The sequence below is a fragment of the Indicator indicator genome, chromosome 5, assembly GCF_027791375.1.
Source record: "Indicator indicator isolate 239-I01 chromosome 5, UM_Iind_1.1, whole genome shotgun sequence".
In the NCBI taxonomy this organism is placed as follows: Eukaryota; Metazoa; Chordata; class Aves; order Piciformes; family Indicatoridae; genus Indicator; species Indicator indicator.
The window spans coordinates 10,171,392-10,302,403 of record NC_072014.1 but is presented as its reverse complement, the minus strand read 5'-3'; the positions used below and the strand labels follow the sequence as shown (position 1 = coordinate 10,302,403).

Below are 131,012 nucleotides of genomic sequence, written 5' to 3'. Positions count from 1 at the left end.
CAGGAAAACAAAAAAAAAAAAAAAAACACAAACACCAAAACCACCCCACAAAACCAAAAACAAAACATCAAACAAACCCACCCAAGAATAATACTCATTAACAAGAAATTAGAGAATATTATTTAATCAGGGATAGAAACATTCAACTCCTATCACTCTTATATAAAGTTTCCCAAATAACCATCACTTCAGCCTAAGAAACCTCTGAACTTCAGAGGAACTCGGAAAGAGAAACAAACAGAAATGGAAGTGTTGTTAAGGGGTAAATAATTCATTGTTTTCCTCAGAGCTAATGTTTCCTTCTAGGAGACCAAAGTGATCATTGCTTGATTCAGCTTAAGCAAACACAACATTAGATCTAAACAAATGATTGCAAGAGTAAGTAAAGTTGCATTAAGAAATTGCTTAACACATTGAAATTGGCAAGACTAGATCATTGCAAGAAATAAAATGCTTTGAAATTAGCACTGCCAGTTTGGACTCAACACTCTTAGTCAAAGCACAACAGATGACCGTGTCAGTCTCACTAGTCTCTTGATACAAATGAAAAAGTGGGGCATGATCTCCCCTGTTCCAGCAGAGAAAATGTTGTCATTCTCAGACAGGAAGCAAGACATTCCTAGAACTGCCATAAGCATTTCCAGTGCTTGGCCCATGTATTAAATAAGTGATACTGCAATATTGTAGCTAATCTACTCTTCTTAATTAAGTCATGGTATATCTCCCAGAGGAGAAAGTACAAAGTCTAAATTTCCCCAAGACCTATAAACTACTCACATCCTTTCCAAGTCCACTGCAGTAAGTATTCACAGCATCATGCAGAAGCCAACCCCTCATTTCCCTAATGAAAATGTAAGGGTGAGATATGGAAAATATTCCAGCACCATCTCCTTTCCCTGACACTAAAGGACTGGTTAGAGTTAGGGATAGGAAATGGAGGGGCCAGTACAGAGTGTGGTTAGAGGAGGGGTCGGGAAAAGTGGGTGAGGCTGAAGAAAGAGGACCTGTTAAGGGGTTTCTGGTTAGGGTTAGGGAGGGGTTAACAGGAAGGGCTGGGCTACACCAGGCTCATAGACTTCCTATTTAATGTCCACAAAATATCCAGCACCCTGTGAAAACATTCCTCACGTTAAAAAAAAAGTTAATACCTTATCCATTGTTACATTGCTAGGAGATACCAGCAGCAATGAGGAGAATTGGGATGTTATCAAATAGAAATATTGAAGTTGAGTTAATTCTTGTTTGCTGTCTTACCAATACCCATAATATTCTCACCACTAGTGCAATCCACCAGATGTGCTCAAACTATATTGCTCCCACTTAAATAGCATCACACTTGTATTTTGTGATGTATTTAACAGAGCAGAGAATACATCTGATGCTTTAGGTGTCCTGCGGTATCTCAGTTTCCAAGCCGCACAATGGCTTCTGTCTGTAGTCATCTGCAGTGCTGTAGACTCAGTGTTTTGCTGGAGGACTCATGGATTATGGCACCTCATTCTTCAAATCAATGATATTTTACAAAAGAAAATGCTCCACACAGATGCAACTAGAAACAGAATGTCACCACAAAGAAGAACTGAAAATATCTAGGCCAAAAGATTTGAGTTAATTTCAATGTAAATTAGTTGATAATCCTTTGATGCTTTTCAGAGTTTTTGCATATTGATTTAAGTTTTTGATACTGATAGGGGTTTGGATTCTATTTTTGTTTGTGGTTTATTATTGGTTTGTTTTTTTTTTTTCCACTATCAGTTTTTAGAGTGCTCAAATTCAATTCCAGTTATGATATCCCACCTCTGAAAAATCTTCCTGAAAAATTTAGGTTTCATCAGCTTCAGTGGTACCTCAGCAGTGCACGGGAGAGCAGCACTTGCTTTTCTGTGGCTCAAACAAGCACCTGGCAGCCACACCACAAAGCAACTTTCACTTCTCAGTACTTGAGCAGATAAACTCCTCCTTCCCTTCTCTTTTTTTGTACAGAATCTCTGCCACAGGAAATAATTAGAATAGCCTTACAGTGGTTATCAGGTTTATCAGTAAGGAGATGATGGGACTCAGTTTAAGACCTACTACTCATTGCATTCTCCTCCATCATCTTCTTTAATGAGCATTTGTCATGGCTCCATCAGCCCATCCCAAGGCACATGCACTCTTTCACACTATATTCAACAGCTCTTGTGATGGGGGGGGGAAGTTTGACATGGAAAAATATCCACTAGTCAGTCCTTATGTTTGTCAAGTGTCTAATTACCTTGGAGGTAATTAGAAATAGAGATTTGATTACTTAGGCAAATATCTACATAAGCAGTTCACTCTCTTCTGAAAGTTTTTCTTAAGCTCAGATTTTTCCATCAAGAGAAACTTAGGAAGGGCAAGTAGGGCAATCTATCCTTCTGGAATTAAACCAAAACTAGTTTAATTTGTACCCAAGATGAGGGACGGAAAAGGTATTAAAATAAACCAAATGTTTTTATGGGTTAAAATTTCTACTGCTAAGTATGTTTGTTCACATCCCAGTTGTGGGAAATGACTTGCCTCTTCTAGCAAGCAGTGAATTTCCATCAAAAGATGACAAAAGAAGTGGATCAATTGAAGAAAAGATATCATTTTCCAAAGCTGGGTTTGCTCCACCTTTCACCCCACTACACTCCTCTCTGCAATGGATCCAATACAATCCAATAGCATTCCTGTCCATTTCAAAACTGGCTGCACTTATACTTGGAGAGAGGCTAAGCAGGATGAGATTAAATTCCTTGATTCAGAGTCAAGGTCTTCTGATGCAACTATCATGTATTCATTCAGATTCAAAACACTCCCTACATCTTCTACCAGATGGGCAAATCACTTTCCTTTCTGTAGCATCTTTTACTCCTGAGGAGCAGCCTTCTGTGTAAAATACAGGCAGAACTGAGCACTAAATAGATCTATTCATTATTCATTCACTGTTCTCCTGGACAGCTGGGATTTTTATTTTTTTAATTTGCCTTTGGCTGTTTTCTTGGTGTTGTTTTTGGTGGTTTGTTTTTGTTTTTTTTTTTAATACACAAAGTGATGCTTCTCTGCAGTGGCATTTTACAAGATTCCACCCTTTTGAAGTCTTATGTTATAGTATGCAAACTGGAGACAGCAAGACCTCCCAAATAAAATTTCATTCCAATTTTTTTTTAGGGTTTTGCTGTTCTACGTTCTCCACAAAAGTGGCAAGCAGCTGAAAACCTGAAAAATAACGAAAGTGAAAATTCCAAGCCTTACCTTCAGTCTGGTACTGCAGTCAGGGGGTATGAAATTTGACACTACTACAAACTGTCAAGCTAAACCCTAACCTCTTGGCCACATACTACCACAACTGAAATTAAAGCTGCTGAGAACTGATGCCAGTCTGGAAATTTCTCCCAACAAAGCTGATGTAGTTTCAGAGGCTCAACAGTGGCTCTTCAAATTATTTTAGTATTTCCTATCGATTGTTTTGTTTCTCACATGTGAAGCCAGATCGTATCCTGGAGCACCCTGCACTTTGGTATTTTATAATAGTTCTTACCCAAGAGTTTTGCAGGCAGATGGGCCAGAGAGAAACAGGTTTCTGACAGCCAGATGAGATCATCCTATATCAGACCAATTCCAGATTCAGACCAATTAGAAGGCAGCTAGCTGGTAATAGCCTATAGACTTGGAATGTAGCTGTGTTATGTAAGTGTACTATCACAACAGTTCTTCCCAGAAATGTGAGAATCTGGAACATTCACTCTTTTCTCACACTCAGACAGTTGACATCTTGTTGAGAAAGAACATGGTGAGGAGAGGCATGCTGCTCTGCAGGAGGAGGGAGTATAATAGCTGGATGGTATCCCTACAAATCCAAACACTTAGGAACAGCTTAATCCAAAGGCAGGGGGTAGTGGGGGGGGAACAGAATCATGGTTGCCAGCACATTTAGAAACTCCCCCCAAAGGCAGAGGTGGCAGGGTGCTACTAAAATCTCTGCCATCCTCATTCCTGCTTCACCAGGGTCTGATGAAACTTGCTTTCAAATGTTAAGCTGCCTGTGCCCTGATGGTTTAGAAAGGCTCCCTTCAGGGGTTCAAACTGGTATTAGTCCTTCTAGGTGTCCCAGCAGGGCAACTAGAAGGCAGGAAGATCTGAACTGCTATTTAGCCCAGTCAAACGGTGTCAGTGATTTCTCTGCATGAAGAACAGCTAGTCAGACACTCTGACAGCATTTATTGAAAATGAATGCTGGTTTATTTCTTAATTTAATGTTAAGCAGCAAATGGGGATTCATTGGTACAGAGCTGCTGTCAACAGAGACTAGAGGCTTCAGACATGGCAAGAGACTGCAATATGTCTACCAAAAATGTTAAAAAAAAAAAAAAAAAAAGGCCTGGCTATAACACCACAAATATTAGTGAAAAAATTATAGCACAGAAGTAGACTCAAGGAGCCACAGCTACCAGTAGCAGTGAGTACAGAAACACAGACTTCTAGCACAGTAAAATAACCACTTCGGTGCCCCATGGATTTTGCATCGTCCTTCTTGAAATTTGATCCATCATCCTTCCCTGACTACTTATCTATTACTTATATATATATGGATGGATGCTAGTTTGGACATACCCATACTAGTGACCACAGCATGGAACTAAAAACTTCTAAACAGTAAGTGTAGCAAACTAAGTTTTTCTAAGAGCATTCAAAAAAAAATAATGAAGCCAGACTGGCACATAGCATGAGCAACAACTTTAACTGTACCAAACTGTGCTCAAGAGCACCCTCTTATGTGAGAAACTCCAGAAATCTAAAAATCAGAACTGTAAGCTTCAGCTTTTCCTCAGCTCAGGCCATTTACAAAAAGCTCTCCTTGGTGGGAACTCCCACATATCGTCCAAGTATGAGATTACAGTTCATAGCTCAGTTGCCCCACATATGTTGGGAAATATTCAAAACTCAAATTTAAAAGAAAGGATTATCAGATATCAGCAACTTATTTGATATATAGTTTTATAACTGAGATTTAATGATTTAAACACCTGATAAAACAGTGTGTACCTAGTGTCTAGGTGAAAAAGGAAAAGCATTTGGAGATTGGGAAAGAAAAACAAGCAGCATAGAAATAGGACAAGGAAGGCTTTCTACAGAAAATGAAAGTGGTCAAGAAAAACACTGGCTGGCAGGCAGCAAGGAGAAATGCCTGCAAGAGATGAAACTACATGTGGATTTACCAGTCTCCTAAGACTATCCCTGCTGGAAATTCACTGCTCGTTGGCAAGAACAAGGGATTATTTGACCATTGCTGGATAGAAATCAAAATCCTCAGGAACAGGTTCTACAAAGCAAGACAACTTAGTCCTTGATATTTTCCTATTTTGCTCCTTACATAGTGATAACATTAGAGAGACAGGACTCACTGTGTCTCTGAACTGCTTGAATACACAGACTGTCTTGTAGGCGTTTGGAGATACAGAAGTACTTGAAACAGCTGGATTCATATTTAATGACAAAGCAGGGAATGAACACTGATATACAAAGGCGAGGGAAGCATCCATGTGATATGTAGCAACTATACAAGGTCTCTTGAAGTCTTGTAGTAAGAGAGGGGAAAAAAAAAAATGAAGATCACATAACAGATGCATAAGTCAAGGTGTGACCCTGGAAACACAGGGGGAGGCAGGAGCTGGCTGTGTTTGAAGAAATGGGTCTGGGAGGGGCTAGAAGTGGTGTGAGGCTTCCCTTGCATTAGCAAGTTTCTCACTACCGCAGGGAAAATAAGAGAAACCCAGAATTTGTTTTAAAGTGTCTCTAACTTGTCCTTTGAGGCCTGTATGCTTTGTAAGGAAAAACAAACTGAAAAAAGTCATCATCGTAATTCATAAATCACAATTGTTACACCAAAAATTAAAGCCTTTATACAGAAAGGTTTAGATAATGGTTTTGGTTTTATGGTCATAAGTTGTAACTAAGTCCAGATGAGAAGTTTTGGCAGAAAGAAACAGCAGGTGAAAACCTAAGAAAGTTTAATACCAAAAAGACAGTAATAACTGTTGCCTCCTTTAATTTAGTGAATAAGGTGTCCAGGGATACTTGACTTTTTTTATTCATATCCCCTATATGCCAGGCTTAACCACATGATTGTTGATTCTGATAAAGATCTTGTCATAAAGTTCCAAATTCAAACCTGAATTGGTGATTTAGGATAAACTTTTAATCAAAATAGGTGTTTACAGTCAAGTTTTCATTGGGGAGACTTCCCCCTAGTAATACAGATTATCCTACTGAAAAATATTAGTCTTTCCAATGATGGTCATCTAGGAGCAAAAAATAACTCCGTGCAAAGTGCAAATCATCTCACCTAAGAAATTATGGGAAGTGACCCTCTTTGTCATATAAAGAGATACCTACTTTTATTTATTTTAACCCATTGCTTAAAGGTAGAAAGTTACAAAGATCTGAAACAGCGGAACTATCAAAAATGGCTGAGAACTGCATGGTTATGTTTGCTGTGTCTTAGAGTGCACTGTGCCTGCAGCTCACAGTAGTTTTTTTGGTTTGAATGTTTCCAAAATGTTCTTCTCTAACAGAAAAATGATTTTTAGGTAATTTCAGAAGTGTTTTCCAGAGAAGCTGAAGAAAACGAGTTCTTCACATTCTTTTATCTACAAAACTGTATTATACCTGATTTGAACAAAAAGCAGGTGAATCAAAATTGCTGATTTGGAATGCATATTAACATAAATCTGTAGCATCCATGATGGCATAATGGGTGAAGAACATGCTGCTGTTACACATCAATTGTACATATCAGTTAATTGCATGTAGAAAACATCCCATACATTCTCCATCATATTACCCACACGTTTGGAGTCACTGCACTATTACAATCTCAGTGATGCCACAGGGCCAGGCTCTGCCAGTGCTAGCTCCTTGCACCATAGTCTCCAGATTCAGCATAGCTCAGAACAAAAAGCATGTAGCTCTCCATAAATGGTCCTCCCTTCCTTTCTTTATATGCACAGCATACACCTCTGACAACTCCCTCGCATTTGAATATATGAACATTCACAGATTGGGTTGGGTTGGAAGGGATCCTCAAAGGTCATCTTGTCTAACCCCCCTGCAGGCAGCTGCATCAGGCTGCCCAAGGCCACACTGAGTCAGATCTTGAATGTCTCCAGGGATGGGGCCTCAACCACATGTCTGGGCAGCCTGTTCCAGTATTTTACCATTCTCCTCGTAAAGAACTTCTTCCTTACGTCCAACCTAAATCTACCCGGCTCCAGTTCCAAACTATTGTCCCTCATCCTATTACTAGAAGCCCTTCTAAACAGTGTCCCTTCAGATATTGAAATGTAACTCTAAGTTCCTGAATTCCTGCACTATCAAGAATTCTGCCTATTTCTATACACCTTTGATGAACCACCAAGATAATTCACACATGTGGCTTTTTGGACGTGTTGAGGATATAACAGAAATTGTTAGATCTAACACAGTATCTACCTTCTAACCACAGCTAACAGCACATTTGAGGAGAAAAGCAAGACCACAGGAATATTTCCCACTATACCCATCTGGATTTTGGAGATCAGTGGTTGATCACACTTGCATCTGTTTAACGTAACTTGGTAAACCCGGTCACACAGATAATATACTTCAATATGTTGCATATTATTTTGGATCCAGAAACATTTAATCAGTGCTTATCAACATCTAAATGGTAGATGTCAGAAGGATGTGACCAAACTTTTGATTGAAGCCCACAGACAGGACAAAAGGCAATGGGCACAAACCGGAACACTGTAGGTTTCCCCTGAACGTGAGGAAAAACTTCCCTGGGAGGGTGCCTTAGAAGAGGAACAGGCTTCCCATGGAGCTTTCAGGTTCTTCTTAGGAGTTATTCAAAACCTTCCTGGACATGTTCCTATGCAACCTGTTCTGGGTGATCCTTGACTGGATGATCTCCAGGGGTCCCTTCCAACCCTGACCATTCTGTGATAACCCAGCATTAACTCACAGTCTCTTCACAGGCCACTTCTTACACTTGTGGAGGGGGTGAGGTGGAGGGGACCATTCTCACTAGCTTCAAGCACAGCAAGAATTCATTATATGGGTGCTTTGCCTCAAGCAAGCCTCTCACTTACTCCTGAGGACAACTGTACATTGCACAGGTTAGTGCTTAGACACAGCTTCCAGACCTAACCAGGTCAAATGTGCACACAAACACACATCTAACCATGTTCTGCAGGCAGGCAGGGTGCTGCTTGCACATACAAGCACATCACTACTCACCTACACTCACTTCATTAAACTAACAGTTTTCCATTTATCCTTTACAATTTTTTTTTGAGGGGGTCTATCTCAGGCCCCTAAGTTTTCATGGTTTTAATGCTTTTATTTTTTTTTTTTTTTTTTAGAAGCATAGGAATTTCAAAGCACCAAGTTATTTCCACATGAAAAGCCCTCACTGTTGACTACCAAGATTCAACACTGATGCACACAAGCCCTGGATGAAGGCCACATTACAGACAGCACAGCATCCCCCCAAGCCCTTAGGACCACTTCATGTGAAAACATGAACAGCCTGCACAGTAACAAAAGGCACTGGGGGAGATGACCATTTTATTATGCATTTCACACTTAATTTTTGCTTATGTTTATAATGACGTTCATAAGAACAGCAATGTGAGTATGCAAACACAACACTATCATGCTGAAATAGTATCCAAGATCAAACAATAAAACCTGGGATATGTTTTTTGAATATAGAGTTGATTTAAAGCTGCAGAACTCTGCAGCCACAGCACTTTTGAGGCACATACTGAGTGTGCATCTCTACAAACTCAATTTATCATTGCCTTAAAGTGAATAGTCTTAATGATGCTCCTGTCTAAAACAAAATATTTTGCTATTACTCTGAAATATGTGCACTGCAAATTAAAAAATTAAAGACGGCATTTTTTTTGGTTTTACATTTAATGTAACTTTCTTACAAATAGTTAAACTGACTGTATTTAGTTTGCTTTACTGTTTGTGTGTTTTCTCTTAGCAACAAGGAGAAAAACAGTCTTTTAACTATAGGAATTCATAACTGTAAGATCATAAAAACTGGCATAAAAATAGGATATTTGAAACTACTTAATTTACAATATTTAAGCTACAAAATGAAGGTATTCCTTTAACTTTGAAGAACGCAGTTTTCTGTAAATATAAGCAAGCATGTAGAAGTGTATTTTATACCAAAATTTTCTTCCAAAGTTGCTTTAAATGTGGAACCCATTCAAATCCTAGGAAACTCCCAGGGACTTTTGTTTGTAGGAATATTCCCAACTCAGTGAGATTATTCATTTATTTAAAATTAGTCATCGGTTTTCCTATGTGCAGAAATAACTCTGTATGAAAGATGTCTGTATTTCACTGATAGACAAGAAATCTAAGGCAAGATTAAGTTGCTCAGCAGTTTTAGGTCACAAAAAGCACCAAGAAAAAGCCATCAGGTTTGAATAGGAGTTCAAGGAAGAGAATGAAAGGCAGAATGTAAGAGAGTAGGTTAAAACTTGAGCAGGAGTGGACTGCACATTTCTCTAAACAAAAAGCATACCACAAAGTACTTAGCAATATGTTCACAATTCAAAACCTTGCCTCTGCATCACATAAAAAGAATCTAGCCTCTGCCAGAGATGGTTTATCCTATTTTAGCAAACCCCAGAGGAGAGGGCACCGCTGTTACGAGCACCATTAGTATAACCTGCAAGATGAGATACTCCACAGAAAAAGTTGAAGAGAACTGGAAGGGAACATACCCCAGAATTTCACAGCCTGAAGGCTGCAGATTTGTATAGAGTAACTGAAGTGCCTAAGTTTTGCTAAAGTAAGAGTATTAGCATACAGCTGACAAAAGAACCCAACCCTCAGAATCTGTTATCATTCTGTAAATCTTAGGCTGTGAATGAATACCATGGTCTGTTAGGCATGCCCCACATGGCCTGAAGGCCTTCCAAATACCTCACCACAGATCCATGGGATGAGTAGCTCCAAACCTGTGAGCAATCCTGGTTTCCACTCTTCACAAAAACATTCCAAACAAATATTTGTTGTCAGTAAAACACTAAGAACATGCTCACCTCTGCATCTTCCAGCATGGTTTGGAAATTAATGACCCAGGAGTTGGCAGCACACCTTCTTCTTCCTTGGGTTTGGAATAACTCAAGGGAAGTATGATAGCAAAGTGCAAAACAGAGCTTAAACAAGAGACTTCCCAGAGTGTTGAAGTCTTCAGCAAACTCCTTTCTCTTAGTCTCCATTACTGTATAACCAGCTGCTGTTCGTGAGTTTTCAGTGAGAGGAGGAAGTTAGCTCTTATCAGGTGGGGGAAATCATGGGTCAGAACAAGAGCTAGGCACTGCTTAAGCCTCCCTCCGGTTCTCTTTCCTCCATCATGCTAATCCCAGCCTGAATATTGCCCACGGGTAAAAACCAAGCCCCCCTGCAGTTCAGAGAACAAAAAGGCAAAACAAGCCGATTATGATCTTGAGACAAGGTGGGGGAAGCAGGTGTTATTTGCTGCAGTGTTTGAGAGCACAGTTCTAGCAGGACTAGTCATATGCTAAGTGATTTAGCTGACTGCAGGGATGGTGTTGCCCCTCCCCTCCTTCCCCTGCACAATATCAGGTATAGTGGGCCGAGCCAAACTTCAGCAGGCTATTTGAAGGCTGCAGTATCACCACTATTTGTGTCCCTCTTCAGTACCTGTATTCATAGAATATTAGGTTGAAAGGCACTTCAAGGATCATCTGATCCAACTTTGCTTGGCAAAAGCACAGTCTAGACAAGATGGTCCAGTAATCCACCTAGCTGAATTTTAAGTGTTCAGTGCTGGAGACTTCACCAATTCCCTGGAGACATTATTCCAATGGCTGATTGTCTTTGTTGTGAGAAATCTTCCTGTTTTTCTCCTTCCTTGTGTCTAATCAGAATCTTTGCAAGAGTAACATCTCACCTTTTCCATGTGACTCCTCATAAGAAGGGACCCTCCATCTTCTTTGTAATCACACTTTAAATACTGGAACATGGTAATAAGGTCTCTCCTAAAGTCTTCTCATGGCTGAACAAACTCAACAGCAATCAGGATCTAAGGCTGCAAGCTCACTCTGTTTCCTTAGCATTACTTGCACAAGGCACGTCCTTCAGCATTGAAAAACATACCTGTAGCAGCTACTTGTAGAGTCAGAAAGGCCAAGACAAGCAGGTGCATCTGCACTGCCCCAGGCTTGGTAGTCAGATGCCATTAGCTGTTTATGCTGTATTATTCTGGCTGTATTATTCACACTGAGAACTGCTTGCTCTGGGATGGCCCTGAGACTCTGGGAGATTAGCACTAAACTCAAGCTAATTACAAAGCTCAGGCTAAAGATCCTTCAGCTTTTGATCCACTCAGAAAGCTAAAACTGCATCTGATGTACTGCAGATTTCCCCTAGCACTCAATGACAACCAACAGCACATCCTCCAGATAGGATGTGTTGAACCACAACCACACATTTCCAGCAGAACTGCCACACAAATGATGTGAGGGCACAAAAATCCAAACACTGCTCCTGGGTAGCATCTTATCAAAAAAGTCACCTTTTGGTATGAAGTGTCAAACAATAGCTTCCTCCCACAGCATATGGCAGCTTTATCTAAGCATTTCTGCAGACTGAACTGATGGAGAGATGTTACTGTGGGAATGTGTTTCCTTTTAGCAAGCTCAATGTCTTTTGTCTAATTTCAAAGTGGAATTAGTTCCTTTCATTCTGGATTTTCATTTTATGTCAAGTCCACAATTAAATTGTATGTAGATTTGAGCTGTACACGCTTATTAAAAGCGGCAGACTGAATGACTGGCATGCCTCCAAACTTGTGAAATAATTATGTGCACTGTGGTCCTGCTACATCCGAGGGAGGTTGAAACCAAGTTTGAATCGTTCCTATGACCTTTAGCTTGCAATGTGTTTGGGCAATCCCAAAGCAGTCAATGGTACCTGTGAAGAACAAGGTGGAGACTCTGTCTCTGGAGTCCTCCAAAGCCTGCCTGACTGCTGTCCTGTGCAGACTGCTCTAGGTGAACCTTCTCTGGCATGGAGGTTAGACTAGATCTCCAGAAGTCTCTTCCAATCCTTATCATTCTGTGACTCTGTGACATCAGTAGACAGGATCAGCTGATCCAGAATGCTGGAGTTTACATTTACTGAAGGACTTTTGAACAACATCTTTTGTTTACACAAAATATAGCCTAGATCCTTATTAATGGATGCTCACAGTACACTCTGACACAGCAGCTGCAGCAGCTGAGCATAGTCTCTTTAGAAACCAGATCTACCTCATCCCCTGTAATGTATCCTGGAAATGACTGCAGCAAGGAAGAATTCAAGACAAGAAGTCCTAGACAGCTGCATGAAAACAGGGTCTGTAGGCTTCAGCCACAATCACTTTGGGGTCAGTTTTGAGACCTACAAAATAGGGGAAATGTGACTGTCATCTTGAATGCCCTATGAAAGCATCATCAACAAATATAACAGAAAATGATACAAGACCACCTCGTTGGTGCTGGAGCTCCTACCATTTGAAGTCTTGCCTGCAATAGGACTGCATGTAAAACAAATACAGCTAAACCAGTCCTTAAATAGTCTGGGATCCTTATATAGCAAAGCCTAAAGGAGCTTAAGGATAAGTTGTGAGCAGAAAGTATTATGTTTGGACAGACCAACAGAGCACCAATACTGGTGCCAATTAAACCTCTTCATCACAAAACTGTGAGCTGTAACTACATGCAGAAGCACCCTTTTTAGGAGGAAACATGAAACTTTAAAAATAAACTGTTTACATATTTATATTAGATATCTGAAAGACAACTAGCAGGATGAATCAAGAGGTGGTTTGAAAAATGCTTCCAGGACTTGCTGTTAACAAGGCTAACAGGATTTTGGTTTCTTAAATGATCGCACAGAGGGCTCCGAAGAAATAAAAATTACTATAAAAACACTTCACAGAGCAAAGTAAACACTCCACCCTAATAGGAAGTTGCTCTATCCCTCTTCTGGTCAGACATTTTGTTTTACTTCTGAGGCTGGATCTGAAATTGAAACTCAAAAGTCCTAGTCTGATGACTGTTGGACAGAACCCCAGTACCACGCAGTGAGATACCTTGTTCCAGGCAGTGTCCTCAAAAAAACCCATAAAAATCAGTACGCTGGGTTGATGTTGGATTTCCTGTACAACATCTTGGTGTAAGCTGCATGGGAAAGTTCAGACTCTTAAGCTAATGATAAACAGCAACTTCAAAGCCAATAAGAACTCCAGACTGAAAGTGAGGCTTCAAAAGCCAACATCAAACTTCAAGTGCTCCTAATCCTTTGGGTTTTCTTACAAACTCAAGCCAAGACCACATGTGATCAACTGCTTTCAGCATCTGATGCAAAATGCATCCATTCTAGTTGACAGCTTATTCCTGCCCCTCTTTATTTTGTATTAATATATATGTATGCTTCATGTGATATTTCTCTTCCCTGAGTTCCTCCTGAAACGCAGCTGAAGCTTTCTGTAGTCATCCCATTGAAGACTTTCTAGTGCTGTTTAACCCCCTTTGCACATTTCTGCATAGCTTTGTGCCTACTATTTACTTGCACCAGGTATTGTGTCTCACTGCATGTCTGAAGCCAGAATTAACAGTACTGAAGAGAGAGGTGAGGACCCATTTACAAGAGAACAGATTTATTCCCCTCACCTCCCAGAAATGGTCAAGAGGAATCACTTTAAGATAAATACTTTGGTGACAAAGAACCACACATACTTGTAACAGCCATCAGATAGCTTCCTCACCTGAAATATTAGCCATATCTAGAGCAGAATGCAACCCAAACCATTTGGAGGTTCAAAAGCATTCAATGGGAACTTGCTCATTTAGAATAGGCAAGATTACTCTCAAAGCTCTTCCAAAAACAAAAAGGTACAGGAGCACCTTCATGCAAAAATGTTTCCAGAACATTACAACAATAGTTTGTAGAGGCTGTGAAAAACTTCATGAGTGTTAGCTCAAACAAGCAGGCTCAAACTTTAGGTTTTCTGAATTGGGTCCAGCCTCTATTAGAGAATCTGTTTTCTGCCCAATGAGTTACTTCTATTCTTTCAGTAACCAGCTCCACACATACTTGAAAATACAATCCTGAAAGTTTCAGAAATGTAAAAGTAGGAAGAAATTACTTTCAACTGTTTCAGCTAGTAGACCAGTATGAGTTGCCTGAAGTTAGGCTAACAAACCACCATTTACCACTTCAAAATAATATTTATCTATTGAAGTTGTGTCTGATGTAAAAGTCATTAATTCTGAGCAGTTTTTAAAAGTCACTAAATTATAGAGTGGAAGGCTTAAACATATGGCTTTATCTGCAAGGAATTTGCATGACAGTCTTGCTGTTTTATCAAGAGCTGGCAAACAAGTGTTTTGCATGGCTTTTATGATCCTGGCATAGAGTGTATTGTGGCTGCTGTGACCATTTAAGGCCTGATCCAAATGCTTACAAACTTTTGCCATTTACTGACTCCATTCAGCACACTCTGACATTTACATTTAGTCTTCCAAGACTGGTCCCATCAGCCCTGGTCCCAGGGGGACTGATTTGCTTTGGTGACCTAAACTCCACCCAGATCTAGCCAAGTGCCAATACTTCGGATGTGGGGAAATATTTTATTGCAGAACTGGCATCACTGTGCCTACTCCACCCTTTTCACAGTGCTCAGTACAGGGCAGAGCCAAGGCAAAATGAGGTAGAAAATGCTATCTCCAGGCAAGGAGTATTAGAGGGTACCTAGATCTTATTTCTTTAGCCCCAAACCAAGTTTAAGCTCTGTGGCAGATAGAGAGGTCACAGACTTGTGAAGCAAGATTTTTGAGGTCTGTTCCTGGTTTGTTGTTTACCTCATGAGCTAGGACAAATTATCTTCTTTCTCCCTCTGCTTCAAAGGTTTTCTTATCTATTTCGAGCTCCTTTGGAGAAGGCAAGGACATGGAAGGAAAAATACTGCTCATGGTTTATTCATATGACCCAGAGGTACAGGATTCCTCCTACACTGTAGCTGACAAAACATCCGTGAGATCTATTAATGCTGCTTTTCAGTTGCGTCCAAAAAGCGCAACATCAGCAAGAAAGTGATACTCATCTGCTTTAGGTGATAAACTTCCCAGGTAACAAATCCTTCTCACAGCATGCCCCATTCCTTGTGCATCATAGAGCTCTGATCTTAATTTGGCTTTCTGGGACTACAGTGAAGAGTAAGAACAGTCAGAGAACTTCTCTAATTTGGGCTAGCAGCAAAGCTGCCTCATCCACTACTGCCTCTTTTGTGATAGGTCTAACATAAGGATTTTATAACCAAGAGGGCAGAGACCCTTTCATTGAACAAACACAGAAAATCTCTTCTGATTTTACTTTCAGTTTGTTCATATTTTTCTGTCACTACTATTAAGCAAATGTTTCTTGTCTGGGCATACTTGAAAGATTCAGCCTGCTGCAAAAGCATTCTGCCTAACTAGGCTTTATTCCCTCAAAGCAAATAATCATTATTTTGGGAACCAGCAAAGGCCTTTGCTCTCCCCACTATCAAACTCTGGAGAAAGCTGCCCACTCAAGACAAGCAGAGGCCAGGGCAGTGAGCTGGCCAAGGAAACAGAAATTTCTGCAGAAATACTGCAGAATATTTTAAGTAAGGGAATTATGTCCCTAACACTGACTCACAATACTCAGAAGGCAGCAGGAGGCAGGTTTGCTAAACCTGGCTCCCATCTCTCTTTCCATGATTTTGTGATGAGTCAGCAGTCTGATTTTTAGCCACAGCTAAAGTGGTTTTTCAGTGCCTCCCATGATGCTATGGAACAGAGTCAGAGTCAGCTGCTCTGGGATGGGGTAACAGCCAGCACCTTCATTCTACAGTTGGGGAAGGAAGAAGTGACACAGCATCAGCTTCAATTAGTGGCATTCCTAACAGACAGGTTTGGTCATGCCTCAGGGAGCGCTGCTCTGATAGCACAGCTCTCAGGGCATTTGGCTGTGGACACAAGTGATAGGTGAGGAAGCAGTGCTCAGCAACCCTTCACAGCAGTGGAGGTCTCTCACTTCAGGTATCTGTCCCTTTCGTTTACCTCTGTGGCCTCCCTCATAGCTTCCACAGAGGTAGACTTGGCTAAAAAAAAAAGTAGTCATCCCCATGGGGTTATGAAGCTAGGAAGTCCCATTTCGGTAGTACCTTAGATTGCTTTTCTGTAGCTATTTTCTTCACAGTCTCCATTCAACACTTAAACATACCCCCAGCTTCAGCCACACAGGAGCTGAAAGTTTAACTCATGTCTACAGCACTGACAATATTTTGAGGAGTGCTTGAGCTAGTCTCCACCCTGTCTTCCCTAGCACTGCGGGTCCCCAGCCTGCTCCTACAGCAAGCAGACCATACTCCACTCTGCCCACTGTCATTCTCACAGACACTTAATTCTCCACTGCAGTTTGAAAAGGTAGCTGAATGACAGCTAAAGTTAGAAAAAGCTTTAAAAATTCAAATCAATATATGACTTATCAGGTAAGCACCTGAGGATCACCAAACAGCGGACTACAGTTCCTTTCCCACTGCCAACTTGTAATGATGTTCTCCGAACTAATCCCAGTACCATGGTGTGTATATATAGTCATAGATTACACATGAATTAATTAAAGTCACATTCTTGGAGGTACACACTTAAAACAGGGTGTTCCATTCCCCTCACCCTGCCAAAGTTGCCTTCTCTGTATTGGACGTACTCAGAATTTCCAATTAGAGACACAGGAACTGACATTTCAATTCCACTGAAAACCTCCAACTCTGTTCTCATCCAAAATTAGAGAAGTTTAGTGTTTCAAGAATTAAATTACCATCTCAGGAAAATAAGTGTTGGAATCAAAAAAAAGTCATTCTATTTCAATTAAATTGAGAAGAGTTGTTCAAACAATGGTGCTTTGAAGTTTGACAACACTGTAACTCAGCATACTTTCAGCGAAAGCATTCTTCTGAAAGGAAATCCTTCCTCTTTATTTGCTTATGTGACAGAGTTACACCAATGCCAGAATCCTATCCTAAAAGTTTTGAATGTGTTAAAACACATTCTGTGTGGAAACTCTGTCAGGAGGCTTCCTATCACAGCTGCTCTCAAGAGCCTGTCTCTCTAGCTGTCATCACAAGTCTCTGTTGAGCAGTGCAGCCTCTCTAGAGGAGTCAGTAGGATACAGGCAGGACTGCTAGTGATCGCTGTCTCCATACTGCTAAAAGAGCACTGGTTACATGCCAGAAAATGTTCATGCTTTATATTCCATACAACTGATCCCAGCCTTTTCCTTGACTATTTCTTCAGCCCTGTTTTTGTTCTGTTTTCTCACCTCATAATGATTTTCTATCAGTAAACAAAGGGAAAAAAAGAACATTAAATACACAATTTATGAAGCTTCTATCTCTGCTACTGTACTTCAGGGTGGTAATTATCTGGGCAACACCTTGAACTGAAGCCTCCAGCTTGCTGCCTTGGGGGTTTCAGCCAGCTGAGGAGGTCTCCATGAATCATATTTCCACCCAGCCTTTTGAGAGATACACTTAACATTTAATAAATAGTTGACATTTTGTAACTTAGGACTAGAACCAGCAAAAGGTTCACTCATATAAACAATTCCCTTGTAATAAAAGCATTGGCACTACAAACAGGAATAATAACAGCTCCAGTATGCAACATTCTTCTACCTGGAATCAATGCTACTTGCCTGAAAGAAGGCACAAAATCCACACTCTGGGACAAGTCCTTAAATTAACTATGTTCAAAGAAATTATGGCAGATACTACTGTTCTACTCACTTGCATTTATAGAGAACAAAATACTTCCAAGAGATAGGTTTCAGACACATACACCAAAGAAATTAATTGCACTGGTAACTTTCCAGTGACTGGAATTTGTCCTGTTTATTCAAAAGTAGCAATCCAGTGGAGAAAATATAGCCTTTATATTTTACTTGCATAATCAGCAAACGAGCTGGAAAGAATATCAAAGCAGAAAAACAAATGGCTGGCCAGGAGAAAAGAAATACACAGATTTAGTGACAGTAATGTTAAGATTGGGATAATCCAAAAAGTGGAAGGAAAGTGAGAAATACTGGGCCACAGTCTCCAGTCTTTTCTGCCTGGGCTCTTCATGTGGATCAAAGATGATGGATTTCAGCCACTGTTTGGCAAATGGCATATTTACTGCATGGGTGCAAAGTCAGAGGCAGCAGTAGGAAAAAAGGGATAACATGGTAGATCCCAGCAGCCCAACCTCCCAGTTACCTGCTGGTAAGAAGATTTTTTTGCCATCACTACAGAACTGGTACAAGATCTAATTCTGTCTGTGCTTCTAACCACCCACTGTCTGCACTCCAGATACTCTAAACTGACTTGCAACACAGCCTGGGCTATTGTGTAGTTAAAGGATAGTCCTCACTTATACCAAGCCTGTAAACTCCTCAAGCTGGGAGCTGAATGCTGCTTTAGATCACAAAGCTGATAACCCACCACCATCCTAGCAGCAGGTCAAAGAATTCATTTTTCCACAGAAGAGAACTGCAGGGTGAAGCCTGAAGGCAGTGACAATTGCAGCTGACTAAAGTGTAAGAATTTGAATTGATGCATGCTGTAATAAAAGCACCAGTGTGATATTTCGGTTTAAACAGATGAAACACATCTTGACAATGGCTCACAGCTCACTTCTTAAGTCCTTAATAGCCATCTTTGCCAGAATGTGGAATCCAGGAACCACACAAAGGAAGGCTAGAAGTCTCCAGGAGGGATTCTCATGGTGGAAAAACTTCTTTCCTTCAAAGGTGACAGAACACTGGGTCTGCCCAGAGAGGTTGTGGAACCTCTTCTGGAGACATTCAAAACATGCCTGGACACAATCCTGAGCAGCCTGCTCCAGGCAAACCTGCTTTAACAGAGGTTGGACTAGATGATCTCTGGAGGTCCCTTCCAACTCCTACAATTCTGTGATCCTATGCCTTTGTGGTAGACAGAAGGTATCAGAGTTGGTGTTTTAGGCTGGACTGTAGCACTTCCCCATCAGCTTATATGGCCACAACCCAGGCAGATACAACACCCAAAAATGGTCATTAACTTTGACAGGACTTTGCACCACTGCTCCTTGTTCACAAATATGCCAGATTGAGAGTATCCAGTTCATTCCACACTCAAAACATGTCTTGTAGGCTGACAACATGCCGTAGAGGAGCAGTACTGCTCTTTCACCAGGGCAAGTGGGATGGACAAGAGGTGGGAGCACCACATGCATGGGAGAAGGATACATTGCCATTCTTTGCACCCTCCTCTCACACTTGAAGGAGAATGGCTGTTTCTGACAATTATCCAACCACCATTTGTTTCAAAGGCATCAGCAAAAAAGCTAAGAAGTAGGCTTGCTTCAAATGAACATCTGTTTCTAACAAAAGCTGGAAGAAGTTGGCTGACAGGAATCCAAGGGCCCTCCAAACCAAAGTAGTACCTGGCTTTTAGAAACTGGCAAGTAAAAGAAAATACCTTTCATAAGGAAAAACCAAGAGCACCAGAAAAATCTTCCTGCTTTCTTTAGTTGTAAAGCTATCCAAACAAGGAGAGGAACTTTTAAGGGCTTTGGGGGAATTAGTAGTACCAGCATTATCCACATATTTCAGAAAGTATTCACAAGTATTGCCTAGGCAGACCATTAGCTATTTAAGTTTAACATACACTATTCCCAGAACAGATGGTTAACAACAGAAGTAAGAAGAAATAGTGTTTTATGTTAATACTTTACTCTGCCTATCCCCAGGGAGCAGGATTGCAAGAAATGGGTGAGCCTGGGGAAGACAGCAGCTATGAAAGGATTCATCTAACCCTTAACTGCTTGCAGCTGCTATCTGTGCCATACTCCATAAACAAGCCAGGCTTTGTCTCAGGCTGTGTTTCTGTGCATTGCTCAAAGAAGGAAATATCACTGTCTAGACCTCCTTATGAAAGCACTTTCAATGTTTTATGCAGAAATATTAAGACTTCCCCAAATACGAAAACAAGACTTTTACCATTTTCATATGAGAACAAAGAAGTAGTTTAAAATGAAAAAAACTAAACAGTAGAATTGAAAAAATGGACAAAATACATCAAGCTCCTGTTTACACCCTACACATTTTCTTCTTAAAAGAAATTTGCTTCCTTGTCATAAAGCCAGAAAACTGAAGAAAAAAAATTAGAACAAAAAAATACATTTTCATTTTCTTCTGTTTGTTAATAGGATATTTTTCAAACTGTCTGAAATGTGCAGAGAAAATGACTCCAATACCCTGGCCAAGGCACAAAACAAGGAAAAAACAAAACAAAACAAAACACGAGAAAACCAAAACAAACAATATTTACAATGCTATTTCTCAAGAACATCATGGGCAATGTCTTCGGTGAATGAGTATTTCTTCATTGTAGTCACTCATTCACCATCCATTTGCTCACTTCCCACCTTGCTTTGAAGCTTCAGTACTACAAATGGCCTCAATTTCACCATATGACAACATGGAGAGCTCTTTCAGAATACTTGTATTTCTACTGCTGTCTTTGGATGGTCTTTCATGGGATCACCTAGCCAGTCACACACTTCAGAGCGACTCAAAAGAAGCAGAAACAAAAGAGATACAAGGGTTTATTCCAGGCACCATTGGTTAGTAAGAGTAGAAAGCACAAGGAGCACTAAAAGCAGTAAGAAGTTGACTATTCCTCATTTTAAATATCCCCTCATACAACAGACAGGTTCAAAGAGGCAGGTCCACTATCCATATGGTTTTCATATTTTTTAAAGGTAGTAGGACATACTGGAACAAACTGTCAACACCTAGAAAGCTCCCTTCACATACAGGCACAGGACCTTCCTAACAACAGATTTCTGCTTCAGGAAAGGATGGCACTAATCAATAAACCTTCCCAGTTGGAGGAAGCTTCATGCAAAGTTTGATCAGAAAAACAAATGGAAAGGACAACATACCATAACTCCAGAAGACCCATCCCAGGCAGCAGAACACCAACACCTGCTGTAGTCCTGAAACACCCCTTAGAAACTTTCCCTTATAAAACACCACCCAAAGAGCTTCTGTTTCATTTAAAGGGGTACAAGCAGCAATCATTTAGTGCATACCCTCCTGCACTTATCCCCTCCATCCCCTCCAGTTACTATGCCAGTAATGCCCTTGATTGCTAATGAGCATCAGCTTTCTGCTGCACCTGGTCAAAAATGCTGAGGTTATTTTTCCCCACCTTCCTTTTGAAACAACTATAAAGCTTAAACTGGTTCAAATTTTGTCAGTACATGATAAAATCATGTATTCCAGAGGAAAGGAGTCAGTCCCTCTTGCACAGTGCTTCCTAAGGCCACTGCCACACACAGAGCTCTGCCTCGCTGCTGTACAGGTGTTTACCCATCTACATCAAACAATGTGGGTTTGAGAGGAATTGGCATTTTCCATCAAAACTCTACTTTGGCCAGAAATTTCCAGCCAGCTTTCCTTTACCATGAATATATTAGAGGCAAATGATCATAACAGGAAGGGGCTTTCAGCTTCAAATCATGATTCTCATCCAATGTAACAGTTATGTTTACCTAGCCACCCTATTTATTTTCAATTTTATTTATTTATCTCTCATTCAACCCTTTAGAAACATCAGTGTTTCTTTTATTTCTACTACAACCCATTTTTAATCTGATTTTAATTATTACTCGGAGGAAGGGTGTGGCCAAATTAAATGGCAATTTGTGAACTGACATCCCTCATTTATGAAAGAGAACAGCTGTACAGCCAGCTTTTTCACTATCCTCCCACTAACAAAAGCTGGAAAAGAGAAATCCACCAGGAAAATATACAACAGCTTGATTAGTTCTCCTGCATGCTTCTAACCATTGCATTGTCTTGCTCCCTGGAAAGTAAATGGCAAAACTCATCCTGGTTCTGGGGAGCAGAGGCTGCGTAAATGGCTGGAAGGGAACTGTGGAAAATATTTCCAGGTCAGTGGTCCAGAAGCATCCCACATCATCTACTACACAGATGTGTCCAGATGTGGGTGTGGCAGCCTCAAGGGCAGTCATATTTTACACAACAACAACTCCCAGACAAGGTATGGCACAGCAGCAGAACTTTGCTCCTGAGCTTGGGGACAACAAACAATGACCACTCTCCTCTGACAGCAGCTGTTTTGTGATCTTTTTGTGCACAGCCTCAGAGAGAAGCATTTCAACCAAAGCAGCATCTTTGAAGAGCAATAGTGGCATCTCCTTCTCTAGACATCTTTAAAACTCACCTGGACACGTTCCTGTGTGGCCTGCCCTAAGTGGTCCTGCTTTGCAGGGGAGTTGGACTTGATGATCTCTGGAGGACTTTTCTAACTCCTAGCATTCTAAGATTCTATAAAAGAGAACCCAAACAATTCACAGAATCATAGAATGGTTTAGGTTGGAAGAGACCTTAAAGATCATCTAGTTCCAATTCCCCTGCCATGGGCAGGGACACCTTCCAATAGACCAGGTTGCTCAAGGCCCTGTCCAGCCTGACCTTGAACACTTCCAGGGAGGAGGCACCCACCTTTTCTGGGCAACATGTTTCAACTTCTCACCATCCTCATCATAAAGAATTTCTTCCTGATACCCCATGTAAATCTACCCTCTTCATTCATGACTGTGACCTCAGTAGCAGCAAATTGATGTCACAACTCTTTCTCATGTGACCAACAAAGTACACTATTGCTGTAAGAAAAAGCTTAGGGTTTGGTTGAGCAGAGATGAGGAAAGCTTAAGTATCTGTAGATTTTCCAGGATCATGGAAGCTATTGTTTTAATCTGTGGTATAAGAATTGTCAAATGTAGGTTGCACAGAGCGCCCATCCCGTGCCTGCATGTGTGAAACGGCTTTGAGAGAAAAACCTGGCTGCAAATTTTGCAGTAATGTTTCCAGAAGAACACAGGAAATTCTCACCAAAAGGAGGACTGAGGACAGTGAGTCATTTGTTGTAAAGCAAAATGACCACTACAGCATTAATTAAACAATGCTGATTAATGGAAAATGATGCTGGGTGTCTAATGAAGTTACACTGACAAGTTTTCTCAGTCAGCATTTTTCTTCACAGTCACCAGGAGTTTGCATGTGTCCTCTCTACCCTGGGTGTACTGCTTTAGTAACACCCCACCCCTACTCCATGGAAGAGAGTTGAAGTTTATCTTGTAAATAGCCATTTACTCTCAGTTATAATTAAAACCTCAGAGGCCATGGCCAGACAAAGAGACACTCTGGAACCCGTGATGTCACATTTCTCACAATGGTCTTCACCAACAAAATAAAGAATGAAATGCCTACAAAATACCACACAACCATTTCTTGCCATTTCTAATGGGTTTCTCAACACCTTACTGAATTTTTCTTAATGCCCCAGCTTCTGCATAACACAGGATAATACTGGCCCTCTTGTCAAATTCCTATTTCTGTTGTTAAGATACATAATAAAACTTGAGTCTTTAAAGACATCAGCTAAAAACAGCTGGTAGGTGGGAAGAACAAAATTTGTTGTGTACAAAAACCTCATGGTAGTTAAGCCAGCTTCATGGTCTGAGGAAGCCCAATTCATGAGCTGGCTGGCTGAGGAACACAACTCTTTGACTTCTTTTAGGGCATACCTCCTTCCGAGTTTCCTCTTTATGGGCCTAGTTTAAATTTTCAGGATTAAAAAAAAAAGAGAGAGATTTTGGTAGAAAACACTTGCAGGAAGCTTCCAGGCATCTTTTTTTCTCTCTGAAACTTGAAAGCTTGGTTTCCTAACCATGTAGAATAAGGGAACAAATCATGGATGGTGAGGAAAAGGCCCACTGTTACTTACAGACTCATGCCCCTGCAAAAGCCAAACCCTATCTATCCCCATCTCCTCATCAGCAGAAGTAACAGACTCTGCTATATGTTTATCAGGACTCTGGCATAAGAAAGTGGGTGGCAGGACCACAATCCTATTTGGGTACCTCCAGCAGGCTTCTGCCCTCAGCAACTTTTTCTACACCCAGACCTAGATCTGAAGGAACTTGTTGGCCCCAATTTCCCTCCAGCTATCCAAGTCTGCTAGTCATGGGGCTTCAGGAGCCTGCAAGTCAGATTGCACGTCAGCTCTGTTCTTCAGTTTTATTTCTGATTGCCTTTAATCAGATTGACAATGTGCAGGAAAAAGAGATCCTCAATAGCGGACTGCTTTGCCAGTAGTAGTTGACGGGACTGGATAGTTTGCAAACATCTTCAAAGGGTGTTCCACAATGCGCCAACAATATCACAAGAGTCATGGTGTCACAGGACAATAAGCGTTGGAAGGCATTTCTGGAGGTCATCTGGTGCAACCTGCTTACTCTTCAGAGGAAGGACAGCTGTGATATGCTGTTTAAGACCTTGTCTAGGCAAGTTTTTAATATCTCTAAAGCCACAAGAGCTATTTCAGGAAGCACAAAGAGACCTCAGAGTTAAACCAGGGAGGCAGCAGAATAAACCAGTTGTTGGGAAGTTATAGGAAAATGGAGGGAAATGTATATATGAAAGCATATTTTTTTCTACCAATGCTACCCAGCATGCCATGAAATTGTTTCCTGAGAGTTCATAGATTCATGGAGTTCCTGTGGTGCATCACTTCTGGGCCTCCATACCATTATAATCCAAGATTCTCCAAAGACCTCTGCTGTGCCATCAGCACCCTTAATTTTACCATTAATCTCAATTTATTTGGCGTTTTCCTTAAGAGCTCAGATTCTAGAGACATAGAGCTGCAGAACAGTGTTAACTGGCACAATAAAAAAAGTCCTACTAGACTGTAGAGGAAAGCAGAACAGAGAACCTTACAAATTCAAAGGCCACAAGTCAAAAGCACCCCCAATTAATTTTCCTAGTTCAACATGCAGTGAAAGCTGGTTTTCTACTGAGCCACATCGGATGTGTGGATTCTCAATCATTTCCCCATTAGAGGAGCTTTCATAACATCTCTCCTGGGCACATTCAGACTTATTCATGCCTGAACTCACACTTCCATCTTCCCTTTCAGTCATAAGATCTCTCTCTCTCCTACTCAACAATTTATTGCCGACACTTATAGAAACAAAATGATCTTTGACATTTCTACCCTTCTGGTAAAGTTGGTTGACATAAGTCTGTGGGTTTAGAAGTTGAGGGGAGAGGAAGATGATTGTGTAAGGAAACAAAGTGTAGGCAACAGCTAAAATGATCAGACAGTTCGTAAACCAAGTTCGCCTTTCTCAAGGGTATGGCCCCCCTTTTAAATGCCTGTCCTTGCAAGGTAGAAAGACCCAAAGAAAGGCTAAAGCTGAGAGCAGAATTTGTCACAAGGAAGCTAAAACGCAAAACATCTTGTGTTTTACTATTATGGTATGGGTATATAGACAGATAATATCATGTTTTATCCTAGGAAGTGGAAGGCATGGGAAAATGCTGCTGAAAGAAAACCCACTTATTTAATCACAGAATCACAGAATTGCCTAGATTGGAAAAGATCTTTAAGGCTGAGTCCAACCATTAGCAAAACTGACAAGTCCTTGGCTAAACCATATTCCTAAGGAACACATCTACATGATTTTTAAATACCTCCAGGGATAGAGATTCCACCACCTCCCTGGGCAAGCTGTTCTGATGTCTGGTAACCTTTTCAGTGAAGAAATTCTTCCTAATTAAATACAGACCCTCAGGCATTATTGAATTGAAAAAAACCCCAACCAATATCGCAATGATAGTTGTTTGCTGTTGCCAAAGAGACACTTGTGACTAGCTTTCCAAGGAAGCAGCATTTCACAAGAGGCTATATAACTTTGAGCTGGTGTGCCATGTTTTAAAACAAGGCTTTTTTCAGACCATTGGGTTCACCTCCCATTTGTCTCAACAAAAATTGCCTAAAAATATTTCTCCCTTTTTTTTTCTGCTACCAGTTCTGCCCTTCATGTATGAAAGAAGTTTCTCTACAGTTCCCTTATGAGGAGAGACTGAGGGAGCTGGGGCTCTTCAGCGTGGAGGAAACCTCATTAATGTTTATAAATATGTAAAGGGTGAATGCCAAGAGGAGGGAGGCAGTCTCTTCTTGGTGATGCCCAATGACAGGACAAGGTGCAATGGGTGGAAGATGAGACACAGGAAGTTCCATGGAAACAGAAGGAAAAATTTTTTCACTGTGAGGGTGACAACACTGAAACAGGCTGCCCAGGGAGGTTGTGGAGTCTCCCTCTCTGGAGATACTCAAACCCCACCTGGATGCATCCCTGTGTGATCTACTCCAGGTGATCCTGCTCTGGTAAGAGGGTTGGACTGGATGATCTTTCAAGGTGATTCTGTGATTCTGTGAACCAATGATAAATCCACTCTTTTCTCTGATGACTTTACTTTTTTTTTTTTTTCAAATAAACCCCTACTTGTTTTATAAATTATGAGGTACTTAATTGAGCACTCTGCTTAATCTCCTGTGGTTGGAAAGCAAGATATTATTCCCTGATTTTTTTTTTTTTCCTTCCAGCAATTTTGACCATCTTCACCTGTGGAAAGTCATTATCATTTGTCCTTACACAGAACCTGCTTTTTGAAATTATTTTTGCCATGCAAAAGACAAATTTCCAAATCATTGCTCTTGAATCCAGGAACAGAACAATGTCTTGCTGCAAGAAATGGGAGTAAATCTCCCCCCTTTTCAGACACATTGACTGGTTTTATACTTCTAGCCATTCACCCAGCATTTAATCCAATTAAGAGTCATACCTTGGATTTTAAAGTTCTCCAAGGTATTCATCTCATCCTACCACTCTGATCTCATGTCAGCTTGGTCCCCCAGAGACTCACCTTATTACTTTCATTTGTGCTTCTGCTCTGCCTAATTCACCCCAGTGGAGGACTGTTATTTCATTTGTGTGGTTCCATCTCTTTGGAATTCTTTCTCCTGTTATTGAATAACTTCCTCTGCAACGAACTCCTTTTTTTTTTCTTTTTTCTTTTTCTTTTTTTTTTTTTTTAATATACTAGGCTGTGTCAGAACTGATGGTAAAGCATTTTACAACATGCCCTTAAAAGACCCACAGGGGAAGAAAATGTTGTGTGACAGTATTTCAGAGTGTGAGTTGCTTATGACCTGTTCAGCAAGAGCTCCATTTAGAAGATACGTTAACGAAACCACTCAAATTCATAAAGCTGGTTGCTGAGGATCTAAGTAGATGTTTGGTGGTCCAGACCAGCTGAATGTATTCCAACCTTAGAATAGTGAGTAGGCTGTGCAAATGGCCTCTGAACTGCTAAATTACGTGGCATTGTTTTTACTGAATGATTAAAACACTCCAACACCCACAAAGAACTTCCAAAACAGCTGAGAAAATGCTTCCAGAGGTTGTCACACTTTTTCCTTTCTATATTTGAGACGTGCTCTTTTCCATGAATGTACTATGTAAATAAAAATGGTTGGACAGATGTTTGCACCAAACAAAGAAAAGGGGTCACAAAGCCCATCAAAGCAAAACCAGGCCTGTCTTGAGCTAGAGAAATGGCTCACAACTTCTCTTAAAAAATAAACACAGATACATCCATCTTTATCAGCGAGTTACAACCCATGTTCGTTGTAGACAGTCTTCTGAACAGAGTGAAGATGGATGTAATCACCATGCAACACTGAGCCATCACCCAGAGAAGAAAGAGGACAGGGAAAAGAATAACACTAGACTAGAAAGGCCAGAAATCCTTCTAAAAACAAAACAAAAGAAAACATTAACAGAGAAAAAGTTTAACTAAGCATGTATTCCCTAATATGTGAGACAGCAATGTTCACTTTCATCTTATGCTAGCACCACAAGTCCTAAAATGATGAAGAACTTCAACACATGATGTTTTGTAAAGCAAAGTGTAAGACAGTCCTTGCCTTGAAGTGTTTACTGCTTCAGAACAGAAAGCAAGACGCAGAGGAAAAAAAAATCATAGTACCAAAGTGTTGTAGCAGAGGGGATGGAAACAGCACATTGATACCCCTGACACCAGTTACAAGTTCAGTGCAACAACTACCAAGTGTATTATTTTCCTGAGGGAAGAACAGATCCCTGTCACTTAAGAACAGTTCATAATTTAAAACTCTTTTTACTACAGAGCCTGAAGTACTATTTTGTAAACCCATCAGCCCATTCAGTCACTAGTGATGTCTTCCTATGATTAAGGACAGGAAGACAGGTAGCAGGAAACAAGTAGGGAGAGGCTGTCTTAATGTCACTCCAGGACACGATATATGCCTCAACCTAGGATACGCAAATTGTCCTCCCCCCTGTCCCAACCAGAGGATACAAATAATCAGCTATTGCAGCACTGCATCATGTTGTTGTAATACACATTGGGCAGTAAGACACCCGTGTAAAAGGAACCTTTCAGAGTTCTGATGCCAATCTTCACCCAGTCTAGGATCTGAAAAAGATCACTTCAGAGAGTGGCAGGCCCCGGCTGGAAATAGCAAAAATTAATCAATACAGTGTCAGTCATCTCAACCAGCTCCAACTGGTGCCCACCAGAATAGATCTGTGAAAGTGAGCTGGCACCAGTTCACAGAATTACAGAACCACAAAATGGTAGCGATTGAAAGGGGCCTCTGGAGATCATCTAGTCCAACCCTGCCACCACCAAAGCAGTTTCACCTAGAACAGATCACACAGGAGCCTGTCCAGACAGATTTTGAAAGTCTCTAGAGAAGTAGGCTCCACAACCTCTCTGGGCAGCCTGTTCCAGTGCTCTGTCACACTCACAGTAAAGAAGCTTTTTCTCATGTTGAGGTAGAACTTCCTGTGTTCCAGTTTGTGTCTGTTGCCCCTTGTCCTATCACTGGGCACCAGCGAAAAGAGACTGGCCCCATCTTCTTGATACCCACCCTTAAGGTGGGTGTTTGTAAACATTGATCAGATCCTCTCTCTGCCTTTTTTTCTCCAGGCTGAACAGCCTCATGTCTCTCAGCCTTTCAACATCTTGAACATCTTGACACTAAATACCTGACTTCGAAGACATAGAAGTGAAGGGAATTTTGGTATTCACATACTGAGCTTGAAAATAACCTCTCTTTTTACCTATACACAGCAACAATAACCCACTCTAACAACTAGGGCCAACATGGAGTTGTGTCAACATATGACTCAGAAGAGGAGGAGGAGGAGAAGGAAAAACAGGCCAAAGAAAGACAAGACTGCTGTAAGAAAAGCAAACAAAAACCAGCAGTCAAAGCAGCTGTGTTCTGAAGGGAAAGTGTGCAACTCAGAAATACGTTCAATTAAGGGGAAATTCACATTTTTATACTTCCTAATATTTATAACAAGCCTGTCACACATTTGTAGAGGAGGCAGGGGAATGAAAGACATAATTAAGCAAACATGGGATGATTAAAAAAGTAAAGTTGTTCTCCCTTTGATCTAAACCACCATTACCAACACCCCAGCTCAGAGCACATTCCATCCTTATTTTTCAAAATCAGCCCACTCCTGAAGTGCCAGGTGCTTCCCTAAGCAGGGAATATACCAGGCTTTGCAATTGAGTGGGACAGAACTCCAGCCATACATTAAATACATCAGTAGCATTTGCAATAAAATATTTCAAGGGAAGCAGCCCCATCCTACATGTTCAACCCCAATTAAACAGAGAAGGGAAAAAAATCCCAGAGCTTCTCATGTTTGCATTGCTTCAAAGACCCTGAGAAAAACAGAAGAAGGAGGCAATTTCTCTTACTTGGTGGCCTCTTCAATGCAGAAGAAGCATTTAACGGACATCAGGGACATACCTGTGCAGAAAGGTGAAGTTAGCCCTGACTCATCAGAATTTCTTGCATATCAATGAGATTTAGAACAGACCTATGGTTGAGCTAGTATACCAGCAATCTGACTTTCCAATCAAAGCTGATTTTCATCCAAGGCACTTCAAATGTCCTGACATTTCAGCATTTATTTTCATTCCAAATTAAACAGGAATACTACTTTTCAAGATTCTGAGCAGAACAGCAGTAATGTGATCCATGTTTCACTTTCATACCAGCTTCTAAAAGAAAATTTTCTTTAAAATTCTGAAATTGCAGTAAAGTTAAAAAAAAAAAAAAATCATGCAATTTAGGAGGTATTTGATATTTCCAAAATCCTGGATCTCATAATCTATAAATTTTATGGACAATTTGCTTACATTTCCAAAGTTTTAACTACAAGAACATGGTACTTTCCAAGACAAAAACGTTCCATCAGGGTATTTGAGTCCCACAGATTCTCGCTCAGCAGTGCACTCAACACCCTAGTGTAATTGGATCATGAAAAAAATGAAAATAATAGCTATTAAGTTAAAGAAAAAAAAATATACAGATCCCTAAGAGACACACAAGACATTGTGCAGCACTTTTGAAGACTTTGTCCTACAAGGATGTAGGATAATGTCCACTGAAGAGGTAGAAAAAGTCAGTGGAGGGGGATCTTCCTGCTTCTCACTGGAGGCCTAACGCTACATCACTGACTGTATCTCATCAGTGATTAGAGACACCCCATTCACTTGCCACAAGAGTAGGAGGGATAGCCCACAGCTCTGGCTCAGTTTCAAGTGGGATTTCACCTGCTCATAATTTCACTTGTGGTTTCAAACAAGAAAGCTGCAGTTTCCCTCTTGTTCTCGTAAATGCTGTTATTCAAGGAAGGTGTGTGGGTATGCTGCTTCATTCCTCCCCATCGTGGCTACTTTCTCCTGAGTATTTATTTCCCTTGAATAAGTATTTCCACTGAATAATTATTCTAGTGAATAATTAAAAGCACTTCAAGACCTTGCAGTTTGGAGCTGTCTCTGATCCAAATACACTGTGGAGCATATCTCCCATCCCAACTGTGGAACAGCTGTAATAGCTGTACCCTTGCCCTTTCTCCTGAACCCTTCATTTCAATTTATTTCAGAGTTGTCTATGGTAAAAATAAAGCTCTGTACAGTTAGCTTATGAACAGTTAAGTCCTCATTGCAAGCCTTCCTGAGGATTTCTACCCATGTTGCATCAGGGAAAGTGGCTCCTCTGGAATCAATTAAAGATCTACTCAGGTTATTCTCATTCAATCCTCTTGCCCCATCTCTGAAGCAAGAAGAGTTCATGCCTCCACAAATGTCCTTCATCACAGTCTCCATAAATTACATCCCTGTTTTGCCCTGCTTTGTCTACACAACATCCTGGCTGTTGTAATATCAAGATACTTGTATTACCAGGAAAAGTCTTGGGTGTGAAAGGAAATTTTAATTTCCTCTTTAGCTGAGAACTTTACAGTATGTGTTTTAATAAAACAGAGAGAGTCAAATTATTTGCTTATAAATGCCAATGCGCAAGAAAATTAATTAGGGCAGCAGTAGCCTGGCTGTAGAGCTTCTCTTGAGGGTTTTCACATGCTAAGGATAGTCAAAGCATGGATTGCTTGAATAACTGTCTTCTGAAGTTGCAAATATCTACATTTAATCTCTATGCAAAAAACTGCTGCTTTTCAAATCAGACTTAGGATACACCAAGGGCCAAGTTTATCTCTGTTCCTCCAGTATCATCCATCAGCCCTGAAGTCAGCGAAGATGTTGATAGCAGGGAGGTGTCCAACGTACTCCACAACCTGCAGAAGATTGCACAATATTTTTATAGCTCCCAGTGGGAATAAATCTTGAGAGGTATTAGGCAAAGTAGCATAATAGGCCTGCTAATCTGCTCCTCCAGAGATTGGGCTTAGGCCAGTAATTAATGGTTTAGTAAAAAAGTAAAAAATGTCAAGGACAATCAACTGCTATAAGCTTAGATCCAATAAATACCCATGGTGTTTAATTGTCCATCATTTTATATGCTGTAGTTCCTCCACTGATGCCTCTGGATAGTTCAAAATGCTGTCAGTCAGCTTAAGCTTTGCAAGTCCTTCAGATGTCTGTAGGAGTGAGACATTGTCTCTCAGAGCACAGCATAACCTCTGACACATCCTCCACAACTGAAAGTCAGGATGCAAAATTAAGAGAGAGAATGGAATAGTGTGATAGGCAGGATGAGTGTGGCTCCAGAGAAGGGAACAGGAACAAGTAGGATCACATGCTTCAAGGTGACTGGGGTCAGTCAGAGGATGGAGGAGGCAGCTTGGGTGCACAAGAAGAACCTGTGGGGTTTCCAAAGGCTGAGTATGTTCATCTAAAAGGGCACCACCACTACAAATCCTGCAATTTTCATTGCACTAGGGCAGCAAAAAACTGAGTAAATGAGGCAGTAGCTTCACCCCATGCAAACTCTCTCTGAGGAAGATTTTCTATCAAAGGCAGGCTGGAGTGCTTCTCCTACCAGTGAGTGCAATGGTCTCCTACTCAGTGAGTGCAACGGTCTCCTACTCAGTGAGTGCAACAGTCTTGGCAATGTCTTGCTTTGTGATGATATTAATTCTCTGCAAAATCATAAGAAGAAATTGCATACTCAGTGTTATTCGTGGCTGTGGGTACTGGGGTGGTCTGTTTCCTAAAATGGAAAAGACTGGTACAAATTCTTGCAAGTGAATGCTGTTACTCCACTGAATACCTACCAAATAACCCCTCATCTTTTTTCATGGGCTGCAATATGGAAATGGCTGGTGGTTAAACCTTCAGTGCAGCTGGATCTGTGTTTAAAAGCATGTAGATGAAAACAACATCAGTTCTCGGTATGAGAGTGGGAATGCAGAAACAGACACAACTGGTCAGGAATATCACTCGAAGTTATAAAAAAACCTCCTTCTGATTCATGCAAGTGAGAAAACAATTGCCATCCCTACCTGCCAGCTGGCAATTGAGTTTTCCATGAGTCTGCTATTCTAGGCTCTGCCAACAACATGGGTCAGTGAACACCTTCCAATATGATTCACCCCGGTTTGTTTTCCAAAGGCACATATACACAAGCACATATACACGACACATGTACACTGCAGCTCACGTTAGGAGCAGTTTTGCTGCTTTTGTACAGCTCAGCCAGAAAGAAAGGAATTTTTGTTGAGAGTTGTTCTGTCTGTTACTCTGTATGTAAACTTTACATATTTCTTGGGATGTACATCCACAGCAAGTAAATAGAATGCATGGAGAAAGGAAACATTTGCCACATAATCCAGTTTCCGTTTCCCTTTTGCTGCTGCACATTATTAGCACATTGAGCAAAGGCAGTGAATAAAGGCTATGTGTAAACCAATTCTTTGATTTCATTCAGAAATCAAAAGAAAGAAGAGATAAGGTAGGATAAGGATTGCATTAAATATTATAATGTTTAGAATTTATTCAGTCCTGAATGCTCGTTTTTCGCAGGGACTGACTTTAAGCTAAAATACTCAAATTATTCCAATTGAAACATGGTTTCTTAGTACAGCTGTCAAAAATAAATAGAACATAACTAGGACATTTATGTGTGGTCGAAAGTCACCAAAACTTCCAAGAATTTCAAGGACAGTGTCAGGTGTCTTAAAAGCACCTCTGAAATCAGGAACATGAAGTCTGGTAAAAACGAGTAGAAATTGCTCAGCAATAAAGGGAGCTTATATGGTTCAGCAGAGGAATCATAGCAAAGAGTTAAAGGATAAGGAAAACTTCAAATTATAAAAAAACCCAGTAAGGTACTGCTGCCAAAAATGACAATTCTCATTTTAGGCTGTAGGAATGAAGAAAAGCAGTAGAATAGAGCAGACAAGAGTCAGAGGATGATTCCTATGCTCTGCCTGATCAGCCACGATGTCACTCTTGTTACTGTGAGGCTTCAGCCTTTCAATAACTTGGCTAGGCACAAGTAGCTAGTATGAAAGTTATAGGTATGAACAGGCAAGATACAGATTAGTTATCCCTGAGGGCCACAGAGGAACACCAACAAGGAGAATAATTTAGCATAGTTTTAAACTCTGGTGATTTAAGAAAAACTTTCTGAGCTAGGAAGGTGCAGTTCCAGGAAGGATTAATGAAGTAAACTTCACAGAAGGGTCTAGAGCCAAGGTCAAGCCAATGTCTGCTGGAATAGCCTACACCTCTGGCATATTCAAGACCAGGACTGGAACATGTGATCTTTTGAGTCTTGTAACTTTACTTTCCAATTACAAGCACCCACAGTAAACAAGTCTACATCCATCTCCTCTCCACAGTCAAGATAGTTAATAGCTGAACTCTTGAACTTGTTAGAACTGATGGAGTTCTGTCATGTACTTTAACATAGCTCAGATCTCCAGCTTTGAATTCTAACATTCTCAATGTGAAGGTGAAGGACAATAAGTAGTATAATTCATGGACATAAGTTTCCTCTTACTATAGTTTTGTGAAGTGCTTCCACCCATCCCATTGCCGGCTGTCTGTACTTCTCAGACACAGCTCACCAATGCACACAACTGGTATGAAATAGAGGCTGCAACTGCTGTTCACCTTTTCAGCCTGTACTCCAGAAGTGAAGTATATGTTTATCTGGAGACAGAAATTACATTTCTTGAAAAATAGCATATATTTTTTGGAAATGCAGTGAGTTATTTTGAAGACTCTGTCTTCCATGTTTGTTCTCAGGGTAATTTTTATTTTATTTTATTTTTTAAAAAAATAAATCTAAATGTACTACAGAGACACTGAATGTTCTTTTTCTTCTGTACGGTAATAGCTTCAGAACAAACTAGTCTGCATTTGCATACACACAGACACATTAGCAGACTAAGTGGTTGACATTAGGATCTGCCAAATGGAAATATCAACCTTTTCTTTCATTTATTGTACCTTATGTCATGTCCACTTACAGCATCCAAAACAGGCAGTTTGGTTTCTGGTCCTTCAATATTCTTAGCAGGAAATAATCCTTGCATTAAAATCTTTCCTTCCTGCATTCCTTAAGTGTTGGTTTTCAAATCAGTATCAGGATAGTTAGAAACTTTCATGGACATGAAAGCATTTTATTTTTTCATTTATTATTAGAATTTGCCATGACATTTAAGTTGAAACATTTCTCTGACTACTTTGTATAACATATTTAGTTCATTCAAAACAAAGACTTTTTTTCCCTAGAAAGATAAAATTGTTTTCTGCCTGTAAAATTCCACAGGGTTTTGTATGTTTGTTTTTGTTTGGTTTGGTTTTGTTTTCCAAAGGGGAGGGCTCCCAAAGTTTGCTGACTTGAAAAGAATTCGTGTATAAAAAGAGAGCTACTCCAGGTAGCACCCGAACTGAAAATGCAGGGAAACCCTAGGGAAAAGCAGCCAGTGATTATTTGAGATGCATTTGTTTCAGAAAGGGAAACAGAAGCATCTGCCACATGTGAATTCCTTCTGAACACAGGAGGGCCTTTTCTTGAAATATTTCAGTTCTTTTAAAAAAATGAAGCATATTTCTTAACATTGAAGTTGGTCTGGGGACAATCTGTACCTACCATAGGTGTGGTTAAAGGAGGATTTCTGGGAGAGGTATTTGTGCAGAGGGATGACTGACGGTACACAATACACAAGGGGTCAAAGTATTTTACTATAATGGTAGTGGGGATGATCTAAGACAGATATGTGCAAGCCAAGGTTTGCACATAAATGCCTTTGGTCTTTTAAACAAAATGAAAACAGACTGGAAGAACAGCATAAAAGATGGTTATTACTGTAGTCATAATAGACCCACTATAAATCCACTTTTTGTCTAGCTTGGTCCTCTGCCATAATGTGTCACAAACCACCACAATGATGCCTCTTAATCTGACTCGACATACCATCCAAAAATGACTTCCTTTGGAAGTATGCCTCCAAATTTCCATGTGTATATTGGTGTTTTAATTCCTCAGGTCACCTTGACACCCTATAGGATTTTTCAGATGTCACGTGGCTGCATACACATACACTATGTTAGGAGAAATCAGACTTGTTCTCAGGAAGTAGTTTTTTCCAAGATCCAATTGTCTGCAAATATTAGGTACAAGCTGTATTAGAAGCCATGCACCAGAGCACCACAGAGCAATAATACTGCTGTTAGCAGATAGGAATAAATACCTTCTGTCTGTATTTCTCTGTCATAAAATCCTGCTCTGAGTCTGATGCAGTGAAAGGGAACATTTGCTAAAAAAATGTCACAGCCTTAATTTTAAAAGAAGTTTTGCAATCCAATATAGTAGCAATTTTATTTCAAGAAGCATCTGGATTTTATTAGATGCAAATACAGTTGGTAGAAGCCTGGAATAGGAGATAAAAAATGTTCTCCCTGGAATATTTTAGACCAGAAGCATTCATCATGCTCAGCATACTCTTATAATACAAGGGGTGTAGGGTGACCATGCAGTTCACTGCAAAGCTGTTGCTACTGCAGTGAGTTACTGTGTTTTTGCTTTCATTGCCTCTGGCAGCTTGCAAATGGTGACAGGTGAAAGTTTCCTTCCTTCTTTGTAGGATTCAGTAGCCGCTTGCAGCCTCATTCTGATTTTCCGTCTCCCCCCTCTCCCCCACCCCAAAAGACTGATTTCTAATCACTTGAAGGCAGTTGTGGGCGTTTGCTAAGACTCTTTCCTACAAAAGCCCTATACTTCCAAGAAGTCATTGCTTACTAGTGTTGTTTGTGATGCTGTTGCTGGCTCTTCTAGAACTAGTTTAACAAGGTGATGTCTTCTAGTTCCTGCTCAATGAACACTATATAATTTGTCCATTTACATAGAACTTACACAACATGAATGTCTGATAGACATATGAATGTAAATTGGAATCTGAATCTTAATCTGTAAGTCCCAGATCAAAACATCCTGCAGCTACTCATAGCAGAAGGGTTAGATGCTGATCAGCTGGTACGGCTGGCTGTGTTCACATGCTGGTGATAAAAAGGATCCTCATGGATCTAGTGGATCAGGAGGTGCACAGGGCCACTTTCTCAGCCACACTCTGCCTGTGGGCACTAGCCCAGGCAGCACATCAGGTCAAACAGGCAACAAAGCAACACAGGGGAAGCCACATTCATTACACCACCATATCATAGGTCTAAACCTCTCCTTCTCATACTTGGAAACCTTCCTCATCGGGGCAGCGTGTAGATCGGTAGTTTAAAAAGCTCCTCCTTGTCTTAAACCCCATAGCAGAAGAAAGGATAAAAAGACACCAAGCAGTTTTGAGCACCATACAAACTAGCTTGTTTGAGAGGTACCCGTCTCTTTCCCACTCTCTAAATGTCACACAACAAGCAACACAAACGTTAATAATGTTGCTTGCTCCACTCATGAGGGAAACTCTGAGCATCTCCTTTGTTTCTGAGGGGACCTCATTCTGCCAGCTGGCTTTCTACCCTGAGACTTCCATTCACCTAGCTCTCCACCACCAATGTGAACACACCATTCTGACCTCATCCTGTCCCCAGGACAGACAATTTATCTAGGGAAGGAGATGAGTATAGTCTACCATTTAACTGATGTTCTCTCTATCATTTATGAGAGAATTTGACCTAAAAGGACTTAAAGACGTAAGCAGCTGTCCTTAGCTGAGGCATGTTTGCAATGTTCCTGTGCATTCATAAAAAGCAATGATGTGCAGATCACTGGACACACTATGGGGCATGGTTTTGAAATTAATGTTATCTGCATATAATTTCTGATTTGAAGTGCTGTCATCCAAGAAGTTTTCAGGTGTATGTCCCACTAGCTAGGTAGTTAAAAGACTGGATGAACTGGCATGTTCTTTCATCCCTAAAACAATGCAGTAATGTATGTAGCAGTAATAAATAAACAGATTTCTTGAAAAATTCAGTAGCAGTGAAGCCTGGTGTGTGGCACTTGAAGACAACTGCAAATTAATCATTTTAAGACTGTCTTGAGGATGGATTAAGCTCAGGCCATTTCCTATTCCCTCTAGCAGCTTGGATATAAGCAGCAGTGTTGGAAGGCACATTTTATGTATCTGAGGACCGTATCTGAAAAGCCATTTAGTGCCACTCATAAAAGCCAGCAAAGAGCATGATCACACACGTATTAACTCATGAGGTCTCACTGATTCATGGTATAAGCCTACACAGACAACAGAAGCTCTCCAGGGAGGAAACTTTGGCCAATATGCTTAAATCATGGAAGGGATTTTTACAGATGCCAAAAGGATTAGGACGCCCCATTTTCATAATTAATCAGGCATCATGCTAGGACCCACAATGACTTTGAAAACGGTTCTCCACATGCTTGTTTCAATATGAAATCATCTGGTGGGCTGCATCCTCCAGTGGGTGCATATTTCTTCCTTTTAAAATCTTGGCTGCCTCCAAGAACAGGAATTAGCTCTTTGTAACAGGGTAGGACTTCATCAGTATATTCAGATCATAACCAGTGCAGCATTATGGAGTTTTACTTCCTGATTTGTGTTGATTTTTAATTAAGGTTGACATTTATATATAAAATGGTTGGTTTTCAAAAGGCCAACTGGAAATCCTCTTGTGGATTACCTCATCTAAGCACAGATATTTGTGTGTGCATATTTGTAATTGCTTAAAGGTTTTCCAAACATGTCTTAAAGTCACACCACGGTTTTCAAAAATGTTTATAAGAATATTATAAGGTTATGAGAGTTCAAAGGGGAAAAAAATTTTTACACAGTAACAGTGTTTAGACTTTGTCATGGACACTAGGCATGGAAAGAACATTTAGACCCACGAAAGCTGACACACAAATTTAAGGATATAGTTGCAGTTCATGGATTTGGAGATAGAAATTCACAGTATACATGCTGCTGTGGGATTGCTCCAGCCTGCTCAAAAATCAGTTGCACTTTGTGGTTTGATTTTGGCTTTTCTATAAAGAAGGCAAAATTTCTAACGGTTTTAAAGCATCGAGCCTTCCCTGAGAGGCTGGACAAAAAGAAAAACATTAAACAGAAATCAGACCAAGTCTGCTCCCAAAGAAACCAAGGTCAGCAATGGTCTCATTTCAGTGGAACAGAATCTAGTAATAAAATTTCTGCCTTCCCCTTAAATATTAGTCTTCCTTTCCTTTCCTCCTCATGTGTCTGCCATAGCTCTCATCTCTCCAGCAGCTATGATCTGCTGCCAAGATTTGTTCTACTTTTCATGTAATTTATGACCCTGTCATGCAGCTTATTCATACACACTTTCCCAGTGTCAGGGCTGAGGATACTGATGTATTTCCACACAGCTCGCATTGGTGTGGGGAGTGGGCTCTGAAGAGACACAGCACATGCCTAGCTTTTTTCAGGTGATGGCCAAGGTAAATCAAATAGTGGAATTACTGCAACAGGTAAATCTAGACACTTTAATTAATCTTTGCAAGGTCAGGATCTGAGCCTTTCAGCTACAACAAGTGCCTTACAGACCTTTAAGCTATGAGCCAATAGCAGCAACAAATTCAGTGCACTGGGTTGCCTCTAGCCTGACGCCGCTTCCCTCAGATGACCTACCTTCCCCTTGGCAATGTTTCTAAAAGACAGCATGTGCCTATGAGAGCCACAGGCCTAACTGACATGTTTGAGTACTCAGGTATTCAGAAACCCAAAGCATATTGTCTTTCGAGGAGACTTAGGCTTACAAGTCTGTTGAACCTGGCCTGTCAAACAATCTTAGGTCTCATATGAACACAAGAGGTAGGTGTTCGTGTGTCAGCCTGAGCCCCAGTCATTTCAGAGATGCTTACACACCAGTACTCCAGAGCCCAATGCTCTACCATAGAGTCATCTGACAACAAAATTGGTGAAATGCTACTGATTTTCTGTGGTCTTTAGACTTTTGTTTTCTTAAGTTTCTTTCTCATGCACCAATGTTCCATCTTCTATTAAAAGTTCCTATCAAAGGTATTTTTTCCTCTTCCGCTTTTAGTTTTCTCCTTTGAGGTTTTCCTCTATAAATTTTCTTAGGTTGTTTTATTTGCCAGAGGACAAAAAGCTTAATTTTGAGAAGCTATACTTCAGTGCAGTATTCTCTAAAGACAGGAGAATTATACAGGCCCTTTACAGCCTCCCATTTCCATGTCCTTGTACACCACTGAAACAGAACCTGCAAACAGTGAGAGGGAAATGTCAGTCAGGATATAAATGCCTCAGGTAGCACTTATTTTTCAATATTACACAGGACACTTCTGATTATAAATGAATTGAAGAGAGAAACTGTCCAAAAGTTTCCCTTCATTTAATGTGCATGTAATCTGCATTTTATACTAAGGCACTCTATGGAAAATATGAATACTGTTCCTGGAAATTTAGCTATGACATCTTTCCAGATCGTGTATAGGTCTGGAGAGTATAATCAAATGCAGAAGCAAAGTGTATCTCCAGACTCTGGAGCTTCTACCAGCTCCTGTAAATCTTTCAGCTATGGAATAGAGGGCAACTGGGTTTATACTAATCTAGCCAGAGTAATGCCCTGATTTGATGATACATATTTAGGTAATGTTTGCTTTAATTTCTACATGACTTGGCTAAGCAAAAATGTTTCTCAAATAAATATGGCTGGCTTGGGACATATTCAGTGAGTACAAACACCAGATGCATCATCAAGAGCTTTGGGATATTTGTTTTTAGTGTATGACCATGAGATATGATGCATCTTTGCAAAACTTCCTACTTCACTGAAGAATTATGCTCATCTTTTTTGGTATTGCCAGAAGCTATCCTGAACAACATATGAGAAACTTTCCTCTCCAGACTGTATCAAACTATTTAGGCTTTTATTTCCTTTGAAACCCTCCCTCTTAATTTTTTTTCCTCTCTCTATTTTCTGTATCTATGAAAGGGAAATGTTAATTTTTATCCTGATTGGAAGGTCCCTAGATCAACAGGCCCAAATCCTATGCCTTTTAAGAAAACTGTGAACTTTGTTGTTCAGTTCAATAAGTTGGACAGCAATCACCTTATTGTAATCAGGTAAGGGATTTAATTTCCATCCATTACATGCCTAAGTGACTGCCTGGCAAGTGCTCCTATGCCTTTACAGGAGAGGTGTAGACAAGAAAGTGTAGGTTAATTTATGACACTATCCCTTTCTTGCATACCAGTCAACAGTGCTTGCTGGTCTTGGGAGAAGAATTCCGCAACAGTAGAGACATGTCTGAATCACCAGCTCTCCTGCAAAACACTTTGAAGCTTTAAATCAACATGTAAGCTCTTGGAAGTAGTGAAATGGATTCCTGGAACATGGATATGGCTCTTTGTTCTGGCCAAACTGATTTGTTTTTTAACTTGTGGTGTCTCAGCAGAAACCCCCTTGCAGCGTACCTGCATTACTGGATAAATACTATCAGTGATAAAACTTTGATTTGCTGACACAAACTCCCTTTGGTGTGACTGTATCAATGCAGATGGAGAAAGAATTACATAAAATGTCCCATGAAAACTGCCACTACAATAATTCATCATCTCAAGAAGGAGGAACGCTACAAATTCCATAATATCATCAGAAACGTAAAAGAAGTGATGACTATTGGAAAGCATTGGCTCCACATCTGTATTATTTCATGGAGATGTAGTTCAGAATGGACTGAAAATGTGAATTCCAAGTCAGTCCAAGATGCAAAGTAACCCCAAAACCAGAACAAGGACTGTAATAAAAACAAACAAACAAAAAAAAACCCCATATGCAGGCTTTTGTCAGCTCTGAGTGCCATTAAAAAAAAGCAACAAACCAAACAACCAAAAGCAAACCAAATCAACCAACCAAACCAACCAACCAAAACCCCAAGTCTAGTCCACTATAATCAACATTTGAAAGTAGTGAATTAATTCAAAGTAGTAATCACTGAGCAGAAATTCTCTGAGTCAGTACAGAAAGTCCTTTGCCATACGGTCCAGCTTTCAACCAAAAATGAATCAAAGCACATCTCAATTTTAACATGAAGCCACATCAGAAACAGTTAAGCAATGACATGTAGGATTGAAATAGCTCCATTTCTGAGCCTGACTGCACAGTTAGAGGTTTCCAATTGAAGTGACTTGGAAGGAAAAAAATCTTATCAATATTTAGGCCTATATAGGACCAAAAATCCTCAGCAGCAAAGCTTCCTAGGTAAGAATCATACCTATAGCAGGCTGTGATTTCAGACCAGTTATGAGTGATTGACATAGAATGAAACTCCACCCTGATTTACTAAAATTTCTTGCTAGAAGCACAACTTCCACAAAGGGTTAGAACAAGTCAGAAACAGCCCTTATGCCTTATTCTGGGCCTCTCTCTGGGCTGGATTCCCACCCACAAAAGAGAAGAACTTTTCAAAGTCCTATACAAGAAGTGACACTATTGCTGGGCCACAGAAACAGCCAAGTTAAAATAAGTATACCAGAAACCAAGGAACATCTTACTGGTCAGGAGACCTGGACTACCAGAAGGGAGTTGGTGGACAGTAGGGAAAAGAAAGTGAGAATGAAGACAGGGAGAAGACCCAATTTCTTCTCCAGAAGCTGGGAAGTAAATAAGGCAGCTAATGAGAACTTTCTGAAAAACAAAGGAAAGTGAGAGCTTCTCTCATCTCTGAGAGTTCAGCCAAAAAGTCAGGTTACCAACAGTAAAAGAAAGAAGGGAAAAAAAAAAAAAAAGAAAAATCCTTTTCAATTGGCAGCAAAGAATATCCACAGTCCTTGGCTCCATGTAAGACTGGGTGAAAGGGATAATCAGAAAACAGGGGACAAATAGGAGATTTGAGCCAAAGTATTTTCCTTCTGGATGTTCCTGGCTCAGTTCAGCCCTTTGTGACCCTCCATTTCAATCCATTATGCACTCCCCTATAATCACCATAATAAATAGCTGTTTGCTTGCTCAGTGTATTCAACTTCCTCACAGCAAGCCAAGCTCAACCCATCACTAGCATTTATTTCTGAATTTGGACCAGGCCTGCCTAAAACTGATGTGATTTGCCATATTCACTAGGACAGAATAAAAGCATTTGCACTCAAACATCAGAGGTTGTGGCCAAGTTCACCTCCTGCTCTTGGTGGTGATATCATCATTATTTAACTGTGCTTTAGTACTTTTAAGAGTGCAGTGGAAAAAGGGAGGCTTTACATTCTGTTTCTGGGCTTTGAAGGAGATGCAAATTATGCTAACAGCATGGACAGAACTAACTGTTGTCCTTCCATTGAAAGAAAAAAAAATCCTCTGTTACTCAAAAGTCAGATTATTGTTAAAACCCATAATGACTAAATAAAACCAGCCACTGGAATGAGTATACTTCCTCCATCACCACCACTGCATGGATTTCACCAAAATGCAAAAATTATTAAGAAAATAAGTCACAAAAAATTGTGCTCTTCCAGCTGCCATAACTTTTTCCCTTCCTTTGTCCATGCTTAATGGGTACAGGTTTGCACATGACTGCAGGCATTGTTAATTCTCCCCTGATAATTGTGAAGGGGGTTTCTGGCTTCTGAGGAGTCACCCCTGTGCTCAGCAATGCAGATCTACATGTAATCCTCACAGTAATCCTCTCTACTGCATTTTGTCCCAGTAGCCCAGTTTCATATCTTTGCTTTGGGGAGAAGCTGCAGTACCCCATTTCCTTCAATGCAAGAGTACTGGGGCATGAGCTGGAAGAAGAGAAGGCTTGTCCATTCCCTGTGGTGGTCTTTGGGGTTGCTTAACCTCTGAAAGAAGGAAAATAATTGGCACAAGCAATCAGTTAGAAGATTTCCTTTGAGCAGACATCAATAGAGGAGATGGAATATACCTCATTAAGACAAAATAGATCAAGTTCTGCCTAAAATAAGTTCTTTCAAGAGGTGGCAACGTTGCTCTTGGTGCCCTAAGTCAGGTCTCACAGTCCCATTCAGTGGTGTTCATGACACATCCCAAACTGCCGATTCAGACTTCCAGAGCTGCTCTAGGAAGCTCTCTGAAGTGCTACAGAAGCTCCCCAACGGGGCCTCAGAGGATGTAGGGCAACATGAACAAGATTCGGGCATATGTGAAATCTTCACCTAACATCTCAAAGTGTAATAAAGAACCTGTTTCCAGATCTTCCAGACTGGTATTGCCCTTCCAAAAATTTCTCCTGTGAAGGAGGGTCTGTACTTGCCTGCCAATTCACCTTGTCATGGGTCTGAGAGTTCTCATTTTTCTTGACACTCTGGCACCAAGACACATGTCAGAATCTCAGTTTACATTCTTACAACACTGTGTATGTGATTGTAAACACCACCTTAAATAATCAGAAAAGCTACCAATGAACCAACATGAAACCCCTGAAAGAACCCCATTGCCCTCCAAAGCTGTTCCCCTGATTTTGTAGGGCGTGAGTCTTAAATGCCTGGGGTTGATAGTACTGCAGACCCAACTCCGAAACAAGAGCTGCAGCTATGAACTTTACACCAGCAAATTACAACTGTTCACATAGATCAAACTAAATAACATAATCCAGGGATAGCTAGAGAAAGGAAATGCCTTTTTCTGCATTGATGACATCGAGTATTTCATTAGGAAAGGCTGAAGAGGAGGGGAAGAGAAGAGAATTTCCACTGAGTGCGCCAAAGGTCTAATTAATGCCCTGTTATGGACCGTTTCTACATGATGAAATTCATTCCTACACTGAGAGCCAGCATAAAGTTACGTACCGCTGAAGCTGCAGTTAACCAGCAGAAGGAATGAATTTCATTTAAAGAGCAATGTTCCAGATTCCTGGACGAGACGCTCTGGAGTGAATGGAGCACTGTGCAGTAGAGCCTCAGCAGCCTTAAAATGAATTTTGCTGTGACCTAACAAAAACCACAGACTTGAAATTGTGATGATTCAGAAATTTTCAGCTCGCAACAGGAGTTCTTGCAAAATATTTGGGAACTGCAGGAAGCATTTAATGGTCTGCCTATGTCAAGAAGAGGAATCCTGACCTCTTGTCTTTATGGTTCTTGTTCCTATGAGTGATAATTTTAGAAGGAGATGATTAAGTCTGTGTGGCTTTTCTTCTAAGGTTGTTGAAAGAATAACAAGCGACCTGGCTTTGTCTTTTCTGCACTGGAAGGAGAATGGTTTCAGGGACAGACTGTGCTCCCAGTCCTATATGTAGACCCTTGCAAGTGTGTGCAGTAAAGGAAATTAAGTTAACCCAGTGGAGAAGTTTATCTGCAGAGCACTACAATGGGGTAACAGAAGTCAAAAGAACCTTATAAGGGCATGTGTCTTTTCTAACCAACAGTTGAAAAGTTAGGATTTCAGTAGGAAAAAAAAAAACTGAAAAGACCAAAATCGTGAATCAGAACATCCATGGCTAAAGCAGAGGTTTAGGACATTCTCAATCCTTATTCGGATGCAAAACCCACAGAAAGGTTGGTTGTAAATTCAGACCCATCTCATCCTAAGGAAGATTGCAGGTGAATCTTAATTTCTTTTCCTGTTACCTCAAGGGACAAACTGACAACAGGACAGACAAAGGAGTTAGAGACCTTTCAGAAAGTTTTAACAGTATGCAATGTAGTAATTACTATGTGTTTGTGTCATAATTGCTGTCACATTTCTTTAGAAATGAAATCAGGATGTTCCAAATTCTGTTGAAATGCAACTCATAAGACTATTTCTGGCTGCTAATAAATGACAGCTATGCAAGAAACTAATTTGAGCATCATTTAAAAATATTTTGTTTTGTATTCTTCCAGTAACATTTTCTTCAAGAAGAATCTTACATCAGTCCCTGTATTTGTGTCAAGTAATGCTGTGGAAAGCATTAACACAGTCACACACTCACTTACACTGTATTTCTCATTCAATTTTCAGGCTGAATTTCATTTTCAGTTGTGTGTAGATACTTAGTCCTTGAAGGCCCAAGTGCAATGCAGCATTGCATGAACTGGACTTAAAGCAGACATAAACGAGGTCATGCTGATCATCTAGCTTTCACAGGGGTTTTAAATTAGAGAAGAGTAGATTTAGATTGGCTGGTAGGAACAAGTTCTTTACCATGAGGAACACTGGAACAGGTTGCCCATGGAGGTAGTTAAGGCCCCATCCCCATTCAAGGTCAGGCTTAACAAGGCTCTGAGCAACCTGATCTAGTGAAGGATGTCCCTCCTCACTGCAGGGGGGTTGGACTAGGTGACCTTTGGAGGTCTCTTCCAACCCAAACCGTTCTATGATTCTATATCTAGTATATGAACCTTTAAAATGCCACTTAAAAGTAGTTGCTAAAAGCAGCATTTCAGAAACGGGAGTTGCTAAAAGCAGTGCCCTGGAGATGCCTCTATAAGTCTTTTTTCTTGGGAACAGGGACTATCCTTCTCTCATGCCTGCAGAAAGCTGGTAGGTACTGTGCACCTAGGCCAACGGAAGTTATAAACTCCCTGAAGCACACTTTGTCTGTGCTTACACAGCACCTAGCAAATACAGGCTCCTGCTCCACAGTGAGGAGGATTGCTGGTGGTTTCCTCATGTTTGCTTATTCCACCATAGCCTGTTCCTTATGGATTACCTGTACTTAGCTCTTACATTTTAAGCAGGTTTCCTCCAGCAACTGTTATTTATCATAATCCTCCTGTACTTGAAGAATCCTCATTACACTTTCCTTTTCCATGTCAGTTGAGCTTAACTAGCAGCTCATACCAGCAGCAGGACCCATTCACACACTCACTATGCAGAAGAAAGCACTGTGCAGAAGCAGCTTTACACTGCATACTGCACAAAAGAAACTGAACATTTGACCCAAGCCTATACATGGTAATTGGAAAAATGACCCAAAATTACCCCCTCATGTACGTATGTGTTTCTAACAGGAAAAAACTCTTCTTCTCCACTGATTTCCACTCAGTAACCTTTCCTTTAGAGGAGGCTAGGTAATGCACATCCCAGTTCTAAATGATCATATAGCATCATTTTCACCTTGCTTTTATCAGAGAGTTTCAGCTATGTTGCAAACTGGAATTTGAGGGAGACACTGCATATCTTACATCTCAGAAAACTAGGAACACTTTCGGAAAGCAGGTTCTCATTTTAATGAACTGGATATTTGCTAGTTTGCAATGATATGCCCCTCTTCAAAAGCGAATGCCCTCCCTTGCTATGGCCACCTTAGTCTTGTGATTATTTTGAGGGATAATGTGTGTCCGGTAACTCAAAAAAAATGCAGTACAGTAGAACTAAACATAAAAGTTAGGAAAGATGGGAATTAGCTCACCACAGCTCACCTCAATTGCCAGGTCAGGTTTCAATTTCCGGCAAGTTTTCAGAAGGGAAACTTCTGTTAGTGTATCTGTGGGCATTCCTCATCCAGAGGAACAGAAATGTCTTTGAAAACAGATACCTGACATCACAACTACATGCTTTCCTGAAGCAAAGCATGTGCCGGATCTGTACACTGCCTACTGAAAGAATCTTCATCCCAAGCTGCTTGCGTTATCTTTGTAAGGATAATACTATTGATTTGCAGCAAGTGGAACTAGAGTTTGGTGCTCAGCTTGCTGACAGCTCTTATGGAGACCTATAGATGTTCAGCTTAAGATGTCTGGAAATACCATGGACCACTTCACACTCACATTTGTCTGAAGAGTTTCTTTAACAGATCAAGAACCATAGCAGACTTTTAGATTAATAATCCCTTTGTCAAGAGAAAGTATGCTTGAGAGGCATGAAAATGGTTAGCAACATACCGTTCTGGGCACTGTGGCAGAATGGGGCATACTGTGCTTTGCTCACTAGCAGCTTCCTGCTGGAGAACCACAATTAAAGTGGGTGCCCTCTGCTTTGCGGTATTCCTCCAAGCTAGGGAAAAAAGAAGACATCTCCCCAAACCATCAGAGATGGCTACAGGAAGAAGACAGGGGAAGGAGAATGACAAAATTTATATACAGCAGGGCTACAGCTGAAGATCTCATATGTTTAAAAAGAGTTCAAAGCCTAGTATTTATTTTTCCCTTTTGTTCTGAGAATTGATTTTGGACAGCAAGAAATAAAGTCAGAGAAAGAAGCAATGAAATTTATTTAGAACAGAAGATAACCATTTGTTTTCTCTATGGGAGGTGTGAAAGACCCAAGGGTCATCAGGACTAGATAAAACATCACTTAGGGTTTTTTTTTCCAACCTGCACGTGTATGTTACGCCCCACCTTTTCCTCTGTGCATAACACTATTTCTCCTGAACGGAGCGGTATCAGCTTACAGCCAGCCTTGCTCCAGGGAAAAAGAAAAGTTTGTCTCCCCCCAGAAAAGCCATTTTGTTCAGCGAAATGTTCCACAAAATGGCACGACCGTCTTACAGCCCGCTCTCCTTGCGGGGCCGGGCCTCCCACGCGGGCCGGACACTCCGCCGCTTTGCCCACCGCTCGCAGCCCCCGCCCCGGCCGCGCTCGGTGGGGCGGTGGCAACCCCCGCCCGGCCCCTGGCGGTGCAGAGGCCAATGGGCGCCGGGGCGGCGGCGGCCGCCCCCTCCGCGCACCGCCCGTCCTATATAGCACCCGGGCGGCGCCGCTGTCCCATCCATCGGGCTGCTTAAGAGCAGCGCCGCTATCCCTGCTGTACCGTTCCGTACCGTGCCATGATGCCGGGCCGCACCGTGTGGCGGCTGGCACTGCTCGCTCTCTGCCTGGGGGTTGCAGTGGTGGAAGGCGGCGGGTGGCGCCGCAAAGCCAGCGGCAAGAGCCGGAGACAGGCGCAGACCACCTCGATACCTCAGGGCACCCCTGCGCAGGGCAAGCGTGAGTACCGTGCCAGGACCGGGTCCCGCGAACATTAGGGTTAGGGTAGGGCATGGCATGGCATGGCCGGGGGCTCGTCCCGGACGCGAGCGCTGTCCCGAGCCCCCGGAGCGCGGCGGGAGCTGGCGCCCCGGCCCCGCAGAGTGACTGCCGGATGGCTCTTGCTGTCCCTCGGGCTCGGTGGCCCTTTGCAACCCCTCGGGTTCTGCGGGACCCACAGACGTCTGCGAGGCTGCAGCGCGGGAGCCGGTGCCTGGTACAGGCGCGGTTAATTCGTACCGTGCCTTTTCCCTCCTCACCTTGCCGTCGGTAACTCCAAACTTTTCTTTCTGTTCACCCTCTGCTTCCTCCCTCCTCCTCCTCCTTCTCCCCCCAGAAACGTGCTATGACAATGGAAGATACTATCAGATTAACCAGCAGTGGGAGCGCATTTACCTGGGAAACACTCTGGTCTGTACCTGCTACGGGGGAAGCCGAGGGTTTAACTGCGAAAGCAAGCCCGAACGTAAGTCGGTGGTCTTTTTTCTGTCTGCATCAAGACTTTCAGCATGGCTTTTGATGCCGAGTAAGCTGAGCTTTGTGCCAAGTTGTAACTGGCAAACTGGGCTTTCAGCTGAAGTTTGGTACGTAGGGTCAGTCATGGATCTACACTCAATTACATTGAAGATCTGGCTTTTGATTTTAAGAAATGCTTTTCATTAGCAATGGGCCTACCACCAGAACCCTGAGCCAAACATCACTCATCTCTCTGGAGGATTGGATCTAAACATTAATTTTGGAGCCAGCCTTTTCTTTATAATGAACTGAACTGACTCCTGGACTTGCATGGGGAAGTTCAAATCTGGAGTCACTTTGCAGCACTGGCTCTGTGCTGTTTGATTGCTTCACTCCAACTTTTCATAGCTGTGCAGTGTCGTCAGCTTGTTTAAAAAATATTTCAACTCACAACTTTCTGCAGCCCCCTCGGCTGTGCTGTGAGCTTTCTATAATTGAGTGTAAAATGAGATTGTTTAGTCTTCAGCAGAAAAAGTTTAGGTAACAGAAAAAACTTTAAAGGCTTCATCTGCTGGAAGATGCCCTTCTCTGGGATACCAAATAGTTTAGATTATCAGATGTGATCTATCTGTATTTTTTGTTCTGAAGCCGCTGGTATGCCGTAACTCCTTTATGTTGCTCTGGAGATACAAGAGAAAAACTGGTTCCTGACTGATAGTATTCATATAAGGCTGATGGGAGTGTCCCAGCACTCTGTTTTGCAAGGCTTGTGTGCTGTGTGCCTCACAGCTAGACTATTTTAAGGAGTACTCAGTCCCCCTGCCCCTCTACAGAGCTGGTCTGATCTACCTTTGCTTCCCCCGTAGGGATTCCCAGGCTTTACAGTTTCAAATTTCAATAGCAAGTTTCCCTTATGGCACAGTGAACTTTATCTGTCCAGCCATGAAGAAGGTTGTTCTCTTGCAGATCTCAAGTCTGGTGGCAGCACTGACATAACTGTTTTGTAATCACTTTGTCGTGTGCGAGTGTGAACAATTCACAAGTAGTGCTGTTGACTTCGGTGGGGCTGCTGCAGAATTTGGAATTCATATACTCAATTTTCTGCCAAGTCAGAACGAGGAGGATTAGCATGACAAAGCATACAGCTTCTAGTTGATGTTTGCACCCTTTCATATTCTGTACTGTTGCACTTCAGACAGCTGGGATTGATCCTTGCAGGGTATGCCTGCCCACGTGATGTGCTCAGCTTTTGACTTTCTTGGGGAGGGAAGATGAGGTTATTCAGCATCATGGAGATCTTGAGGGGACAAATTTTGTGTGACTCGCTCTCTGCTGTTTCATCCTAGGAAAAAAGAGGAGACCAATAGTCATTTTTCTTCAGGAAAAATTTGTGTGAAGTGGAATGTGTTTCTGTTGACTATGCATATTACTGACATGGTTACATGAAATTGACTTTTCTCTCCTCATAGCTGAAGAGACTTGCTTTGACAAGTACACTGGATCCACTTACCGAGTAGGGGAGACGTACGAGCGCCCCAAGGACTCCATGATCTGGGACTGTACTTGCATTGGAGCTGGACGTGGGAGAATTAGCTGCACCATTGCCAGTATGTAACTAAAAGCCCGTTATTAGAGCTGTTGTTCATAAGTGTCATATTTTCCAGAGCAACTTACACAATATTCCCAGTGCCCATTAGCAAGAGTTCAGGAGGTTTAATCCAAAGCCCATTAAAATCTTATAGTTGAAAGTCTTTGCCCCATGCACATACATTGGCACAACTAAATTCCGAATTGAAAGTCTTTGCCCCATGTACATACATTGGCACAACTAAATTCCTCTTTCATTTAAGAGGTGAAGTGCTATGTGTAAAAGTAGCATGGGCCCAAAATGACTGCTAGTGTCCAGCCATACAGGTTAATACATTTACTATATACAAGAGTGTGTTACATCTTCATGTGCATTTATGAAAGTAATTTTTTGGCTGGATAAAAGAGTCTGCTCTGCATCTGGTGACACAGAATAACACCATCAGCATTAATGGGACTACTCTGAAAAAAACAATAAATAAATATCCCCTGAGAGCTAGTCCCTTGTCCTCAAAAAGTATCATGCCAACATTTGCCCCTGAGGGAGCTGGGATTTGATATTCAGACACCAGTTCAATGTGTTTCTGCAACTCCTTTTTCACCAGCCTGTTCCATACTTTCCTCTTGTTCCTCTCTCTCTTTCCCTTGGTCTTTTCTCCCCTGCTCTCCCTTTCACGTCTCTGTCTGGAAATCCTTTCCTTATTGAGTCACTGAATTGTTCAGTTTCCCTTCAGTTCATAATCAGTCTCTCTGTGAGCACAGATGAAGAGCGCTGTGTCAGGACTTTTAGACTGAGATTTCAAAGTCCCTGAGGCACCTTTTGAGAAAAGTCTTTTAAGAAAAAGTATCCAGTTTCTTATTTAATACACAGATGCTGATCCTAGTAGCATTGCTGGAGGCAGCCATCATTATAGCATGGAAATAAAAATGCATTGAATCTAACAAGTAGAGCTGAAGCCCTTCTGAATTTAATGGCACTTTATTGGGAAAAGATGATAAGTCATGTAAGAAAAGAAAGAGTCAGTAAGGAAATTGCAAACATAAGAACAGTCTCATTTTGTCATCATCAGCCTGGTTTAGGACTCAAAGGAGAGTCTCATTGACTGCAACTGGGTTTTCATAACTTCTTTCTTTATTCCTTGCTTTCATAAATGAGCCAATGAAACATTTTAGTGGCTCCTAATAAATGAGCAGATACATATTTCTCCTATTCTCCTTGAAAGAAGACCCTGTGTTTCCAAACCGCCCTTCAATGTGTTTCTCTCCCTGAGCCTGTTTCAAGCAGTGGGTCCAGACTGCCTCAGGGCTGTGGGGCACTGGTGGGCTGAAAATCTGCCTTTCCAGGGCAGAGTTTCTAAACCCAAGAGGGCTGATGTCCCACTGGGATGTTACACCAAGCATCTCCTTATTCTCCACATGCTGGCCTTGCCACCATGTCCCTCACATTATATAGGGACTGTTACAGAGAGGCCCATGTGGTGCTGCCCGGGAGCAAGACGGAGGCAAACCTTCCCTCACCAGCCTTGATGCTGCCATGAGGGGCTGAGGAAGACCATACCTCTTCAGGCTCTGGCATTCCTCTCTTACCAGCTGGGTCTCAGCTGTGATTTGAAACCTGGAGAGGGTACTTGAAGGGAGAGTAGATGGCCTGGGAGGTACCAGTTGGAAATGTCAGACGCCATTTTGCAGGCTGGAGGACAAGGCAGCAGCCTTGACCTGCCTGGCTGTTTTCCCTCACTGCCCTTCACCTCAGCTTGACCCCTTCTGTGCTGACAGGGTAGCCCTTGCATCATCCCCATGTTTCTGCCCCTGGTGTAGTCACTCATCACATCTCCCCTCTCTCCCGCTGCAGATCGCTGCCACGAGGGTGGCCAGTCCTACAAGATTGGTGATACCTGGCGCCGGCCTCACGAGACTGGTGGCTACATGCTGGAGTGTGTGTGCCTGGGCAACGGCAAGGGCGAATGGACCTGCAAGCCTGTGGGTAGGTCACAGCTCTTCTTCCCAGTTCAGTCAGGGGTATTGCTTCTTCCTCCTCATCTTCCCTGAGGTGTCCCCATGTGGAAGAGCCTTATGTGGACACTTATCCCCTTCTCTCTTACAGCTGAGCGATGCTATGACAATGCAGCTGGGACATCTTACGTGGTTGGTGAGACCTGGGAGAAGCCCTACCAGGGCTGGATGATGGTGGACTGCACCTGTCTGGGTGAGGGCAGTGGCCGCATCACTTGCACCTCCAGAAGTAAGTGTTGGCCTGGCATCTGCCAGCTGCTCCATGTATCTTATTTTTCACATCTACTTTGCACGAAAAAGAGCAGCTATTCCTTTGCCCTGTTGTAAGGGGCAGGAGGTTTAAAGGGATAGCCGTTTCCTGAGGAGTGGGAAACAGGCTCCTCTGTGGACAGAAGGGGAGCATTTGCACATCCTGGTTGCCATTTGTGATCTGGGGACATGCAAGAGAGCTGGTGATCTGTGCTGGTGACAGAGTGGCTGAATTATGTGGAATATTAACCTGCTTAGAAAAAGTTTCAATAAATCCACAGGCCAGCTGACCACTGTTGCACATTCCCCAAAGCAGGGGGAATTGCTTGATGTACAAAATGGTGGTGAGCTTGGCTTAGTATCTCCACTTCTGGTGTTTTTAAAGTACCCTCCTGAAGGAGAATTAGGCGCTTTTAAAGAGAAATTTTTACCTACTCCAACAGCAGGATCTACTAGATTTGAAGATTTTTTGTTTCTCTTTGTTGCAGTTTGTTAGTATATTAGCTGAAACAGTTTTTCTCTGCTTTCCCATCTCAGTTGTTATTTTTTTTCCTTCCGTTTTGTCTTTGGTGTAAACATGCTTCACCAGCACAGGTGTCTTTTTTAGTTTTTACATCACTGAAGGACAGTACTGTAAATATTCCATTTTATTTGTATTTGCAAAGCAAACAAGGCTTTTAAAATCAAAAAATCTCACTTGGTTATCTGCCTTCTGTTCCAGTTTTGTTAGAGCAAGCTCTGTTGTGGAGCTATTATGGTTTACACCAGCTGCCTAAAGGAAATTTAACTTTGTACCTTACACCTTGTTATGCAAGGCTTGAGAAACTCTTCTGTAGTCTTTAAATTGCTTCATTCATTTGCCTGAAGGGACATGCAGATAACTGCTTTCTGATGATATAAACAGCAGACCTGTAAAGAGCTAAAACACTAAGGAGGGCTGCAATTAAAACTGAAGATCTGGAGAGACTTGGTCAAGAAATAAGCTGTGAAAATTAAACCAGCCTTGACAATATCAAGTCTATTTAAAAAAGAAAAGGGTAAAAATCATTAACTGTCATATAGGAATGAAAAAAACAGAATTTGTTGTTTGTGAGTTTTGTAGGAGTTATTATTACTAATGAAAATGATTTGACAGTATCTTTCCTCCCATAATTGAGGTCTGTGGTGTTGTAGGGGAAATTGCAATAAAATGACCTATTAATTTTTCATTTTGTTTTTCAAATGTAATTGAACACATAAATTCAAATTTAGATATGTAAAATGATATCTGTATCCAACAAAGTGGCATTATGCTTCAGTATGTGCTGCTGTTGCATCTTTTATGGCCAGTATTTTTGAGATGTTTCAGGTTTTTGTAGTCTAATTTAAGACTCTGAGTGTCCGTAGGACATATTTTTTTTCATGTTGACCAAATTATGATATGAATATGTCACCAATTTACCACTTCTCTAGCAAATACTCAGGTTTTGGTAATTTTAACTACTGTGAATGTTTTTCACATTGTTATCCCATATGCTCTTGCAGTGGTAATGTGGCATGATGCATATGTCCTTCCACAGTTCTTCATAAATCTGTGTTCATTGATCCATGATTATAGTTGAGTCACTGTATCAAGTTGCCCTTGAGTGAAAAAAAAAATTGTAATGGAAGAACTAGTTAATCCATGTGGATCTGGCATCCAGACAAAAGTAGTTTGTTATGCTGTCCTTTGAACCCATTTACTCAATTCATCAGGGGCTGTGGGCAACAGGGAGAGTTAGGAAGTCTAATATTCCTGGTATGACAAGAAGAGCTCATATTGACTTTACTAGAGCTCTGTGTGTGCTTCTTTTGGAAGAGATGGAATTTACATATTGCCCTCAGATAAGTTTTTTGTTTCTTCTAGCTAAAGTAGAGCCCCAAATTTGAACTGTGTCCATAGTATGAAATGAGACAGCTACTAAGACTTCTGCTTAGAAGAGAAATAAAAAAAACCCCGCCAACATTGAAGCAAGTTTAAGCTTCAAAGATGTGAGATAGATAGAATGGGCTAAAAATAGCTTTAAAAATAAGTAGCAGGAATGTTTTAAATCCAGAATGTGCTTTTTCACATTGATTTTGAACATCGCTTACCATGTTCATACTGGGAATATTATGGTGCTAGGTTTGACACTGGCTACAAAGTCAAATTGCAGTTCTGGTAATAAATGGGAATTTTTCTTTAGACTAAAGCATCAGGATTTTCAGATGCTCTCAACCTGTGCAGTTCAATGCAGGCTTTAGTCATATAGGTCTTACAATAGTGGGCTGCAGAAAATGAGTCAGGGTCTCAGAGGTTTAAACTTTCATTGGCTTGGTGATAGTCTTGGTGGTTCACTACTATAAATTGCATCCAATGCAGAAATAGCTAACAGCCATCTTCCTTACACAGATAGGTGCAATGACCATGACACCAAGACTTCATACAGAATTGGTGATACCTGGAGCAAGAAGGATAACCGTGGGAACTTGCTTCAGTGTGTCTGTACTGGTAATGGCAGAGGTGAATGGAAATGTGAAAGGCACACATCCCTGCATACAACTAGCACTGGTAAGTGGGGCATCATAGTGTGTGGGGCAGGGGAAGGTAGAAGTGCACATTTTGAATGGCTGGGACTTGAAGTTGAATGGTGTCATGCTAATTTAGGTGTTTAAGAGTCTCCTCAGAGAAACATCAGTAGCAAAGGGTCAGAGTTCAGGAGATGCTCCTTGTTCATGCGCACATAGATAGGTTTACTTTACACCTCGTTTCCCCGTGCAAATGGGGATTGCACATACAAATGTGATTGCCTACACAAGCACAATGCAGAAAACCACACCCAGGGCCATGCATCCACAGGGACTGTCTGCTAGCTTTGTCTCGGAAGCATGGCACTTCAGCTAAATATTTGAACTTTATGTATTTGCCTCAGGGAAACTTTCTTAATGTCCTTACTTCAAACTCCACTGAGACCATCTGGTTTCTTTGACAAGATAAGTACACCTATGAATGGTTGAGCTTTAAAAAAATGAAATGTGAAGGAATATGTACAATGCTATTTCATACATGTACATTAGGTAGTTTTGATATGAAGTATTACCTAGTTTATAAGTAACATATATGTATTTTGCCCAAGGTTTGTTAAAGTCTTCAGTTTCTAAATTCTGAAAACTTTTTTTGGCCATTTTCAGGATCTAGGTTTCCTATTGATGAGTGCAATGTAAAACTTTTCTGTTTTTCTGCAGTACCTACACTAAATTTTTCTTGATAAATACCTGTAACTGTTCAGTACCAGCAGGCTGACGTCAAACTCTCAGAAGGTCTGAACTTCAAAATGCACAAAGCTTTAAGGGTGCCTATATTTTGTGGGAATCATTGGCAAAAAATATCCATAATGTAGTCAAAAAGCCTCTCTGTCTCTCAGTATTATTCTAAATGATAATGGGCCAAAAACTTTGTTTCAAAGTTTAAAAACTTCTAAGTAAATGTATTTATGCTTTACTTTTGTTTTTTCAATGAAAAATTCCAAATTAATCCATTTTGACCTACTTCCTTGGTAATTTTCTTGTCATCACTGCTCTTGACTTTTCTGTTTTAAATTCCCTTCACCTATTTTTTTTTATTTGTTTCCAAAAGATTCCTTGAAAAGCAGTCAGCTCTCTTAATACTTTCTAAAGACATTCTACAGTGCTGGAAACCATAATCTGTCATTGGCAGAAGTGGAAGCTCTTTTAATTTAGAAGTTTCAGTGAGATAATTAAAATGTGTCTAGGGAAGCTAAGAGTTGTGCCTTTGATCTGAAGTGTTGGGCTCCAGTTTTGTTCAACATACTAATCAATGACCTGGAAGAAGGTCTAGAGTACCCTCAGGAGTCTGATCATGATACCAAACTGGGAGGAGGTTGTGTTGCTGTTTATCAAGACCTGGACAGGCTGGATATTTGGATTTGGGGGGAACCTAATTAGGTTCAAGTGCAACTGCAGGGTCCTGTGCCTAGGGAGGAAAAACCACATCCACCAGTACAGGTTAGGGGCTGACCTGCTGGAAAGCAGCCCTGTGGGAGAATGACATAGGAGCCCTGGTGGGCAACAAGTTCACTATGAGCCAGCACTGTGTTCTTGTGGCCAGGAAGGCAAATGGTATCTTGAGGTACATGAGGAAGAGTGTGGCCAGCAGTTTGAAGGAGTTTCTCCTCCCCCTCTGCCCTAGTGAGGTCACATTTGGAATACTGTGTCAAGTTATGGGTTCTCCAGTTCAAAACAGACAAGGATCTACTGGAGAGAGTCCATCAGAGGGTTCTGAGGGTGGTGAGGAGCATCTCTCTTACAAAGAGAGGCTGAAAGACCTGGAGCTGTTTAACCTGGAAAAGAGAAAACTTGAGAGGGGATCTTAACAATGTTTATCAGGTGAGAATGGGCCCAGACTCTCTTCAGTGGCGCTCAGTGACAGGGCAAGGGGCAGTGGCTACAAACTGGAACATAAGAAATTCTGTCCGAACATAAGGGAAACCTTTCTTTTGTGGATGACAGAGCATTGGACGGGCTGCCCGGAGAGATTGTGGAGTCTTCTTCTCTGAAGACTTTCAAAACCTCCCTGGACATTGTCATCATCATCATTTAAAGAGTTCTGTTCTTTAGCTTTGTATGTGACATCTTGCTTTTTCCTCATGTTTTGGTGCAGGATCTGGCTCTCCTAGCTTCACGAATGTGCAGACTGCTTTGTACCAGCCCCAGCCTCAACAGCCCCAGCCTCAGCCATATGGCCAGTGCATAACTGATAATGGAATGGTGTACTCTGTGGGTATGCAGTGGCTTAAGACACAGGGCAGCCAGCAAATGCTTTGTACCTGCCTGGGAAATGGCGTGAGCTGCCAGGAAATAGGTATGAGTTTGTGTCAGTGCCTGTTCAGTCTGGCGAGATCTTTGGGACTGTCTCATGGCTTAATTTTGAAGTAGAATCCTTCTGTGCGTGCAAGAGAAATGTATTTTGAAGAAGACATACTGAAGAAAGGTGAAAGGGATGAAGAAATAGTAGTTTTTGTTATTTGAAGTCTGATTCTGTAGAGTAGAAACATTTCCCAGTGAGTTATATATAACCTGCTGAGGGAAAACAGCCCTTGGGAAGAACCATTAATAACTTTATTCAACTCAAGCTGCAATAATATATGTTTGGAAAAGCATGTAAAAGAATGACATAGCTGTGGAGCAAAGTCATCTGTTGGTGTGTATTGGCTCAGGGCCATGGCAGTCAGTGTGGGTTCACAGCAGCCAGTGACTTGGCCCAGAGGAGCTATTGCTGTTTTGGAACCCTGAGATTTGGAGATCGCTTTAAGCTGGAGTCTAATGCTGTGATTTGCTTGTTTTAAAGCTGTGACCCAAACGTATGGTGGCAATTCTGATGGAGAACCTTGTGTTCTGCCTTTCACCTATGATGGAAGGACTTTCTACTCCTGTACCACTGAAGGCCGCACAGATGGACACCTCTGGTGCAGCACCACTTCCAACTTCGAGCAAGACAAGAGATATTCCTTCTGTACTGAGCAGAATGGTAAGTTCTTCTTGGAGGATCTTCACGTGCACATGATCCTCTTACACAGATGGGGAAAGGAGTAGACAACACAGGAACAGGCTGCCTGAACAATTCTAGCAAGTCTGGAGAGACTCTAAGCATGCTCAGCGGTAAGGCAATCTTGTGAATGAAGGACTGCTTACAGTCAGGACACTTTTGTGTTCTTTGCATCTTTGGAGGGCGCACAGGGTGATGCGGGTGTACCCTTTGAGTCCTGTCCTAAAGTCAACTCAGAGAAGAGAGTACAGGAGTGCCTCATCAGGATGGAGCTTTGGCCCAAAGGATACTTAGACTTTGCCTTTGCTTGGCTGAATTGTTAGATCAATGCCCATATTAGGCTGCAAAGAGGAGGATATCCATGGAGTACAGTTTGTGCAGTCCTCTGCCATATATAGCAGTAATTTTAATGTGATTTGTGATCACTGATCAAGAGCAGGCATATGACTAATCCAGCAGCATTCCCTCTTGTCTGGGGATAATCAGTGTTTCCTCCACAGCACAGATCTACCTGTGTGGTTGCTCTTCCTGGAAAGCCCATCAAACATCCATAGAACAGTATCCAGACAGCTTGTCTGGCATCTGGCATTTTTCACATTCCCACATGAAAATACTGCTTCATACTCTGTATATATATATATATATATATGTTTTTAATCACTCTGTTCTGCTGCAGTTGCTTTTTTCTGATAAAATGTAAGCCTTTCTCTGCAGCACATGCAATACTCTTTCTTTAAAAAATACCACCACAACAAACCCAAACAGAAATCTACCAAAATCAACCCAAACAAACAAAATGCAAAACAAACCCCAAAACAACAACAAAAACTAAACAAAACCCCCCAACCAAGCCAAAACAAAAAAACAAACCAAACCAAACCAACCAAACAAAAAAAAAAACCAACCCACAACCAAACAAGAAAACAACCAGTATCCCTGTCCACACACATTTGTATTTTAATGAGGCTTCTTGGAATACACTGGAGAATGAGAAATATCACTACAGAAAAGCTTCAGCAAATGCCTCCTGATTCTCCATTGTTTGTAAAGCTGAGTTGCTCAAGAGGTGAATAGTTCAGGTAGGTTACAGCTCTCTTTACAGTGCTGCTTGCAAAACACGACGCTTCCAACCTCCAGAAAGGTTATGACTTGTCCTGTTGCTGTAGGTGAATTGTAACCCTTTCTTGAGGGTTAAGGCTTTACTTTAAGCTGAAAGGCACAAGTGGGTAATAGCCTCAGTGAGGTAATACAGGTATGCTGAGAACTGAGTTTATTTGAGTCCCTGGGCTTTGGCATAAAGGGTCTGCAAAGCTACTTCCCAAACACAGTAAACTTTGGTTTTCCCTGTTGCCCAGGATTCCTCATGCCTGACTCCACAACTCCTTCCAGAGCAATGTTTGAACTGAATTGACCTTATGCAAGAGTTGAGTTTCCAGATCTGAATTAATTGAGGCCAAAAAAAGAAGCCCATGCAGGGTACATGTGGAAAAAAACAGTGCTAGTGATTTATTTTCCAAGCTCTTTTGTTCATGCAAAGGAAGAGTGCAGGGTTCATTTGTGACTGTTTTCTTTTCATTTTGATACAGTTTTGATCCAGACACGTGGTGGCAATTCCAATGGTGCTCTGTGTCACTTCCCCTTCCTGTACAACAATCGCAACTACACTGACTGTACTTCTGAGGGACGGAGAGACAACATGAAGTGGTGTGGAACCACTGAGAACTATGATGCTGACCAGAAATTTGGGTTCTGCCCTATGGCTGGTAAGACTGAGAACCGTAAAGGGATTTATGTTCTCAGTGGTTCTTTGAGCTGGGAAGTAAAGAGCTAGCTGTCACTCATCAGTTATTGATGACTTCCAGTGAGCTGCATCTCAGCCCAAACCCCTTTAAGGCATTTCTGAAGTTTTGTTTTGTCCCAGTTTTTCCCCGCTGATCACATCTTGCAGAGACTTAGGCAACATCAGGAGAAGGCAATTTTTGTTGCTACTTTGCTGGTGGTAGGCATGCTTCTCAGCTACTGCAAACTACCGTAGATACATTAGAGACCAAGGGTCTGCAGAGCTTTGCAGCAAGTGAAGTTTTTAGTTTGCATGTACTGAAGCTTCTGTCTCAAGAGTTATCAGTTCTTCTTGCCTTATCTGTGTGTCGCCCTGAAAATGACATTAATGTCAAAATTAATATTGTAATCCATTCCTACAATCCATGCATGCTTGTCTTGATGTCAGGAGGGGATATATGGGAGGGAAGGTGACTATTAAAGTTTTTAATGGAAGACCTTCAGTAATTTAATGGCAATGCAGCATCTGAGTCCTTAAACAGCTTGTGGAACGCACAGATCTTCAAATGGCTGTGTTCATATACAGGCATGTATGCAAGAACTGATTCTTTCACACAGCATCCCTTGGACATTTTAGAGAAGGTACTTTTAGTAGCCTTCAAATGAAAATTAAAATGAATGAGTGCATACAAGGGATTTGCACTTTGAGAATGTTCTGACCCAGCGAAAATACTGTTTGAAGTTGAGTCTTGCCTAAAGCTTCCTTGTTAAGATGCAGAAACCACTGGGACTGCATGAAAGGGGCATTGCAAATGCTCTAAGCTCTCAAGATCCTGTTAATTCTAGCCACATAAAGTATCCTCTTGCTTTCTTCTCAATCAGCCCATGAAGAAATCTGCACAACCAATGACGGTGTCATGTACCGTGTTGGAGACCAGTGGGATAAGCAGCATGATATGGGCCATATGATGAGATGTACTTGTGTGGGAAATGGCCGTGGAGAATGGACTTGCATTGCATACTCCCAGCTCAGAGGTACTGATTTTTCATGTTGATGTCATTACTTTAGTCTAAGTGCTTGAGGGGTGGGAGAAATCATTTTCTTTTTTTCTCCTTTCCAATGAGTGTGAGTTCAAGCCCAGACTCAAGAACTGTTTCTTGCCAAGCTTTCCTTTGGATTAAAAAGGGAATCAGAGGAACTACATGAAGTTCCTATCTTGTTCACATGCTACAAAAGTACTCTTTCAGCCCTTGCAGGGTAGGAAGCACAGGAAAACCTTGATTAGCTTGATCAGTAGGTATACCTTTGTCTGCTTTTAGGAATCAGCACCTCTGCAGCTTCACACAGAGCTCAGCAGAGGCATCTCTCAAGAACAGACAAAACTCTAGACTAGTCTGAAGTATAAAAGCAGAGCAGTCCTTTTCTATTGTTCTGCAATGAAATTTCAGTTCTTCTGTGGTGGATTAGCCTTTGCTGGCTAATCTATATGAAAAATTGGCAGGACAGCACTGAGATTACTCTTATTTACTTACATGAGTGCTCCAAGTGGAGAAGTGCTTAAGCAATACCAAAAAAAGACGACTTAAAGTACAGACATTTGATCATCCTACAGCTAGCTCACAGCATTGGCTTCGTGTCTGGAAAAGGCAGGGGGGTTGCTGTCAGGGATCCAAAAAAGAACTCTTCACACCACTGCTGAAATTGGATATAATTTATAGGGAAAGGCTCAGTTCAGGGCTTTGGGAGGATTTTTATTCATGCATTTCCTTCAGAACAGTGAGAAATGCACTGCTAAAAGTTCTGCTCACTGAAACTCCTTTTTCCACATACGCAACCAGTTCTCTGCAGTTTCATTCTGGAATTAAAGTGGTCTTTCTTGATGAGGGGGAGTAGGGACACTTTTCTTCTTCTAAAGGCAAAGGTTATCCAAATAGAGCTGTTTAAACAGAGCAACCAGAGATGGTCCTTTACACCCATAGGAGGGTCTGAATGTAGCTTAGTTTATCCTAATACCTTGCCTGTGGTGTGGGAAAATACAATGAGGAATGAAAGTCTGGAATAAATGGAGTCAGTTCCCCAAGAAGAGATGGTCTGTGAGTTACTCTGGAGAACTGAACTTGGGTCTCCTGGGTCCCAGTTGACAAAACAACAAGCTTCTAGGTTGGTTTTGTGTTTGTTTTGTCTTTCTGCTCCTTGCTGTCAGGAATTCTGGGCCAGATCGCAGATTGTCACATCAGCATTGACCCTAATGGACTGATACCATTGTACCTAAGCATGGGACTGGGAACCCGGTTGCTGTGTTTTGAGGGAATAGTAGATTAGTAGCTACCAGCAGCATCTTGGAAGTGTGATAGATCTGGTCTTTAGCTTACTGCAAAGTGTAGTAGAGAAACCCAGCAGAACAACATCATGAGGATATTTGCACCTCTTTGTGGTATCTTTATGAATTTGGAGTAGCCCTTTTCTCCTTGTGTAGTTCTAATGATTTCAGACACTACTCACTGAGGTATTTAAGTCTAGACCTTCCTCAGAAGGCAGTGAGAGACCTAGGGTGCTGGTTTAGATTTTCTTTCACATGTGGAATCTGTCAAAAGGAATAATCAGGCAGTCCTGTAGTTTGAGTAACATATAGTACTTTGGACTGCAATCCACATCTCTTTTCTGCAAGTGTTGCTTATTTGCACACTTCCAACGAATGAACTTGGGAGCAGCGGTGTGTATGCAGTGCTGATCTGTGATGAGCACAGATTTCAGGGAGGCTCCTTTTTGCATGAATGGAGCTTGTCATGGTCAGTCTTTGTGAGCTAATCAAGAGGAGGGAATGATGTGCCAAGCAGAAAGATTTTTGTCTTAATGCTTAGAGCTGTTACTGACAAAATGTCTCTACTCTTTCTCAACCAGACCAGTGCATCGTGGATGGTATCACCTATGATGTGAACCAGACCTTCCACAAGCGTCATGATGAGGGGCACATGCTGAACTGCACATGCTTTGGCCAGGGTCGGGGGAGATGGAAATGCGATCCTGTTGGTAAGTAAGTCACCAGCTGCTCCCACTCACCAGTCACTCTGAGGCTGTGGAGAAACTGGTTTCAAGTGTGGTCAAACTAGTCTATGAATTTGGGCCCAGTCTTTGCCCACTTTCTGCTTTCAACTGCACAACTGCAAAAGCAGAAGCAACGCTGGATTTGCTGGAGGGTAAGTGAAAGGGCATTCCTAGTTTTGAGGACATAAACTTGGATTATCTGATGTGCCCCACAAGTCAGTGATGATGCAGTAGTAGTGGATTGTGGCAACATACCTCTTACAATGTGGCAGATTGTGGTAATGGGGCACAATAACACCAGGGTGGGGACTATTTGGGCAGATACTGGTACCTGAGCTGTTGGCCTAGCAGGCAATGTTCCCAGTCTGAATGCTGATAAAATAATGTGCAGCTAGGTGCTGATGCTAGGATCAGTTTTTCTTTCTGCGTAAAATCTTCAGGTCTCATTAAACTGAGAAAGGAGCACCAGCCTATATTAACTTACCTTGGACTAAATTGAATTTTTTGGCTGCCCTTTCTTCTGTCAAGGAGAGAAAGCTCAGGATGAGAACATGTGTTAACAGCACTCTGGAGGTTAGCTAAAACCATCATGGTTCTCTACAGGAATGAGATTGCATCTCTTCTGCCTCCCCCACTTCCCTAATGAACCTTGATTGGAAGATAAGACCTGGCTGTTTGGTTTGCAATTACTAAATCCAAGAGAACTTCAAACTATTGCCAAGACAATCTGTTAAAAAGTACTATTGGTTAAGTTCTGCTTTATTTACAGCAATATCTGTACAGGTTTACTGGGGAAACTTGGATTGTAAAACTCTTGTAAATTACTCCTTTGAAAGAAGGTGGCAGGAGAATGGTTTCAGCTATCTGTAAAGGTGTAATCATTTTAGTTTTGTTGCTTCTCTCTCCAACAAGGCTCCTGTTTTTCCAAGCAAGCATAATGCTGGTTTTCACTGAAAGTTTCCATTGAGCCAGAAACGCAAGCATAGGTCAGCTACAAAGTCTTCTGAAGTGCTGGTGCTGTGTTGTGTTTACCGTAGTTATGCTGATTTCAGGATTTCATCTTGATTTGTCCTCCTTTGGCTTATATAGTGGTAAATCTGGAAAGAGTGCTGAAAATAAACAGGTCACTTTGAACTTAGAAAGTAGAATTGAATTCTGCTGAAGCCGGTAGGACCTTTGCCATTGATTCCCTTGAGAGCAGCATGGTTTAATTTTGGATGAGAGATGAACTTAGTTGACTGGAGCAGAACTGGGCTCCACAATAGATAGTTCAAAATCCTTTTTTTGAAGGAACACCCCACTGACTTCTCTGGGAAACTTGCTAGGTGGATGGCCTGTATTTAACAGTATCTTAAGAAACAGGTCTCAACTGATTTAGCCCCTTAGTATGTAATTTAACACATGCAGTGGTGTATCAAGAACCTTCATTTGAGTTTAAATTTATGTTGCCACTTCATCTATATTTGCAAATAAACATTAGTGTTACATTTCTTTGCATCAAAGTCTCTCATAACTTGCTCTTCTGTCTTTGGCCTAGATTTTTTCCTATAGTTTCAGTGGTTAAACTCTTTCTTTCATGCCTTTAGATCAGTGCCAGGATTCAGAAACCCGTACCTTCTATCAGATTGGAGATTCATGGGAGAAGAACGTCCATGGAGTCAGATACCAGTGCTACTGCTATGGTCGTGGCATTGGAGAATGGCGTTGCCAGCCTCTGCAGACCTATCCTGGTAAGAAACCCAACTGATAAGTAACTTACTTGCTGACTAAGAAACCCAGCTGATAAGTAACTTACTTGCTGACTAAGATGTGAGGAAAGCAATCTGTCCACATCTCACCTGTTAAAGTTTCTGTACATTATTCATTTTAAACAACCATTTTGCTCCCACACCTCAGCAGATGCAAACGGGTGTAATGATTATACAGAGAGGGCCAGGCTGTTAACACTTGTACCTGAGGCCAGGCTTGGTTTAGAGAATGACAAGAAGGTACAGCTTGGGTTTACATTCCCTATTGGTATTTAGCAATAGCACATCTGCAGCCTTCACTTTCTGCTGCTTCAAACTCCTGCGTGTGTAGTGTTCCCTTTTCCATTGACTACAGAAGCAAATCCACCAAAGAACAAAACATTTTTCCTGATCAGTGCCCTGAAGAAACTAAATATTTGAACTTTTGTTTGCCCTGTCAGTTCCCAGAAATCTTTATAGGGACAGGCGATGCCTGTTTATTGGCTCATTCCGTTTCAGTTCCCTGAACAAAGCGTGATAAGGGAAACCTCTCTACTTTCCTGTTTAAAGTTACAGCTGCCAGTTTCTTAATCTGATTAAGATGAAATATTAAGACTCTGTTGTGGCTTCTCTTTTGGGAGAACACTGTGCTTGTTGTTGGTTTCCCCAACCCATCTCTGAGCATAAATGTGGAGGAACTGCATAAGGATGGGTGTAGGAATTTCAGTGCTGAGCTGCTTTTCTGCTTTATATCAAGATAGGTTAGGAAGATTCTGTTCAGACACTAGCTGCAATGTATTTATACCCTATGTGCCCTGCAAGGTAAGAAAGGGAATGTCAGGCTCATTCAGAAAGAGCATTGAAGGGGAATAGCCCCTTCGAATTCTGTTGCAACAACATGCTTCATCTAAATAAGGTGACCACCTCTTCTCTGACTTGCTTCACACACATCATACAGAAGGTCTTTGTGACAGCTCTCATTGAACCTGACCTATATCCAGCAGTGTTGTCAACTGACTGCATTTCTATCTGTGGCAATAGAGCTAGTGATCCAGACACAAGGCAAAAGGACACTTGGCAGACAGAGATATGGACTTTCCTTAATTTTAGGCAGCAAACTAAGGAGAGCAAGAATAGGAAGCAGGCCTTCTTTGAGTTTTTTCTTTAATTTCTTACTGGGGCTTGCTGAGGGCTTGACTCTGTTACTCTGCTTAAACACACATTTCCCTAAGCTATGTGAAATATGCATGCCTATAGACTTGGGCTTCTTTAGACATAAGAGTAACTGAAAATGTGTAAGTCAACCAAACATAATGTTTATGAATGTAGGTTTGAGGTTAGGTGAGCTTTGAAATTTTTTACCCATGTGCAGAGTTTTATTTACCTGGAAGTCCTACTAAATATGGAGCAGATATATAAATTAAATATTTTTCCAAATATATTATAATTAGAAATGTTGAGAATGGGGGAGGAGGTGAAGGTATTTAATGGCTAAAACAAGACACTTTTGTAGATTCCAGGGTGTTCTTTGGAATCTTCTGAGAACTAGCACAAGGACAGCGCTGCTGAGTGTTTGGTGTTCAGCAGGGTTGGGAGGGACTCAAAGGAGAACCATCAGATCATAAAAACTTTCTCTACTGGAGAGCTTTGTGGAGAAAATATAGCTGAGCCTGATCTATCTAAATATAATTGGTAGTCTTCAGTGTTGCAGCACTACTGAACTGTAGTTTGTGGGCAGAAGACCTGCCTCATTAGCTGTGGAGTGCTCCAGTTTCATGAAAAATCAGTCTTTCAAATCGACTGATTAAGAAATTTAGAAAAATAGTGAAAGACTAGAGTCTCTTTGTAAGGTGTATTCAATGTTAAATCAGGAATTTGTCCCTACCATGCCACAAGGTTAGACCTGGATTTGTCAGATATTTCTCATCCTTTTTCCTGTTGCAGAAGATACTAACTAATGAAAGCAATTAGTTGCTGAGAAGCTCCCTCTCTTTGAAAAATACATCCTTGCTTTGCAGACTTCTTTCTATACTAGGCCACTCTGATTTTTCTCTTTTGTTTAACTCACAAGAAATGAACCGAAAATTCTCCCAGAATGTATTCTAATTCACCATGTTTCTATGAAGCAGTAAGGATAGAAAGACAATGGCAATTATCTTCCATGTATCAAAATAGTATGTGAGCCACACACCTTTCTTGCACTTTGATAACTCCACAATGAAGGCAGAAAGCATCTCCAGCGTGTTAAAAATGGCAATTCTTTTTTTTTTTTTAATTCTTTTTCAGGGTCAGCTGGCCCTGTTCAGGTTATCATCACAGAGAGTGCAAATCAGCCAAACTCCCACCCTATCCAGTGGAATGCTCCTGAAAGATCTCATATCACCAAGTACATCTTGCGCTGGAGACCAGTGAGTACCACATTCAACATCATTCATTTACCAAAAATACTGTATTTGGCTTTTCCTGTTGTCTGAAAGAAGTGGCTAATAATTTCAGCAAATTTTAGTTGCTTATTTGGTGCCTGTGTCCTCTTAAGGCCAACAGTTTCTCTGAGGATCAGAGACCACCAGTGCTATATAAACACTTGATGTTTTCCTGCCCAGACTTTACTGATTACTGTGTTCATGAAGTATGTTATTAACCAAACCACTAGCACAGTAAGCAGGCAAGTCTGTATCCTTCCACAATTTTAACTAAAGATAATCCTTGTGGAAGCATCTTTGTTCTAAGACACATTGTTTTAGTACCGCATACATGTGTATCCAGAGACAACTGAGATAGATTTTTATCCTATTAATGGGGAGGTAAAAGGGGGTAGGATATGATTAAACAGCTAGGATAGGATTAAATAAACAGTCATCTTGCATATTCTCTAAAGTCTGCTTTGCTTCTCTAAAGTCTCTAAAGCTGGTTAACCTCTGCTTGTTGGCTTATTCATATTTGAGGAATGATTTGGTTTAACCCATGTAGATGAGTCGTGTTACAGTTCCCCTGAGTACAGCTTCACAAAAGACCACTTAATGATTAAGAACATTAGTATCTCCATGTTGGCTGTTATCAAGAGGACAATAAAGGCCCTGATCCAAAGACATTAAAGGCACTCAAATCTTTTTACTGACTTCAGTGTATCTTGGATCAAAGTCCTGAATGAAATGGGCTTTAAAGCACTGGAGTACAAACCTCAGAGGATGGAACATTATTTTAGAGCTTTCCATCGAGTTCAAATGCAGGGGAGAAGGGAAGAAATTTTCTGTATATTGTTTTCAGATGATGGCTTAGTGTTATTGTGTGTTTTCCAGCCATTCCTTCATGCCTTACTGTCTTTTGGATAAAGCTGTGAGTTTAGTTTGTATTTTACAAATAATACCTCTTTTAAAGGAAAAAGTTGAAAGCTAGGTTTGCCTTTCAGTTTACCTCAATAAAACTTTATCACCCAAAATGCCATTAGCCCTGCTTCCTGACATACTTGTCTCATCTCCTTGGACTCAATTCCATCTGTGCATTAATCATTCAAGTCATGCCTGTGTTTGAGTGTCGCAGAGCTTCATAACCTTGTAGCAGGTTAGGTCAGTAGATACGTGTGCCTGCAGAATAGGGACTCCCACTGTTTGTCTGTGTTCTTACAGAAAAACTCTGGAAGGCAGTGGAAGGAAGCAACTGTCCCTGGCTACCAGAACTCCTACACCATCTCAGGCCTGAGGCCTGGTGTGATATACGAAGGGCAGCTCATCAGTGTTCAGCGGTATGGCCACAAAGAAGTCACCCGCTTTGATTTTACCACAACCAGCACCACAGCAGTGACAAGTATGTTGAACAGTGGGCATCCAGGCTAAACTAATCTCCTTCACCCAAGCCTGTTTTGTGCATCCCAGTTAACTCAGAAGTAGTGATGTTTTATTAAACTTCTCTTTATTCTCTCTTGTAGGCAACACTGTTTCAGGAGAGACAACTCTTCTTCCTCCTGTGGTTGCTACTTCAGAATCAGTCACTGAAATCACATCCAACAGCTTTGTTGTCTCCTGGGTTTCTGCTTCTGACACAGTTTCTGGATTCCGTGTAGAGTATGAGCTGAGTGAGGAGGGTGATGAGCCACAGTATCTTGGTGAGACAATATCTGAGTCTACTAGACCAAAGCATTGCTAAAAATACGTGACCATTTTCTGTGACAATCAGCATAGCTAGTGGCAACAGTGGAGATCTTGCTGTCTTTCAGTACGATTCAGTTAGGGTATGAGAGTGGCAGGACTAGCTCAGATTAAAACCTCACATAGTTTATTGCCCTTTCTCTATCAATGACACTAAATGCATGTACAAGAAAGAGTATGAAAATAAGACAAGTAGGTAGCAAAACCCCTTCAGAATACTTCCCCAGCATCCTGTAGCTCCCTGAGCCAAGGGATGGTAGATTTGTATGGGTGGATATATTTATTCCTTTCAGCACCATGAATTTGTCCAGTCTTTTTTTCCTTTTCAAATCATGTAAACTTACTGGCTTCCACAGCATCTTAAAGTGAGCAGCAGTGCAGAGGAGGAGAGAACCAAATCTGCTTTCTGAACCTACTGCTGTACCTTTGCTATACCTTTTTACTTTCATCAGAACAGACAAAGAGAGATGTTTTACAAATGCCCTCTTGGCTATTTGTCATCCCATGGATGTCTGTCCAGTCTACTTTGTCAGTTGTTTTATTTGGATCAGATCTTACTGTTCTTTGATGTGACAATTTAGCTAAGCTGGAAGGCTGGTTAAAGATGCTGAACTTAGATCTAGAAATTGAATCCACTTTTCTAACATCTGCTGTAGAGCCTGTGTCACCACACATAATTTCATCTTGAGTTTTTTCCCCCCAGTTTCCTGTCTTAACCATGGTAATAGCAATATCTCACAAGGATTTGAGGTCATAATAGCTAGTTGAACATAAGTGCGATAGGAGAACAACATGAGAAAATTAACAATAATTCTCCCTGGAGAGTTGCTCCCCTGAATTCACAGGCCTGGACTCATGAGCAGAAAGTGGCTTACACAGGGACTGCCAGCACCATCACCACCTTTCTTGTCTGCACACTGGCTGCCCAGCCAGCTGAGCTGTGTTGCAAAGCAGGTCCTGAGCTCATCTGTCTGCAGGCAGAGGCTTACAGGCAATTCCCAATTTCCCTTAAGGTGCTTGGCTTCAGTCTGGCCATTAAAGAGCTGCTTCATGGGGAATTTTCTACATCTGGCATGTAGGTGGACATCTGGGGGAAAGAAGGGAGGGAGGAAGTTCATCAGCCCATATAATGTCATTCTTCTCCACTTACGAGTCAGTCTTTCCATATAACCATGTGAAAATTTTTCCATACATTTCTATACTGAAAATAACAACAGTCTGGGTATGAAATGAGCACTCAGCTGAGATGGCTAAATGCCAGCAGAATGCAGGGGGCTGCCACTCAAGTTGCCTTGCCATGTCACACACCAAGCCTTTCTGTCGTAGCTGTTGTCTGTTCGCTAAGTACGGAGATCTATCCTGACTCTCCACACAAGCTGTTTTGATGTGGACTAAAGACACAGTGCAGAATGATTGCTATTTTATTGCAGGAAGACTGATTCAGCCAGATTAGAACAGAGGTCTTAATGATTTCATTGGGGGAAAAAGAAAAACGACAGAATTGCTAAGGCAGTCTTTTCTTTACCACCTTTCTCAGATCTTCCAAGCACAGCCACTTCTGTCAACATCCCTGACTTGCTTCCTGGTCGCAAGTATATTGTTAATGTCTATCAGATCTCTGAAGAAGGAGAGCAGAATCTGATCCTGTCTACTTCACAGACTACAGGTATGCGTGGGTGGGTGTTGCTGCACTTTGAAAGCTGCTTTTATCGTTTGCTCAATAAATTGTTACCTCTTACCCTCACTCTTGCTTTCCTCTTGTTTATTCCCTTAAACAGCTCCAGATGCACCTCCTGAGCACACTGTGGAAAGTGTAGATGACACATCAATTGTCATTAGCTGGAGCAGACCACAGGCTCCAATCACAGGTTTGTGGTCCTATTTTGGTAGCATCTGAAATCTAGACAAAAGAGAAAATGAAGTATAGCTCTGGGACAGAGGGCTAGTGCATAATTCTGCACAGTCTGGGAGACCAGGTGGAAAGCACATGGGCAGCCTAGCATTTGCTTGCTTCCTTGTCCAAAGCAGGCAATTCAGGAGGCTGGATGCAAAACTATTCCTTCTAGATTGATGTTAAATAAAACCGAGCTCCCTGACCTTCTCATTTTATCTGACATCCAAACCATCCTGTAACAAGCATGAAAAATGTGTAGACCTAAATCCACATCATAACTAAGAAATATTCTAGACCAGGTCAGATTATGCTTTGTAAGGCACTATGAATGTATCATCTGTGGATGAGATGTGAGCACAGGCATGCCACCGGTCCTGCTGAAGTTCAGGACTATTTTCATGAAACCTTAGCTTGGGGAGATCAGTTTAGCTTTCATTTCTAGCATTGCTTGTGCTAGCCTACTGATTGTGAAAACTAAATGTACTTCTCTCACTTTAGGCTACAGAATTATCTACACACCCTCTGTGGAAGGCAGCAGCACAGAGCTCAACCTTCCTGACACTGCAACCTCTGTAACACTCAGTGACTTGATGCCAGGTGTTCAGTACAATATCAGCATCTATGCAGTGGAAGAAAATCAGGAGAGTACTCCTGTCTTCATCCAACAGGAAACCACAGGTGTCCCACGCACAGGTAACAATCAGCACGTTCTGGATATCAGTCACTGAGTTTTCTGTGGGTACTTAGAGCCAAGTGACAATGCAGACTCAGATGGCTCTAGCTAAACCAGTCTTTGAATGGACTTGGTTCTGCTTTTTGTCATCCTTGTGGTTTTTAATTGTAAATGTCACTGGTATTCTAAAGCAAAGTCACACTCACTTATGAGTTGCCACAGTCAAGCCACAATTCTGCCTTAATAGGGTTGTAATTTCCAGGGAACGGACTGCAGGCAGGTCAAAAGTCTGGCCTTGCATTGTGCCTGTAGGAAAGAGATCAGAGTTTCCTAAGCTGTCTTAAGAGCGTTCTGCTAAGAGGTCTTCTTAAGAGCCTTGGTAAACCATTTTGTCTCAGTACTTGGCCTTCAGATGTTTAAGGATATGTACTTAGATACCACAACACAAACCCAAATGGTTCACCTGACTTCTCCTTCTTCCAGTCCTAATCACTGTCATTGCAATTGGTGAGAATAGGAGACTGTGCAGCACTGATGTACCAAAATAACAACATGCAATCTAAACTTGAGGCACAACCAATTAAAAAAAAAACCGGTTTCAGGGTTCTTTAAATATCCAATTGGGCTGAATAGCCAAACCAGAAGAAAGCATAGTGAAAGAACAGGGATCTGGTGTGGTAGCAGTGGAATGTGATGGTCCTGCAAGTTGCAAGCACATGTTTTCAAATGGGAACTTACCAGGAATGAACTCAGCTCAATGATTTTATGGTTTGGCATCTGTGTCTTCCAAAAATGTGCATTGGTTAGCCTTAGGGCAGTATCAGTCCTAATCTGAAGAAATTTCATTTGAACATAGCAATTCAAGGGTGCAGTACTGTGGACCAACACAGAGAACACAGAGGGAACTGGATTTTGTCTTTGCAGTAAGGCCAGATCTGCCCCTGTACTTGTTTAATTATAAAAGATGGATTTTAAGTTAATTACAGACGTTCAGAACACGCCATGTATTTTGAAAACCCTCCATTTTAATTTTAAAAGGATGTTCCTGTTTCCAGCCCCTGAAGTATTCCCTCCTGCCCCCAGGCTTTTGATTCTATGTGTACTTGAAGTTCTGTGGTGTATTACATCTGGTCTTATAGTTCTTTCTGAGACAGCAAGATACTTTCTAGGACTGAATGCATGTGATACTTATAACTGTGTGGTGACATTTTGAATTGTAGTCTGTTTGGCTAGGAATGTGTGTATGTATGTTTACAGTGAGGTTACCATGATGTTTTTAATTTGGTAAATACTCTTGAGCTAGCCATTGTTCCATCAAAATTAACTTTTTTCCTCCCATGTAAACCTAAAGCTTCTTCTGCCAATTGCTACAGGCTCCCTCTAACACCGTCCTATCGCTCTGTTCACAGATGAAGTTCCTTCACCCAAAGATCTGCAGTTTGTGGAGGTTTCTGATATAAAGATCACCATCATGTGGACCCCACCACAGAGCCAAGTGTCTGGCTATAGAGTGGAGGTGATCCCTGTCAATCGCCCAGGACACCATGGCCAGAGACTGCCTGTCACCAGGAGCTCTTTTGCTGAAGTTGTTGACCTGCTGCCTGGAACAACCTATCTCTTTAAGATCTTTGCTGTGAGCCAGGGAAGGGAGAGCAAACCTTTGACTGGAGAGCAAACCACCAGTAAGTCTTTCCTTCATGCTTTTTTCAACCTTTGAAGTGCAGATTTCTCTGTTGCTTGGAGAAATGTATAAACAGAGAACTTAATGTGCAACAGTTATAGCCCAGGAGGTATCCCATAACTGGGATGACAGGGCTGGGAATTCATTCAGTCAGACAATGATCTCTTCATCAGATTTATCCTCCTTTGGGGCTTTCCAATGGGAGTTTAACTCTCATGGCACTTTAAAACAATTTCATATGGCTGGAATTCAACTTCGTTATTACTGACTGAGAGTTGATGGGCTCTGCAGTTCTTTCACAGCACAAGAGTTCAGCCTGTGGGGTTTTTTTGTCCTTTTTTTTTTTTTTTGAGGATACCTTGAAGCATTTTTCAGCCTGACTTAGGTGCCTTGCTGAGATTGCTCTGAAAATCCCTCTCTCCTTTCTGACAGCTACATACCTATTTGTCTCCACTGGCAATAGTCAGTGTTCTGTGTGCACATGTAAGGACAGGCCTTGTCACTAAAAGGGCTGCATTTCAGCTCTGCCAGATCAGGCATTGCTTTCCACAGGCTGTCTCAGCACCCCAGAAACGTCACTGTCTTCCCAGGGAGACCTGGGGAACTGGTTTGCAGCAACCTCAATGGACTGTTGACAAGAGCCATGGGAAGCATATATATTTCAGGAAGAGATGTGCAGGAGCTCTCAGAACCTGACTGCTAATGACTTAGTGGCAGTGCAGCATGCCATTAGTGTGAGGCAAGATGACAAGCAAAGTAGTCTGTCAGGTGTTGCTTTTTGCCTTGCAGAAACGCAGAGAAGAGAGCAGATGTAGGCTTTCAGGTGGAAGAGGAGTTGAACATGGGTTCAGGTGGTTATCCCTGGTTGTGATCCAAGAAAAGCAAGTCAGACAGAACCTGGGATGTAGTTCATTTGAACAGACCTGTTCATTGGGCAATAGAAGAGTGACTTCTATTTACAGAAGTGACTGTGTTTATAGAAGAGTGTAGTGTTCTCTAAGTGGGTCCCATTATTCAAAGGATCAAAATTCAGCAGTGTGCATCTGCTGCTGTTCTGATACTTGTTGCTGAGAGCAACTTTTGAGAATTCAGCCTAATAAAGATGAGAGGGAAGGAAAAGAAGTGGGATAAGCTGTGAATACAGCTGTGCTGTTTGAGAGATACTATTTACTTACATCTGTAAAGTTACGAGACATGAATAGGGCCTCTCTCTCTTACCATCTCCTTTGACTTGGGGAAAATGGGATCCTTAAGCTTGTCCTTTGGCTTAGGTATATGACTTGAGTGTAGCATAGATGTTGTTAACACCCTCTCCTTTAAGTCAGGTTTTCAAAAGCAGGGGTGTGACTTAGGATTCCGAACCCTTGGAAGCATTTGAAGAAGTGCTTAGTTCCTAGTTAGATCTGTAAATCTTTCTGATTGTGTTTTCAGGAGCCATGGCTAGGTATAGAGCCACCTCTGAAAGTCCACAGAGAGGTGTGCATCAGGGCATAGACATTTGATTCAAACAGCACAGGAATGGTTGCAAATGTCTGGAATCATTTTCCATAGGCTACGATCATCCATGTAACTGCTTTCCCTAAACCACATTTTAGAAAGTATTCACATAAATTGCATCCTGTAATCGAAAGTCCTGGGAAACAGAAATCATTCAGAGTTCCCAAGGAAAGCCCTGCAGCAGAAGTCTCTTCCCACGGTGTAAATGCAATTCTCTTTTTGACCTTCCACAAATAAACTCTGTGTGTGTGTGTGTGGCTTTTTAATCTTCCACTTTTAAGTATGGGCAGAGGAAGTGATAAAAGCTTAATGTAGTTGTGTGGAAAGGAACTGACTGTAGGCTACAAATTGGAGGAAGATGATATGGTCCTTGTCAGAGGAGACTGAGAACACATTCAAATACCAAAGAGAGAAATAAAGCTGTCAGTCTGTGGGATGGAGGTGGACCTAAGGACTGTCACACTCATCCATTGTTTTTCAGAATGATATCCTCCATCTTTTCAAGTGGTGGAAGAAGGAACTCCTTGCTTCCTTTTCCCCTTCTCCTCAAAAAAGGAGAAAATGATTGGAGAAACAATAAAAGGGACAAAAACCCTTTCCTGCTGAGTCACTGGGAGAGTGAAGGAAACGTTAATTTTTATCACAAAAATGTTATTTACTCAGGGGAAGGAAAAGGCACTTGTCATAAAATGGAACCTTTCTTCACTGCTCTTGATTTCAACATATGATTGAGACCTAGAAAAGGTGGGGAAACTTGCCATGTAGACACTAGGTTCTTCACTGCAGCTGGTGCTACGCTGCTTGCTGTAAAGGCGAGTTGCTTATTTGTCTTTCCCCCTCTGAGCCTCATCATGTCTCAGCCGAGGGTAGCAACATCTCTGCCATTCACAGGGCTCCAGTGCAGTGCTGAAGAAGCTGTGTTGCTTCAGCCTCAAGTTTATGTAGTTTTCTGGGTTATCAGTTTCAGAGCTTCCCAGGGGCAGTGACAGAGTTGTTACATGAGTCCCATGGGGGGAGCACGCTTAGAACTGTTATGTAGTCAATTCCATGGTGTAGTTATTTTTAAATAGATCTAGAAACTGGTTTTATACAGAAAGTTGCTGACTGTTATTTATTTTTGCATTAAAATGACAAAGTGGGGGTGTTTTGTTTTGGGAAGAGACTTTGAGAGGGTAGAGAGTAAAACTGGGCAAAGATTTAAAAGAATAAATCTTTCTAGTGCAAAAGAGCTAAAGATAGGTTTTTGTGTGCGTGCTGACAAGTCTAAACTGAGCTGCATTTTAAAAAATGCTCAGCACTCATGAGAAACTGCTGAGATTCCTGAGTGAGCTTCGGTCCATCTGTCTTGCCTCAGTCGCTGGCCTGCCTTCCCATGGGATGGCATGTATGGCAGCCACCCAAATCACTGCAGCCTGCACCACACAGGTCTGCCTGGCCCAGCATAGTACTGGATGGCACTGAGGCATGGATATAGTTATTTCACTTCTATTTCCAGCTCTCTCCCATGGTCCTCACCTTCTGTTTTCCCTACTGTTATACATGTGCCCTATGTGAGAAATAAAGGCTCCACAATCACCTTGTATGCTCTTTTTTTTTTTTTTTTTTTTTTGCATGGTAACAGGCATGCTTTGGGAGTAGGAATGAAGTAGAGATACAGTTGGAAAATTGATGCATGTTCTACTTTTTCTTCCCCAGAGCTTGATGCTCCTACCAACCTGAGATTTCTCAATACCACGGAGCATTCAGTGTTAGTGTTGTGGACGCGGCCCCGCGCTGTGATCACAGGGTACCGCCTGACTGCAGGTCCTACAAGAGGAGGTCAACCAAGGACCTACAATGTGGGACCCTCTGCTACCAAGTACCTTCTCAGGAACTTGCAGCCTGGCACTGAGTACACCGTGTACCTTGTGGCAGTTAAAGATGACTTGCAAAGTGCCAGAGAGACTGGAGTCTTCACAACTTGTAAGTTTAACCAGGCTTGTATTCCTCCTCCCTGACACCCTGGCCTTTCTTCAAAACTTATGCTGAAAGTGACTATTATGAACTGGCTTACAGAAGAAGTTTTCTGAAGTGGCACCCCAGCAGAACTGCTTGGGAAATATTCTATTTTCTTCATTCCTTTGGCAGGAAAAAGAGTTATTTGCATCAAAAAGCTTTTAGTAAAATGTATGTCAGCTTTTTGGTGATTAAAATCAAAAGGGAGAACTTACTTCTGGTAGCTCCATTTTTGTCTAACTGAATGACAAAGAAATTTAGTTTTACTTGATCTTTCAGTTTGTTTGGTTTTGGCATGACAAATCAAGGAAAGCAAACAGCTCCCTTCAAATGGGCAAGGAATAATTAGCCTGTCATTTGTATAAAGCTGATGGCAGTCATTTCTCAAGCCCAAACTTACCATCCTGGGCAGCTCAACTGCAGTTCTAGAAACTGACACAATCATTGTATTTTACTCTTCTTTTATTTCTTCTTTTTTATATTTCAGTCATCTGTACTTGTGCTCTTGGCTTGGAAGAAATATTAAGCAAACTTTGGGAGGATAGGGAGTTCTGTAAGAACCCACACATACTTCTAGGAAGAATAAATAGATTGGCTGTTTAAATAATGATGAAGTAGTCATATAAACTAACAAAATTCAAAGCTATCCAAGCCCCAAACCACATCCTCTTTTCAGAAAAGAATGTGGTTTCTTTTAGAACAATGTGAAATTTAAATAAAGGTTCAAACTGTTAGAGTAGCACTGTTGACATTGGCAAGGTGCTCTTTTGCTGACAGATAGCCTTATCTATAAATATTTCTCCATGAGGCTATGGTTGGATATCTCAGATGAATATCACTTATTATTGCTGAAATGAATATTCTGTCTTGTCTAAATGAAACCAGTCCAGTTTAGGACTACAGATGAATAAAACAAATGATCATCATTAATAATGAGGTTAATTCAGATTAAAAGTTTTTTAAACTGATTTTGGGGTATGCAAAGGCTTTGGCTTCTATGTGATGTTTCTAACCTATCAATGACACCACAGACTACTCAGATTGTCTTTGAGCTCCTTTTCACTCTACTGACTTCAAAAGAGTTGAAGATGTTGGTGAGGGACAAGATGGTTGTAGCTGGGACAGCTAGATAACAGATAAGGGTATAGCATTCTGCTGATTGAATGGTGAGTGAAGGAGAAAAAGAAGTGAGTTTTTTTGAGAAACACTTCAGATATCATGCCAAAATCTTAGGCTTGGATGCATAGAGGACTCATGAGGCCCACTTCAGTATTTTTGTTTCCCTTAGGAAAACCAAAAGCACTGGCTGTGATGAAACCGCTTGCATGCTGTCTGTCAAGCGCAGCAGCAGACAGAATTGATCTGTCAGATCTCTCCCAAATCTCTGGATCTTTAGAACTTACATAGTTCAGCACTTACTATGTAACTCTTGTTATTTGGACTGCTGTAAATCTGTTTCTCTAACTGTACAGGCCATGGGAGTGGTGAGGCTTCAACTCTCTCAATTCACTTTACAGATCAACCTGCTGGCTCTGTTCCTCCTTTTAACACAGAGGTCACTGAGACTTCTATTGTCATCACCTGGACACCTGCCCCAAGGATTGGTTTCAAGGTGGGAGAAACTGAAGTCCCATGTTTCTTTTTTCCTCTTACTTCATTGTGATAGGAAGGACAGATTAGAGCTGTTTGCTGTGGACTGCAGTGAAGATAGCAGCACAAAGGAAAGAGGTACAAAAGGTACTGCTTACAGAGGACAGGTCTAGGTCACAGAGCTCAGTGCAAACACATCCTCTGGGCTTCAGGTCAAGTTCTTCAGCAGGACATCTGAAACACAAGTTACAGGATTAACAGTGGACATTCAGCATAAGGGCCTGTGGTACTCAGCCAAGATGCTGATAGTTAGCTGGGACAGGTGCATTTGAGACTGAAAATTTGCTAAATTTGCAAAATTTGCTACTTCTCTGCAGCTGGGTGTGCGCCCAAGCCAAGGTGGAGAGGCTCCCCGGGAAGTCATCTCTGATTCTGGCAGCATCGTGATCTCTGGCCTGACCCCTGGAGTGGAGTACACCTACAGCCTCACAGTCCTGATGGATGGCCAGGAGAGAGATACTCCCATCATCAGGAGAGTGACTACACGTAGGACATGTTTGCTTTTCTACAACTATTCCATGTAATCTTTGTTTCCTCTGTGCTCCTCAGATGAATGGCTGTCTTCTGGGAGTCAGTTCTAGTCTTTTCCTTCTGCCATGGTCTGTGGAAGATGTTTTTCTTCCTGATGCATAGGTGACAGTAACACTAGCTCATGCAATGCAGGGTCACAACTTCAGGACAGTATTTTTTAGCTAATTTTGAAATGTAAAGATTTCAAATGTAATCTGGGGAGGAGGGATGCTGATGGAGCTAGCGTGACTCTCAGTGCCATAAATGACCCATCTGTCTGATTGCTTGCAGCACTGTCCCCACCAACCAACCTGCGCCTGGAGCCCAATCCTGATACTGGGATCCTGGTAGTCTCTTGGGATAGAAGCACAACTCCAGGTAACAACGTGAACTCACACTATGCTCAAACCTCTTGCAGCAGAACACTAATGTTGGCTCTCTGATGCCTTGCAGTTCATTAAGGAAACATGATGGGAATCCTGCTGTTGAGTAATTTAAAGACAAATGTACATATTTCTAGATATATTCAAGGACATGATTTACAGTTAAGTATAGGTTGCTATAGGGCTCTTCATGATTTCCATCCCATTTAAAATGCCATTTTTGGAGTATGAATGTGTTTAAATAGTTTTTCTGGTTTTGGTATTTGAAGGATTTCTTCAAATATACTGAGTGGTTTAAAAAAAAAGTAGTCCAAAGGAAAAGAAGGCAAAATGGTGGTGAAGAATGAGTTCGTGTTGCTGAGAGTAAGCATGGGACTCTGACAGTGTTGAAGATGAACTCTTCTCCCACAATAGTTGATGAGAGATACACAATTAACTTTGGCAACACGGGGATTGACAGCTTTTTGAAAAGCCTACTTTATCATTAGGTGGTTTTTTTTTTTTTTTTGGCAGGTCATGAGTTTTTCAGTTAAGGTCTCAAATGGAACTGAAATTACAATGAAAGTGACATGGCTGCCTCCTAGGAAGCTCCTTTTGGGGTGCTTGACTAAGCAACATCTTGCTTACTGGGCTCAGGGTGGCAAAATCACTTGTAAAATTATATGTATTTGCTTCAGTTGCTTGTACTGAGGCCTGATGTAAATCAATACAGCTTGAGATAACTGCATGCTGATATATCTGTGTTTCAGGCATCAGTGGGTACCGAGTGACCACTGCTCCTACCAATGGGCAGCAGGGTTCAACCTTGGAGGAAGTTGTAGGTGCAGATGAGACCACCTGCACCTTTGAAAACCTAAACCCTGGTGTGGAGTACAACGTCAGTGTTTACTCAGTCAAGGATGACCAGGAGAGCGTTCCCATCTCTGAAACCATCACACAAGGTAATGAAAGGATGAGTAGCAGTTTTAGCCACTCAAAGTCAAATTGTTGAGTCCAAGAGCTCCACATTGCAGAACTCCTATTAGTCTGATGGCAGAGGGTGTAGACTCAGTATTCAATCTCAAGAAGCAGAATAGCTGTGTACCAACATGTGACAGAGCAGTTTTTATACCCATGTACTTCTCTACACAGCCAGTCTACATTGCCTGTCAACAGGGTGGTGATGAAGAGATGGATCTGTTGTATTGCTACACTGAGCTAGGGAGCAAGAGAGACTTTAACTTGACCCTGCAGTGCCCCAGCATCTGGAGCACAGCTGAAGGAAATAGGAAGTAGATGAAGAGAGGTATGAGCGAGAAGCGAGCACAGGAGAAATTTTGGCAGCTGTAGTGGCAGGAGATCACTTCAGAACAAAGGAGAGGAAAGCCAAGATTGAAAGGTCTGTCACTAGCACTTCTGGGACACAAAGTGGTGTGTGCCACCTCACACTACATGAAACTACCTTTATAACCACATCAGCAGAATTAACGTGCATCTCCCCAAATGGTTTAATTTCATTTTCCTTTGTGAGGGCTTTGTTTGTTTATGTTTCTGCTCAGCCCTGAAATGATGCCAGCTACCGTGTGTGCTTGCTCTTATAACACTGCCTTAAAATTTCCATGCTTCACTGAAGTGCTGTATGCTCCCTGGAGGTGAACTAATGCTGTGATACTGTGTAATTAAAGCAGTAATAATCTTTAGCCCTTTACTGTCTGCTGGTGGGGGAAAGCTAAGAATGTATGTCTCTGGCTTTTAGCACTCTTTAAAGGTGATATGGAACAGGCATTCCATGTGGATAAACAATGATTTTTACAGAAAACTGGCAAATTTTTTGCATCTCTTCTGTAAAACATGTCTTTTCCTGGAAGGACATTAAAATAGAATGTAACCACTATTATTAAAGCCACTCTTTTGCATATTACTGTCCCATAATAATGTTTAAGCTAACTTGTAATGATCCAACAGAATGGATACCCAGTCCTGCATCTTTGGTGTCTGATCCTGGGTAGGAAGAATCAGTAGTTCCCACTGATTTTGGGGTTGCCATGCTGAAGTTACAGAGCCAAACCTTGTTGCTTAAACCAATATCAGTCTATTGACTTGAGCATCTGAGGGTTTGGCAATTGTCCCTGAAAGATGTATCTAACATTCCCCATTTCCTGCCCAACTCTGTCCTTAACATGCAGGAAAATAATAGCTTTTCTAGCAGGATTGATATCAACAGGGAAAACAGGCACAGCTCTGCTTGTTTGCCCTACAGAAATTTAGGCAATATCTAGAAGGTCATTAAAGAGGATCCTTATTCAGTGGCTTAATGCCAAGATCTTGAACAATTTAGCCAACAAATTGAGTCGGCCTCTTGGCTGCATCATATGCTGGGCATTACCTTTGAATATGGGCATGTTGTCACTCTCAGAGAATTCTTACCTTCTAAAGGTCATTTTTAATCATTTGCCATCTTTCCAGGAAGGTGCTTTTGTTACTCTTTTGTACCATCTGTTTTTAGTGCATAGATTGCATCAGTTAGTGGTAAGTAGAACTTGAGGAATTCTAGGCCAGATCCTCAAGCCTTTACAGGGATTTGAGAAGTTTTTCCAAGTCCAGTGTAAACAGTTTGGATAATGGATGATCAACCCTGTAACTTTGTGATGGTTCTCACCAGCTAAGGGTGTGGTCTGATTTTAGCTCCCTCAAATAGGTTGATATTTATGATTCCAGTGATAAAAGTTAGATCATTAGAAGAAGAAAAAAATTCTAGGGGGTTGATCAACGGTTACTTCAGAGGAGCTATTTTATTTATATGCTAATAGACTTTGATATCTTGTTTTCTACCCAAAACCATAAAATGGGATATTTTTTTCACTTTATTTTCATCAGAAGGTGACAGGTCTTTATGGTTCCCCATTGCTCAAAGTAAATTTGTTGCAAGTGTCTCTTGTAGGACATTTTGGTATGTCTGAAGCAGAAGTGTATTGCCTCTCTGGGGAGGCAGCTGGAGACTGCACTGAAGGGTACAATAGAAAAAAAAAAAAACAACAAAACTCAAACACCAAACCCCCTCCTTTTCTTTCCAAACCCAAAGAGAAGTTCTGCATATCACCGCAATTGCTTCCACAGTTCTGTCAATGTTAAGAGTGATGAACACTGCTTTTTTCTCCCTTGTCTGTCTTTTGCCTCTGTCTTTGCCTTTCCCATGTGCTCTTTAACTCATTAGAGGTGCCCCAACTCACTGACCTAAGCTTTGTTGACATAACTGACTCAAGCATCGGCCTGAGGTGGACCCCGCTAAATGCCTCCACCATTATTGGGTACCGCATCACTGTAGTTGCAGCAGGAGAAAGTGTCCCTATTTTTGAAGATTTTGTGGACTCCTCAGTAGGATACTACACAGTCACAGGCTTGGAGCCGGGCATTGATTACGACATCAGTGTAATCACACTCATTAATGGCGGAGAGAGCGCCCCTACCACTCTGACACAGCAAACGGGTGAATTTTGAAAACTTCTGTCTTTTGTGACATGGACAGTGTTTCATGCTGTCACTGGCTGTCAGGATCATGGGGCCTTGTCCAAAGAGGAATCGAGCTGCTCACTGAGGGGAAGCCAGGCAGACTCAGCTGTAAATGGCAGCTGAGGGTGGCTATGCAATGCTCAGTTTTCTGACCTGAGGCATTTTCATACTGTGAAAGGCTGCAGACTTGCCAGGCTTGTTCACCTTCTGCTATTCAGATTTCCAGGGTCCAGCTGGAATCAAGAGCCTGAAACATGATCTGTGTATTCACCAGACTCGTAAACAGTGATTTCCTAAAACATGAGCCAGAGGGAGGAGCAGTTCAGCAGACACCCCTCCAGCTGTTGATAGCTGTTTGAGCTTCCAGCAAGCTGTTTCAGTGGTGGCCCCACTCTTTGCACAATGCCCCAAAGGATGCAGGTGAAACGGCACTCTCTGAGTACATGCCACTGACAGCCATGCCACACTGTCAAGGGTCTCTGTAGTGCATGAGCAGGCGGTGAGCTGAAAAATGGTTCTTGCATGAAGTCCTGTTGTGTTTGAAAATCCTGAGGCTGTAAATCCTTCCACACAAGTAGAAGTAGAATCATAGGAAATTAGTGATATACCTTCTCCTCTCCTGTGTATGCATGTATGAATTCTAGATGAGATTACTTTTCCATCTGTAGGCTGCTGTATGGCAACTTTAAACCTCTCTTGGCTCCCCATCGGTAATATGAAATCCAGCTGCAAGGAGCACATTACTGACACTTGCTACCTTGTTTTCAAATTAAGCCCATGGGGTATATTTAACATATTGGGAATTGCCAAGACGTTAAGGGAGCCTGACAGTAGTGCAGACATATTTTCTCTTAACTGTAGTAGAACTCGGATGTAGTTTAGAAGTCTGTTTGCATGGGTCTGATATAGTCAGTTATGCATGAGATACTTTCTCTGGTGATTACCTGAACAAACATCTCAATCCACTTTTATTAATCAGAGAACTAAAATACACTTGTTCTTTGCTATGTAGCTGTGCCTCCTCCCACTGATCTCCGCTTCACTAATGTGGGGCCTGATACTATGAGAGTGACTTGGAGTGCACCAACTTCCATTGTGCTGAGCAATTTCTTGGTGCGCTACTCACCTGTGAAGAAGGATGAGGATGTGGCAGAGCTGACAATTTCACCTTCAGACAACATGGTGATTTTAACAAGTAAGTGGGTTACCTGCAGAAGTTAAATATAGAAGGCCCCTTTATACATGACATAAGGCAAAAGAAAAATTGCTTACTGTAAGTATAACTGGCCAAATTCTCAGCTGATCTAAGCAGATGTCAAAGTAGCCTCCTATATACTCACACTAAATGGGATTTGGCCACTTTCTTTACTCAAGTTAAAGCCAAACCACAGGAAAGTTTTTCCCATTGATCCAATGATGAATCCAGACTATGGGGCAATTGCTTTGGTTTACAAGCCTGGTTAGGTATTAAGACTAAATACATATTATTCACGTGGTTTTCCAAAAACATCAAGGACTTGCAGTGCAGAGGTTCAGCGAAAGGATTAAAATGTGCAAAAGGTCATTACTCCCTTAGTTTTGTATGCTCAGGACCTGAAAATAAATACTCATTGGAACCTTACAGGACATGGCAACAAAATGTGGGCATTTTCAAAAGCTGACAGTAATTTTTGCTGGTGCAAAGGTGGTTTTACATTTGAAGTTGTTTTTTTTTTGTTTGTTTGTTTTGTTTTGTTTTGTTTTAATCTGCCCTGAAATCAGGTTGGTTGAGTGAGAGGCAATACACAGTTTCGGAATAAGAGTCCAGATCTGGAGCTCGTCTGAATTGGAATAGCTTTGTTGGAAATCCTTGGTCCTCCAGTTTGGTTAAAACCTAAAGCTTTAGCCTGGTGCATAACTGAACTACTGGATAACTAGAAGAAACTCAGTAGAAAACTAACCCCTAGCCAGTTTCCACAAGCTAATGTAGAAATGATAGAGGATACCATGCTCCTTCAGGCTAAAATGTTGCAAGCAGCCATGATGCCACAAAAAATTATTTAACTTTTTTACTGTCCTGGAGGCTCGGATCTTCCATCAAGCAGAACCTGATTGCCTCCCTTAAGAAACAGTTAAAATTGCGTAGGTTGAGTGACTTCTAGCTATTAGTAAAGATGTCTAAATTCCTGTACTTAAACTCCACAGATCTGCTCCCTGGTACTGAATATCTAGTGAGAGTCTACAGTGTTTCTGAGCAACATGAGAGTGCACCTTTGTCTGGAATCCAGAAAACAGGTACTTCAGTGCACCCTGAGACACATGTGCAATTAATGCCACTCATGAAGTAATTGTTAACATGACTTTGTCTCTCTTTTTTGTGTATTGCTACCTCATTGATGGGTAATCAGCTAGATATCAAAGAGCAATTCAGTGCATGTCTTGGGTAAACACTGGGAAATTTTATGTTTCGTTAGGTCTGAGAGGCAGAATTTGTTTTTAAACAGGGCATCATATGCCCTGGTGTGAATGTACAGATAGAATCGTAGAATGGTCCAGGCCGGAACGGGCCACCAAAGGTCATCTAGTCTGACCTCCTCACAGTCAGCAGGGACATCCCCAACTAGATCAGGTTGCCCAGGGCCTTGTCAAGTCTTGAATATCTCCAGGGAAGGGGCCTCAACCACCTCCCTGGGCAATCCGCTCCAGCATTCCACCACCCTCATAGTGAAGAACTTCTTCCCGACATCCAATCCAAATCCACTCCTCTCTAGTTTGAAGCCATTGCCCCTCATCCTGTCATCACAGGCCCTTGCAAACAGTCTCTCCCCATCCTTCCTGTAGGCCCCCCTCAGGTACTGGAAGGTTGCCATCAGGTCTCCCTGGAGCCTCCTCCTCTCCAGGCTGAACAACCCCAGCTCCCTCAGCCTGTCCCCACAGCAGAGGTGGTCCAACCCCTGATCACTCCCATGGCACCCTTCCAGACCTTCTCCATCAGGACAAGCCTAGACAGAGCCTATTGTATCTGTCACTGAGTCTTTCCTGTTTCATGGCTGTGTCACTGGTCTTCACTGGTCATGTGCCTTGTTTTATGCCGTGTTCTCTGTGTGTGCCATGTGCTTTCCCTGTACCTGCATTACACTGCATGTTCAATCTCACTCTGATCCTGAGCAAGTATTTCTTTAGTTCGGTGGCTGAATAGCATTTGGCTTAGGATCTGGCTGAGCTTAATGAAACATGGCAGTGGTGATGATGACCAGTAATTCAGTTGGGCTCAGTCTCTTGTCTCTTTGAAATACGCAGCTCTTGATTCCCCCACTGGCCTTGACTTCTCGGACATAACTGCCAATTCTTTCACCGTCCACTGGATTGCTCCTCGTGCCGCCATTACGGGCTACAAGATCCGGCATCACCCAGAGCAGGGCGTTGGCAGGCCCAAGGAGGACCGTGTGCCCCCCTCACGCAACTCCATCACCCTTACCAACCTGCTTCCCGGAACTGAATATGTGGTCAGTGTCATCGCCATCAGCGGCAGGGAGGAGAGCATACCCTTGGTTGGCCAGCAAACAACAGGTAAGCCTTGAGAGAGCGCTGGCTAAAAGTCACTGCGAGGATTTTGGATGTCCTCTGCCAGAGCAGTTACTGTTAAACCAGATCTGCCTTACCAGATGGTGAAGCTCTGCTCCTGAGGAAGTGCCTGTGGTGCTGAGGTAGGGCATGATTTAGAAACAAGTGGGAGGACCCAAGCTACTTTCAGATCAAGTCAGATGTCTTTAGGGCCAGCAGAACTTTTTTATTTGTTAAATCTAGTCCAATGCCAGAAATTTTTTAACCAGACACATCTCTTGTAGAGATGTGTGCACTGGGCTAGAACTAGGACCAATGAGTAGCAAGGGAGCATGGTGTGATAAGTGAAACGTGTACCTGGTGTAGGTTAATTGTGTTTAAACACTCAATTTTCTGTTTTTCTAGTGTCTGATGTTCCAAGGGACCTAGAAGTCACCCCCACCAGCCCAACCAGCCTTGTAATTTCCTGGGATGCTCCTGCAGTAACAGTCAGATACTACCGGATCACTTATGGTGAAACAGGTGAGGGCAGGCTGCTATGGCCAGTCACAGACCAGAAGCTGTATTCTATTCTGAGGCTATTAGTAAGCTGCAGAAAACAGCAAAGGCAAGCTTGGCTGCAGCAGGCAATCTCTTGTATCTCTGAGAGTCTTGCATCATATTTAGAGAACTTTTAAAAGAGAGCAAATAATTTTTTTTTGTCTGCCAAACAGAAAGCGCTTCTGGAGCACTGCAATCATTTTAGAGGTGGTTCTGTGTGCCTGTTTCATTCTTTTCATTGGATTGGTCTCAACCTGCTGAAATCAACAGGGTCATCTCTTCAACTTGATGCACATAGGATTGTTCTGGATTTTGTATTGATCTAAAATGTATAATTTAGAAATTAATTATATTTCTTTTTTTACCTCATCCCCTTTAGGTGGAAGCAGCCCCGTGCAGGAGTTTACAGTGCCTGGCACCATGTCCACTGCTACCATCACTGGCCTCAAACCAGGCGTAGACTACACCATCACTGTGTATGCTGTAACTGGCCGTGGAGACAGCCCTGCCAGTAGCAAGCCAGTCACTGTCACCTACAAAACAGGTGAGACCTCTTTAAACAAAACAAACAAACAAACAAATCTACAAAAACTCCTTATGTCTTTGTGTTGGCTTATCCCCATAAATTTGTGTCACTGATCCCTGGTTTCTTTTAGAAGTCATGGGCTCTGTTGTAAGCCCGTAATTTTAAGTGGACCTGCGTATCCTGATGACCCACCATGATAAAGACACAATATAGAAGGGGATCATGGACTTGGACTTTTGGAGGAGGGCATCCCTGTGGAGTCCAGATGGGGATACAAGCAAGATTAGACTGCTTATGCAGAGTGGAAATCCTATTTGGATCTCATTTCATGGGGTTACTTCTGAGCTAACTCTGGTGTTTCTGGTGCAGTCATATTCTTTAATCTTGATGAGAGAGACCTGACTTTCTAACTCCAGGACCATTGTCTCACTCCTCATTTGGACATAGCCTAAGCCTTCTCCTACTGTAGCTGCAGATAAAGGCATTTAGCAGCCTTTAAAACAACACAGATCCTCAACTAATGCTGATATGAGCTCAGTCACCCACACCTTATGGTTAAGGTTTTTTGCTCAGGGCTAGCATGAGGGATGAATAAGTAGCAGCAGGTGGGTTTTTTGTTCTAAGAAGCACAGGCTAGGAAAGACAGAGTAGAATAAAATTCAGCTAGGAGACAACAGTGGAAGGAGGATTTCCTGTACCAACATACTCAGAAGAAAACTACTTTTGTTGCCCAGAAATAGACACACCATCCCAGATGCAAGTTACCGATGTCCAGGACAACAGTATCAGCATCAGATGGCTTCCTTCAACATCCCCAGTCACAGGGTACCGCGTGACAGCTGTCCCCAAGAAAGGACACGGGCCCACAAAAACTAAAAATGTCCCTGCAGGTAAGAAGATATGACATCCTTCACCAGATCTGTTAGGAAGGCAAGATGTGCCCACTAGAATCAACACTATCAGGCACTAGGCACATGCTTGAAGTCACTTTCTCCTGCTTGTACCTTTTTTTGCCATCCTTCTGACTTCGGTAGGGTCTCATCCCCAGGAGAAGCTAGGGCAAAGCTTTGTCCTGAAAGCTTCACATCTTTCTGACACCACTGTGCTTCAAAGGCTTGTTCTTGGCAACCTCAGTGCCTCTGAAAGGCACCTAGATTTTAAAGAAATGCCATTGGATTTTCCATCATCCAGCAAAATTTCCTCTGAAATCCTTCTGAAGGTCACATAACATGACCCTTGGTCATAGCATGGACTCAGTCACATATGCTGCAGGCTGGACCTCATTTCCACAGAACCTGCCTGTTCTCAGAAGCACAGTGCATTTTGTGGGATCTGTAGAGATTAGTACTCTGGGATGCTTGTGAGGCAGTTGGGTTAATGGTTAGTCGTATCTCCCCCTGAATGATGAAAGCTGGTCTTGTCTTGCCCTATTTTTTCCACTGTGCTGACCTGCCCTTTTAGCTGTGGGGCTTCAAGCAGGTAAAAATTGCAGATGCCTTGCTGTGCACTGCCATTGAAGCAAGGTGCAAGCAAAAGGCAATCTTGATAGGGCAATCTTGTGTTGTTTTAATGATGTTTGTTCATGGTATGGCTTATAAAGGCCCTTCATTCAGTGCTGCTAGGAGGCCAGTTTCCTGCAGCTTTGTGCAGCTGCAGGTGGACTAAAGTTGTTCTTTCCTGCCAGATCAAACGCAAGTCACGATTGAAGGTCTGCAGCCTACAGTTGAGTATATGGTCAGTGTCTACGCCCAGAATCAGAACGGAGAGAGCCTCCCCTTGGTTGAAACAGCTGTCACCAGTATGTATTTCACTTCATGGTAACAGAACAAATGTTATCTATGGGTATCTGAACCTACCATGCAGCATCACATCCCCACAGCCACAAGCAAGTGGCAGGTTCCTAGTCTGCAGGAGAATGCAAGGTGGTCTGCCCTGTGATAAGTACCATGCACCTAAGTCGCAGATGCTGGCAAAAATACAGTCCCTCTCCCTCAAACACTGGCAAAATGCAATTCCCCACTGCCTCAAAATGCTGTGCTTCTGATTTTCTTTCACTAAAGCCACAAAATCTCTTGGGGTTTTGTTTGCCCTCAGCCAATCAGAGGAAAAAAATGTGCAAAGATCTTCTTTCTGGAGCTAGGTGGCAAAGGTGATTACTGATAAGAGTCTGAACTGAGCTTGGGAGCACCTGCCCTGTGCTGACAGAGTAAAGGAAAACACAGGAGTTATATAAAGAGCTTGGGATGAAGCACTGCAAAAGAGGACAGCTCAGCCCTCGAGTTACTGTATCTGCCTGTACAAGATGACGGTACTGCTCTGGACACAGAGGAGGGAGCAAGTGAGAACATGTAACTCAGAGGGATCTCTCTGATGTTAAGTGCCTTATCAGGGATACCTCTGGGGTAAGGATTTGCATACCTGTTATTCCCTTGCTCAGGCTTGTATTCAAAACACAGCTGGGCCTCAGAAACTTAGATAAGGTAGCAGGAGCTTCTCTGAAGCTTTGCAGAAGCAGGAAAAGAGTCTGCATAAATTTCAAGACAACAAATTCCTGCATAAAAATCACCTTTGCCAGCTAGATAACACAGAAACTTCAGGACTAATATAACATGACAAATAATCTTATAGAGAAGCATAATTTGGGTCCAATATAAAATTTTGTACAACAAATGGGTGTAGCTCTGTGGTAGCCACACTAGACTTCAGCAGATCGAGGCTCACTTACCTTGCTGCCTGGCACTGAGCTCCCACCTTGCTAGGAAATTGGTCTAATGAATTGGTCTAATTTGGTCTAATGAATTGATCTAATTTGAAAATGTGCCTATCACCCAGTTGCACCCGTGGACATCCCCTGTGCACTCTATACAAAGCTGAAACATATTTCTAACTGATTTTAAAATACAAAAATACTGAATAATTTGTTTTCTTGATAAATGTGTTAATTGGATTTTAATTTATGAAAGAAAATAGTGGGACTGATTCTCCTTGGACTGGAACTTTGCACAGTAGCTTATAGTAGTGAAAAACAAGTGCAGCATGAATCCAGACTTACCGAGTCAGGTGAGTTGTCTGGCTTTAGCACTGGAAACCAGTTACTGTCTCTGGTGGTAGAAATGGGTCTTTAAATACCTGTTTCTTATACTCTTGACTGCATTGCAGTAGCTTAATGCTTCTAGAGTTGTGTGAAAAGGGTTTCTGTGCTAAGGGGGCTCGAAAACAAATCAAGATTGGTGTCCTGCCTGCTTTGAATGTGGCAATGCAAATACTTTCAGTTTCAAGATGGCCAAGATTGCCTTCCTGCTATCTGGCACCCACAAGCTCTCAGCCCTACTCTGCACAGGTATAAGCATGTGTACAAGGTGCAGCACAGAGGAGAATCAAGTGCCCCCTCACCTGTGCAAAACTGAAAACTGCTTTGCATGTAACAGAAATGCTTTTTATTTTCCTCACCCACAACCTGCTTTTTATCACATAACCTCTTACCGTTAATTTGCCTAACAGACATTGACCGCCCTAAAGGACTAACATTCACTGAGGTGGATGTTGATTCCATCAAAATTGCTTGGGAAAGCCCGCAGGGGCAAGTCACCAGGTACAAGGTGACCTACTCAAGCCCTGAGGATGGAATCCATGAGCTATTGCCGGCCCCAGGTGGCGAAGAAGACACTGCTGAGCTGCATGGCCTCAGGCCAGGTTCTGAGTACACTATCAATATCGTTGCCATATACGATGACATGGAGAGCCTGCCCCTCACTGGGACCCAGTGCACAGGTACACCTTTAACTACACCACCCAGCAGGCCATGGCAGCGGTGGCTTCTGCCTAGTTGGGTAAAGTGTGCTCCCATGCTGGTACTGAACTGGTACCGAATTGGTACTCCGTGCCAGGGAAACCCCAGGGGCAGCCAAGGGATGCAATTGCTCTTGAGAGCTGGCTCAGTTGGTGCTGGAGAGCTGACTGCTGGCAGAGTCAGCCTACACGCACACTAGCAAAGGCAAGGAATGAAGAAGCAAATTCTAGGATGTTAGCTTATAGCCTTCTCTCAGTCCTCGAGTGGATCAGTAATGTTTGGTCTTTAGTCATGGAGCCTAATTCATGGTGAACCCTGATCCTAAAATGCTTGCCTTTAGGATATGGGACACCTGCAATCAGTTACCAACAACAGAGAGGTTAGAGCAGCTATCATCCCCCAGGGTCCTTGCTGCTGGATGAGGCACAAAGGTCAGCATGAAGGGCTAAGAGATCACTTAACCCTCAGGTCTCACAGAGCCTTTAGGTCTTTCACCAGCACTACCCTAACGACTACAGCCCATGTGCGTGCACACATCCTGTGCTCACATCATCTCCAGAGAAGAGGATACACTCCATTTAGGAGAGTCCCTTATGTGCCATTCTGATCCATTTCCCTATAAAACACATTTTAAACTCCTCTGTGAAAAAAGAAAAAGGAAACTAATTGCTTGAGATAAAATTACTTCCAGCAACATGGAATCCGTTGCAAAGCTTTCAGCATTACCAGATGTGTCTTTATTACAATGGTGCTACCTTTGTAATAAAGGTCTGTCATTCATTTGTGGATGAAAAGTTGGTGCTGTAATTCCAGGGGTGTAATGAAGACAGTGGTTTCTAGTGTGCAGATTGCTATACTAAACTGAAGCCAAGTGCTGTAATGATTGAAGCAGCTGGTGAACTACCTGCCAGAAATCCAAATACAGTAATTTTTAAATCCCACTCTCTGTGGTTTACCCTTGGTGGGCTGTTCAAAAGCGTACTTGAGGTCATTTAAGACTTCCCATTGACTCTCATGGGCTTTAGACAGAGCTCTGAGCAAAACAACAAGAGAGAATTATCTTGTATTTCCACTCTATAATTAGAAAGTTTCACAGCAGCATGCTGTGAAGTGGGCACTATGGTAAGGTATATATATTTTTTTCCTGTTTACAGCCCAAGGATTGCCAACAGTAAAGCAAAAAAGTGCTTCAATGGATGCCCCTTTTTATGCAAACATTTTAAAGATATCAGATGTGTTAATTCATGAACAGACTCTTGTGTGATGAGCCTTGTGGCCACCACAGCTCTGCTTTTCCATTGCCTCGCTCTCTGTGTAGCAGTTTGTTTGTGTAAGTGGCTGTAAAATGCTTCCCCTCTTCATTTGCAGTATTTTATATCCTCTTTGCAATTCCTGAGCCTGCTTCCTACTTAACTTTTGTGAATCATCCATCATACATTAGAAATGAACAGAGATAGGAAGTGAAGCAGGACTAAACTGTTAGCTGTATTATGAAAAGCAGAGACAGGCAGAAGAATTAGACCAAACTGGCCTACTAAAGATTTAAGCACCTCTCAAAGCCTTTGCCTTGTATCACAGCAAGTGTTGTTATTCACCTAACTTTAGGGTTGAAACACTGAGATCTCCTTATTTCTGCTGAAAAGTGTTATTGTAGATTTAGGAATCTCCTCCTGGATATCTTGTCCCTTTCCACAGTGCTTTATGCCTGTGTTTGCAGAAGCCACACCACTTTTATGCTCCTATATTTCAGGCCTAAACTGGTCTCATGTTCTGGACAGAATATTGTTTTATCCAAGACTGTCTTCTCTAAATTAACCATGAGCTAATCCGGATTTTTGTAGCAATTCCACCTCCGACAAACCTCAAGTTTACTCAGGTGACTCCCACCAGTCTTACCATCAACTGGAATGCACCAAACGTTCGCCTCACTGGCTACAGAGTCAGAGTGAACCCCAAAGAAAAGACTGGTCCTATGAAAGAAATCAACCTTTCTCCGGACAGTACATCTGCTGTTGTGTCTGGATTAATGGTAACTCTTCTTTTTTTTTTGTGTAATGCAAACTGATGTGGGAAGGAGATGTTAGGATAACTTCCAAGTAATTTCAAATTCCTTTGTGAGGAACTAGATCATGACAGCTCCTAAAGGTCTCACTCTGTTTGAAGTCTGACTAGCCATCAGCTGTAACTACTCTTTACTGTAGTTTTCAAAAGGCAAGGAATTGGCCTGCTGAATCTGCGTTGTTTTCCCCTGCCTCATTTAGCACAGTGAGATGGATGCCTTAATCAAATGCAAATTATCAGGTTCACAATCAACAGTAACCCAGTAAAATGCTGTTACTCATCTTTCACAAAAGAGGTCAGATAAAGTGACCTAATGCAGTGGTTTTCAAGCTGCGATATGGAAGCTCTGGCAGCTTCTTGCCTATTTTGAAGACATCTGCAAAATGTAAGTAAAAAATGCAAGTCCTTTTGGAGTAGGTTTAATTTTGCTATATAGCTATCTTTTCCACTGGAAACATTTCACGAGTTCCTGAACTGGAAAAGGCTGAAAATCACTGCTTTTATGGTTCCTGCTATCTTTAAAAGCTACTGATAAGTTTTTAAGGAGTTTTATGAATCATTTTCAAAAATGACCCTTAAACATTCTAATCTGAGTGGACTCCTGATCTGATGCAGTCAAGGACGAGAGACCATGCTATAACTTCCACCAGTCTCTTTTCACAGCAAGAACACCTTATCATAACAAATGGTATCCATTAGCCCTAGGAAAAAACAGGATGTAAATTAGGGTTTTCTGAAGAATCAGCTTTGAAGCACAGATGCATCTTCCAAGATTTCCTCTGCTCGTGGGTGTGTGCATGTGCACTACTAGCATTGTCAACAGTGCTGTTTATCAGGGTCCATGTCTACTCTTTTATTACAGCTGGAAATAATTAGAATTATATCATCAATCCCTCACTGATCCGAGTTATTTAAGGTTTCATACTTCATTAACTAGCTCTCAAGAAATGTAGCACCACCAAACACTGAATGAGGGCAGGAATGTTTCTGCTGTGCCAGGTCCTCCTCATAACATGGTATAACTTTGTCCATTTTAGGTAGCAACCAAGTATGAAGTGAGTGTGTATGCCCTGAAGGACTCTCTCACCAGCCGCCCAGCCCAGGGAGTGGTCACCACTCTTGAAAGTAAGTAGTGATCCTCTAAAAATGACTGGCTAATACTGTACTGGGTTCAGAGGCTGAGATCCTACTGTGTCAAAAGTAGGACTCTGCACAAAGCTCCAGGAAAGGCCATCACAAACACTTTAAGATTCACAGTCCCCAGAGTACTGACAGGAGACCTTTTCCTCCTGGTGCAGATGTTAGCCCCCCTCGCAGGGCCCGTGTAACAGATGCCACCGAGACAACCATCACTATTACCTGGAGAACCAAGACTGAGACCATCACAGGCTTCCAAGTTGACGCAGTCCCAGCAAGTGGCCAGAACCCCATTCAAAGGACCATCAGCCCTGATGTCAGGACTTACACCATCACTGGTAAGTGAGGTGCTTCTGCAGGTGCAGGAGCATCCAGTGTCTTATCAGAAGGTACACTGGTTGCCTTGTTTTGTAGTTCAGTTTCCTTGATAAGAAACACTATAGGATCATCCTCAGCACCAGCAAGTCATTGACCTGTTGGAACAGGTTCAGAGGAGGCCACAAAAACGATTAGAGGGCTGGAATACCTCTGCCTTGAGGACAGGCTGAGAAGGTTGCAGTCGTTCAGCCTGGAGAAGAGAAGGCTGCAAGGACACCTTGTTGCAGCCTTCCGCCATTTAGAGAGGGCCTATAAGGAGGATGGGAACAGCCCTTTCAGCAGGGCCTGTTGCAACAGGGCATGGTGTGATGGTTTTAAACTAAAATAGGGGAGATTTAAACTAAATACACAGAAACATTTTCATAATGAGAGTGATGGAACCTTGGCCAGCTTGCCCTGGAAATATTCAAGGTCTGGTTGGATGAGATTCTGAGAAAACTGATCTAGTTGTAGATGTTCCTGCTCACTGCAGAGATGTTGGGCTTACATAACATTGGTCCCTTCCGATGCAATTCATTCTATGGTTCTAACAAAAGATAGGAAAAAAATCTGAGTCATAAAGATGAGTCTCCAACTTTGCTGTTGAAAGACTTTCTGATGCCTATTTCAGATGGCTTCCTCAACTAACATTTGTGTTTCAATTTCATTTTAGGCTTGCAGCCTGGCAATGACTACAAGATCTACCTTTATACTCTGAATGAGAATGCACGCAGTTCCCCGGTAGTGATCGATGCCTCTACTGGTAATGATGTTGTCTGACTTTTCTGCTTGTGCTAACACACAATCATTGCATATAGTCGGTCAGAAATTGTCTCTATCTGATCACTTACAGCAATGTTTCACTCCTGAGTTTGAGAATGGTGCCAGACGATGCAGTTCAGGTGAAGAATGTGCTTGCCTTTACTGCGTTTGACTTGTCTCTTTTTTTTTTTTTTTTTTCACCTAGCTATTGATGCTCCTTCTAACCTGCGCTTCCTTACAACCACAAGCAACTCCCTCCTGGCTACCTGGCAGCCTCCCCGTGCCAAGATCACCGGCTACATCATCAGATACGAGAAACCTGGCTCACCAGCCAAGGAGGTTCTGCCTCGCCCTCGGCCTGGCACCACTGAGGCTACTATTACTGGTACCTGTCTCTCTCTCATTTGGGAGCTTCTCACCTGAGACACTTAAATTTGAAGAGAGAGGGGGAAAGCCTAATTATCAAAAGTGTTGATGGTCAGCTAAGAGAAAGATAAAGTTTTGATGACAGACAGATGGTTTAAAAACACACCTACAAACACAATGCACTTCACTGATCAGATCAGCTATCAGATTTGGACAATCCACAGATGTTTTTCTACTGCCAGCACAACTGGCATCCACTCAAGGGAAAAAGTCTTGACATTGTTAAGATTCATAATGGTACATGTCTGCAGTGTCCATGATCCCAGCTGACATGGTCAGATTCCAAACTCGCTCTGAGGAGCCAGGAGACTGGTCTCTGTACTGTCCAGGAAACCTCAGATCCAAAATGCACATGCCCACTCCCACCTCTCATGCTGTCTTAGACTACACACGTAGGCATAAAAGAATAGCAGCCCTTAAGTTTAAGATTGCTTTATCTCCTCCCTCCCTCCCTAGGTTTGGAACCAGGAACTGAATACATCATTTATGTCATTGCTGTGAAGAACAATCAAAAGAGTGAACCACTGATTGGCAGAAAAAGGACAGGTAAAACAAAGCTTTGGATTCTTGTGGGCCAGTAGATGATGTTTTCCACTTGGGGAATACAATCTGGAGACTGAAATAATGTTACTTAAAATATCCTGTTCACATCACTCAGCCATACCTTCTTTATGAGTCAGATACCTTCTGTAAGGAGGTTTTTCCATCTAGGATGCAGGAGGTAAGACTCTGAAGTTACATTAATCACATTTAGCTGCATTTGAATGCTAAGAACAGAACACTCTCAGTGCTTGATTCTTGTCTGGCTACCCAACTGAAAATTAAATTAGGGTTAACACTCACACTTCCATCTAGCACATGATGATATTATTTGTTGCAGATTGCATTTCCTCTTACTTTCTCTGCAGTAAGAGATTGAGATACCTGTAGCACACAAAATACCAGCTCTGTATCCAAAGGTGCGGGTTTCTTACTGCACACCAGTGATTTTTCTTAAACTGATAGCCTGTGAATATCTCTTGTAATTGTTTCTTCTTCTCAATATGGGCAGTGGTGGCTTCCTTGGGTTGCAGTGTTGAAAACTTGCTTGGCTGTATGAACATTTCATACCAACACACTTCTTATGCCTATATACGAAAGATGGGTTTATATAGTATAGAAATACATAGAAATTACCTTCACCACGAGGTCATAAAAAGTGTGTTGCATCTTGGGATGATTGCTGGTTTGTGTAAGCTTGGAGCAGTGTACAGCTCCACTCCAGCTGTTTAATTTACTGTTGTTAATTTGCCATGCTTTGCTTTATGGCTTCTAACCTTTCTTTGGCTAGATGATCTTCCCACGCTGATTACCAGACCGCACCCCAACCAACCTGACATTCTCGATGTACCTTCCATTGACGTGGGGACTCCTTACCTCACAAACAATAGATATGATAATGGAAACGGTATCCAACTTCCAGGCACCTCTGGGCACCCACAGACAATAGGACACCAGGGTCAACAAGTCTTCTTTGAGGAGCATGGCTATAGAAGGCCTGCACCCACTACAGCAACTCCCCTTGGGCCTGGGTCAAGACGGCAGCCACCAAACGTCGATGAAGCGATTGAAATCCCTGGGTACCAAGTGCCTATCATAGTGGAACCTTCATACCCTCACTCCCGTGTGCCCAGGCGCAATTACACCACAGGTCAAGAAGCTCTTTCTCAGACAACCATCTCCTGGAGACCACTACTGGAGAGCTCTGAATACATCATCTCATGTCAGCCTGTCAGCCAGGATGAAGATACTCTGCAGGTATCTGAACTGTCTCAGAACAGGAACAGCATTAGCCTCACCTGTGGCAGGAGATATTGTTTTGGGAGTTCAGTCCCTTTGCTGTTTTAAGGGAGTGGCAGCTGGAGCTGGCTTAAAGAGTTACTAACACGTGGCTGAGAGCAGGATAAATACCTCCATCCTCTCCTTCATGGAGAAGGCTACAGAAAAAAACTGCTAAAACAGAAAACCCTCAAAATGCTGTCAATATCAGCATTTCATCAGTGAAGGATCTGCTGTGAAAGTGATCAGGAGTTTCAAAGACTGAAGTGTTGCTTCTCCGAGCCAAAGACTCACTTAACCCTTCTCCTTTGTCTCCCTTGGTTTCTGTTTTCCTGCAACCATGGTAATAGCACACCCCTCATGAACCATAGCCCAGAGAAGTCAAGTTTAACTCAGTATTGTTTGAAGTTCTTGATGACTAAGGGGACTGGGCTGGCTCCATTACAGTACAGAGCATAGAATTCAACCAAAACACCCTGTCTTTCCTCTGAGTAGGGTGACACATGAGGAGTAATTGCTCTTTCCTTTCTGGTAACTTGGCATTGCTTCTTGTTGCAGTTCAGGGTTCCTGGAACTTCCTCCAGTGCTACACTCACTGGTCTTACAAGAGGAGCCACCTACAACATTATAGTGGAAGCCCTAAAAGATCACCGGAGACAAAAGGTGCTGGAGGAGGTGGTCACAGTTGGCAATACAGGTAAGTAAAAGCTTTATGGAATCTAGGTGAATCTGTGCTGTCCTTACCTCATTGTCCTTACTCAGGGCAACCTATGTAATGCCCAGGTTTGAGAGTAGCTCAGAAAGGAAACTTCTCCTGACAAGGAAGGTTTATAGCAGGGCACTGGGATAAGCAATTTGAGAGGTCCACCGGTTTTGGTTAACAGAGAGTATGACTAGAACTGTTCTGTTGTCTAGTCATGAAGAATGTGCTTTGAGGCTCCAAACACTCTTCTAGGGTTAGTGATCAAGAAAACAAGAAATCGGGTATTTGCTCCTCTCAAAGGAAGTCAGGGATCATGCTGGTGTTGCAGATTCCTGCCCAGGAGCAAGGATCACATCATGCTTATGGGAATATGCTGGTGGCCAGCCTCACTGCTCTGTTAGTTATTTGTCAGCTGCTGCTGTCTTGGTCCAGCAGTTCTGCTGGATAACCATACTGAAGGTCTGGCTGCAGGGCAGGCTGCCTGCAGAGATGCTGATTAAGTACAAACAGGCAACACGCTGAAGCAATGTCACCAGCCACAAATACTTGTGGTAAGAGACAGCACTTGCCACAGCTGGAAAGCACAGAGCCCAGACACACTCTCTGGGACCTGGGCTTTGCTTTTACCAGCACCAGGGGGTCTGGTCAAAAACTCTTTCTCTCTTTCCATCTCCCCCTGCGTGATTTTTTTTTTTTTTTGAGGTCAAAAAGATGATGAGGACAGGATGGGAGAAGAGGAAATGAAGGAAATGAAGCATTACTTTGTCCACCCATTAAGCCTGTCTGTGCAGCATCCTACTTTCCTCACCTCTCTGGGAAATAAGGCAGTTTTCCCCCTTCCACACACTGGCTGCCTTATGTCTGTCACAAACACTGAACTGGTGGTTGTAAAACTCTCACCTTCTAGTCAAGGCACACACACACAAGGTGGAAATCAATCTGTGCAAGTGTGGTCCTGGTCTCCTTCCATCCTCCTGCGATGAAGTGCCCCCAGAAAACGCACCAACCTCCTGCTGTTCCCCAGCATCACACAGCACTTTTCTCTTCAAAACAGGCTTAAGTCAGGTTATTCTGCCCAGCAGCAAATGCAAAAACTCACACTTCCTTGAAACTTGGCAAATCAAAATGAAAATAGCCTTCATGTCGGGTTTTTTTATCATTCAATTGCTCTGACACATGCAAATGGAAAATATATCACAGGGAGTCTGGACTGCTGACAGAACCATCAAGTATGTGCCTGTGGGGTGGCTCCATTACTGCCAGGATATTGTAAGAAATAAAAAAAAAAAGCAAGTGTTCAGTGAAAGTCATTCTGTCTTTGAGTAGTTCCTGTTGCTGTGTGTGATGCCTGTCTCTTCTCTTTTTGTTCCAGTGTCTGAAGGACTAAACCAGCCAGCTGATGACACCTGCTTTGATACTTACACTGGCTCCTTCTATTCCATTGGCGAGGAATGGGAGCGGCTATCTGAAACTGGCTTTAAACTCTGGTGCCAGTGTTTAGGCTTTGGCAGTGGTCATTTCAGATGCGATTCTTCTAGTGAGTAGCTTGCTTTTGACCATCAAGCTCCATGTTTGACAGAAGCAGCCTGATCCAAACATGGCGCAAATGAACGCGGGCTCTTCAGTTTGTTAAACCAAAGCAGTGCTTTGCATCATGACAAGTGATGGAAAACTTTGGTTACCTCTGAGCTGTGCAGCTTACCTAGTTGCTGTATCAGCAACAATCAATACTGTATTGACACCTAAGGGCTCTTCTCACCAGAGTTGGATGTTTGTTCTATTTTCCCTATCCTTGCCAGCTGTAAAAATGAGATAGGCAAGATGCTTAAGTGACAGTATCTGAGTAGCTATTTAAGAGGGCAGCTTTGAGTATTAAATTGTGGTTGAATTTCCATCGTCTAGTTATATACATAGGTGTATTGGTGGTATCACCACCAGTACTGAGGCTGTTTTGCATTGCAGACAGCAAAGCATCTTATGGAACCAGTTTTCTAATTTTGTCAGCTGCTTTTTGAAGCCCTGTCACAAGCAGGCAATACCTCTGCTGAGGCACTAAGTTTCATTCTTTGCAAGACTGTGGTTTACATGGAAGAATATCAAACTGCACGTAAGAGAATGGAACAAACATCTTCAATTGAGTGGTTTAACACAGCACATCCAACTCATTTAAATGGTGCTTTTAAATTGTGGATTAAGCTGAGCAAAGATGGTATTTATGCAGTTTGCATAGACTCAGAGGAGCAGCTTCAGGGAAGACACTTGTTTTACAGGATTAATATTTATATTTCATCATTTGATACACATGGCTTACCCGTTGTGTTTTGCAGACTCTGTGATACAGTTTTACTGGGTATTTGCTCAAAAAAGAGTATTCACAACATTGTTCATTCCCTTCCTGACTCATGTCTATTAAATTCTTTTTCATTTCTCTTACTCTTCTATTAGCTAACCCTCCTTTCCACCTCATATCACACTTACTTTTCTCCTAAAGGCCTCTAGCTATTTCCCAGAGCTCTAACAGTCCTCAACAGTTAAAAGCTGCAAGAGTTGAACCCATTTCCTCCTTGGGACTTACGTGAGCCAAAGATGTTTTTCTCCTGCCCTTCTGTTGGCTCCTGGGACAACACCAAACTGTACACCTCCTGCTGTGTCACTGCAGTCCTGGGGATAACTCCAGCTTCTCTTATTCTTCTGCCTTCTCTAGAGTGGTGCCATGATAATGGTGTAAACTACAAGATTGGGGAGAAGTGGGACCGTCAAGGGGAGAATGGCCAGATGATGAGCTGCACCTGCCTTGGAAATGGAAAAGGAGAATTCAAGTGTGAACCTCGTAAGTCTTCTTCTGGTGTTAGTTTAATTGAACTCCCATTCAGGAAGTATCAGCACCTCAGGGCTGCTCCCATTAACATCTGGTCCTGCCATGGGGGCAAGCAGTGTATCAGTATATCTGATGTAAGGGTGAATCAGTAAGAGATTGAATCAGTTCTCAGAAGAACTGAAGGCATAAAACTCATTCCCAAGCTTGAAAAGAAACCTCTTGCTTTTTAGCAGACTCAGCAGCTGTCTGCCTTTGGCCATGGAGCCATACAAGAGGGACATGTCACTGCTCTCAGTGGTGTAGATCACCCTAATCAATGACACAGCACTTTTTCTGCAGGACCTGTTGCCTGAAGATCCTCTGGACTTCACACTTTGAATTCAACAGCGTGGCTTTTGTTAGGCAGAATATACTCATGTGCTAGTTTAAAGCTGGCGTGCTATGAAAGCAACTGGCCCTGCCAGTCAGTGAGGCTCCAGTCAAAGAGGGAGAGCACACTAGCCAGAGCTCTGTACTGCTCTGAGAATGCTTAAAGCCAAGTGCATACCCTGCAACTGAACTCTGCCTATTCCTCCACAGATGAGACCACTTGCTATGATGATGGGAAAATGTACCAAGTTGGAGAGCAGTGGCAGAAGGAGTACTTTGGGGCCATCTGCTCCTGCACTTGTTATGGAGGACAGCAGGTAAGCAGAAGAGACTTGGTGTGCTGAACACAGGGAATGAAGAGACAAAGCTGTGCTGGAGTGCAGTTCTAAAGGCCATAATAGGCCCATATAAGAAGAAAGATAATTAGGAGAGCTGGAGTACTTGTGTCGGGGTCTGTGTGGCATAAAACGGGAGCAACTTCACTGATGTTGGTGGAGCTGTGCCGGCAGCTCCTTGGCCATCCACATCAGCATCATCTGACTGGTGTCCACATGTTCTCTTTCTCTAGGGCTGGCGTTGTGACAACTGCCGCAGGCCTAGTGTAGAGGTGGCCCCTGAAGGTTCTGCTGGCCATACCTACACACAGTATACACAGAGATACCACCAGGCCACAAACGCTGTGAGTACACTTTCCTTCTCTGCTCTCCCTTACTGTGAGGGAGGCACAGATAGGTGGGGTCTGTACAGGGCTCAAGGGGTAAGGGCAATGTGTAGCTTTCTGCTTGGTCAGAAGTGCATGGTAGCCACCAGTTCAGCAACCCACCACTCTGCACGTCCCAGAAGGTACGCTTGTGTGCCACACTCACGTCAGCGCGACTTCACTGTTTGTAGTGCTGGGGTGCGCCTGCATGCTCTGGCTGAGGCCGTAGCGTAGTGCATGTAGTGATCTCCTGGTCTCCACTTGCTGCTGCAAACCAGCTGCGTGCTTTGTGCTGAGAAAGCTGAATAGCTACACAGCCTGGCAACAGTTCTCAGCCCAAACTATACGGCAGTGGTGTCCGTCCTCACAGGACAGAGCGCTAACTGATTTCCTTCCCTCCCGACAGAACGTCAACTGCCCCATTGAGTGTTTCATGCCCCTAGATGTACAGGCAGACACACAACATCCACGGGGAAAGTAACATCCGGCAAGACTTCTTGCAGCAATGGCAACAGACAAACCAAAGTATAAATACTTACCTGCCACGATTACCATCCAAACTGGAGTGATGCTAGCAAAACTGCATCTTTGGAGAATGGCCCTCTGCTCTGGAGCCATTTTCCCAGCTTAAGCTCAACTCACAGCTTCTCCAAGCGCCACTCTTGGAGTGTTTCAGACTTTTCTGATGATTGATAGCGATTGTCTTGGTTTTGCTCAAAATGTTGAACATCAGTCAATATTTTCAAATTAAAAAGGGAGGAGAGATGCTAAATCACAAATTGGTGGAGGATCAAAACATTAAGGGGGAGGGAGGGCATAGAAATTCAAGGTTCCATGCTATGCAAAGAACATTTGAGTACAACATTACTGAGGTTTAGTGATAGGAAAGTCCACCAAACACTTCTGCTTTCACATAAGCGTGCAGCCAGCAATAAGATAGGAACAGCAAATCCAATCACTGTGATATTTAAAATATGCACAGTCCTAATTCTTTCTCAATGATCCTAGTATTTTTCTAGCTGTATCTTTATATCTCATACTGTTATTTATCAGTTTTCTTCCCCTGACCTTCGACTGTTTTTATATGGGAATAAAATGAATTGAAGACACTTAGTATGCAGTTGACAAAGAGGAATTTGGTGTAATTATGATCAGTGATTATTTTTATACTGTAAGTGCCAAAGCTTTACTACTGTGGAAATGAGAAAATCAACTCTTTTAATAAAAATTTACAAACCAGGCATGTACTTTAAGTGATTCTCTTTGCTACCACGGAATCTAGGATGAAGATTATTATTCTGAGCTGGAGTAACATTGCCTTGAAACAAGATGGAGCAAACATCTCAATGAAGCGTGAAGTAAACCTCAAGAGACTTTGTAGAGCAGTCTGTTAATTAAAAGGCTTCCAGCTGCACCCCTGCCCCAGTAGAGCGCAGCCACTGAGTATGTATGCTACGCTGCAGGAGGCACAGGCTTGCTTTGTGGAAAGTGGTGAAGGAGAGAAAGGGAGGAGGGAAAAGAAAATATTCCCTGCTTTGGACATGAACTGAGGTAGAGGTAGACCTTGATCCAGACACTGAAATACCTAGAATCAAGTATGCTGTCAGTGTTTGAGTCACCATCTCTACCCATGACATAGGATGTGTTCAAAGCTTAGCTGTACTTGGACCCAGTGACTCCCCCACAGGTCTACATGGATACTGAGTCACCAAAACCCTGCTCCATGCCCTCCCCCTGGGGCAGACCACCCCTCTGCAGTAGAGGGTAACTTACCCCAACTGTCTAAAGGAGTTACAGAGAGGCTGTCATACCATTCTTTCAACCCTCAGCTATCCCTTCTCCATTTGCAATGTGGTAAAGTCACATAAAGCCCCTAACTAAGGCTGTTTAGATACTAGTGAGCATACCCTTGGGTGCTGCTCTAGCATCATGAAAGCCCTTCCCTTACCTGTGTAGAAAGTCTCACAAAGCAGAGGGGCACATACAGCACCAGGGTCTGTGTCCACAGGTTACAGGCAAAGGCTACTTTTCAAGTCTATGTGCTTCTGCCTTGCGGGGAGGAGAGGGAGGTAAATGAAATTCTCCTCAAAACCTTGATGTCAATCAGGAGAGCTTGCAATAAGGCTTTTAAGCTTTTGCTGCCCCTGCTGCTAAAGCCTGTACAACATTTGCAGATGCGGAACAGGAAAGATTCTGTCGCCATTCTTCCAGCCATGTTCCTGTCCTGGCTGCACAAACACTGTACTGTTCCAGTGAACAAGATTCTCTGGATTGAATAAAGCAGAGCATGAAAAGTTTGGCTTCTTGACATAAGAAACACACATGGCAGCTGCTGTCACAGATTGCTATCTATAGAGCAACCAAAACATTTGCAAATAGTATGATGATTGCAGCAGAAATCACTTCCATCCCACCACTGTTCAGGAGCCAAGTTGAGTATCTAAAACGCACGAGAACTACACAACAGAGACACACAAAAGAAAACCTTCTTGATAAACTAGATTCCTGTTACTTTGTCCTTCCCAAGTGAGGGTTATATATTGGTTTCCTCCATCAGTTGCAAACATCCCTCCTTAGTCACGTTGCCACTAAATAATTCACAGACACCCAGGAATTGCCCCTCTGAGTGGGAGTCGTAGGCCATCTAATCTCACTCTGTCACATCACCTTTTAATGGCAGCAACTGCCTTCCCTCCTCCCCACAGTAAGCACTGCAAGATAAAATGATTTAAACAGTGCTACTGCCTTAAGCTCCCTGTAGAGCTCTGTCCTTGCCTGAAAGCATGAGGGTTTACACTGCTGACAATCTCTGTTTAACATTCACTGGTGTAGTGCTGAGCATTTTGTTATTCAGCTGAAGCTTTTCAGTTACATTTGAAAACCACTAGCAGAGCGCAACACAGAGGCAGTGAAGACTTCTGAGATCCAAAGCAGCAACCACACTATCTTTCTTACTAGAAACATGAAGAAACAAAAGGAACAAGAGTTTTTGAAGGTTCCTGTGCTTTTACTCAGACTGCAATATACAAAGTGGCAACAGAAAAGCAGCTGGACCTTAAAACACAAGGTCGCTTTACATCCACGGTCAACTTGAGCTCAAAGAAAACTAATGATGTCCAATCCAAGTTACCTTCAAGGCAGGGGAAGCATCAGTCCATCAGCTGTGAGCTTTCAGATGCCTTTGGACTCCCAGAGTGCTCAAGGCCAGGCTGAGCCCAGTGGCAGTTAAGTCCTTGGCTGTTCTATCCCAGAAGAGGAGGTACATCTCCACAGGGTTTGTCTTTTCAGTTAACTCAGAGCCTTGGTGTGAGCACAGGAACAACCAGAGTCAGGAGTCTATTCCAGTAAGGAATAGAAGGGAAATAAACAAAACAATCCTCTGCTACTGCCAGCAAAGATGAGAATGATCAATTTCTCCCTGCCCTCCCTTTGCTTCCACACTTCTGGAAGCTGTTCTTGTTCTGCCAGGGCCAGTGCACCATATGGTGGCAGTGCACAACACAGCCTGCTCGTTACAAAACATCAGCTACGGGGAGCAGACCTATCCCCCCTCCCTGTGAGAGGAGGCATGGCCTTCCCCATGGGAAACAGGTATTAAGCATAGCTACACCATTGGCTTTTAATCCTTGCAGATAGCAAAGGGCAAACTCCTTCATTCAGCTAGCAGGAGATAAGCATACCTCATGAGGAACCATCACGGACCAACACAGCCATTACAAAGAACCACTCATCTGTCCTGCTGCACTGGGGGAGAAGGCTCACAGATCTTAAGCCCAATTGTCAGCACGGCCTTGCTACCAGCAGGACTGGATCCCTCACATGGGGCACCTCTCAGCAGCTTAAAAACAGCAACACATGACCTGTTGGACTCCTTGCTTCCAGCCTTAGACCCACAGCTCCAAGCCCAAAACAAGAGTTGGGCAAGTGCTGGGCTTCACATACTGCTGGCTTCCTGAAGGCTTAGAGTTAGTTGAAATTGTTGCCACAGCCTGGGTGACAGGCCACCCCAATGGCATTCCTATGATGTCACCTCACACCTGGACCTAGACTGGAGCTTTTCATCAGCCTTTAGTCAGACAAGTGAGGCAGGTTAAAGGACACTTGACTGGGACATGGGACACTGAAGTGCAATTTCTCAATTCTATGTGACTCCTGTACATCCTTTAACCTTACCATAGGCACAGGAGGAGGCAAAAGCATCTCTCCATGGGTGCTGTGAGGTGTTGTGTTCATAGAGACCTGCAAGTTGCTCAGCACAAGTAGCACAGCAGATAGGCATCAGTTGGACATTTACTAGCACCTTGTGCAGAGATCTCACCTGGAGATTACTACCTATTAACTTCCATCACTAGATTAAACAGTGCCTCAAGGACAGCAAAGAAAGGGTAAATGATAAGCACAAATCTATGAGAACAGAAGCAGCTGGATGCTTATTATCAGGCTCTGTCTCCACTGATGCTTTAGAAGATGCAAGTAAAGAATAGGCCAAGAGCTTTCGGAGAGAATCCCAGCATGGTATGTACCAGCTACAGTCAAAACAGCATGATGGAAAAGACATGTAAGGAGAACAGCGGAAAAGTCCAAAACCCAGCTTCTAAAGTATAAGCTAATGAAAACAGGGAAGACTCCAAGCACTGGCTATCCACAGCATGCATCAGCACAGAAAGCAGCCAGGGCTTGGGTTGGCAGAGCCAAGAGGCAAGCCAGTTTTCTTTTGGACTACTGTCTTAAGCTGAGTCCCAGAAGCAGAATCCCAGCCCCTTGGCGATAGCCTACTGCAGAGATCAGAAGAGAATATAACCCACTGCAGAGAGCAGACAAAGGAGGAGACTGATACCTTTCAGGCCAATCTGTGCCAGCCACACAGAGTTCCTGGGCAGTGCCTAAGAGACAACGAGGGAAAGAGGAGCACACATACTCAGAGTAGATGTAATGACAGAAAAAACAGTATCTGGATAGTTGTATTTTAAAAGACTCATATCCCCCAGGAAGAATCTTTGCTCTGTTGGTACAAATCTGGATCAAACAGGCAGTCAGGTAAAAAAAAAAAAATCCTTGCCCAGTCACAGCAAGTCTGCAGCAGAGCCAGAAATACAATCTTCATTTCCCCTCTTCCTGGTCCATCTCCTACCTGTGTCCCTGCTATTGCCTGAGCAAAGGGAACACATGCAGACTTTCTGCTCTGTACCAGCTGAGATCAGAGTCATGACAGAAGTGTTTATTACAAAACTGAAGACTGTTCCTTGCCAAAACCAGATTTTATGAAATGGAACAAAAAACAAACAAACAAACAAACAAACACCAAAAAACCCACCCACAACCACCACAACACACTTTGAAATATTCAGAGCAATTGCCAGCAAAAACGTGTCTGGGCTGTTACTTTATTCATCCCACTGTGCTCCAGATTTTCATTTTGTTTTTCTAATCAGAGTTCAAATCTGCTTAACACAAATTGTGCACAATGGAGAGGGGAAGTGGCTGCAGGCAAGATGCTTCCCAGATGCTTGCCTGTGAACTGTGGATGGAGCTCCCCATATGAGAACAAGCACGTCAAACTCTTTTACCTTGCAGAAAGCACTCTGACACTGCTGAGCAGCCCAAAGCACACCTGTAGGGCAGGATTCAGAGCACTCAGCCAGACACCGCCTTGCATAAAGGAAGCACTCCCCTCTCCTCAAGAGGGAAGTGGATAATGGATTAGAAGTGCCTGGAGAAAACTACCTGCTGACTCCAAAAAAAACCCCAAACCCAAACAAAACAAACAAACAAACAAAAACAACAAAAAAACACTCAAACCCAAACTAAACCCAGCTCAGTTTACACCATAGAATTTTATCAGTTCATTAAGAAGTTGAACATAAGCCAGGCTTTCCTATCATTCCATAGGTCTTCTAACGGATTAGTAAAGTCTAGAGCAAAAGAAACCTTTTTCATGAGAACCCAGTACTGGGCTGACACAAAACCACAGACTCCACATAGCTAAGAACCGTGTGTTTATTTGCAAAACAAGAGTTATTTCCTACGTTGGAGGAATAAATCTAATTTACAGATCTTAGTAATACTTGCTAAGGACAGAATACAGATGCCTCCCAATTAAGCTGGTGACATTCCAGTTACTCCTGCTGGTGAGACTCTGACCAAGGAGGGATCACAACAGCCCACAGCAAACTCAGTGATGAAACAGCCGAAGATTGGTGTGAATGAGAGTTATCCCCAGCTCATTGCAAGCTTCAATCACTACATCGTCAGCAGCAGAGCCAGATGGGGCAGCGATGAACTGCACTCCACTCTGAACAAAGAGAAAAGTGGAAGGATTAGAGGATCGAAAACCAAAATCCCCCTGAAAAGCAGTTGGCAGCCCCAGTACTTCACCCACATCCCATGATACTAAGTTTTGAACAAAGGGTTCCATTGCCCAAAGCCATTCACAGGAGAGTTCCTAATGTGAGCAATAAGTTCTCTCCACAGCTCAGAAATTAGAGCAAAATGGTTCCTCTGGAAGCAACAGGCCTTGTCTCGATATTCTTAAATGGTTTAATAAACTTGAGTCCTCTATTCATCTCAAATCACCAAACTGAACAAAGGCTGCATAATTACTACCCACATGAGACCAGTAACCACAAGAAACATCCTTCCCAGGAGGTGATCTTCTAGCCAGCTGTGCAGAGCAGAAACATTCCTCAGCACTCCACACAGAATTCGGACCAAGAGCCCAGGCTGTGCAGCTATTTCCCTGGAGTGCCCCTGACATCCTGGCCCTGCCATGACCTTACCCGTTTAGCTCTGTCAACGTTATCCCTAAAAGGGAAGAAGGCATCGGAGCTGAGGGAGACAGCAGTCATCTTGGCAATCCACTGCTTCTTCTCTGCTTCTGTTAGCTGTGCTGGCACCTCTTCAAACAGCGCCTGCCATTTCACCAGGTCCTCACCCTGCCAGACAGAAAGAGCCAGCTCAGCCCCAAAGCACAGGCCCCTGACAGGCCCTGATGAGTGATGATAGCATCCCTCTGACACCCACCTCATCAGCTGGCCTTTCTGCTCCCACACGCCTGCTGCTGGGAGCTTCCTACCAGGGATTTTAAAATCCCCAAATGTGGTAGGAAAACATTACCACCATCAGCTCCTTTTGCATCTTTTCAACTTCTTTCTTTCTCCCTCCTCCCCCCAGGGCTTGAGGGATTCCTTCTCCCCCACTTTAATTCCAAGACGCTCTGCTTGGCCTGCCTGCAGTACGCTGGTCTATGTAAATGCCAGCACACTCATACAGGATTTGGTAGATGACTTCAGCCATGACAAACAGCAGCATGGATATGATTCACTTTCTGAAACAGCAACTGCTCTAGTTCTTACCCCATTAAACAGTCAGCTGCTCACACTGATGATTCACAAGGTCACCAGTCCAGCTTTTGGTTTTGATACTTAAAAAGGACATACTGTTTTCTTGTCTTGCTATCGCTTGTAGGAAGGTCAGAAGGATGCTGAGAAGCTCAAATGCCTTACAACCAAACAGCACCAGGCAAGAAGGGAAAGACAGCTGTCCTGACATGGCAGTGAGAGCTGAAACATTAACTGTAGCTTCAGACCCTCCTTACTGCTGGGAGAAACTATCTGATAAAGCCAACAGCCTGGCAAAGCACAGGGCAGGTTCCAGCATCTGGAACTGTGGGTGCCATTAAAATCACCTTGGAGAATTCACCATCCTGAGCCCAGTTCCTTGGGATCATCTGCACAAAACTCAAGCCAGGCTTACATACTATGCAAAGACTTTGTTTCACAGAAGCTGGACTCTCCACAGCAACCTCTCAGCCAGCACTTACCTCACCAATGGTCCCAGTGACATACTGATCAATGGCATTGGAGATCTCTGCTCTCTTCACACCTGCTTTGAACTTCATGGAGAGCACGCATGGGTGGTGCCGGAGCCACCAGTTGTTTGCCTTGTCACCAGCCAGACGCGTGCAGTGGATGCGGGACTGCTGGCCAGCTCCAATACCTATGACCTGAAGCACAGAAGATACAAAGCACAATCAGCCCTTGCTGCACAGAGATCACAAATCAGAGCTGCATTCCGGTCATTAGGAAAGCAACTGGGAAAGAGCTCCTACAAAGCAGCTGCTCCTCACTGAAGCACAGGAAGAGCGTCGGTGAAGCTTTGAAAATACCTTCATCTCCCAATCATACAAATCGGTTACAGGGTCAGTTTCCTGCACTGATAACTTTCACAGCTCTGCTGAGCTGTCACTGAAGACACTACATTCCTTCGTCCTTCTAAATAACACAGCCCCAGCCAAACAGTCAAACTGTTAACCTCCACAAAGTGATACAGTTATGACTTTTGTTTAAGGCAAAACAAAATCCTGTTGGCTGGAGAAACAAATATGACTGATAAGAGATGGCAGGCTGGCTACCTGTTCTTGAAATGGGCACTTCACTTAGAAGATTATGAAGTCCAGGCCCAAGTCACCCAAATACTATCACCTTTCCTGGTGGGCAAGGCATAAAAAGCTTAAACAAGACCAGCTGTGATATGTCATGCATTACATGGCAGTTTGTCTGCCAAGGCTGGTAAGAAGGTAAATTCACTGCTCAATCAGGAAAGCTAGTCAGTAGGACCATGAGATCACAGGACTTGTTAAGGTCCTGGAGCTACCAATACATTTCCTACTCTGCCATCTGCCAGATTCTAGGATTTTTAACACAGCTGCTGCCAACCCCAACCTTATTTAATAGCACTTGTGCTTAGTATATGACACATCTGGTGGTTCTGGAAGTAAAATACAAAAGGTGATCTTTTCCTCAAGGAAGCTGCTATGAAAACATGATATTTGCTCATATCTCTTTCTTTGAGGCTCTCATCAGACATATTCAACCTCCACATTTTTTTTTTCAGGTAGTTGGGTTAACTCTGCAAGCTGTTTGCTACAGTTCAATGCACATCTGGGCTGGTGCAAACTTGCATGGGAGACGAAGGCAACGCTTAGGTGCTGCTGCCACTGAAAACCGAGTCTGCCTAGAGACATCTCGGTTACTAGACACTGGCAGAACAAACTCTGCAGTTAGGGTCTGCCTGCTGTCACAACTGGCAAGCACAAGGGACTGATCTGAGGTCTCTTGGGCTCCAGACTGCTGTCCCTCAGCTTTGCCTTTGCCATGACAGTACACCAGGCACACAAAGGCCAGACCTAGCCACCATGGCTCTCAAAACTCAGGTTAGTAAGTTACCTCACGTCTTTCAGAGCTGTGGGTCCTGCTTTCCAAAGAGAGCTCCTGCCATTTCAAACCAGAGATCTGACAGAAAACAAGACTCTTTCCCATAATCTCCTCCTCCTGTGAAGCCACAGCTGAACTGTTCACCTAGGGGACTGCTCCAGGGACACTGAGGACAGTGGTTCTGGCCAGTGCCTCACAGTTTCCAGCCCATACTGAGCCAGATGGTAAAGCTACAAGTAAAAGGCTGCCCTCAAAGGAATGAATCATTTGTCTTCTCATTCATCAAGACACAGTGACTTCACCTCTTACCAGAACCATAAAACATGCTGCTGGATGCTATTCCCCTAAGGAGCAAATGAAAGACTTGGGCTTCTAACTCATCTGCTCAGCTGTAACTGAAGTCATCGATACTTGGTAAACCCAGAGAGATATCAGCATTATCATAAATACTAAATAAATGCAAAGTTTCTCATGGCTTAGTGTCACCTCCCTGACAAACACTCCTCATAGCCAACCTCTGCTCTCACAGCCATCCTGTTTAACTTTCAAACTTGCAGAGGACTGGGCATCTTGAGGGAGCTTAAGACCAGCAGTGTGTAGAAGTATCATCTCTTCCACAGAGATTTTTCCACTCTCCATAGACAAAAGAGAGGGCTTAAAATACTCATATACTGCACACCATTGGCTGTCACACAGCCCTTCAGAGCAGGCCTGGCAAGCCAAGCTAGCCTAAGGCAGAATTTCTTAGCTGGAGATGCAGATGGTGGAGAGTACTGGGCAAACTGCTGGTGGCAGGGGCCAAAACACCACAAACCATTCAAGTTTCTAAAAAATTCAGTATTGTGTGCCAGAAATGCAATGTCCTCTACCCTTTCCCAGACAGAATGGTGCCTCATCTTCTTCATATTCTTGAGCTGTGGCCTCCAACTCCTGTGATGAACCTGGCTAGTCTACTGCAAGCCCTGCCTTTGTCTGGCAAGGACAATGGCACACTAGAGAAAAAAATGTTTCTGGGCCAATGCAGCCCCAAGCAAATTAAAAGTCAAGCTCTTCTACCTGTCAGTGCCCAAGCACCCTTCCCAAAAAGAATGTTTTTTCTTTTCTGTATGAGCTACTCTCTTTCCCTTCTTCTCTTGCTTCCACAGATGTTGACTTTCTCCCATAAGAAAGGAGCCAAAGCCCCAAAATTGTGCACAAAGGAATCTTTCCCCTCTATCTTCCGCCTATTTGCTACACAAAAATGAATAAAATTTCTTTCAAAGTTTAATCTTCTGGGAATCAAAGCAGAGCCTATTAAGTGTGAGGAGTGAAAGTACATAGTAATACAGGGTGAGCAGAAAAATTACTTCATAAAAAAGCTTGGGTGAAAATGGAAAACTACTTGACCAAAACCACTTTTGCTTGCAGGAGAGCTGTGCTGCCCAGGGAGGTGGTGGAGTCACCGTCCCTGGAGGTGTTCAAGAGGGGATTGGACGTGGCACTTGGTACCATGGTTTAGCTAGTCATGAGGTTTAGGGTGACAGGTTGGACTCGATGATCTTTGAGGTCTCTTCCAGCCTTCTTGATTCTATGATTCTATGATTCAGCTTTGATTTGAAGACCTCAATGCAGATTCACCTCCTCCTTGAGTGACTGTAGTGGCTGCTGGCCTTTACTATTAAAAAAGTCACTTGTTTTTCAGTGCAGTAAACAGCCCTCTGATCTTTACCTTCCTTGACACAGATAGCAATCCAAGACAACAGACATTTGTATTTGATTAAAATAAACACCTGCAAATATGCAAACCATGACTGAAGCCCAGCTTCATTGCCTGCCCACATTGCTTCTGACTCCCTTCCTCGTGCCTTCTCCCTTCCAGATGGTACATGCATTTCATAAACATCTGCAGCACCACGTTAAGCCCAGACTTGTAAAAGTGCTGGGGAAATTGCTGCTGTAATAAGGAGAAAGGAGCAAAGATAGCGACACCTTTGTTCTGGGGCTACATGAAATAACACTCTTGAGCGCGCAGAGAAGCATTTTAAAGGGATAAAAAACCAAAACCAAAAACAAACCCTCAAAGCTGAATAAAAGAAAGAAAACCATCTCTCCAGAGGCATGATTTCAACAACCATACAGCACACGACCCCGGGAAGTACTGAGAGACAGCGCTGCAGTGTTTTCAGGCTGTAACAACAACCTGACAAATGCAGATCAGTGCCAAAGCAAGGAGAGCACTGCAGTTCATTCACACTCTCTACCTGCAGCTCTCTACACCCTATAGCCCATTCTGCTGATTTATGATGTACTAAAGATCAAGATCAAAATCTTCTTTTTTGTTTTTTGTTTTGTTTTTTTTTTTAAATAATCCAGGCCTATGGAAAAAGTTGCTCAGTAGAGCAGAAAACTCAGCTAAACAGAAGCATTCTAAGTCACTGGGCAAAAATAAGATTTTTAATACATTTACAACAACTTCTGGATAACTGATTTACGGTGAACATCCAGTGATAACTTGGAAAGAAAGTATTTTTTTTTGTTTTAATTCAAGATTCAGATGTAAACTACACATTTGATAGTGCCTCCGTAAATACCACCATCCATCATAAAGTGTTTAAAAAGCGTAAAAAATAAAAACCATCAGGGAGAAGATTTCTAACAGCCCAAAAGGGACTAAACATAGTATAGCACATCTTTCTTACATGAAAAGTGAAAATAAACCAAGAACCATTTTGACAGTCAGAATCCAGCTGTGAAAACTACTGTCATTTCCTAAGGCTCTACACAGACTATGAACACATACAAGTTCTCAAAAAATGATATAAAAAGACACAGTAGTTAGAAAGAAATGACTCAAGGCCAGACTTGCAGAAGCATGTAAGAGCTTTTCCAACCCTGTCACTGAAAGAGCCAGCCCTGTCATTACCATGAAAAAAATTACAGCAAGGTTTAGAAGCAGACTTTGGAGAAAAAACACAGAGGTTTAGCTACTGTTCTGCACAGCAGTGTGTAGGGTAGTTCATCTGTATGTCTTGAGTAGGTTCCTCTGTGTGAAATAATTTCCAAACTCAAGCCTGACAAAAGCAGTCTCTGATCACCTCTGCTGTAGAAGCAGGCTCCACAGAGCTGCCTGGCTTGGTTACCTGCCCATCCTTGGCGTAGCAAACCGAATTGGACTGGGTGTACTTGACAGCAATGCTGGCAACAATCAGGTCTCGGACGGCAGACTCAGGCAGCTGAAACAAAATGCCACTGTCAATAGCCTATCCTAATAGTTGTGACTAGCCAGCTGGCTAGTGATCTGCAAACCCTCAAAGCCATCACCATGAGTACTGCAGCGTAAGAGAGGGAAAGCAAAGTAACTAAAAATATCCTGTTTTGTCCAATTACCAGCAAATTTTGTATAGCTGCCAAACCAATCATTTAGTTTTTAAATCTAATCTCAAAGCTTGTAGAGATCAGACAATCTCAGCAGGTCGAGATGGCTCTATCACTGGCCCTAAGCCTGTAAAGCCTTCTGTACTTGCTCACTGTCATCAGTTGTGCTCAGAGGCAAAAAAAGTTAAGCATGTGCTTAAATACACACAGGACCACAACAATAATAATACCTCCTAGTATCAATATCTGCATTAAATATTTTTAAAGTCAATTCCGTTATTAAAATGGTTTTTATTACCTCACTGTCTGAACTTGCTTCTGAGCCCATGAGTAACCATGTACTCATTAACATCTGGTTTTTAATGAGAACAAGATCAGAGACAAAGAAATAACTGGTAACTTTCTGATGACGTGAACTCTAAATGATGAGCAATACCAGCAAGGCCAGAGTTTATATAATACACTGTACACAAAAGGAAGAAATAAACAGTGAGTCAAGAATGAGATGACAATGGATCCTTAGCACATGGCCATCTCACCAAAAGAAATTACACACAGTAGCTTCTTATAAATAAGAAATACAAATATTTTGGTAGTCAGAGATCAAGGGCAAGGTCCAGCTCCTCCTATTTATGCAAGGAATCAAAACAAGGCAAACTGCCCTGATTCACCCAAGTATATTAGGACTGGAAATTTTGTTGTGTTTTCTTAAATGCCAGTTAAAATGTTATTAAAAAAAACCAACAAAACAAAACAAACCCAATAAATTAAGAGCTGTTACAACAGAACAGTGCTGAGTTCTTGACAAAAGCACCCCAGTTCATTCCACCAGCCCTTAAGCTCATTTATCTCCTGACACTTACACTTTTATTCTTTGTAACGATGTTCTTGAACAATGACTGGTCAATGACTGCGTTGTTCCTCTTCTGCATGAGGTGCAATCCATACAGGGTTCGAATCTCATTGTCATCTGGCTCATAATGGGGATCCATCTAAAAGGCAAAGGACAGGCCAATAAAACATTCAGAGCAATTAAAAGCCAATGCTCAGTAACAGCTTAGATTAAAACACACTGTCTAAAGAATCCAGCAGAAGTGAACTGTTTATGGAAAGCAATCTCCAATCATCACAAGTAATTAGAATTAACTGGAGCAGTAAGGTCTCAACAGCACTAAGTGACATTTACAGGGTGAAGAGAGGTAATGAAGTATAGATGTTTACATAGACATGTCCCTGTTGCAAAGCATAAAAATTTAGTCTTCTAGTCTTCCACAGAAGGAGGAAAACATCCACACAAAAGGGTCTTCCATGGGAAAGTAGAAATATTTTGAGTTGCTTCAATCATGTCCAAAGGCACAACTCCCAACCCTCTCTGACACTGACGAAGAGGGTGCATGGGATTATTTCCAGAGATACACTCTCTTGGGGCACATCTCCAAACAAGCATGCAGCATGGCTAATTTACACAAGTGCAAGGGATAAAGTGAAATGGAACTGTTACACTGCATTTAGGTCTACCCATGCATGGGCTGATTTAGAATTGGTAGCCCCAGTTCAGGTTCTTGAGATGTGAAGTGAACCAGATTAAGGCTATCAGCTTTAAATACGAGTGTGCACATGCTTTATGTGGTTTCTCTAATCCATTTACATTTGTTCAAATCAACTTTCCTTAGCATCCCCCTCTGCAGACAGGCCCTGATGACACAGGCTTAATCAATATGACCTCATCTTTGCAGAGCTAATTGAAATCACGAGGTAATCAGCTGCCAAGAGTATCTGCCATTTCAATCCTTCTTGCCTAGAGCTCCTGAGCCATCTTTCACAGCTCCCCCTGGGAGTAACATTACAATGACAACTTCAGCTAAGCCTTGGGTTTTCTTTTTGTAATGTTACAGTAAAGCTCTCTGCCCTTCCGTCTCTCCAAGTCAGGCAGAAATAGGATGTGTTTGGCTGCTCCAACAGCATTATGTAATCAGTTAGTCACATTCACCAAAAATGGATGACTTAAGTCCCAACCATCACTGCAGGAACCAGGAAGGCAACCTGACACTAAATTGACCACACTATATTAATATTCTTTGACAAGCATCCTGGCTGCAGTATGTAAAGGTGCATCACTCCAGGTCCAAATTGCCTGTGCTGCTACTTTTATCACTGACTGCACTGAAAGATTGCTCCACAAACACCCCACACCCAGATAAGGCTTCCCTCAGTGATACACTGCACTGGCTTCTCACTGCCAAAACTCACAGCATTGAGACACAGTATCTTAGATATAAGGAACTCAGGGAGGAAACAAATTGAGCAAAAGTGAGAGGAAAGCTGGCAAGGAGTGGAAAGGAAGCACAGAAAGTGTTTCGTTGACTTTCTCTTGCTGATTCATAGATTTAATTACTTTAAATCCACATCACCTTGAAAGCCAAGAAGACATTATAAAAATCACTCCCCTCCAGGACTATAAGCTAAACATGACCACAATACTGCTGCTGGAATTCCAGCTCATATAGGAATCCCCAAAAACCCAGAGGAAACAATTCCATGCACTGTAGGGGTGTGTCTGGATCAGTCTCCCAGCTATTTAGATTCTAACATTTGTGAAAAGGAGGTAAGGGAAGAGCAGGAGAGGGTGGTAGTGGAGCAGGAGTACAAACCTGGAGGACACAGTAACCACCATTCTTCTTTTTGGCAAGGATTTTGAGAGCTTCTTCCTCATATCCAGGAGCTACCACACCATCAGACACCTGCAACACACATAGATTTCAGCTTCCACGTGGGGAAAAAAGAAAACGAACCAAAAGAGAAGCCAGTATTGAAACCTCCACCTACCATTTCCAGAATGGCACTGAGGGCACACCTTGCAGGGTCCATATGTACCATTCAATAATCAAGGCACTAACTACTACAAGATTGCTTTCAATCCTAGAAATAGTAGAGCAGTACAAGCTTTTGGCAAGAGGCAGGAAAAAGTATCCTGCCATCCATTTAAGCAGAATGAATTAAACTTAGTATTTCCCTCCAGGGGTAAATAGCTTGTGCATGACATCCCCACTTCTTAGCCCTAACAGATTTAAAACAAAACAAAACAAAACAAACAAACAAAAAAAAAAAAACACAAAAAAAAAACCCCAAACCAAACAAACCCACAACAGATAAAAATCCCCATTTCAACAATGACATTCCTGATGAGACAAAAATACTGATAAAAGAGCTGTTAACATCATTGAAACCAAGAAGAGTTTGTGCTTAGCGGTGCCAGGAAGTGATACACACCTTTCACGCTCTTATCTTACAACAAGGGTGAGTTTTTTTGGTTTTAAGTTAACAGTATCCCAGATGTTTTCCCCACAAACCAAAGGTGCTCTTTCACTTGTTTGAGAAGCCTCCAACATACAAGAGAGCCTTTTGCACTGTGCCTTCTCCCTCTCAAAAAAACTGGAAGCAACACATCACGGGATAAGCATGTCCGGTAAAGCACTAACTCCCATCTGCTTAACTCTGTATTTAAACTAGTGACCTGTGCAATGCAGTCAGCTATGGAGTGACTGCTGAATCCAGCAAAGTAAAAAGTGCAGCTTGGAAAGTGGCTGAGCCTACATATGACCTGTATCAACTGGCAGGTAGCAATCTACATCCACATTCCTGCCGAGGGCAAGAGGGTGGCCATCAGCTCTCCAGTCCTCTATTGTTCTGATTACAGCTGTTCAGCCAGATACTTGTGACACTGTAATCAGGGTTCATTTCCAGAGGCCTACTTGGAGGCAGAGGTTTGCAATCATCTTTTGGAAAGCAGCATTTCAAGCGCTGCTATTTCACAGGCTCTCCCACACAGGCAGGTTTTAACTGGTAGGAAATAAAATGCATCAAAAGATAGGTGTAAATTCTGCACTTTGTATACTGAATTGCACAAATGGACCAATAACAGTCTTCAGGAAGATGGGTCAGAAAATTCAGACAAAATGGCTGTTACAAACCAATGACTCCATCTAGTGTGATCCTCCTTTTCACACTTGAATTCATTTGCTGCTGTTTAACTGACCTCTCTGGAAATAATCTTGGCAGTAGCCACATCGCAGATATCAGACAGGGCAATGAAGTCACCAAAAGAAGACATCCGATCAGCACCTGCAAATTCATATCTTTAGTAACTTAGATCTAAGACAAGTTTTTGCTCCTACAATCCAGTCAACTTCCGTGAGAGCTAATAATTTCATCCTACAGCAAAACCAAAATAGACCATAAAAGAGCAACAAGGATGAACAGTCCTACCTCAAACAGGTGCACATTTTTATACCCCCATAGCTCAGATACACTTCCTTCTTCACTGCACTTGTCAAAGCACTAACTCTGTAATGACCACCTCCATTACTGCAAGCAGCTCTGCGGTAGGCATGGTGGCTAGAGCCCAAGGAGAGGCAAGGATCATACAGAAAGATTTTAGATGGGAGACAATCAGAAAAAGAAGAAAGCCTTTAGATGCCTATGCTCCCATCTGGCTTTTCCTACAAGAAACCAGACCTAGAAACATAGCTAAAAGCAAATTTTTAAAGTAGTTTTTTTTTTTATTTTTAAATAAATACTCTATGTAATGGTACAGCTAAGGTGAACTCAGCCCCCACCACAGATGCTGTACTATTTAGTGAGGTCAATTCTTCAGTCTTTGCCATTCTAAAGGCTTATTTTTCTACCAGTCAAGCAATGGTTTTCTAAGGGCAACATTCAAACATGGTCTTTAAAGTGGTGAAAAATGAAGCCAAGCCAACATACTTACCAAGAAAGTTTGTTGTGTTTGCAATAACCTGTGCAGACTTTCTAGGAGCACCATGGGAAATGAGAGACCTTGCAAAGTATTTCATCTAGAGCAGAGGAATCTATTTTCATTTACTTTTTTTTTTTTGTGACCTCTGCAGTATCAAAGCCTTAGAAAAACACCCACCAAATATTAAGAAGACACATTTCTACTCAAGTATTCCTCAGCACCTCATTTGCAGTGGAAGACCGAGTGTGTTACCAGCACAGCTGTTAATCCAGCTCCTTTAGCCAAAGCCCCACAGATTTATATGTGTGTGTATATACATATTTAAAAAAATAATTCTCTACAGGTCTTCTATACACATCAAGGAACAGAATCGAACATGGTTTTAGCCTCTTTGAAATAATCTACAAGGTCTGCTCACTGGAAGAGCAATTTTTGATAAGACAGTCAATCTAGTCAGATCCTTGTGGAGAAAAACCCTATAGAGGAGGAGTATAGTGCCTGTGGAGTCCTAAACATGCTGCTCAGGTGCTGAGACTGAAGCTCAGCTCTTTGGACTTGCCATTTTATTCCTGGGCTTCTCACCTCTGCTTCGTGCGTAGGCAGAGGCCAAGGGCGTTAAGGTCTTGTGGAAGTCATGCACCATGCAGACTTGAGCCTCCTCTTCACTGAGAGGTATTCCAACAGCAGCACCTAGTGGGAAACACAAGCCAGGGCACTCAAACCAGAGCTTCCCGCTGGTTCCTGCCCCTGGGGACACACACACACCACTTGCAGGGCCTGCCAAAAGTCACAGTCTGTTCAAAGGCAAGAGTATGGCAACAAGGAGCCACCCACCTGCAGGGCTGACGTGTTTAAAGGAGGCTGCAGCAGGAATGCCTAATGCCTGCTTCAGTTCCTTCACCAGCTGCCAGGCGTTGAGAGCATCACACAGGTTGATGAACCCTGGAGAGCCGTTCACCACTGCAAGTATAGCACAAAGACACGTTAAAGCAGCAGAGCCCTCTCTTCAGAGTCTGGAGAGCAAGCAGAAGAGATTTCTTCTACCAGGTATGAAATTACTACAAATGGTTCTTGTTAATTGACCCTGGCTCCTCAGCAACTGGTTAAGTGCCCTGAAAAGCTTCAGTAACTTGAGGAATGCACAGCTTGAGACTCAGGAGAGGCCAAGGCAATTCTCTCCTCTACCAGAAGCTGCTCATACCTCCCCTCTTGTGAAAGGTGAGCAAAAATGAGCATTCCCCCTTATGATGAGTTCAACTGGCAACCATTTGGAACAAGAGCCATCCCTTCGAGGGAGCCTACCAAAGCTTGACTTTGATCAAGGTACATAGGCAGAGCTGTCAGAACACAGAAAACAGGTAGATTTACTTAAAAACCTAATAAATAAAATTTCATACAAAATACTTCAGCATGAGCCAAACTTAAAGCACATTGTCTTTACCTGACATCAACTGGAACCAGTCAGAGCCACAAAATTTAAAGCAAGCTTTTATTAAAATGCTCAGTCTGGTCCTTTGATCAGAAATCCATGCCGAGATTAAAGGCTGTTTAAAAGTTTGTCCTCAAATCTTTTTACTCTGCCCCTGCAAAAGAAACTGCTTGTACTGACATGGCAGGGCTGTGAGCATTTCAGGAGACAGGAGAAAGATTGTTTTAGCAATAGTCCATGGCCTGGACAAATGAACAGTGTTGTTCTGTTGACATACTGGGAGGCAGACCTGCAAGCAATTCAACTTCCAGTGCAGGCATGGAAAAGCCTCCTATGAGATCCCAGAATCAAGGAAATGCTGCAGCACAAAGCTTTGTTTTCTGTTCAACAGGCAATGTCTGCACACAAGACAAAGCTGGTTTTCACTAACACTGAAACCAATTTGAAGAACAAGAATAGCCTCTCCAAAAGAGAGGTATCCCTCACTGCAGCAGTGCTGTGACAAGTAGCACACACACCCTGTAAAATGTCAGAGAAACACACCAGAGCCATCCCAAACTCCTGGGAGTGAGGCTAGTATCCTTCCCTCTACCACCATGAGCAGAAGCAGCTTTCTGAAAAACTAAGGGGAAAAAACCTCTGCTCAAAACCAACAAAGAAACAATAGTAAAAGAACAAAACCCCTTCAAACCTAGAGAACAGCTTGGTTTCTAGAAAGAGTAAATTGTGTCACAGGCAGATTGGGGTAACAGTAAATAAGGAAAATGGCAAAGTGCAAAGAATCTTAAGAGGGTAACAAGGTTTTCTGTTGCAAAATCTGGGTCTGATGTCAAACCATGTAAATCTGCCCAACGTGCCTTCAGTGTGGGCACCAACAGAGATCACAGAGCTACAGTAAGTCTTGTGGGGGCCAGCAGACAAACCCTTCTGACTCACCCAGCTCATCGATTTCATTGCAGAACTACTGCCAATTCAGTAATAAAACAGTTAAGGCACTGCTGGCCATCCCTTGGACTAAAGTACAAGATGGTGTTTCAGTTTGAAAGACAACCAACAGACATGCCCAGCCACCTCCTCTCCTAGCTATCCCAGAGATCCCTTTTGGCCCGCAAGGCCTAAGCCTCACCTGTCAGGGGGAGTTTGGATCTCGTTGTATAGAGCTGCGCAGGACTCTGGTGAGGATTCATGCCGTACCTCAGGGGCAGCTGGGACACCCCCTTGCTGTACTCTTTCCTAAAGTAGTCAGAGATGGCTGCATCGTACTGAGCAGTGTGGGTGAAAGCCTGGGGACACAACAGGGAACCGCTCATCAGCTTGCAACCATCAATTTACAGAGGGTTTGGTGTTTAAAAAAGCGAATGAACAAAAAGCAAACGAGTCTGGCCTAGGCCTTTACTGCAGGCAAGCACCACCAACCTTCAGTGCAAGGTGACGCCTGGTTTCCATGGAGGTGTCCTTGTCTCTTGATGTTGCCATCTCTTTAGCCACTGCAGAGTAGTCTGCAGGGTCACACACAACTGTCACACGAGCATGGTTCTTGGCAGCTGCTCGCAGCAAAGCAACTCCTCCTGCAAGAGAAGGATGGAGGCATGAAGCACTTCATGCTGGACATGACATCATCAAGAGTCACATCTGAGGCCAAGAACGGACATGTACCAGTCAACCATTTGTGCCAGGAATGCACCCGTCCCTAACCTCTCCAGCAAGCAGAAGGGACAGAAAAACTGCTCTGCAAAACACATAAGGCTGGCAAGTTTGACTCAGTCTACTGGTAAAGGTGTGCATTGGCTGGCCTTTGCAGACAGAACTGCAGCACCAAGGACATGGGGCACAGGTTGCGATGAACAACTGGGGCAAGACTGTTCGAGCAGCACAGCCACATCCTGACAAGGATGGCTGTCTCTACACACTGCTTAAGCACCATACTTCTACTCTGCCAAGCCACAGAGGTTCCCAAATCTCTCTGAAAAAATTAATGAACCCTGACCAGGTCCTCTGTGTGAGATAAAATGCCATGCTTCCCCCTTAAATCTGACTCTGCACAGCTCTCACAACATTTTAAATCATACAAGATACTAGGCTGTTGCAAAGGCAAAGTGGAGGCTGGCACTGCTGCACACAGAGTGTGTATTACTCCATAAAACATTTAATAGAGAGCTCTGCTGGGCATCATTTGGACGGAACTACTGCAAGAAAATTCAGTCCCAATCCAACCTTATGGCACAAAACTGTGCCTGTACTATTCACAAGCTGCCAAGAAGAGATGCTGCAGTGAAGGAACAGCAAACCTTTTGGGGTTAAGAACTAGCAAGAAGAACAAAACTGATGATGATACGGGCATTTATGCTTTGAAACTACTCTCCCAGATATGAAGACCAACCCCTTTACTTCTAACAGCTTCCTCAAGTTTTCAGCAATCCCCAGAGCACTTTGAGTGCTTCAGCATTTTCTCTCCAAAGCTCATAGTTTTCATTTTTATTACACTGCCAGAGGCTGCAAATGAGGTTTAATCTGCAATCTGTGCTTCAGTAGGAAGCATGCTCCACCTGGCCTTTCCTAGCACAGCTAGAAAGTACATCAGGCTCCTTCCTTTGGGCAGTACATGACTTGCCCACCCTTGCATCAAGTTTTTCAGCCTGTTAGAACAGCCACATGCCACTTCAATTGTAGATCTGCTTAAAAGCAATGATGTTTACCCAGCTATACTTTCAACCTGCTCCTTGCAAGTCCCAAGCTCTTCAGCAGACTTCATTTATGGGTGTGCAAGGCCACCAAACAAACAGAAGAGAACTGAGATCACTTAATAGATCAAAATCATCAAGTCCACCTGGAGAATAGATTTGGTCTCCCTTTAACTTACCAATATCAATCTTTTCCACAGCCTCTTGTACAGTTACACCTGGAGAAGATACGGTCTTCACAAAGGGGTAGAGGTTACACACTACAACCCTGGGAATTGAGGGGGAAAGCAGGGTTATTCAGTAAGAAATAAACCCACCAAACTGGACTTGGCAAGGACAAGATATCAGCAGTGTTTTCATGGTCTGCCCTCTCAGATCAGAGACCAACATAAAATCCTGTAGCCAAGGCTTCTTAGACAGTGGTGTTCGGCCAAAGGCCAAGTGACTGTACAACACATTATGAAATTTAACTGAACTCTCTACTTTAAACAATGTAACAGCAAGTAGAACCACAAAGTTAAAGGAGAGTTTCTGTGTTAAATGTTTAGTGATTTTGGTGTACAACTTGAGCCATTTCAAAAGGACTTTGAAGTGGGCTCTCAGCAGTACTGAAAACAGGCATACAACAACATTCCTAAGAGGCCAAGGTTCATTGCAAACAAAGGACAATCAGTTTTCCACAACCTTTCCAACAACCTACATATCTCCTTCTGGACTTTTAAAATACCAACAGCATAAGAAACCTGAATGCACAGGCATGAAGCCTCTGTGGCACATGGAAATGGGGGAGAATTGACTTTCCCCTCTCAAGATGAGATTAGACATTACTGGAGTCATTTTTTGCTCTGATCTGGAAGAAGCCTCAGTCTGTATTACAGAAAGCATGAAGTAGTAATTTGCCCTGTCCCATCCTATCAGTGCCATATGAACTGTAATTGAAGGAGGTATCTGTTTTGACCTTCACAAACCATGTTTTTAATCCGAGTGAATTAATTTATTCTCTTGATTTCAGTACATGAAGGTATCAAAGTGATGCATGGCCAGTGCTGGCAGTGGATTGCTGAGACACACACATTTGTGTCCAACTTTTTATATTTGTTTCCACACTGTGTGATGAACTCAACTAGAAGGGATGATCAGCTTCCAGTACAGTTTTCAGAAACTCCTATGACTCTAAATTTCCTATAAGGTATTTATCATGTTCCATTTCTAATCCCCCCTGTCCTCCAACCCATTCATGCTCCTGACCCACTGCCAACCATCAGGAATCATGGACTTTAACACAGCTAATGCTTCTATCCATGGAAATCAAGATAATGAGTATCAAGGTTTCCTATCTTGACTCAGGTATGTAAAGTTCATGCAACTATGCAAAGACACTCCTGCTGAGGATCAGCTCCTTCTGATTTATTTAAAGCAACCCAAAATCAAATTATTACTTTGGATGCAAGCGCAATATAAGGTACTCCCCCTGCAGTTCAGCAGAGCCTCTTTTGATACGCAGTGTGCTCTCAAGTGCCACCACTGCTGAGCCATCTCTGAGGATTCCTGTGGTTTAAAACCTCACGTTTTCAAATTCAGCCTGGAAATCCATCCATCCCGGATGGATTCTTTTTTTTAAATAATTTGAATAGCTAAAACGCATTCTGGTCCAATCACCACAGTCAAACTTTCCTCCTGGCTATACTTAAAACTTCCTACATTCTATTTGGCCATGGATTTCTAAACCAGAAGCTACCCACTGACAGAGAGCTGGTTATTCACAATCACTAGTTAGATGTTAAAAATGGTTAGTTAAACACAGCCCCAAACTGCCCTGTGTGAATGTACCAAGGAAATACACCCTAACAAAAACAACTCTTTGGCACATTAGTACACAAACTGTCTTGCTTCAGTTTCTGGCTGCAGGCTGACTTGGCCTCATGATGTCTCTCAAAATAAGCTTTCTGTCTGTTATCTGTGTGCTTTCTGTCTGTACAAATGATGTGTGTTCCCAACCCGCTTTTCACATTTACTCTTTATTTATGTGTTGAAACTCAGGAAACGTTATGCAAATATCAAAGGGTATATTTACTGAGCTAGTATTTCAAAATCACAAATCGTCATCTGATCAGACACACAGAGCCAAGCTGAGGGGAACTGCACCAGCTTTTAAAGCACTGAATTAATCTTCACAGGAAGTGTAATGTGCCCCAGCACTGACTAAATGTAGTGTGTCAAAATTCCCAGATAACCAGAACCTACAACTTCTGTACCCTGTGGAAACCACAACCTGACTTTGTTGGTTTAGTTGTCTCTAACTACAAATTATGAAGATGTATCTGTAGAAAACTGTCTTTAAAAACATAGTATCTCCTGACAGGGAGAAGGAAGGAGATTGCAAATCTTCTGGTGTACAGATGTTGAAATCCCTGCTGCTCCCCTTTCCCAGGTGTTGACTGGTCTCCAACATTAATTTTTGATCACTACTGAATTCCATCATGCCCCCCAAAATTTACCTTACAAGGCTGAAATCCTGTTTGTTCATATCAGCATTATCTTCTGGAATATTGCGAGCCAAGATGCCTAATTACAAAAATAATACACCTTTATTACAAAAAATAACAGAATCAACAATATTTTTTTTAAATTCACATTTTCCTTCAGACTGTGCTTTTCCTCAGAAATTTTCCTTCATAAACTTTCTGATTCTAGTTCAGACAGTTCTCAGCCCCTACTCCTCTGCCTTTATTCCATTTTACTGGCTCTTTGGCTATTCAGATTCTATACTAAGAGATTTTTTTTCTCAAATGCTATACCCTAGAGCATTCCAAGTGTTGAACAGCAACCTCAGACATTCACTTTATAAGCTTTAAGTTGCTACCCTTAAAACACTAACAAGGAGTCGGTGAAGAGGAAAAGGACACCTGCTGCTCATCAGCCAGCAACACACAAAGCCTATGAAACAACAGAAGCAAGAAAGGCTGTGCCTGTAGCTAAGCAGCTTAGGTGGCTTGCTTGGGTCTAGGAACTTCGAGAAACATACAAGTGACTGGCTGGTACAGAGTAAGCAACAGCACAATCTTGGGTACAAGACTGCGAGAAGAGATCATCTCCAACCCTCAAGCATGAAGGACAACAAGTTCCACATGAAGAATCTCAAGCACCACAGCAGGAGATGAAAAAGCAGGTGGCTGATGTGCAAACTGACCAACTATCAGACATATTCCTTGCTGAAGAGGGCCAGGGAATACTGGAACATGCAGAAATCACCCACTAAAAAGTGCTGTCATATTCCTTATGCTGCACATCAGGATTTATCATTCACAGGATAAATTCAGTGGAGTTCTCTGCCTGAGTAAGTCTGAAATTGACTCTGCAAAAAATATGCAGAGGCATTTACAGAGAAGCCCTGTTACTTGTAGCCCTGTGGAGGTAAAGCTCTGCTAACTGCAGAGATGCCAGCATAGCAACACAGGAAGCAATTCAGCCACTGTGCACTTCCCCAGCCAGTCCTTCTCACCTGTTCTTCTGCAGCTAGAGTAAATCTGTCCTCATTACTCAGTTCTTCTACAGGACCCTTTAAAAATACATCTGTCAACACATTCCTCCCATTCTCACTGGCCATGAATTTCTCTTTTAGAGTGAAAATACATTAGCAGAAACATACCAGCATGGACTGCAGGATGAAGGGTTTTCACACGTCCACCTAACATCTCAGGGAACCCTGTCAGGTCAGAAACATCTCTGCTCAATGAGAAAACGTAGCATGGTATTAGATGTGCTATACTGACTTGATCTATAGATTGAATGTTTATTATTCCCATCAGGACAGTAACTTATATCTATTGACAATGTTGGTTTTACTGAAAGAAGCCTTAAACCCTAGCAAAGGGGTAAAAAAATCATCTTAATTATATTTTGGTCTGTCTGAAAAAAATCACCACTTTTCCATCAGAACAGGAGGAGTCAGAGAGAAAATACATGTATGATTCCTCTACACTTCAGTGTCTTGTACCTCAGTAAGAACACAACATACAGAAGGTGTATTACTAAATTAGAAGGGAAAGCCTACTCTGACTGATAGACTAGGGCACATCCTTCTTATGGAAGGCTGGGAAGTAGCTCTGAGATGAGGTACCCACATCAAGACAGATCTCACTTCTTTTGTTACGGATGGCATCTGTCAACTACTTAACAGAATGCTGCCAAGTACAGAAGGATTAGTAGAAAATGCCAAAACGTTGGCTTAATACTCTCTCACACATCACAAGATGTTGATCTCTATCTTGTGCAAAGGTTACATCTGACAGAAGACAGAAAGAAGTGTGCTTTCTAGTAAGTGACCAAATAATAATAATAAAATAAATAAAAAAGTCATACATTTCACTACAACGTCTTCTTCATGCCAAAGGAGCAGCAATGAGCTTTTCTCATGACGAGAAACAAGCCTGATGCATCACGCTCAACTAAGCAGTATGGTTATTTCTCCAATACACCAAAATAACAAAGATAAGCAAATGCCAAGTCAACATAATTTATAGAAAGAATAAAAGACCATCCTCAAAAGCAGCAATACCTCAGTACTTCTTCCCAGCTTAGAAACAAAACATTAATTAAGGTTTCACCATTCCCTGTGACTGTTTACAATAGTAAAGAAACAATAAATTGGAGAGGGAAGGAGAAATATGGCCATCATTTGCTTCAGGCTTCACTGATAGCACAGCCAAGCAAACAAGTTGGGAGAAACATGACCAAGTGCTAGATAACAGTGAGGACAGGGAGCTCTGGGGACAATGTATATCCATACTGATGCATTCCAGGGGCCTACCATTGTATTCACTGGAGAAAAAAAAAAAAAAAGGCAAAAAAAAAAAAAAAGGGAGTCAGTCACCTCTCCTGCCAAGTAATTGACAGATTTTTTCATCACTGCACTGGAGACTATTTTTATTTGGCCAGAGCTGTTTGGGCTTTTTTGTTTTGTTGTTGGTTTTTGTTGTTTTATTTTAATCACATCATGGAAGAAACTAAAACAAATTTCCCAGAATTATGAACTAACACAGCTGGTGATTGTGCCTGTCCCTTCTCAAATGGTGCACACACGACACTTAAAGGCTGTCTGAAAACGCTGACCAGCACGCTAAGAAAATTATTTGTGACAAATAATCTCCAGTGAGCTTCGACATATTCCTGACACATGTCACTCTTGTCCCAGGACCAGGAAAAGATCAGCTTTCAGATGGCTGTGAAGATCAGCACCGAGGGCAGACTATGAATTCAAGACAACTGATTGCCTCATGGGAATAAAGCTGGCTCAAGGCAGACACAGCATCATCTCCAACACGACATCTCTCCGTGTGCTGACCTGCACAGTAACACACTTTGGCCTCTGTCAGCCAAACTGTGGCCAAGAAGGTTCCACAGTTTGCTTTGGGGCATGTTTTTTTTTTTTTTGAAGGGAAGACTTGCTTTCAGACTGGTTTTCAATCATTTCTGCTCACAAATGGAGAAAACATTTAACGTCAGGACTCAAAGGAGCCCTTTGGTGGAGGTGTATAGGAAAGAATCAGTACCTGACAGGCAAGCCAGCATCTCTCAGGGATTTGGCTGTTCCTCCAGAGGCAATTAACCCCATGCCAAGAGCATTCAGGCTCTTTGCAAATTCCACCAGGCTGGTCTTGTCAGAGACGCTGAGTAAAGCTAACAGGTAGGGAGAGCACAAATATTTTGGGTTTAAAAGTGCAACAGAGAAAGAAAACAACAAAAAGAGGCCGAAGCCTTTGTAAGTTCCATAATTTAAGAATCTCAGATGATTTGAGGCAGTGCTTGCCAAGGAGGTGACTGGGCAGGGAAAGGGAGCACAGACCACCACACTTCCCCACCTCCAAACCGGAGGAGCTCCCCGCTTGCACCCCCCCCCCAGGTGCGTTTCCCACCCTCGCACCGCCGGCGGGCCGGCTGCTGCGCTCCGAGGGCCGCGTGCCGCCATGGGGAGGAAGGGCAGGAAGGAGAGGGCAGAGCAGCCGCAGCTGCCTCAGGGCTGCCAAGGCGCGGCACTCCCTCACCAGCTCTCCCGCTTCTCTTTCCCCCTCCTCGGCAGTGCAGACCGCTCTGTCTCACAGCAGCGGCTGCCTCCTAGTTCGGACCCACTCCCAAATGTAATCGGAGGAAAGGAAACAGCCCCGCACAACCCCCTCAGGGCATGAAAACTCCTGGGCTGGAAGCAGCGGCCCCACTCCGAGGCGAGAGGCACCCGGCCGCCTCTCGCCTTCCGGGGCCGCCCTGTGTAACCGAACCCGGCAGCCGGGAAATACGCCTCGGACAGGCGGCTGCGGCCCAGCCGCCCGACGGCCATTTCGGGGCTCGGCGGGAGGGCAGCACCCCATCCACCACACCATCATCCCCCCACGTTGGCTCCATGGGCCGCGACTGGTCGTCGCCGCCGCCGCCATCACCACGGGCGGGCGGTCGCAGCCCAGCTCGGGCTGCCGAGGCCTCGCCGTCCCCGCGTTACCGAGCTGCTGCCGGGCGGCCATGTCGCCGTCGGTGGGTGGCAGGCAGGCAAGCTGGAGGGCTGGAAGAAAAGGAACGAGCGGCAGCGGCCCGGCGGGATTTGGGTGCCCGCGGCAACTGGGGGCGGGAGCGGAGGGGCCGGGCCGGACGGGGCGGGGAATGGAGGGGGGCGGTGGGGTGGGACGGGGGAGTGTAGCGCACGTGGGCTGTGTGGAAGGCACACGGGTGACAGTGGCCTGGCTGAGTAGTGCGGGGCCCGGAGGAGCCGTGGGTGCTCGCTAACTTGGAGGGTACAGGCTGGTGGATGATGTGGTTTAGAGCAGCCCTGCGGAGAAGGACATGGGAGTGCTGGTGCAGAAAAAAATGGACGTGAGCCAGCAATGCCTGCTCGCAGTCCGGAAGGCAACTGTATCCTGGGCTGCATCAAAAGCAGCGTGGCAGCAGGTCGAGGGAGGGAATTCTGCCTGCTTGCTCTGCTCTGGTGTGGTCCCACCTGGACTAATGTCAAATTC

The 131,012-nt window shown here is 42.6% G+C and overlaps 2 protein-coding genes across 2 annotated transcripts; one reads left to right on the top strand and one right to left on the bottom strand.

Moving 5' to 3' along the window:
- The first annotated feature begins 48,493 nt into the window (after window positions 1–48,493).
- Window positions 48,494–103,810, top strand: FN1 (fibronectin 1). Its single transcript, XM_054381191.1, has 46 exons — window positions 48,494–48,650; window positions 49,027–49,155; window positions 50,615–50,752; window positions 52,585–52,716; window positions 52,837–52,974; window positions 55,405–55,563; window positions 57,673–57,873; window positions 58,360–58,539; window positions 60,144–60,320; window positions 61,219–61,371; window positions 63,239–63,367; window positions 64,969–65,112; window positions 67,396–67,517; window positions 68,736–68,913; window positions 69,035–69,211; window positions 70,792–70,920; window positions 71,033–71,122; window positions 71,647–71,841; window positions 73,231–73,503; window positions 76,695–76,961; window positions 78,512–78,606; window positions 78,962–79,130; window positions 79,446–79,532; window positions 80,287–80,478; window positions 82,731–83,003; window positions 84,039–84,221; window positions 85,211–85,300; window positions 86,306–86,575; window positions 86,975–87,091; window positions 87,489–87,653; window positions 88,370–88,525; window positions 89,320–89,433; window positions 91,137–91,406; window positions 93,267–93,454; window positions 94,524–94,611; window positions 94,785–94,961; window positions 95,654–95,743; window positions 95,948–96,127; window positions 96,625–96,714; window positions 97,499–97,965; window positions 98,545–98,683; window positions 100,062–100,226; window positions 101,394–101,519; window positions 102,087–102,193; window positions 102,445–102,555; window positions 102,983–103,810. Exons 1-46 carry the CDS (start codon window positions 48,494–48,496, stop codon window positions 103,055–103,057), a joined length of 7,452 nt encoding a protein of 2,483 aa, XP_054237166.1. The 3' UTR covers window positions 103,058–103,810.
- A 4,801-nt stretch (window positions 103,811–108,611) lies between these two features.
- ATIC (5-aminoimidazole-4-carboxamide ribonucleotide formyltransferase/IMP cyclohydrolase) lies at window positions 108,612–130,553 on the bottom strand. Its single transcript, XM_054380820.1, has 16 exons — window positions 130,502–130,553; window positions 129,561–129,687; window positions 127,658–127,734; window positions 126,507–126,573; window positions 124,188–124,276; window positions 122,744–122,895; window positions 122,454–122,610; window positions 120,733–120,858; window positions 120,481–120,588; window positions 119,179–119,264; window positions 117,794–117,883; window positions 116,006–116,134; window positions 114,908–115,000; window positions 110,396–110,578; window positions 109,353–109,508; window positions 108,612–108,868 (listed from the first exon to the last, which is right to left on the bottom strand). The coding sequence occupies exons 1-16, from the start codon at window positions 130,521–130,523 to the stop codon at window positions 108,749–108,751; spliced, it is 1,782 nt and encodes a 593-aa protein (XP_054236795.1). The 5' UTR covers window positions 130,524–130,553; the 3' UTR covers window positions 108,612–108,748.
- Between the last annotated feature and the right edge of the window lie 459 nt (window positions 130,554–131,012).

Excerpts from the sequence above, each read along its gene's own strand:
- ATIC (XM_054380820.1), bottom strand. The coding sequence starts at position 130,523 with ATGGCCGCCCGGCAGCAGCTCG. Across the intron at positions 119,265-120,480 it reads TGCCTACGCACGAAGCAGAG|GTGCTGATCGGATGTCTTCT; the intron begins GTGAGAAGCCCA and ends ATGAATTTGCAG. Across the intron at positions 108,869-109,352 it reads ACGTTGACAGAGCTAAACGG|AGTGGAGTGCAGTTCATCGC; the intron begins GTAAGGTCATGG and ends CTCTTTGTTCAG.
- FN1 (XM_054381191.1), top strand. The coding sequence starts at position 48,494 with ATGCCGGGCCGCACCGTGTGGCGGCTGGCACTGCTCGCTCTCTGCCTG. Across the intron at positions 70,921-71,032 it reads GTCTACTTCACAGACTACAG|CTCCAGATGCACCTCCTGAG; the intron begins GTATGCGTGGGT and ends TCCCTTAAACAG. Across the intron at positions 85,301-86,305 it reads GTCTGGAATCCAGAAAACAG|CTCTTGATTCCCCCACTGGC; the intron begins GTACTTCAGTGC and ends TGAAATACGCAG.